The sequence below is a fragment of the Salmo trutta genome, chromosome 25 (assembly GCF_901001165.1).
Source record: "Salmo trutta chromosome 25, fSalTru1.1, whole genome shotgun sequence".
In the NCBI taxonomy this organism is placed as follows: domain Eukaryota; kingdom Metazoa; phylum Chordata; class Actinopteri; order Salmoniformes; family Salmonidae; genus Salmo; species Salmo trutta.
This window is the reverse complement of record NC_042981.1, coordinates 42607627-42741185: the sequence shown is the minus strand read 5'-3', so window position 1 is coordinate 42741185 and position 133559 is coordinate 42607627. Positions and strand designations below refer to the sequence as shown.

Below are 133559 nucleotides of genomic sequence, written 5' to 3'. Positions count from 1 at the left end.
CTATAAATGCTAAAAATCCATTACTGACACATATATCACTTGTTGGCCTACCCCTCTGTGCTGGTACAGATCGACTACTCACACCACTCCTCTCAGGATCCCTCCCCCTTGACCCGTCTTCCTCTACTTTCTTCACTGTCTCAGCAAATGACAACTTCTGACTTACGGGACATTTCTGATCCCCAGCCCCATGGGCACCCCTACAATTAACACATACCACTACTCTCCCCAATGCTACACATTCATTTGTCTCATGCCCTTCTGCATACTTCTCACACCTAGGAACCTCGCTCCTACACACTGCTGCCACATCCCCTTAAGCTTGACACCTATAACAACATAATGTATTCAGCACAAAAGCTCGTACAGGATAACGTATATATCCTAATATCACTTTGTCTGGCAAAGTCTCAACATCAAAACTCAAAAGAACAGACTCTTCTGTTTCACCACACTGTCTGCGTCGCACCAAACGACGAGCATCACAAACACCGGGAATCTTCCCCTTCAGTTGGTCAACTTTTACATTTACTGCTACCCCAGTAATCACTCCTTTCAATGGCGGCATTTTCTTGAGAGCGAAACAATTCACATTTCTTGCCCCCATTCGTTTAACATGGAGCACCGTCTCCCTCTCACCAGCAGAAAAACAAACAATTTTCAAAAGACCACTTCTGGTTACCTTCACCGATTCCACAGTACCCAACCCTGATACCACAAATGGATCAGCTAAAAGGCAAGGGTCCACTTTTTCAAAAAACTTCACTCCTATTGTCACAGACTCATCTTTATCCTGACCCTCAGTGCAAGCCTAGGGCTCCGAGAACTTCACCCCACCTCCGATACTTCGACCTCATTCACTTCCATTTCTCCTCCTGTCTTCAGCTCTCTCTGCGTACGCTTTCTGCCATTCTTCTTTAACAAACCATCTCCCTTTTTCCAGCCATTTTTATTCAACTCAAGCTCACCGTCTTCCTCCCCCTCTCACTTCAACCTCCTCTGCCTCCCTTTTTCCCCTCCATTCCTCATAAGTAAACGTCTCCTTATGATAATAATGCACTTCTCCATACATCTTGTTGACATACATCTTGTTCTTGCTTTCTCAAGGGACGCCATTTAACCGGGTGTCACAATCTTTGTACAATCAGCACGAACCCCTCGGGATGTATAGCGCTCAACATTGCATCCCACTTATAAAGCAGTTGTTTTGTCTTGATGTTATTCTTTATTAAAAGCTACCGCAACGCTTTTCCATTTCAAACAAGTCTCGATGAAGTTATCCTTTTTTGATGAAACTCTACTAAATATATTATCACCAAATAATTTATTAACACACATAAGATGGCGCCGAAGAGGATGGCAGACGTTTTACATGCCCGTAACCAATTGTGCTATTTTGTTCATTTTTTTGCGTTGTTTGTAACTTATTTTTTTACTTATTTTGTACATAATGTTGCTGCTACCTTCTCTTAAGACCGAAAATAACTTCTGGACATCAGAACTGGGATTACTCACCATGAACTGGAAGAAGCCTTTTCCTTTAACGAGTCCGATGAGAAAGATATACTGCTCTCCCGGGAACAGTCCCAGATCCCCGTCATTTGCGTGAAGAAAAGACAGAGGAAAAGAGGACGCAGATCGGGCTGCCTTTTGAGAATCCGTAGACGAGCGAGTAAACTCCCACTGCAATCAATTCTACTTGCTAACATTCAATCATTGGAAAATAAAATTGATGACCTACGATTACGATTATCCTACCAACGGAACATTAAGGCACTGTAATATCTTATGTTTCACCAAGTCGTGGCTGAACGACGACACGGATAATATAGAGCTGGAGGGATTTTCAACACACCTGCAAAACAGAGAAGCTACGTCTGGTAAGACGAGGGGTGGGGGTTTATGTCTTTTTCTCAATAACAGCTGGTTATAGTCTCGAGGTATTGCTCGCCTGAGGTAGAGTACCTTATGATAAGCTGTTGACCACACTATCTACCAAGAGATCTATATTATTCATAGCCGTCTATTTACCACCACAGACCGATGCTGGCACTAAGACCACACCCAACCAACTCTATAAGGTCATAAGCAAACAAGAAAATGCTGACCCAGAAGCGGCGCTCCTAGTGGCCGGGGACTTTAATGTAGGCAAACTTAAATCAGTTTTACCACATTTTTACCAGCATGACACATGTCATGCAACCAAAGGGAAAAAACTCTAGACCACCTTTACTCCACACACAGAGATGTATACAAAGCTCTCCCCCGCCCTCCATTTGGCAAATTTGACCATAATTCTATCCTCCTGATTCCTGCTTACAAGCAAAAACTAAAGCAGGAAGTACCAGTGACTCGCTCAATACGGAAGTGGTCAGATGACGCGAATGCTACACTACAGGACTGTTTTGCTAGCACAGACTGGAATATATTCTGGGATTCATCCAATGGCATTGAGGAGTATACCACCACAGTCATCGGCTTCATCAACAAGTAAATCGATGACATCGTCCCCACAGTGACCGTGCGTTCATATCCTAACCAGAAGCCATGGATTACAGGCAACATCCGCATCGAGCTAAAGGCTAGAGCTGCCGCTTTCAAGGAGCGGGGCACTAATCCGGACACCTATAAGAAATCCCGTTATGTCCTCAGACGAACCATCAAACAAGCAAAGCGTCAATACAGGATTAAGATTGAATTCTACTACACTGGCTCTGATGCTCATCGGATGTGGCAGTGCTAGAAAACTATTACGGACTACAAAGGGAAACCCAGACACGAGCTGCCCAGTGACGTGAGCCTACCAGACGAGCTAAATGCCTTTTATGCTCGCTTTGAGGCAAGCAACATTGAAGCATGCATGAGAGCACCAGCTGTTCTGGAAGACTGTGAAGACCTTTAAACAGGTCAACATTCACAAAGCCACTGGGCCAGATGGATTACCAGGACGTGTACTCAAAGCATGCGCGGACCAACTGGCAAGTGTCTTCAGTGACATTTTCAACCTCTCCTTGACTGAGTCTGTAATACCTAGATGTTTCAAGCAGACCACCATAGTCCCTGTACCCAAGGAAGCGAAGGTAACCTGCCTAAATGATTACCGCCCCGTAGCACTCATGTCAGTAGCCATGAAGTGCTATGAAAGGCTGGTCATGGCTCACATCAACAGCATCCTCCCGGATACCCTAGACCCACTCCAATTCGCAGACCACCCCAACAGATCCACAGATTACGTAATCTCAATCACACTCCACGCTGCCCTTTCCCACCTGAAAGGAACACCTATGTGAGAATGCTGTTCATTGACTACAGCTCAGCGTTCAACACCATAGTGCCCACGAAGCTCATCACTAAGCTAAGGACCCTGGGACTAAACACCTCCCTCTGCAACTGGTTCCTGGACTTCCTGACGGAGAACCCCCAGGTGTTAAGGGTAGACAACAACACGTCTGCCATGCTGATTCTCAACACTGGGGCCCCTCAGGGGTGTGTACTTAGTCCCCTCCTGTACTCCCTGTTCACCCACGACTGCGTGGCCAAACATAACTCCAACACCATCATTAAGTTTGCTGACGACACAACAGTGGTAGGCCTGATCACTGACAACGATGAGACAGCCTATAGGGAGGAGGTCAGAGAACTGCCAGTGTGGTGCCAGGACAACAACCTCTCCCTCAATGTGAGCAAGACAAAGGAGCTGATCGTGGACTACAGGAAAAGGCTGGCCGAACAGGCCCCCATTAACATCAATGGGGCTGTAGTGGAGCGGGTCGAGAGTTTCAAGTTCCTTGATGTCCACATCACCAACGATCTATCATGGTCCAAATACACCAAGACAGTCGTGAGGAGGGCACAACAAAACCTTTCCCCCCTCAGGAGACTGAAAGATTTGGCATGGGTCCCCAGGTCCTCAAAAAGTTCTACAGCTGCATCCTGACCTGTTGCATCACCGCATTGTATGGCAACAGCTTGGCATCTAACCGTAAGGCGCTACAGAGGGTAGTGCGTATGGCCCAGTACATCACTGGGGCCAAGCTTCCTGCAATCCAGGAAAGGAAACCCCATAACATTGTCAGAGATTACATTCACCCAAGTTATAGACTGTTTTCTCTGCTACCGCAAGCGGTACCAGAGCGCCAAGTCTAGGACCAAAAGGCTCCTTAACAGCTTCTACCCCCAAGCCATAAGACTGCTGACCAATTAATCAAATTGCCACTGGACTATTACATTGACCCACCCCTTATTTGTTTTGTACACTGCTGCTACTGGCCAATTATTGTCTATGCATAGTCACTTCACCCCTACCTACATGTGCAAATTACCTCTAACCTGTACCCCCACACACTGACTCGGTACCGGTACCCGTATATAGCCTCGTTATTGTTATGTTATTGTGTTACTTTTTACTTTAGTTTATTTGGTAAATATTTTCTTAACTCTTCTTGAACTGCACTGTTGGTTAAGGGCTTGTAAGTAAGCATTTCATGGTAAGGTCTACACTTGTTGTATTTGGTGCATGTGACAAATAAGGTTTGATTCGATTTGATTTGTTTTGCAATGAAGGTCTACAGTAACCTCAATAGCACTCTGTAGGGTAGCACCATGATGTAACCGGTGGACAGCTAGCTCCCGTCCTCCTCTGGGTACATTGACTTCAATGCAAAACCTAAGAGGCTCATGGTTCTCACCCCCTTCCATAGACTTAACACAGTAATTATGACGACTTCCAGAGGACGTCCTCCAACCTATCAGAGCTCTTGCAGCATGAACTAACATGTTGTCCACCCAATCAAAGGATCAGATAATTAATCTAGTACTAAAAGCATAAGCTACAGCTAGCTAGCACTGCATAAAATGTGGTGAGTAGTTGACTCAAAAAGATAGAAATACAATAGTTGAAAAGTTTTCAACAAATACATTTCTTCAAAAATTAAGGAGAAGTGAGAGAGATTTCACTTCCAGTTTCAGTTACGTAGCTAGCAAATGCAGCTAGCTAGTTTAGTCTACTCAAACAGAGAGATGCTATGTTAGCTAGCTGGCTATGACTATCCAACACAACACTGGATGTCTTCCAAGTCAAGGTAAGCTTTTGGTTTTACAAATGTATTGCTACCGGGGCCCGCCATGCTAAACTGTTTACTGACTGTGTCCTAACGTTACTGCATGATTGCAGCGGGTATACTAACGTGTTAGTTTTATTAGCTATGTTGACTATGAAGTTACTTTAGCTAATGTGGTGACAACGATGTAGGCTATGTGTTGCGGTTATGATATGGTTTGGCTTGGAAAGGTTTTTTCATCTAGTCACATATAGCTGATGTGTTGTGCATTGAAGTCCACAAGCAAAAGGTGAGAGGAGGAGAGCCCATAGATGCGAGAAGGAATACAACGTGGCTGCTATGAAAGTGAAATATATGTACACATGATCAGGGGAGTATTCATTCCGACGATTCTATTGAAAAACCTTTCTTAAACAGAAGCAAACGGAACAAAACATCTTAAATGGCACCGACCGCCACTGGTTTGGTGGATGCCAGGAGAACCTGCCACATGCATAATCAATCAAATGTATTTATAAAGCCCTTTTTAACATCAGCTGGTGTCACAAAGTGCTATACAGAAACCCAGCCTAAAACCCCAAACAGCAAGCAATGCAGATGTAGAAGCACGGTGACTAGGAAAAACTCCCTAGAAAGGCAGGAACCTAGGAAGAAACCTAGAGAGTAACCAGTCGCTGAGGGGTGGCCAGTCCTCTTCTGGCTTTGTCAGGTGGAGATTATAACAGTACTTGGCAAAGATGTTCAAACGTTTATAGATGACCAGCATGGTCAAATAATAATAATCACAGTGGTTGTAGAGGGTGCAACAGGTCAGCACCTCAGGAGTAAATGTCAGTTGGCTTTTCATAGCCATGCATTCAGTTCGAGACAGCAGGTGTGTGTGAGAAAGAGAGAAAGAGAAAGAGAAAGAGAAAGAGAAAGAGAGAGAGAGAGAGACGAAAACAGCAGGTCTGGGACAAGGTAGCACGTCCGGTGAACAGGTCAGGGTTCCATAGCCGCAGGCAGAACAGTTGAAACTGGAGCAGCAGCATGACCAGGTGGACTGGGGACAGCAAGGAGTCATCAGGCCAGGTTGTCTGAGGTATGGTCCCAGGGCTCAGGTCCTCCAGGGGGAGGGAAATGGAGAGAGAGAGAGAATTAGAGGGAGCATACTTAAATTCACGGATAAGACAGGGGAATTACTCCAGATATAACAGACTGACCCTTGCCCCCCGACAAAAACTATTGCAGCATAGATACTGGAGGCTGAGACAGGAGGGGTCGGGAGACACTGTGGCCCCGTCCGATGATACCACCGGATTGGGTCAACCAGGCAGGATATAACCCCACCCACTTTGCCAAAGCACAGCCCCCACACCACTAGAGGGATATCTGCAAACCACCAGCTTACTACCCTGAGACAAGGCTGAGTATAGCCCATAAAGATTTCCCCCACGGCACAAACCCAAGGGGGCGCCAACCCGGACAGGAAGATCAAGTCAGTGACTCAACCCACTCAAGTGACGCACCCCTCCTGGGGACGGCATGGAAGAGCACCAGTAAGCCAGTGACTCAGCCCCCATAATTGGGTCAAAGGCAGTGAATTTTTTATTTTTTTTACCTTTATTTAACTAGGCAAGTCAGTTAAGGACAAATTCTTATTTTCAATGACGGCCTAGGAACAGTGGGTTAACTGCCTTGTTCAGGGGCAGAATGACAGATTTGTTTTACCTTGTCAGCTCAGCGATTCAATCTTGCATCCTTTCCGTTACTAGTCCAATGCTCTAACCACTAGGCTACCTGCCGCACCAGTGGAGAGGGGAGAACTGGCCAGGCAGAGACAGCAAGGGCGATTCGTCGCTCCAGTGCCTTTCTGTTCACCTTCGCACCCCTGGGAAAGACCACACTCCCTCATAGGACCTACTGAAGAGATGAGTCTATAATTTAGACTTAAATGTTGAGACCGAGTTTGCGTCTCTCACATGACAGGCAGACCATTTCATAAAAATGTAGCTCTACAGGATAAAATCCTGCTATAGCTGTTTGCTTTGAAATTCAAGGGACGATAAGGAGGCCTGCATCTTGTGACCGTAGCATATATGTAGGTATGTACGGCAGGATCAAATCGGAGAGATAGGTAGGAGCAAGCCCATGTAATGCTTTGTAGGTTAGCAGTAAAACCTTGAAATCATCCCTAGCCTTAACAGGAAGCCAGCGTAGAGAGGCTAGCACTGGAGTAATATGATCAAATTTTTTGGTTCTCGTCAAGATTCTAGCAGCCGTGTTTAGCACTAACTGAAGTTCATTTCGTGCTTTATCCGGGTAGCCGGAAAGTAGAGCATTGCAGTAGTCTAATCTAGAAGTGACAAAAGCATGGATTAGCTTTTCTGCATCATTTTTGGACAAAAAGTTAGATTTTTGCAATGTTACGAAGAAATATTCTTGATATGTTCGTCAAAAGAGAGAGTCCAGGGTCCAGAGTAACGCCGACTGTGAAGTTTGGTGGAGGAGGAATAATGTTCTGGGGCTGTTTTTCATAGTTCGAGCTAGGCCCCTTAGTTCCAGTGAAGGGAAATCTCAACGCTACAGCATACAATGACAATCTAGACAATTCTGTGCTTCCAACTTTGTGGCAACAGTTTGGGGAAGTCCCTTTCCTGTTTCAGCATGACAATGCCCGGTGGACAAAGCGAGGTCCATACAGAAATGGTTTGTCGAGATCGGTGTGGAAGAACTTGACTGGCCTGCATAGAGCCCTGACCTCAACCCCATCGAACACCTTTAGTATGAATTGGAACGCCGACTGCGAGCCAGGCCTAATCGCCCAACATCAGTGCTTAACCTCACTAATGCTCGTGGCTGAAGCAAGTCCCCGCAGCAATGTTTCAACATCTAGTGGTAAGCCTTCCCAGAAGAGTTGAGGCTGTTATAGCAGCAAAGGGGGCACCAACTCCATATTAACACCCATGATTTTGTAATGAGATGTTCGACGAGCAGGTGTCCACATACTTTTGATCATGTAGTGTATCACTCATTGGCCTATCCCTAGTTTGTCTACTATTCACAGGGATCCTTTCAGGATCCTCACCTTTGGTCCACCCTCCTCTACTTTCTTCAATGCCTCAGGATACAGCATCTTCCTCACTACTCTGACACTGGCCACCTCAACCTGCTTCTCTTGCACCGGACACCTCTGATCCCCAGCAACATGGGCACTCCTACAGTTGACAACTTTTCCCACTAAAACTACACATTCCTCTGTCCCATGTCCTCCTGCACACTTCCCACATCTTGGAATCTCCCTCCTACACACTGCTGCGACAGGCCCATAAACGTGACACCTATAACACTGCAGTGTATTCAGCACAAAACTCTATTAGAATAAGTAATGTATCCTAACGTTACTTTCTCAGGTAAAGACTCTGAATCAAAGCTCAAAAGAACAGACTGTGTCACCTCTGTTTCACCACGCTCCCCACCGGATCTGCGTCGCAGTAAACGGCGAGCATCACAAACACCAGGAATCTTCAACTTAAATTGCTCCACCTTCACACTTAACGATACCCCAGAAATTACTCCTTCAATGGTGCCCTGTTCCTAAGAGCAAAGCAAGAAACAGATCTTGACCCAAGATGCATGACACAGAGCGCCCGCTCCACTCTGGTCAGAAGAAACACAAACAAATATCACAAGTCCACTACAGGTTACCTTCGCTGATTCAACTGCACCCAACTCCTTTCTCACCCACCCTGAAACCACAAATGGATCCACCAAAAGGCGAGAATTCCTGGTGTGATTGGTGCCCGGCGTTTGACCCGCTGGGTGAATGGAGAAAAATAAGAAAGTCTGTCAGTCCTGTTGTTTTTGTTAGTGTTTTATTTTTTATTTTTGTACTCCTTTTTCTCCCCAATACAGTCTTGTCTCATCGCTGAAACTCCCGTACTGACTCGGGAGAGGCGAAGGTCGAGAGCCGTGCGTCCTCAGAAACAAAACCCAACCAAGCCACACTGCTTCTTAACACAATGCCCACGTAACCCGGAAGCCAGCCACACCAATGTGCCGGAGGAAACACGGTATACCTGGCAACCGTGTCAGCGTGCACTGCGCCCAGCCCGCCACAGGAGTCGCTAGTGCGCGATGGGACAAGGACATCCCTGCCAGCCAAACCCTCCCCCAACCCGGATGACGCTGGGCCAATTGTACGCCGCCCCATGGGTCTCCCGGTCGCGGCCGGCTGTGTCCTGTTGTTTTTTGATAAAGAGCAAATGCCAACGCATGTGAAGCTTGGTTATGTAAGACACGCTGTAAAAGCTTTCGTTCCCAAACTATTGCAGTGTAAGAATTGTAAAGGATTTGGACATGTTTTCAAGTGTATGCAGATGGACAAAGTATATTGAAGAATGGTGTGTAGAAGGATGACAATGTTGCAATTCTGGTGTGGACAGTAGTGTAAAGTACTTAAGTAAAAATACTTTAAAGTACTACTTAAGTAGTTTTTTGGGGTATCTGTACTTCACTATACTATTTATATTTTTGACAACTTTTACTTTTACTTCACTACATTCCTGACGAAAATATTGTACTTTTTACTCCATACATTTTCCCTGTCAACCCAAAGTACTCATTTTGAATGCTTAGCAGGACAGGAAAATGGTGAAATTCACCCACTTATCAAGAGAATCCCTACTGCCTATGGTCTGGCAGACTCACTAAACACAAATGCATCTTTCGTAAATAATGTCTGAGTGTTGGAGTGTGCCCCTGGCTATCCGTAAAGTTTTAAAACAAGAAAATGGTGCCCTCTGCTTTGCTTAATGTAAGGAATTTGAAATGATTTATACCTTTACTTCTAATTTTGATACTTAAGTATATTTTAGCAATTACATTTACTTTTGATACTTAAGTATATTTAAAACCAAATACTTTTAGACTTGTACTCAAATTGTATTTTACTGGGTGACTTTCACTTTTACTTGAGTAACTTTCTATTAAAGGTATCTATACTTTTACTCAAGGATGACAATTGGGTACTTTTTCCACACCTGGGTGGGGATCATGATCCCGATTTCCTGGAGTGCCCTGTAAGGGTGAAGGAGATTGAGGTGGCAAAAGTTAGAGCGGTCAATCGAATCTCCTATGCGGAGGCGATTAAAAGAATTGAGAAAACAAGTGATGCTCGTGAAGATATGGTAGTGAATGCATCACAGTCTGTAGTAAATGTTTGCTGCCAGCCAAGGTGGATTTTGTGGCATTCATTGCCACAGTTATGAACTGTACGGCAAAAGTTTCAAAGAAATCTAAGAAACTGTACATTATTGTGGATGCGTCAGAAACGTTTTTGGGACTTAAGGATTTTACATCTGAAGACTTGCAAGGGGTACTGGTGCTGGAAGACCCGCCCTCCCAGGTTCCCCTTGAGCCTTTGTAGGGATCAGATCTGTTTTATTTTTTTAACAGAAAAGTTGTTTGATTAATTTGTTTTATTTTTTATTATTATTATTTTATTTTTTGGTATTGGTAGTTGTTTTGGTATTTAGTTAAATTTTGGGAAATCCTGTTTACACCCCGCACAGTAGGTGGCGGAAGGCACATTAAATTGTGCGATCGCCAATATACCGAAGAAGATGGAAGAAGAAGGAAGGAAAAAGGAGGAAGCCGGAAGAAGGAGGAACAAAGAACAAGGAAGACGAAATAATAATAATAATAATAATACATTTCCGGCTGGCAACGTTGACGTTTTGAACAAACTTGCATTGTCGTTTATGCGTTTCTTATTATGACCTTCTCATTTGATGAGACTGGTTTTTCTCTAACGTGTAAATATTATAACTTATCTTTTTAAGATAATACATAAATCCATAGTGGAACTATATAGATCAAGTACTTGTTTCTCAGTGGATACATTTCCCCCAACACGAAAGCTGATGCAAATTGAATGACTGGATTGGCAGCGCCGGCGGCTTCATAAAATTTGAACAGTACGTGTATGTGAATTATTTGTAAACATTTGGCATATTTCCTCTGATGTACCCGTGTTTATTTGATAAACATGTCCGGTCAACCGAAAGCCACTGTCATGGAGTTGTAGATCAGAACAGAACAGAGGCAACGCTATGGGGAAACTATGGCAACCATCCTTTCTGTTAATTCTTGAGGCTACCTGGGACGTTAGCGTGCCACCCGTGGCGCACCCTATCAACAGCAGGTGCATTTCAAGAGCGGCAAATTTGAAACCAAATAAATGTACAAATTCAAATTTCTCAAACATACAACTAACTTACAGCCTTTGAAAGATAAACATCTTCTTAATCTAACCACGTTTACCGATTTCAAAAAGGTTTTACGGGGAAAGCATAAAGTTAGGTTATGTTAGGAGAGTACATTGACAATAGCGGTGTGCAATGCATTGTCGATTCAAAGACAGGCTTCACCAAAACCATACAATCAGCTAAAATTATGCACTAACCTTTTACAATCTCCATCAGATGACACTCCTAGGACATTATGTTAGACAATGCATGCATTTTTAGTTCTATCAAGTTCATATTTATATCTAAAAACAGTGTTTTACTATGGCGTTGATGTTCAGGAAATCGTTTCCCTCCAATACCGGCAGTCAAGTCATGACAACAAAATAATTAATTAATATTAGAAAACATTGCTAAAATATTATATTGTCATTCAAAGAATTATAGATTTACATCTCTTGAACGCAATGGACTTGTCAGATTTTAAATTAACCTTACTGGGAAATCACACTTTGCAATAATCTGAGCACTGCGCCAGAAAAATACGCATCGCGATACAGACTAACCGCCATGTTGGAGGAATCTAAAATCTAAAATACTATATAAATAATCCATTACCTTTGATTCTCTTCATCAGATGTCACTTCCAAAGAGTCCCAGGTCCATATCGAATGTAGTTTTGTTCAAAAAAGCTCATCATTTATGTCGAAAAACCTCCGTGTTGTAGCGCATGATCTAAGCCAGCCGGACTTCACTTCACTTCAAGAACGGAAAAAATATATTTCCGTTCGTTCAAACATGTCAAACGTTGTATCGCATAAATCATTAGGGCCTTTTTTAACCAGAACATGAATAAAATTCAAGGCGGACCATTGGGTTTTCTTTTAAAACGTTTCGGAATGAGAGTACCCACCATCAAATCGCGCGCCAGATGTCTAATGGACCATCACGTTCCATGGCTCTTATTCGGTCAGATCTCACTGTAGAACACTCAAAACACTTTGTAAAGGCTGGGGACATCTTGTGGAAGCAATAGGAAGTGCCAGAATATACCTCACCCCCTTTGTTTTTCAATGGCATAGGCTCAAAGTCAATTCAACACATCAGGTATCCACTTCCTGTCAGAATCTGTCTCAGGGTTTTGCCTGCCAAATGAGTTCTGTTATACTCACAGACACCATTCAAACAGTTTTTGAAACTTTAGGGTGTTTTCTATCCATATATAATAAGTATATGCATATTGTAGTTACTGGGTAGGTGTAGGAGGCAGTTAAAAATGGGCACATTTTTTCAAAAAATTCTCAATACTGCCCCCTATACCCTAACAGGTTGGTGGCCTCATTTACCATAACAAAACCAGACAGCTAGACATTGCTGTTCATTAGCTATGTAAGTGAACTTCAAAAACAATCCTTGACAGCCACGTGTGTTTTGTTGATATACATGGCTCATACATTAGCTCGCTAGCTACTTTCCCGAGGCAAAGAAACTTAAAAACCAAAATGCAGTCTTATGGCATACTAGTAACTATGCACTCCTTACGATGTTATGTATCAGCTAGACATGCTATCTAGCTAGCATATATGCGATTGCATTGGGTAAAAAGCTAACGTACATGAAGTAAGCTACTGCATGTCAAATTGTGTCACATAGCCTTGTATCTCTCCAAATGGGTCTTGACTAGGTTGAAGATGACAAACTGTCAGGGAGACGGGGCAGGGGATATGACCACAATGGACCTATATGAGAATCTAACAATCGATGCTGCTGTACAGTTGTTGCTGAAGCTCAAAGACGACGACAAGCAGGCAACGGGTCAGGACTATAAGGCTGGGTGTCCACCCTCGGAAAGCGACGTTTCAAAAGACAATGGGCCAGCAGCAACTGCTAATGGGGACGACATGGTTGACCCCTGGAACGTGTCCACCACCAGCGCCAAAGGAATGGACTACGACAAGCTGATAGGTCAGAGGGAAAATCATAATGTTCGATCTCTGGGGGCGGAATCCCAGGGCTCTACAGTGGGACCATATTACTCGCATATGCGCCTAAATATTTTGCTGTGCGACCTGGAATCTAAATTTAGGAGCACCAGTGTGCCTAGAAAAAAATCACCCTGATGATAATTGTTGCGACGATTACTTCACTGTACCACGGCCCCTGAGTGCCATGGAGAATACACCGAGGGCAGATGCATGACAGTCGTGCTTGCACCATTACTACAAAGAAAACGGCCTGTTGCCTCATATTTTTCATTGTGCTCCTTCATTTCTTTGTGCTTCTACATTTTTTAATTTAGGCGTACACATGCTCATTGTAAAAAAGGTCAGTGTAGAGCCCTGAATCCTAACTTGCACGGCGCACACTTCACTCAACAATCGCACAGAACCTTTATTTTGAAACTTGGTGACTGCTATGGTGTGTGATCATCCACACCCCCTCCCAAAATGGCTGCTGTGCCATTTCTTCCCCTTGCATTACTTGACATAGATCCAGATCAGAACAAAAAAACATTTCCGGGCAGGCACCGTTGACATTTTGACCAGACTTGCATCATCATTTATGCATTTCTCTTTATGAACTTCTCATTTGATGAGACTGGCTTTTCTCTAATGTTTTGACATGTACCGTAATTTCCGGACTATTAAGAGCACCTGAATATAAGCCCCACCCACTGAATTTTTTTTATTTTTTTATTTTGAACATAAATAAGCCGCACATGTCTATAAGCCGCAGGTGCCTACCGGTACATTGAAACAAATTAACTTTACACAGGCTTTAACGAAACACGGCTTGTAACAAAAATAAATAGGCTTTAACGAAACACGGCTTGTAACAAAAAATAAAAAATTATCAGTAAGCTTTAGTTGTCTTTTTGCACTGAGTCAATTCCTCACGCTGCTGTTTCCAACGTCTTATCATCGACTCATTAAGACCAAGCTCCCGTGCAGCAGCTCTATTTCCTTTTCTAACAGCCAGATCAATCGCCTTCAACTTGAAAGCTGCATCATATGCATTTCTCCGTGTCTTTGCCATGATGAGGGTGACAAAATGACTACCGTAATCAGAATGATGGGAAGTTTGAGAGCGCTCGATTTAATCTAAACAGTAAACAAAAAAGTTGTTTGACGTAACCCGTTCGGCAATTTCATTGGTCTAATGAAAGCTTCATGCCGCCAAAAAAACTGAGCACGTCACAGAATGTGTTTTTTTGGAGAAAAAAAAATTGAAAGCGGGAAAAATCCATATATAGCCGCATCATTGTTTAAGCCGCGAGGTTCAAAGGCTGGGAAAAAGTTGCGGCTTATAGTCCGGAATTTACGGTAAATATTATAACTTCTCTTATTACGGTAATAAATAAAATGCATAGTAGAACTATATAGATCAAGTACTTGTTTCTCAGAAGATACATTTCCCCCGAACACTTCCCCCAACACGCAAGCTGATGCAAGTTGAATGAGTAGATTGGCAGCTATGCCATAAAATCTGAATGGTGCATGTATGTGAATTATTGTTAAACATTTTGAATATTTCCTTTGATGTACCCGTGTTTATTTGATAAACATGTCCTTTTAACCAAAATCCACTGTCATGGCGTGGTATAGTAGATCAGAACAGAGGCAACACTATGGGAAACATACAGTGCATTCGGAAAGTATTCAGACCCCTTGACTTTTTCCACATTTTGTTTTGTTACAGCCTTATTCTAAAATTAATTAAATAAAAAATGTCCTCATCAATCTACGCACAATACCCCATTATGACAAAGTGAAAATGTATTTAAAAAAAACAGAAATACCTTATTTACATCAGTTTTCAGACCCTTTGCTATGAGACTTGAAATTTAGCTCAGGTGCATTGTGTTTCCATTGATCATCCTGTCTATATAAGGTCCCACAGTTGACAGTGCACGTCAGAGCAAAAACCAAGCCATGAGGTTGAAGGAATTGTCCCTAGAGCTCTGAGACAGGATTGTGGCTCGACACAGATCTGGGGAAGGGTACCAAGAATGTCTGCAGCATTGAAGGTCCCCAAGAACACAGTGGCCTCCCATCATTCTTAAACGGAAGAAGTTTGGAACCACCAAGACTGAGCAATCGGGGAAGAAGGGCCTTGGTCAGGTAGGTGACCAAGAAACCGATGGTCACTCTGAGTGGTCCAGCCAGAGCCCGGACTTGAACCCGATCGAACATTTCTGGATAGACCTGAAAATAGCTGTATAGCAACACTCCCCATCCAACCTGACAGAGCTTGAGAGGATCTGCAGAGAAGAATGGGAAAAATACAGGTGTGCCAAGGTTGTAGCGTGATACCCAAGAAGTCTCAAGGCTGTAATCGCTGCCAAAGGTGCTTCAACAAAGGGTCTGAATACTTATGTAAATGTTTTTGTATTTAAATTAGCTACAATTTCTAAAAACCTGTTTTTGCTTTGTCATTATGGTGTATTGTGTGTAGATTGATGAGGAAAAAAATAATGTAGTACATTTTAGAACAAAATGTGGAAAAAGTCAAGGGGTCTGAATACTTTTCCGAATGACTAAATAGAAGACTTGTTACAACGATGCATGTTACGGATACAGGTATCCTGTGTGTGTATTTATTTTCTCTCCTCCCCTACTCACAGGTGGCAATCATCATTCCCTAATCAGTCGCCAATCAGTTGCTAATCAGAAGACACACCTGCTCCTTTTCCCTTACCCGATCACATCCCCTTTCCCTTGGTTTAAAAGTATCCCAATCAGTTCTCTCTGGAGATCTCTCTTTTGTTTTTGCAACTACATGTCACTTTGTCCATTATCCTGTGAGTATTGTTTTGTTATGGTGTTTGACTGTTTGTTTGATGGTGGGAAAAGGGGGTACCAAGACAAGTCGCCCATGGGCATACACTACCCGTAGGTAAATATTGTCTAAAGAACACTAGTTAGAACTGGGCGGACCACCCACTGTATTTTATTGGTTAGTGAGCTAGCTGTTGTTGAAGCAGGTAGTCTAGCTTAGGGGTGTTTTTGAGTACTTATTATTTCTTTCCTTGGGTCCAGCTCAGCCCCTTTTCCCGCCCCCCTTTACCGTGTGTTTAAAAATAAACCATGAGTGTTTGACGGTAGACATAAGTTGTCTGTGGTTTTTGTTCTCACTGTTCCTTTTCACTGTTATAATTTGCATAAGTTATGTTACGGGTCTCATTTCCATCCCCCCTAGACTGCAGGGCCAAAGGGATTCGTAACAATGCATATCAAGCAACAATTATCTTTTAAATAGTATGAATCATATAATTACAAAATAAATAAATAAACTTACACAGGAAAGGAAGAGGGGACTGCTGTAACATGTTTTTTTCCAGTGAGGTTTGGCAGTAGGAAGATTGACCGGGAGATGGTGAACAGAATAGTCTCGGGACAGAAGGCACACCGGTTTTTCGCAGAGGAATATTCTTCTCTCACAGGTCAGTGGCACCAGTCAATACAGTCACCAGATTGTTCACTTCTCTAGTATGACAGCTGTGCTTGTCATCACCGAGTTCCTCATTCCTATTAATTTATTTGAATGTACTCTAGAGGGCGGCGTGTCTGTCTATCTGGGATTGAGCATGAGCAATTGATACCAAATTGTATTAAGAATCTAGTCTTAATCTGCTCTCATTTTACCTTGTGGGCATTTTAGGATATGTTATATGCTGTAACTGTGTGCTGTTGCTCTTTTTCAGAGATATGCACCAGGTTCTGGACGCGATTGAGAAGAACAAGTCTTTCTACCTCTACACGGGCAGAGGACCCTCAGAGGCCATGCATGTGGGCCACCTCATCCCTTTCATCTTCACAAAGTGAGGCTCCTCTCCGCTATTATACTGTTTCTCTATTCATTTTAGTATCTATTATTGAGATGGATGGAGTTGACTCTATGAAGAACCACCGAAAGTTCAATAATTTTTGTAGACTCCATCTATTAACCCTACACTATGGTACATCCCAGACCTTGTCCTGGTTAGGTCCCGCTGTCAGGAAACACGAAGCCCTACCTAGTGTATAACACACTGCCTATATAACACACTGCATAATGTCAAAAACACCTAAGCCCTAGCGTTTTCAGTCAGGCTTGTAGAAGAAGGCTTAAGACCAGTTGGTATCGTAGTGGATTCAGTTGAGAGTAAAGGGTTGTGCTCCTCCATCTGTTCCCAGATGGCTGCAGGACACGTTTGACATCCAGCTGAACGACGATGAGAAGTAAATGTGGAAGGACCTGTCCCTGGAGGACTGTCACCGCTACGCATTGGAGAATGCCAAGGACATCATCGCCTGCGTCTTCGACGTCAAGAAGACCTTCATTTTCTCTGACCTGGACTACATGGGGTAACTAACCAACCACTATGTCTCTGGGCCCGTATCGACAAAGTGTCTCAGTGTAGGAGTGCTGATCTAGGATCAGATCCCCTCTGTCCATGTAATGTTACTCGTTATGATCTAAAAGGCAAAACGTATCCTAGATCAGCACTCAGACTGAGGAGATTTGTGGATACGAGCCCTGGTCCTCGTTTACTTTAGAGGTGCAGGGACTGTACGTATTCCATTTTAGTACAATTAGATATTCTGCCTGTTTCAGAATCCCCTCATCGAGCTCTTTGCTGTTTGAGCATTCATACATCATGGGAATACTAAAAACGGGTTTCTTTCACAAGACTTGTTACTTTGGATTTATCCCATGTCTGTTCACTGATCTCACAGAAGGTGGTGCTGTACTGCAATAATTTGAAAGTAGTCAATACAGATAGAAGCCTACATTTTTCACTCTCACTCTCTCTCTCCTCTAGCCTGTCATCATAACTCTTAGCTGTGGGTGGTAGGCTAAACAGCTTGATGTGACTGGGAGATATTACAAAGCCAATGTTTATCATTCAATAGAAGGAGCTCACAGTGACAAATAATTGACCTATTCAAAGTTCACCCATGTCTGGCTAGTGGTACGAGGCTGTCATGTCTGCTACAGTATTTTGCTGATTGTTCTTAACTCTTAATTGTTTTTTCTCTACAGGGCGTCCCCAGACTTCTACAGGAATGTGGTGAAAATACAGAAGCATGTGACATTCAACCAGGTCAAAGGCATCTTTGGATTTGGCGAAAGTGACTGCATCGGTCAGAGATTGCAGGATAATCGTCAACACCTGTTGAGCAATTATACAAACTTTATAAATTCTTCTGATCTGCATAGTGGGTGCTACAATGTAATCAGTACAGTTCACATTGAAACACTAGACACCGAACAGGAGAAAACAGACAGAAAAAAACAAGGGCCAACTGTCCAATAAGAAACACTCATTTTCATTTTCCGTAGCAAAACGTTTTGCTAATGAATGCGAACCAGGTGAATGCTTTTTAACAGCTAAGTATTCCTCTTATCTCTCCTACCCAAGGAAAGATCGCCATCCAGGCCGCTCCGTCGTTCAGGAACTCTTTCCCTCCCTCAGATCTTCAAGGGCAGAAAAGACGTCCAGTGTCTCATTCCCTGCGCCATAGACCAGGTCAGTCATGCCTCACAGCACAACTGGGATGCACAGTGTCTGCTAACCTTTAACAGAGAAAGATATCTGGAAGAAAGTTTTACCAGCTCATTTTACAAATGGGATGCTTTGACTGACCATCTTCAATGCGCTGAACTAGTGGCAACTAATTAACCTTAGAATCAACCTTTCTTTCTACACTATGCTTGTGACTGTATATTTTCATTTTGCCAGAATAATATCATGTGAAGTTAAACATTTATTTTTTTGAGAGAAACAGAAGGATTAGTAGGGTCTGACAGCATGTTACTGAGACGGTAAAGAACTCAGTAAAGTTCAATCTGAGATGTTTACAGGGAAGTAATTTAGCATCACATCGAGTGCACTATAATGGTTTTGAAGACATATCTCTCCACTTACCCATGCCCGACTCCTCCACCCCTGTAGGACCCCTACTTCCGGATGACCCGGGATGTGGCCCCCAGGATCGGCTACCCCAAGCCTGCCCTACTGCACTCAACCTTCTTCCCCGCACTGCAGGGGGCCCAGACCAACTCCTCCACCTTCCTCACAGACACGCCCAAGCAGATCAAAAATAAGGTGACACTGAAGCTTTCTAATACCCTTTTTACACTATCTTGCCAACCCAAAATGTACCCGTGCTTTCTCTGATATTTTCTATTCACCTCGTCCTTTACAGCATGGTTCCAGCAATAGTGAATGCATAACCAGACTGGTACAGCTCAGCTTATTAGTGTGAAAGAGGTCACTTTGTGACAACTTCTGATGTAAATGGGGCTTTATAGATACACTTACCTTACTTTATTAGTTCCACATACAGTTAACTGAAATAGAAATTACACTGAAGAAAAATATAAACGCAACATGTAAAGTGTTGGTCCCATGTTTCATGAGCTGAAATAAAAGATTAATGAACGTTTTCATAACCATAAAAAGCGTATTTCTCTCAAATGATGTACACATTTGTTTACATCCCTGTTAGTGAGCAATTCTCCTTTGCCAAGATAATCCATCCACTAGGTGTGGCATATCAAGAAGCTGATTAAACGGCATGATCATTACACAGGTGCATCTTGTGTTGGGGACAATAAAAGGCTATCCTAAAATGTGCAGTTTTGTCACCCCAACGCCACAGATGTCTCAAGTTTTGTGGGAGCGTGCAATTGCTGTGGCCAGAGCTGTGGCCAGAGAATTTAAAGTTAATTTCTCTACCATAAGCCCCCTTTAACGTTGTTTTAGAGAATTTTACAGTACGTCCAACCGGCCTCACAACCGCAGACCACGTGTATGGCGTCGTGTGGGTGAGCGGTTTGGTGATGTCAACATTGTGAACAGAGTGGCGGTGGGTTTATGGAATGGGCAGGCATAAGCTACGGACAACCAACACCATTGGCATTTTTATAGATCCTGAGGCCCATTGTGAGGCCCTTTTTTTAAAGTATCTGACCAACAGATGCATATCTGTATTCCCACTTATGTGAAAGCCATAGATTAGGGCCTAATGAATTTATTGCAATTGACTGATGTCCTCATATGAACTGTAAAATCAATGAAATTGCTGCGTTCATTTTTGTTCAGTATACATTACATTCTATTGATTGATATCACAACTGTATTTCATGTCGTGTTGTCATTGTTGCCATCATCTCCAAGGTGAACAAGCACGACTTCTCTGGGGGAAAGGACACGGTAGAGGAGCACCGGAAATATGGCGGCAACCCTGACGTGGATGTGTCCTTCATGTACCTGACCTTCTTCCTGGAGGACGACGAGCAGCTGGAGAGAATCCGACAGGTGGGGGAGCGTGCTGCTCGACAGCTGTCAGAGACCCTATTGAACCTGGACTTGAGCAATGGACAGAACTGACTCAACATGTATTGCGGCCCAGGGTTAGGGTCTGGTGTTTTCTTAACCCACAGTCACACTATTTGTAAGAAAAAATGTTACCTTCATAGCCCTACATTTTAATTGGTGTATTGTTTTTACCCACACAACCATACTATCCATGACTACCCACAGGTAGAGAATAACTGACCTTTATCAGAAATAAGCACACTAATAGTTTTCTAATTGGTATCAACACTCTTGGACAGAGCAGGATATTTGACTGTCCTAGTCAGATAACATTAATTTCTGTTAATGAAATCTCCCCAAATGGACACTATGCTGATTTCTGTGTGTCAAATCTTATCAGAATGATAAACTGTAGATTTCTTGGAAACAAAGCTAGATTCCTGGTGCCTCTCCTTTTATGTGCTGTAGCCGTCTATTCTATCGATGCCATGTTTGGCCTGGCAAAGAACTAAAAGAGGAGTGGCTAAAACAGACTGGCCAACCATACTAATGATTTCCTGGAAATGAAGGCAGTTCTTTGCTGTGTTGTGTCCTAAGTAATCATCTCACTCATTGCTGTACCGTGTCTCTCTCTCCAGGACTAAACCAGTGGGGCCCTGCTTACCGGTGAGTTGAAGTCTGATAGAGACCCTGCAGCCAATCATCACAGCCCATCAGGAGAGACGCAAGCCGGTCTCAGAAGAGACAGTCAAACAGTTCATGATGCCGAGACCTCTTGATTTCTAGCCAGTGCGCGTTAGTCATGTGCTAAATCTCAATGCAATGTTGGTCGTCCATGTCAAAACTCAGCAGGACTGCGTTCAGCAGGGCACAAGTTGTGGAACGTTCAGATAGAAAAAAAGGCCAGTACATCAGGAGACGTGGAGGAGGCCGTAGGAGGACAACAACCCAGCAGCAGGACCGCTACCTCCGCCTTTGTGCAAGGAGGAGCAGGAGGAGCACTGCCAGAGCCCTGCAAAATGACCTCCAGCAGGCCACAAATGTGCATGTGTCTGCTCAAACGGTCAGAAACAGACTCCGTGAGGGTGGTATGAGGGCCCGACGTCCACAGGTGGGGGTTGTGCTTACAGCCCAACACCGTGCAGGACGTTTGGCATTTGCCAGAGAACACCAAGATTGGCAAATTCGCCACTGGCGCCCTGTGCTCTTCACAGATGAAAGCAGGTTCACACTGAGTATGTGACAGACGTGACAGAGTCTGGAGACGCCGTGGAGAACGTTCTGCTGCCTGCAACATCCTCCAGAATGACCAGTTTGGCGGTGGGTCAGTCATGGTGTGGGGTGGCATTTCTTTGGGGGGCCGCACAGCCCTCCATGTGCTCGCCAGAGGTAGCCTGACTGCCATTAGGTACCGAGATGAGATCCTCAGACCCCTTGTAAGACCATATGCTGGTGCGGTTGGCCCTGGGTTCCTCCTAATGCAAGACAATGCTAGACCTCATGTGGCTGGAGTGTGTCAGCAGTTCCTGCAAGAGGAAGGCATTGATGTTATGGACTGGCCCGCCCGTTCCCCAGACCTGAATCCAATTGAGCACATCTGGGACATCATGTCTCGCTCCATCCACCAACACCACGTTGCACCACAGACTGTCCAGGAGTTGGCAGATGCTTTAGTCCAGGTCTGGGAGGAGATCCCTCAGGAGACCATCTGCCACCTCGTCAGGAGCTTGCCCAGGCGTTGTAGGGAGGTCATACAGGCACGTGGAGGCCACACACACACTACTGAGCCTCATTTTGACTTGTTTTAAGGACATTACATCAAAGTTGGATCAGCCTGTAGTGTGGTTTTCCACTTTCATTTTGAGTGTGACTCCAAATCCAGGCCTCCATGGGTTGATAAATTGGATTTCCATTGATTATTTTTGTGTGATTTTGTTGTCAGCACATTCAACTATGTGAAGAAAAAAGTATTTAATAAAATTATTTAATTCATTCAGATCTAGGATGTGTTATTTTAGTGTTCCCTTTATTTTTTTGAGCAGTGTATATGGCTTCACATCAAGCTTACTAAGCATGGTCAAATAAGTCTTAACACCAATACTATTTGATGAATAAAATAACCTTGGTCTTGTGATTGGACACTTTTATTCAATAATTAAATCATTTATATATTTCCTTCACTTTACACTGCAGAAATGTTTATGTTAAAAAGCCCTTATTTTAAATTACACCAAAATTGGATACATTACTTGGAAGTTCATTTTTCTCAAACACTACCAAAGAACAGGATTGTCATTCAAAATCAAATTACAGTATTACTACATGAGGTATACAGAGAATGTATTTTGAGAACTGGGAGTTAAGGCAGTACTATTAAATAATCTATGTCAACATCTCAGAATTGAAACTGCTTGGATCCAGTAACAGAGCAATGTTTTTCCAATTGTATTTTCAAAGCAAAGTTGATCAATTCCTAGCCTCGGCTCGAACGGGAGGTGAAAGCCTATGGCAGAAGTGAATCAATTCCTAAATACTGATAACACACAGCGAATACTGCAGTTTGCTGGCTGGTAGCCCTATTTCAGAGACTTGTTTCCTGAGCTGTAACAGGAGTGATATGAACAACGGGATAATTCTAAGGGCAGGATCAACAAGATCGCTAAGTAACTTTCCTTAATACAGTATTCAGAAATAACGAGCACCATACTTTCGTATTCATTAGGAAGATACAATAAACTGTTACTAACCCACTTAAGCTTCATTTATAAACCAGTAAACTCAAGTAATCCTATAAAGGTCAGTGAGGGAAAGTTGTGTAAACAGTAAGCCTCCCTTCAAATATATAAAAATGATGTGCAAATGAAGCAATGCAGGCAGGTAAACACACATCATCAATGCAAATGAAGCAATGTAGTGCTATTCCCAAAAGGTCTAAGAACTATTAGACCCTATTCCTAAACTGTCTGATGAATCTACCATAAAACTGTTTTAGCTCAGTATTCATTTTCAATTCACATTTTCACTTGAAATACTTTGTAGGAATATTGAAATGTTACTGAGGAATCGTAGTTTCCCTTATAGTGCACTATTGAACAATCGCATAGAGCAGCAACTGAGGCAAAGGTGAATGGTGATATAGCATACACGCTCACTGGATTGTGTGTTATTCCAGTCATGAAAAACTGCATGAGAAACCTTAAAATGGAATCACATTTTGTTTAAAGATGTAAATCAAAAAAGGTTGACACCCAAGTCTTCAAAACCAGGGTTGTGTTCATTAAGACACAAAAAACAAAAATGAGCATTTCTTGGACAGTATTTCCTCCCTATTTCCGACTGTTTTGTTCCATTTAATGCCTAATGAATTCAACCCAGACCTATAGATTCACAGTCGGAGGAGGCGCTCATCCACCTCGTACATGGCGAACACAGACATGTTGACGGGGAAGGCACGTATGCAATTGAGGCCCAGGCCTTTGAAGAGAACACCCAGCCCCTCAGTGCCTATGCTCTGTAGTGGAAGAAACCCTTGTATCTCCTCTTGCCTATGCCGCCCACCTGCAAACAGGATTTGATTACGTCTATGGATGTCCCTATGCACGGGGGGGGGTTTATTCTCATGATGAATGAATAATGACTGATGGTAAAAGGAACCGTTTACATGACATGAGCGGAGTTACAGAAGCATATGCTTTGGGAGATTCTTCCAGAGTGATGATGTGTGTTTACCTGGCTGCGTCTTCCCAGGTGGTGACAGTTGCTCATAGCTTGATAAATAGTGAAGTAGGTGGCGAAAGAAGGGCTTTCTCACAGGGCGAGTGCACTAGCTCCCTTGTACAGTCTGAGGAAGCTCTCATGAGCGATGGTCTTCAGACCGGGCATTGGGTTGCGGTACTTGGGTTGCCTTGACGCCTTGACGCTTGGGTTGCCTTGACGCTCAGCAACCCATAGTGAAAGTACGGATGCAGATGTTGTCACTATTATTATACAATGTAGAAAATAGTAAAAATAACGAAAAGGACCTAGGCTTGGTGCTCCAGTACCGCTTGCCGTGCGGTAGCAGTGTATGACCAGGGTGGCTGGAGTCTTTGGCAATTTTTAGGGCCTTCCTCTGACACCGCCTGGTATAGAGGTCCTGGATGGCAGGAAGCTTGGCCCTAGTGATGTACTGGGTCGTTCGCACTACCCTCTGTAGTGCCTTGCGGTCGGAGGACGAGCAGTTGCCATACCAGGCGGTGATGCAACCAGTCAGGATGCTCTCGATGGTGCAGCTGTAGAATTTTTTGAGGATCTGAGGACACATGCCAAATCTTCTCAGTCTCCTGAGGGGGCCCTCTTCACGACTATCTTGGTGTGTTTGGACCATGACAGTTCATTGGTGATGTGGAAACCAAGGAACTTGAAGCTCTCGACCCACTCCACTACAGCCCTGTCGATGAGAAGTCCACGATCATCTCCTTTGTCTTGATCACGTTGAGGGAGAGGTTGTTATCCTGGCACCGCACTGCCAGGTCTCTGACCTCCTTCCTATATATAGGATCCTACAAACCTGATTCAGTTACACCAGCTCTGTCAGGAGGAATGGGACAAAATTCACCCAACTTATTGTGGGAAGCTTGTGGAAGGCTACCCGAAACATTTGACCCAAGTTAAACAATTTAAAGGTAATGCTACCAAATGCTAATTGAGTGTATGTCAACTTCTGACCCACTGGGAATGTGATGAAAGAAATAAAAGCTGAAATAAATCATTCTCTCTACTATTATTCTGACATTTCACATTCTTAAAATAAAGTGGTGATTCTAACTGACCTAAGACAGGGAATTCTTACTAGGATTAAATGTCAGGAATTGTGAAAAACTGAGTTTAAATGTATTTGGCTAAGGTGTATGTAAACTTCCAACTTCAACTGTATACAGTGCTTTCGGGAAAGTATTTTTTTATATTTTTTATTTATTTAACTAGGCAAGTCAGTTAAGATCGTGGAGGCCCCTTACACTTCAATGTTGTGATGGAAAAATACTATCAAAATGCATAGCACTCAGAATTAAAAGGGTTTTACCAGGTATTGTTCATCCTGATCAGACAGGTTTTTTTACATGGACGATACATTGGAGATAATATACGACAACTACTAGGAATAATAGAACATCATGAAACATCTAAGAAGCCAGGAATGGTATTTATAGTGGATTTTGAAAAGGCATTTGATAAAGTAAGACTGGATTTTATTTATAAATGCCTGGATTTTTGAAATTTCGGTAATTCTGTTATAAAATGGGTAAAAATAATGTATAGCAACCCCAGGTGTAAAATAGTAAATAAGGAATGGCTGAAAATGCATAGCATTGATCTAAAATTGACCCTAGAAATAGTACTGTTAGAAGAGAGAGACCGGGTCAGTCAATTACTAATATACTAATACTCTTAGTAAAAGTATTTATCTTCAACTCGCAATCTGTGGATTCTATTCGATTAGATAGATTGAAATTGTACATTAAACATCACAGCATAGTTGAAAGATATGTGTTGTGTAGAAACCCAAAGTGGGTGGCCAGCAGAGATAGATGGGATGGGCTGAGGGAAGCTGAGGGTTGGGATGTGGAATTGGAGACAAGTGGGAGTGGAGTTGCTGTGCGGGAGATAGAATGATGGTCAAAGATAAAAGTTTTTTTTTAAAAAGAGTAAAAATAAAACATAATAAAAAGTATGTTTGAATGACACTGAGGGGCACTGTTTTTACAATTAATGCCAGTTTGCCTGAGGCTGATGCTGTGTGTACAGTTAGTGTGTGTATGCTGTACACACACTCTCATTCAAATAAACGCATACAAGAACACACACATACCATACACTAACCATGTGTATGTGACAAATAACATTTGATTTGATTTTGATTTGAATAGTGCCAGACATGCACACAAACATATACAGTTGGCATTGCTGTTGTGATTTTAGTTGTCCTTAATGTCCTTTGTTTTACATTTATTTATTTTATTATTATTTTTTGCATTGCTGTTTGCTGTTTTCTTCTGTCTTTCTTTTTTCTCTTTAGTTCATTATCTTGGTTGTTGGTGCATTGGGGGTGGGGAATGGAATTAATAGTAAAAAACAAATCTTCTGGGGGGGCTGTGGGAGGGGCCTCGAATGGTTGAGGGACAGCTATTGGGGAACTGTGGGGGGGGATCTTGGTGGGTTCGGGTTCATGTTTTTTTGCCTGGTGGGAGATCTGTCAACGTGCCCTTGAGCAGGGCATTGACCCTGGATGCTTCTGTGTGTCGCTCTGAATGGGAGTCTGTTGGATGACTGGTATGATGTAGTTGTTGAGCGGCTTCACTGCAAGTATATTTTTTTGACAACAGGACTTCCATGTCCTAGAAGCTCGGGGGCGGTGGCAAACTACTCATCCGGTATAGAAAATGGCTTGCAAGCTAGCCATTTTAAATATCAACAGTACTGCCACAGCAGCATAACATTTAATTCACACTTAATTTACATCTTCATCAATATTCGGTCTGGTTGGCAGCACATCATTATATATTTCCTTATGGAATCATAGCAGCGGGAAGGGTTCCTGACAAACGCTACGCCCACTGATAAATTGAAATACATTTGCAAAAATTATAGAATTACTGCTGCATGTTCAGAAAGAAATGAAATAATTCAGAATAGCCTACTACACCATGAGTAGGCCTATAATTTAGCCACAGAGGATCAATAACTTATGTTTAAAAAGTGCCTAGCTGTGAAATGTGTGTAGCACACTAACAAGGCTTATCCTACAGTCAGGAATGCGCTGCAAATCTGTCAGTGAAGACAAAACAGGCCTTTCACAATATTTCAAATACAGTCACAGAAAACGGGCGGACTGGCCATCTGACATTTCGGTCAAATGCCAGATGGGCTGGTCAATGTTTTGCCTAGTGGGCCTGTCTAACTTCTGTTTTTTGGTGCCAAATTATAATTATCTGGCTAATAATGGGGGCCTCAAGAGCAAAAAAGGGCCGGTGTGGGGGCCTCGAGGAAAAAAATGGGCCGGTGGAAAAAAATTGGTTGGCGTGTTAGAAATGCCAAGGCCGATTTTTGGTCCCAGTCCACCCCTGCAGAAAAACACAAACTGGAAAGCAAATGGCTCCTGCTGAAAAGAAGACTAATCTGTCTGCTGTAGGTTACTAAAATATTTGATCAACTTCCAAATAAGCCTATTGAGAGAACATTGTTTTACAAAGTAAAATAAGATAGAGATTATTATGGGATTATAATGATGATAGAACTATGTGAGTTTGTATTTAGAATTTTGTGGTTGCAAGTATGATTCACAAGTGTTTCATTTAATTTTGCAAACTTGTGTCATAATGTGTGAAAGATTTAACAACGGTTGCAAACTTGTAACTTCACATTTGAAAACATTCAATAAGATTTGCAAGTATAATTATTAGAAGTCCATTTACAACTATGAATATTCTGCTGTGAATCAAGAATATACTTTGACATTTTAAATCTGCGCACACTCTGAGTTCTGTCACTGCTGTCACATTACCAAGAGATTGGTAAACTTGTAGAAAGTTTTATGTTTGTAGAGAGAGATTCGCAAGTAAAAATTTGATTTGAGCAGCTCTGGGGGCAGGACCTTTTACCAATCAATTCCCTCTGCCAAAACCACAGCCGCCTAACCATTGGCTGGATTGTTCCATCAATCAAATCTCAGGAAGTAGTTACCCACATGAGTAACAAAGGATGAGGTAAATAAAACCAAAATAATCTACTTGAAGGTGATTGTCTCTTATCTGTGTACATCAATGTTTTTTGCAAAAAGGTTGGTCTCGTGTTTCATAAACTGAAATAAGAGATCCCAGACATTTTCCAAAAAGCTTATTTCGATCAAAAAATGGGTGCTGAGGATTATTTCCATCTGTAATAAAAAAAATTTTTTAACTCATTCTGAGTGTCCGGGCCTTGCTCCCAATGGCTGCGCCCCCACCGATGGCTGCGCCCCTGCTCAGTCATGTGAAATCCATAGATTAGGGCCTAATGAATTTATTTCAGTTGACTGATTTCCTTCATTGAACTGTAACTCAGTAAAGTATTTTAAATTGTTGCATGTTGTGTTTATATTTTTGTTCAGTATATATATCACAGGTGGTTGGTGTCACCATAATTGGGGATGATGGGGCTCCTGGTAATGGCTGGAGCAGAATTGGTGGAATGGTATCAAATACAACAAACACATGGTTTCCATATGTTTAATGCAATTCCATCCGCTCCGTCCAGTCATTATTGTGAGCCGTCCTCCCCTCCACTGATATATACAATGCATTCGGAAAGTATTCAGACCCCTTGACTTTTTCCACATTTTGTTGCGTTACAGCCCTATTCTAAAATTGATTAAATAGTTGTTTTCCCTCATCACAATAGCCCATAATGACAAAACAAAGACAGGTTTTTAGAAATGTTTGCAAATGTATTAAATATAAAAAACTGAAATACCTTTTTACATAAGTATTCAGACCCTTTGTTATGAGACTTGAAATTGAGCTCAGGTGCATCCTGTTTCCATTGATCATCCTTGAGATGTTTCTAGTACTTGATTGGAGTCTACCTGTGGTATATTCAATTGATTAGAAATGGATTTGGAAAGGCACCCACCTGTCTATATAAAGGTCCCAGGGTTGATAGTGCATGTCAGTGCAAAAACCAAGCCATGAGGTCGAAGGAATTGTCCGTAGAGCTCCGAGACAGGATTGTGTCGAGGCACAGATCTGGGGAAGGGTACCAAAACATTTCTGCAGCATTGAAGGTCTCCAAGAACACAGTGGCCTCCATCATTCTTAAATGGAAGATGTTTGGAACCACCAAGACTCCTAGAGCTAGCCGCCTGGCCAAACTGAGCAATCAGAGAAGGGCCTTGGTTAGGGAGGTGACCAAGAACCTGATGATCACTCTGACAGAGTTCCGGAGTTCCTCTTTGGAGATGGTTGTCCTTCCGGAAGGTTCTCCCATCTCTGCAGCACTCCAGCAATCAGGCCTTTATGGTAGAGTGGCCAGATGGAAGCCACTCTTCAGTAAAAGGCACATGACAGTCTAATTGGAGTTTGCCAAAAGGCACGTAAAGGACTCTGACCATGAGAAACAAGATTCTCTGGTCTGATGAAACCAAGATTGAACTCTTTGGCCTGATGCCAAGTGTCACGTCTGGAGGAAACTTGGCACCACCTCTACGATGAAGCATGGTGGTGGCAGCATCATGCTGTGGGGATGTTTTTCAGCGGCAAGGACTGGGAGACTAGTCAGGATTGAGGGAAAGATGAACGGATTAAAGTACAGAGAGATCCTTGATGAAAATCTGGTCCAGAGCGTTCAGGACCTCAGACTAGGGCAAAGGTTCAACTTCCAACAGGACAACAACCCTAAGCACACTTTGCAAAAATGTCTAAAAACATTCTTTTTTTTGTCATTATGGGGTATTGTGTGTAGATTGATTAGGACATTTTTTTATTTAATCCATTTTAGAATAAGGCTGTAATGTAACAAAATGTGGGAAAAAGGAAGGGGTCTGAATACTTTCCGAATGCACTGTGTATATATATATATATATACAGTACCAGTCAAAATTTTGGAGACACTTACTCATTCAAGGGTTTTTCTTTATTTTACTATTTTCTACATTGTAGAATAATAGTGAAGACATCAAAACTATGAAATAACACATATGGAATCATGTAGTAACCAAAAAAGTGTTAAACAAATCAAAATATACTTTATATTCTTCAAAGTTGCCACCCTTTGCCTTGATGACAGCTTGGCATTCTCTCAACCAGCTTCATGAGGTAGTCACCTGGAATGCATTTCAATTAACAGGTGTGCCTGGTTAAACGTTCATTTGCATTTGAGCCAATCAGTTGTGTTGTAACAAGGTAGGGGTAGCATACAGAAGATGGTATTTTACCAAATAGGTAAATAAGGTAGGTAAATAAGTCCAAATTATGACAAGAACAGCTCAAATAAACAAAGAGAAACGACAGTCCAACATTACTTTAAGACATGAAGGTCAGTCAATCCGAAACATTTCAAGAACTTTTAGTTTCTTCAAGTGCAGTCGCAAAAACCATCAAGCGCTATGATGAAACTGTCTCTCACGAGGACCGCCACAGGAACGGAAGACCCAGAGTTACCTCTGCTGCAGAAGATAAGTTCATTAGTTACCAGCCTTAAAAAAATGCAGCCCAAATAAATGCTTCACAGAGTTCAAGTAATAGACACATCTCAACATCAACTGTTCAGGTGAGACTGCGTGAATCAGGTCTTCATGGTCGAATTGCTGCAAAGAAACCACTACTAAAGGACACTGTCGTGACGTGACTTTTCATGAATGTGAAGACTGTTATATCAAATCAATGTGTAATTATTATTACGTGACTAAACTAATCATGTAACATTAGTTAACTAAGAAGTCAGGGCACCACGGGAACATGTTGTTTAAAGAGTTACTATTTTCCAAATTTACCTCTCTTCAGATTATTATCGATTACAGTCACTTATTAATGTATTATTACCTCATCAGTCATTCTGAACATCGTAATTTCTTGTAGCCTGCATGAACCCTACTTTATTGATGAATCAGCAATACAGAAATTGGTTCAATTATTTATTTACTAACTAATTAAACAATTACAGAACACACAAATATGCACTAACATACAGTAAACAGTCTCTAGAAGACTAACAAAACAGGACGGTTTGGTTATAATTAACACGGTGGCTAATTCAGAGAGAGGAGGGGGAAGGAAGGGAGACAAAGGAATTACTCTATCGGACATTGGGAAGCTACGCTCACGAAAATACAACATCTTAAGCACTCTAATAACCGCTCATTAGAAAAAAGAGAATGCAATTTATATATTTACGATTGAGCTGTCCTTGATCGTCCAAATCCTTTGGTCACGGAGATGTTGGGTGTACGACTCTGGTTCGGCCACCAGAGATCACCATGTCCTTAGGTAGAGCTCCTGGTCGTGGTGGTGGTAAGAATGGATACTTCGAGGTACCCTGTACAGTAGTTCTCAGATTTGATCTCGTTAGAACGCTTCAGAGGTTGACGGTGTTCTCGTCCTATCAGCTGCAGACTGATAATGCAACGTCTAGGATTTGCTTCTTCTGTAGTGATCGATAGCTTCAGAGTTTATAACCATTTTGCAACATTCGGCTTACACCTCAGTCTGCTTGGTCTATAGAGTGGTAACCATTTCAACGTGGGGACTAGCGTCCTCACTTAGAATATTGTAAGAGCTTTCATTGTCTGCTTATACGCCCCGTTTATTTATGCTACTGTTCTGACTTTGTGTACAGGGAGAACACTGTAAGAACGGCCCATGTTCTGAATTCTGTCGGTGTACATTTCAAAAGTGCTGAACAAATAGTTATATTGACTACCTCAGTCCTTGCTCACTCATTAATGTCCTAATCGAAATTACGGATTGCCTCTTATCCGCTTGTCGGCCTCTTATGCTTTAGTTTGTACATCTCAATTGTCAGTAGAAACCACATTTATACAGTCTAGCAAACATCTGCAATTGCAGTCAGGATACTTGAAATTTGTTGAATTTTGAGAGAAAATGAATGAGCGAGCAAGGACAGATGTAGTCAATATAACTATTTGTTCAGCACTTTGGAAATGTACACCGACAGAATTCAGCGTCAGAAGACTATCTTTAAAAACACTTTCAATTATGTTGAACCTGTGCCCTTGTATTTAGGCACTAATGAATCTGGGAAAGAGTGCTTTGCCCAGTATGTCCCTATAAATAAAACACTTTTTGAGTCAAAGACATTCAAGACACAGTATGAGAAAGATATTTGGGATGGATAGAATATTGCAGACAATGCTTTATTCTTTAGCCTTAAGCATCATCTTTAGCCTTAATACTAAACTCAGCAAATAAAGAAACATCCCTTTTTCAGGACCCTGTCTTTCAAAGATAATTCGTAAAAATCCAAATAACTTCACAGATCTTCATTGTTTAAACATTGTTTCCCATGCTTGTTCAATGAACCACAAAAAATTAATGAACATGCACCTGTGAAACGGTCGTTAAGACACTAATAGCTTACAGACGGTAGGCAATTAAGGTCACAGTTATGAAAACTTAGGACACTAAAGAGGCCTTTCTACCAACTCTAAAAAACACAGGGTCCCTGCTCATCTGCGTGAACGAGCCTTAGGCATGCTGCAAGGAGGCATGAGGACTGCAGATGTGGCCAGGGCAATAAATTGCAATGTCCGTACTGTGAGACACCTAAGAAATTGCTACAGGGAGACAGGACGGACAGCTGATCGTCCTCGCAGTGGCAGACCACATGTAACAACACCTGCACAGGATTGGTACATCCGAACATCACACCTGCGGGACAGGTACAGGATGGCAACAACAACTGCCTGAGTTACACCAGGAATGCACAATCCCTCCGTCAGTGCTCAGACTGTCCGCAATAGGCTGAGAGAGGCTGGGCTAAGGGCTTGTAGGCCTGTTGTAAGGCAAATCCTCACCAGACATCACCGGCAACAACGTCGCCTATGGGCACAAACCCACCGTCGCTGGACCAGACAGGACTGGCAAAAAGTGCTCTTCACTGACGAGTCGCGGTTTTGTCTCACCAGGGGTGATGGTCGGATTTGCGTTTATCGTCAAAGGAATGAGCATTACACCGAGGCCTGTACTCTGGAATGAGGATCGATTTGGAGGTGGAGGGTCCGTCATGGTCTGAGGCGGTGTGTCACAGCATCATCGGACTGAGCTTGTTGTAATTGCAGGCAATCTTAAAGCTGTGCATTACAGGGAAGACGTCCTCCTCCCTCATGTGGTACCCTTCCTGCAGGCTCATCCTGACATGACCCTCCAGCATGACAATGCCACCAGCCATATTGCTCGTTCTGTGCGTGATTTCCTGCAAGACAGGAATGTCAGTGTTCTGCCATGGCCAGTGAAGAGCCCGGACCTCAATCCCATTGAGCACGTCTGGGACCTGTTGGATCGGAGGGTGAGGGCTAGGGCCATTCCTCCAAAAACAGAAACATTTGACATATTTTGAATTTAACAGATGCATCAGCCAATTTAAATACCTTGGGAGTGATGGTAATGACAAACGTCCTGAGATCACTGCACTGGCAGTGAGAAGCTAAGTGAACATTCTGTACAAAAGAGGTAATGCAGCACGCTTCAGACACTATTGAAGACATCAGGGGACCTAATCATGTTTCAAAAATGTTGTCTGGATGTGCTCTTTGTTTTCACAGATGTTTTACTGGAATCAATCCATCCACTGGCTCGAAGACCGCCACAGCAGAGGTCATCAGCAAGAAAAGTGGAAAGGTAGTGGAGAAGAACAGAAACACAACTAATGTATATGTCTGTATATGTCAGGAAGATAATGGTGTTTGAAAATGATCTCGTATGCACTGAAATTGACACATTGTTGAGGAAGTAATGCTACTTTGGATGTTTGGAAATGTCTGGCATTTACTCAAAACTTGAGAGGGCAAACCTTATTAATTAAAGCTTGAGTGCATAATTAGACATCTGGGAATAGGAGAAAAATATCCATTGAGATCCTTTCTAACCATAATTAAAAAGTCCAATTACCCTTCCCAAAATGACATACTCTGCATTTAACCTGGGAGTAAAGGTAATGACAAACCTAAGATAAGGCCAGGCAGACATGTTGAGAGTAGGCTTACCCATCTTAGTAAAAAACATGTTATTTTTTGCAGCTCAATGCGAGGCAATGCAATTTTTGAGTTACCTGTGTCTGAAAGGTTATTTTTATTTTCAAAGCTAAGATACATACAGTATACCAGCGCCTTTCTTACCTGTAATGCTGTCACTTTCTATGCTGGAACAGTTATAAACATGCACCTTATTCATGACGTTGATCTATTTTGAAAATTGATACATTTGAAACATTTTTGTGGAAAAAAAATGGCTTTGCATCCGATTGCATTTTTCTGTCACACACAAGCTAGAATATCATTAATATCATTAAACATAATTTTGCGCAATTTTTCAATTTGTAAAGGAAGATGCTTGTATTTTCAGATTTACACTTTGATAGGGGAAAGGTGTAACGATGTACGCTGAGAGTCGGGAAGCAAGTTCAGGGAGCGAGTGTTTTAATAGTCGAGGCAAGGGAGCCTATCGAGCCCGCTGAGGCATGGGAGCCTATTGAACCCGCTGAGGCATGGCAGCCTGTCGAGCCAGCTGAGGCATAGGAGCCTGTCGAGCCAGCTGAGGCATGGTAGCCTATCGATCCCGCTGAGGTATGGAAACCCGTCGGGCCAGCTGAGGCAGGGGAACCCGACAAACTGGCTGAGGCCTCCCAGGTAGATCCGGTTCGGACACCCGGACCCGACATCACAAACAATGACAATGACGACTGGGGAAGAAACCAAAGGGAGTGACATATAAAGGGCAGGTAATCAAGGAGGTGATGGAGTCCAAGTGAGTGTCATTATGCGCGTAATGCTGGTGATAGGTGTGAGTCATAACGAGCAGCCTGGTGACCTAGAGGCCGGAGAGGGAGCACACGTGACAAAAGGTGTACAGTAGGTTTGTAATTGAGGCGTTTGTGATGCAGCCCATTTAGCTACAGTTTATTGGCATTTCAGTTGTACGATGGGAGCTTATTGAATGTGTTTGTCACTTTTTTGGTTTGTTTACATTAAACCATGCTTAAGAACATATTATTTGTATTATGTTTACTTGTTTTGGTAATGCAAATGTTTTAGACGTTTACAGTACTATTGGCATATTTTATATGTAACTGTAATATGTTACTGTAAAAGCACATACAACAGATAACTGTGGTTTTACAGCAAAAATACTAAAATAACAGTAATTTAATGGTAATTCGAGTAAATCCTGTACATTTTGTAGATACAAGTAATTACTGTAAAATAAAAGCACAATAATATATTCTAATTAGAAAGGTGTACAGGTACTGTAAAAATACAGAAATTGCTGTTATTTATAAACAATAAGTTATTGTAGTACATCTACAGCAACATGTTGTAATTCTAATTTACAGTAATTCACTGTTGTTTTACAGTACTTTTACTGGCAACTTTTTTGCCGTTAATTTACTGTAATTTCTACAGTAAATGTTTTACAGTGCAGCCAACAAGTGCTCAGCATATGTGGGAACTCCTTCAAGACTGTTGGAAAAACATTCCAGGTGAAGCTGGTTGAGAGAATGCCAAGCGTGTGCAAAGCTGTCATCAAGGCTTTGCAAAGTGGCTACTTTGAAGAATATAAAATATATTTAGATTTGTTTAACACTTTTTTGGTTACTACATGATTCTATATGTGTTATTTCATAGTTTTGATGTCTTCACTATTATTCTACAATGCAGAAAATAGTAAAAATAAAGAAAAACCCTTGAAAGAGTAGGTGTGTCCAAACTTTTATAAATTTATAAACTGGGTGGTTCGAGCATGGTAAATCAGGCCGTATTCCACGGGTATGACAAAATATGTATTTTTACTGCTCTAATTACATTGGTAACCAGTTTATGACAGCAATAAGGCACCTCAGGGGTTTGTGGTATGTATTTGGCCAATATACCATGGCTAAGGGCTGTATCCAGGCACAGCCCTTAGCCATGGTGCATAAGTACAGTCCTTAGCCGTGGTATATTGGCCATATACCACACCTCCTCGTGCCTTATTTCTTAAATATAATGGTTTGTATATACTGTATATAAATGGTGTGTATAGACATTATAGACACTACATGAATAGAAAAGGTGTGTACAGCAGTAGTTATATAGGACGAACCATGACTAGAATACAGTATGTAACTACATATAAAGTGGGTAAAACAGTATGTAAACACATTTCCTAACTAATGTCAATGCACTTTTATGACTCAAAGAAGAGTCTTCAACTATAAGTTGCATTTTTTTAGCTCTTCTAGCTGTGCTGTTGAGGAACTAGAGCAAGCACAATTGTAGTTGTTTTGTTTGGAATTACAACCCTGCATTCCTGCCATCACACAATTACTGTTGTTGTTTACGCAATACAAAAACGACCCATTTATAAATCTCCGTATACGGGTAGGAGTGTAAAGGGCTACATGAAATTATATATATTTTTATTATTATTATTATTATTGGCCCAGTGTAGTCAAAACTGTGATTTTCTTGTGTTTTATATATTTCCACTCTATGAGGTTGGAATAATAATGTGAAACTGTGAAAATGATAATTCCCTTTTAGTGTAAGAACTGTTTGAAAAGATGCCTGAAATTTCAGCCTGTTCTGGTGGGATGAATTTTTGTTTCTCTTTGACCATTTTAATTGAAAACAATCACAGTAGGGTTCTTAATTTACACAGAAATAATTTAACGTTGAGATAAAAACGACTCAATGGGACCTCAATTGAACTATTTTTCAGAAAATCACAGAATAGTTTGATAACCCTGTTTGTAAGCATTCAAATGACATGACAACTCAACTGTTTATCTTTTTCAGCGATGAAGACATGGATGTCTATAGCCAAAAATTCTCAACTCCACGATACCCGGTGCAGTTGAGAGGCGAGGAGATGGGTTTTGGCAAAGTGTAGTCTACCTCTCACTACATCGAGTCGGTATCAGTCGATACTTATAAAAATGTCCATTCTTTCATGCATACCTTCTAACTATGTTTGTCCTGTGCAGTGGCGACCCGTCATTCTTCCCCACCTGTTTTGAGCCACATATTTTTTGCAAAAATATATTTTTGGGGGCTTGCCTGTTTTGCATGTTATTTTGCCATTAATACATGTCACATATCAGTTTGCAAACAATGTAAAAAAGAATATATATAATTGAGTTAATAAAGCCACATACAAACATGGCCTTTTTTTATTTTTTCTTGAGTAAGGCAGCTCCAATATGCAGGTGTTTCAGCCTAGTTCAGTGCTTTCTATGGTGGTGGGGCAAGCCAGCAGAAAATACGGAGCGTTGCACCGTGATTGGCTCAGTGTTCTGTCACTCATGGGGACTTTACATCACTACCAATTTTAGCCCTTCGGCTGCTGCCATAGAAGTGCCCATCCAAGAAGGCTCAAGGTCATTGGCCACAGATAAAATTACGTCAAATCATGTTATATGTACAGTAGCTTTGATTGGACTGATCATGTCGACATCATACTTTCACAATCTTAGCTAGCAGTTATCATCATGAATCAAGTCGACAATCTACTGGAAAATCCTTTTTAATCCTTGTCATAATATGAAATAACTATATTTCGGTGATATTTCTGCTGTGTGCAGCCTTGACAGATCCCATGGAATGACGCGGTGCACTCTACGCTGATAAGCCTATCCTTTGCCATGTTATAGCCCTATTCGGACAGGTATAACTAGAGATGCTGGTTTTGTAATTATTATCCGAGCTTGTGCATTCTTCCAGAGGAGAAGATGATTCACACAGGATTAGTTTTTCCAAACTTCCCCCTGTAATTCTTAATTTTTAAAAAATTGCATTGACTCTTATGACGGAAGCCTGGAGGTTTTTATTGTAGGCGTGAAGATATTTCAAAGTTATGTCTCGACAATAATAGGCTACACCGATAACTCGTGCTTGCTTGTCAAACGTATAGGTCTCCCCATAATATTTAAATTGATGAAGTGTGATCTTAATCATTATTTTAGCACAATGTTCGACGCAGGTGTTCGGCACATGTGCCCGCATGTTCTGAACATGGTGAACCAGTTACCAAAACCTGCGCAGAACATTGTGAAACAGGTAATTCATGTTTACCTAAGTAGTTAATGGTTTGTCATTAAATGTATCAGATAGACATGCTTCTAATAACCGTACATTATTGACCCGTGACTGACAATTTTGAAGTACATTAGCTAAAACCCTAAAACGAGGTGACATCAGACCGTCTACTTACAGTTGAAGTCGGAAGTTTACATACACCTTAGCCAAATACATTTAAACTCAGTTTTCACAATTCCTGACATTTAATCCTAGTAAAAAATCCCTGTCTTAGGTCAGTTAGGATCATCACTTTATTTTAAGAATGTGAAATGTCAGAATAATAGTAGAGGGAATGAATTATTTTATTTCTTTCATCACATTCCCAGTGGGTCAGAAGTTTACATACACTCAATTAGTATTTGGTAGCATTAGCTTTAAATTGTTTAACTTGGGTCAAACGTTTTGGGTAGCCTTCCACAAGCTTCCCACAATAAGTTGGGTGAATTTCGGCCCATTTCTCCTGACAGAGCTGGTGTAACTGAGTCAGGTTGTAGGCCTCCTTGCTCGCACACACTTTTTCAGTTCTGCCCACAAATGTTCTAGAGGATTGAGGTCAGGCTTTGTGATGGCCACTCCAATACCTTGACTTTGTTGTCCTTAAGCCATTTTGCCACAACTTTGGAAGTATGTTTGGGGTCATTGTCCATTTGGAAGACACACTTCATTAAGTCAGGATTCCTATTTGACTCAGCCTTGCCTCCTTGCCCATCCAACATTTCCTCATCTCCCACCCCTTCTAATGAAACTATTCCCGATGCTTCTCTCTCTTTTTCCCCAGCCCCGCTACAAAGTTTCTCCCTGCAGGCAGTCACTAAGTCCGAGCAGCTAAAGGAGCTCCTGAAACTTGACCCCCAGAAATATCTGGGTCAGATGGTTTAGACCCTTTCTTCTTTATGGTTGCTGCCCCTATCTCCTTTCTGGGGAGGTTCCCATTGCTTGGAAGGCAGTCATGGTTTGTCCTTTATTTAAAGGGGGAGATCAAGCTGATCCTAACTGTTATAGGCCTATTTCTATTTTGCCCTGTTTATCAAAAGTTTTGGAAAAACGTGTCAATAATCAACTGACTGGTATGCAATCTGGTTTCCACTCAGGTTATGGATGTGTCACTGCAACCTTAAAGGTCCTCAATGATGTCACCATTGCCCTTGATTCTAAGCAATGTCGTGCTGCTATTTTTAGTGACTTGGCCAAAGATTTTGATACGGTAGACCATTCCATTCTTGTGGGAATATTGGTGTCTCTGAAGGGGTCTTTGGTCTGGTTTGCTAACTACCTCTCTCAAAGAATGCAGTGTATAAAGTCAGAAAATCTGCTGTCTCAGCCACTGCCTGTCAGCCACTGCCAAGGGAGTACCCCAAGGCTCAATCCTAGGCCACACGCTCTCCCCAATTTACATCAACAACATAGCTCAGGCAGTAGGAAGCACTCTCATCCATTTAAATGCAGAAGATACAGACTTATACTTAGCTGGTCCCTCCCCGGATGTTGTGTTAAATGCTCTACAACAAAACTCTCTTAGTGCCCAACAAGCTTTCTCTACCCTTAACCTTGTTCTGAACACCTCCAAAACAAAGGTCATGTGGTCGGTAAGAAGAATGCCCCTCTCCCCACAGGTGTTATTACTACTTTTGAGGGTTTAGAGCTTGAGGTAGTCACCTCATACAAATACTTGGGAGTATGGCTAGACGGTACACTGTCCTTCTCTCAGCACATATCAAAGCTGCAGGCTAAAGTTAAATCTAGACCTGGTTTCCTCTACCGTAATCTCTCCTCTTTCACCCCAGCTGCCAAACTAACCCTGATTCAGATAACCACCCTACACATGCTAGATTATGTAGACATAATTTATAGATCGGCAGGTAAGGGTGCTCTCGAACGGCCAAATGTTCTTTACCATTAGGCCATCAGATTTGCCACCAATGTTCCTTATAGGACACATCACTGCACTCTATACTCCTCTGTAAACTGGTCATCTCTGTATACCAGTCGCAAGACCCACTGGTTGATGCTTATTTATAAAACCATTTTAGGCCTCACTCCCCCCATCTGAGATATCTGCTGCAGCCCTCATCCTCCACATACAACACCCGTTCTGCCAGTTACATTCTGTTAAAGGTCCCCAAAGCACACACATCCCTTGGTTGCTCGTCTTTTCAGTTCGCTACAGCTAGCGACTGGAACGAGCTTCAACAAACACTCAAACTGGACAGTTTTATCTCAATCTCTTCATTCAAAGACTCAATCATGGACACACTTACTGACAGTTGTGGCTGCTTTGCGTGATGTATTGTTGTCTCTACCTTCTTGCTCTTTGTGCTGTTGCCTGTACCCAATAATGTTTGTACCATGTTATGTTGCTACCATGTTGTTGTCATGTTGTGTTGTCATGTGTTGCTGCCTTGCTATGTTGTTGTCTTGGGTATCTCTTTATATAATGTTGTGTTGTCTCTCTTGTCGTGATGTGTGTTTTGTCCTATATTTATATTTTATTTATTTTTAATCCCAGCCCCCGTCCAAAAAGGTAGTACATGCAGGCAAGAGCATAGGGAAAATGTATTCAATAGGATTGGTTGCTGGGAAAGTTAAGGAATGAAAAAATCGTTTTCGGTTTTCAAATATTTCTTTTAACCATTTGTCATAGTTTTGCTCTCACTTTAAAATGATTTGCTTACAAGTTTTTGGGTTTTGATGTCTTATTTTTGTTTACAATTCTATACATTTTACTTTCAATTGTTTGGTTTTTGATCACAACATCCATTATTTCACCCGTCCTCGAAAATATGTTTACATTCTCAACTTTATTTTTCATGTTCACGATTTATTTTATTTTGAATTCAATACATATGGCGTGAAATTGACCCCACACCTATAGCCTACATATTTTGATTAACCGATGCACAGTTCTGACTGTCTGCCTGGTGGGCGACATGCCTACCTATGCCTGGCTGTGCCCCTCCCACCTCCTTCTCGCTCTTTCTTTGCTGTGAAAGATGCGAGAGTTTGTGTTCTCGAAATAGACTACGGAAAATTGTTTCCTCCGTTGCAAAAATACTTCATTTTAGGAGTCGACTCCTAGCGGAATTGAAGCTTGACACCCAGAAATGGGAGTTGACACCGGGCAAGGAGTCGAGGAATCGATTAATTTGGAGTCGGCTTTCCACCACTATTCAGAAGCGGCGTTCATTTGCAGACAAGTTAAATGCCCGTTCATTGGCTCTTTGAAACTACAGTATCTCCAGAGAAGGTTTCGTGGCGGCATTTAAAAAGCCGTAGTTGTACCCTTTCAGACAAACCAAGGCGCCACATTCCATATGTCTGAAAGAGGTAGGCTATATAAATTGAGTAGGCTAGTTGAGGATCAGCTACGACGGGGCAAATCGTTCTTCTTGAAAATCGTTCTTGCAAAGCATGTAAACGTTTTAATGGAACTATTATATTAATCTGACAGTCCACAACAATCACATTATTGTGTGCATGTAACCATACAGCAACAAACATCCTAAACCAAGTTGTGGATTCGAGAAAACAGCAATCATTGGAAAATATATATGTAGTGTATTATTAAAACATAGATGGTAATAATTATATAAATAATGTTTTAACTGTGTCTGAATTAAGACTAATCAGAGATTGTTTGTGGATGACATGCAGTCACTTGACCAAATCACTACAGTATCAAAAAATAGTGATCAAAAAGCAGGACTCATGCCAAAGATGCCATGATAATAATACAGTACAATTGTTACTCAACAGGCAAGGATATAGCCCATCAGTGTTCCCAGTACGATAAACACATAATATGATACATCATATTATGACTTTCTAAAGCGGAGGTGAGGTATATAAATAGAAATATTAGAGAAATATATAAATATTAGGACGAGCAATGTCGTTGTGGCATTGACCAAAAAAACAGTAGAATAGAATACAGTATATACATATGAAATGAGTAAAGCAGTACATTATGTAAACATTATCTAAGTGACTAGTGTTCCACTATTAAAGTGACCAGTGATTACACACACATATATATATATATATATATATATATAGGGCAGCAGCATCTAAGATGCAGAGATGAGTAACCGAGTGGTAGCCGCCTGGTGATGACTATTTAACAATCTGATGGCCTCGAGATAGAAGTTGTTTTACAGTCTCGTGGTCCCGGCTTTGGTGGATCTGTACTGACCTCGCCTTCTGGATGGTAGCAGGGTGAACAGGCCTTGACTCGGTTGGGCAAAGACACATTTCTTCAGCCTCCTGAGGTTGAAGAGGCACTGTTCACCACACTGTCTGTGTGGGTTGACCATTTCAAATTGTCAGTGATGTGTTCGCAGAGGGACTTCAAATGTTTCACCTTCTCCACTGCGGTCCCGTCGATGTGTATAGGGGGGCATGCTCCAACTGCTGTCTCACGAAGTCCACAATTTGTTTTGTTGACGTTGAGAGAGAGGTTATTTTCCTGGCACCACTCCGCCAGGGCCCTCACCTCCTCCCTGTAGGCTGCCTCATCATTGTTGGTAATTTGCCACTTTAAAAAAATGTATGCTTCTACAACTGCATTGCTTGCTGTTTGGGGTTTTAGGTTGGGTTTCTGTACAGCACTTTGAGATACCAGCTGATGTAAGAAGGGTTTTATAAATACATTTGATTTGATTATACAATGTTTGGTTTGACCATACAGTGAGTGTTTTTCAGAATGTCTAATATGCTATAAACGTTGCAATCTTGAATGTGTCTTGGTCAACAATTTACCATATTTGACCATTAACATCTGGTCCAAGGTCTGTTTTGTTACTTGTGTCCTATACTAAAGGGTTAGACTGGGTTGGGGAGAGCTGATCATAAATCAGTTGTTTGGAGTCGAAAGTACTGTAATCACCGTTTTTGAACAGAACCCCATGCAAAATCACATCGAGTCAATGAGTGTGGGGGCGGTAGGGGTGTTGTCTTCGTCACAGTAATCCGATTGGGCTAAATGCTTCCTCAAAAATGGGCTTTGAACTTCACACGGTATACAGAAATAGAAGACACGGCTGGTGGAAGTATGCTAACTGTGGGAGAACCTCAATTCAATTATTAAATTAAAGCATGCACACTAAGCTACTTATCTAGCTTATTCACGAGCTCGCTTGGGTAGCCAGTGATATCACCAAAGCACTTCGCTAACTGTTCTATGTCAAGAGGAGACTAGATCAGGCTAGCAATTCAACTAGCAAGATAGCTAACGTTACAGATGCAGCCATCAAACTACAGGTGGAAACGGACAGCTAGCTAAATTATTCGGCTAGCTTTGAAGCATTACAAGATCGCACCAAGCCAGACCTTTGAAATTGGCTAGCCCCTTGTGCCACGAAGAAGAAATACAGGCTCACTGACCGCTAGCAATCTTTTTGATTAATTCAAAGACTGAGGGAATGGACTTTACATTGGACTTTGCGGCAGGATGCATAGGAGGTAAGTTAAAAACTAATAGGAGGTAAGTTAAACTATAGCTAGCTAGCAAGCACACCCTTGGATATATTGCTTCAATGATTGCTACGTGGCAGCAGCACTGAGTCACGGAAAGGGTTTGCCAAATGCGTCGCGTTGAAATCGTTTTGAATTGACTTAATGATTCATGGCTAGCAATGTTAGTTAGCTAATGCAGAAATATGCCCAATGATGGCGCAAGTTTACCAAAAAAGTAGGTTAATGAATGGAAAAATACTGAGAACTGTGAGTCTCTTGTCTACCAGTCTAGCACTTTCTTGCCCCCATTGTTGTTTAACTCGCCATATTACGTGCACTTAGCTATAGAATATATCTTGTTGATAACCTTTAATTCTCACACAACCAAACAATTACATTCGTTTCAATCCAAACTATGTGCTCATAGTTGGGAGTGGTACAATGGGCAGTCCCCTCAAGCACCAACTTCACATGGTCAAAACTGGTGAATGTGAAGTGAACTAACAATCTTCAGTTTTTCAGACGGGGGTACTAATTTTTTAAGAGTACCCCCCCCCCCAACACAAAATTAAACTAGACCTTTCTAGACCTTAGAGGCGTTGTGAAATAGGACCTGTCTAGCAAAATTACATTGTTAAAATTATTCTCCACAGGAAGTTATTTTCTTGACTTCCTACAAAGATGTATAATTGCCTTTTAATCCTACCTCCATCTCAAATTATGAATGTTGTCCGGTTAGCCAGACAGACAGTTTTTGATTAATAAACTATATCATTGAGCATTATTGTGATACTGTCTCAGCTACAGATAATGTCTTGCAAGTGAGGGTCAGACGAATGTACCCTGATCTGAAACTGCCCGAGGCTGGTTTAGTCCTGTGACACACACAGGTGGTGTCAGACAGTATTGCGTTTTCCTCTCTCAAGCAATAATGTCAAGGACACAGTGAACACAGTGTTCTTGTGTGTGATGCACTTGATATTCAAACATGCAGCCGCCAATGTTGCAACAATACCTCAGTGGTTGCAACTTACATTTTTTATTTATTTATTTAACCAGGTAGGCAAGTTGAGAACAAGTTCTCATTTACAATTGCGACCTGGCCAAGATAAAGCAAAGCAGTTTGACACATACAACAACACAGAGTTACACATGGAGTAAAACAAACATACAGTCAATAATAGAGTAGAAAAATACGTCTATAAACAATGTGAGCAAATGAGGTGAGATAAGGGAGGTAAAGGCAAATCATGGCTTGGCTCAAAGACTGATAAGCATCTCCATGCTCTCTACTGTAGAGTTATTCACCACTCTCTATGCTATCCTGTTTTGCAATTAAGGGTTTGTTTTTCCTATAAGTTTCACATGGCTTTAACTTAGTATAGCCTACATTACTTAGCAGAAATCAAATGCTTCCAACAAGCAAGTGCTGACTAACAGATCTTTGTCATTTTCAGGTGCTGCAGGTGTTTTGGTTGGTCATCCTTTTGATACTGTAAAGGTGGGTTTGTTTTCTCGTTGGCAAATGCCTGGCACGTGTTTATATTTTTCTTAGAAATCACACTGAAATGTAATTATCTTAGCTACTGTGGGGTTTATTAAGCCTCGTCGAAAGGGCGAGTTAGAAAACAAATGACCAAAAGCATTTGATAGAGAATTAAAAAAGCTATGCATGCTCTTTTCCAATCAAAACATTTTAAGAATCACATTTTCTCGGCTATTACTTAATAATAATAATAAACAGCACTTTTTTTCCACAGACCACACAAACGTGGGTATTTTGGCTGTTTTCTGAACTAGTGACATCTACGGAAATATAGACCACTGTTCCCGCTACCGAAAAAAAATCTTAATACGAGTCATTATTATGAGATAGTAAATCGTAATTATGAGATGCGTTTAGGGGTCTGTATATCATGAATCCTATGTGCACTTTGCATCAGGCTCCCCTCAACTTTCAAGGATAACCTTATGTATATACCATTGTCAATGACACATTGTGCGTGTGTGTGGGAGAGTCGGTGGTGATATTGTTCCATATTAATGGATTGGAGAGTTTTGTTGATGTGAGTTGGTGCCTGTTTGATGACATCTGGTTGACATTGATTTAATTAAATGCAGTCTATTAAAAGGGTCAATCTGGGATTGGTACATGCATTTTTGGACTTAAGTTAATATATACAGTTGAAGTCGGAAGTTTACATACCTTAGACAAATACATTTAAACGCAGTTTCACAATTCCTGACATTTAATCCTAGTAAATATTCCCTGTCTTAGGTCAGTTAGGATCACCACTTTATTTTAAGAATGTGATATGTCAGAATAATAGTAGAGTTAATTATTTCAGCTTTTATTTCTTTCATCACATTCCCAGTGGGTCAGAAGTTGACATACACTCAATTAGCATTTGGTAGCATTACCTTTAAATTGTTTAACTTGGGTCAAATGTTTCGGGTAGCCTTCCACAAGCTTCCCACAATAAGTTGGGTGAATTTTGGCCCATTCTTCCTGACAGAGCTGGTGTAACAGTCAGGTTTACAGGCCTCCTTGCTCGCAGACGCTTTTTCAGTTCTGCCCACAAATTGTCTATAGGATTGAGGTCAGGGCTTTGTGATGGCCACTTCAATACCTTGACTTTGTTGTCCTTAAGCCATATTGCCACAACTTTGGAAGTATGCTTGGGGTTATTGTCCATTTGGAAGACCCATTTGCGACCAAGCTTTAACTTCCTGACTGATGTCTTGAGATGTTGCTTCAATATATCCACATAATTTTCCCTCCTCATGATGCCATCTATTATGTGAAGTGCACCAGTCCCTCCTGCAGCAAAGCACCCCCACAACATGATGCTGCCACCCCCATGCTTCACAGTTGGGATGGTGTGCTTCGGCTTGCAAGCCTCCCTTTTTCCTCCAAACATAAGAATGGTCATTATGGCCAAACAGTTCTATTTTTGTTTCATCAGACCAGAGGACATTTCTCCAAAAAGTACGATCTTTGTCCCCATGTGCATTTGCAAACCGTAGTCTGGTTTATTAAGGCAGTGGCTTCTTCCTTGCTGAGCGGCCTTTCAGGTTGTGTGGATATAGATTTGTACCTGTTTCCTCCAGCATCTTCACAAGGTCCTTTGCTGTTGTTCTGTGATTGATTTGCACTTTTCGCACCAAAGTACGTTCATCTCTAGGAGACAGAACGCGTCTCCTTCCTGAGCGGTATGGCGGCTGCGTGGTCTCATGGTGTTTATACTTGCGTACTATTGTTTGTACAGATAAACGCGGTGCCTTCAGGCGTTTGGAAATTGCTCCCAAGGATGAACCAGACTTGTGGAGGTCTACTATTCTTTTTCTGAGGTCTTGGCTGATTTCTTTAGATTTTTCCCATGATGTCAAGCAAAGAGGCACTGAGTTTGAAGGTAGGCCTTGAAATACATCCACAGGTACACCTCCAATTGACTCAAATGATGTCAATTAGCCTATCAGAAGCTTCTAAAGCCATGACATAATTTTCTTGAATTTTCCAAGCTGTTTAAAGGCACAGTGATACAGTGAATTATAAGTGAAATAATCAGTCTGTAAACAATTGTTGGAAAAATTACTTGTGTCATGCAGAAAGTAGATGTCCTAACCGACTTGCCAAAACTATAGTTTGTTAACAAGAAATTTGTGGAGTGGTTGAAAAATGAGTTTTAATGACTCCAACCTAAGTGTATGTAAACTTTCGACTTCAACTGTAGCCATTGATTCTTGAATGTAACTTAGAAATTCCCCATGAGCATTGGTCTTACCCTACAGTGAGGGAACAAAGTATTTGATCCCCTGCTGATTTTGTACATTTGCCAACTGACAAAGAAATGATAAGTCTATAATTTTAATGGTAGGTTTATTTGAACAGTGAGAGACAGAATAACAACCAAAAAATCCAGAAAAACGCATGTCAAATGTTAAATTGATTTGCATTTTAATGAGGGAAATAAGTATTTGACCCCCTCTGTCAGAAAGATTTCTGGCTCCCAGGTGTCTTTTTATACAGGTAACGAGCTGAGATTAGGAGCACACTCTTAAACGAAGTGCTCCTAATCTCAGCTTGTTACCTGTATAAAAGACACCTGTCCACAGAAGCAATCAATCAGATTCCAAACTCTCCACAATGGCCAAGACCAAAGAGCTCTCCAAGGATGTCAGGGACAAGATTGTAGACCTACACAAGGCTGGAATGGGCTACAAGACCATCGCTAAGCAGCTTGGTGAGAAGGTGACAACAGTTGTGCGATTATTCGCAAATGGAAGAAACACAAAAGAACTGTCAATCTCCCTCGGCCTGGGGCTCCATGCAAGATCTCACCTCGTGGAGTTGCAATGATCATGAGAATGGTGAGGAATCAGCCCAGAACTACACGGGAGGATCTTGTCAATGATCAAGGCAGCTGGGACCATAGTCACCAAGAAAACAATTGGTAACACACTACGCCGTGAAGGACTGAAATCCTGCAGCGCCCGCAAGGTCCCCCTGCTCAAGAAAGCACATATACATGCCCGTCTGAAGTTTGCCAATGAACATCTGAATGATTCAGAGGACAACTGTGTGAAAGTGTTGTGGTCAGATGAGACAAATGGAGCTCTTTGGCATCAACTCAACTCGCCGTGTTTGGAGGAGGAGGAATGCTGCCTATGACCCCAAGAAGACCATCCCAACCGTCAAACATGGAGGTGGAAACATTATGCTTTGGGGGTGTTTTTCTGCTAAGGGGACAGGACGACTTCACCGCATGAAAGGGACGATGGACGGGGCCATGTACCGTCAAATCTTGGGTGAGAACCTCCTTCCCTCAGCCAGGGCATTGAAAATGGGTCGTGGATTGGTATTCAAGCATGACAATGACCCAAACCACACGGCCAAGGCAACAAAGGAGTGGCTCAAGAAAAGCACATTAAGGTCCTGGAGTGGCCTAGCCAGTCTCTAGACCTTAATCCCATAGAAAATCTGTGGAGGGAGCTGAAGGTTTGAGTTGCCAAATGTCAGCCTCGAAACCTTAATGACTTGGAGAAGATCTGCAAAGAGGAGTGGGTCAAAATCCCTCCTGAGATGTGTGCAAACCTGGTGGCCAACTACAAGAAACGTCTGACCTCTGATTGCCAACAAGGGTTTTGCCACCAAGTACTAAGTCATGTTTTGCAGAGGGGTCAAATACTTATTTCCCTCATTTAAAATGCAAATCATTTAAAACATTTTTGACATGTGTTTTTCTGGATTTTTTTGTTGTTGTTATTCTGTCTCGCACTGTTCAAATAAACCTACCATTAAAATTATAGACTTATCATTTCTTTGTCAGTGGGCAAACATACAAAATCAGCAGGGGATCAAATACCTTTTTCCCTCACTATCAGAACCCAAAATATAACCTTTGTTTACAATTACATTACTTACGAATAAACCATCACTGTATAGTTTCAAAACATGGTTAAAACTATTATTCTTATCTCATTGGTGTTCAGTCTTTGCATCCATATGTGAGAGTGTGTATGTATTTGAGTGGTAAAATTGTTCTCCTGCCCCATTCCTCAACTATTTAGCAAATTAAGTGACGGGGAAAATGCTTAGTTATTGGTTGAATCCTAGATTGTCCTTTTAAAAGCCTGCACGACTATTCAATGTCCATGATCCAGACTTACTATCTCATAATTATGACGGTCGTTCCACCAATCCGGTGCCTTTTGAGAAGTGTAACTTTGTTAAAATAAGGTGAAATATATATTTTGTTTACTTGGTCATAAAAAGCACATTCTAAACTTCATAAGCACTTTTTCCCATCTGAAGATGTTAAATGAAAATGACTACAGTAAGTGGTATTGGAAGCTTGTGTGCAACAGGGAATGGAAATTGAATGCAAGCTTCACAAAAAAAAATGTAATTGCTAAAACATTTCTAGCCTGTCTATGGGTAACAGGGTTAACGTTATGCTTGACCTGCTCAGTTTTCCCCCACAATACACTAGAAAATACCCAAAAAGGCATAGAACCAGCTGACCTGCTTTACACTATGAATATACTTTGATGTTCAATGTTTCTTTTGAAAAACGCATTTAAAAAGGAATAGTTTTACCATATTAAAACGATAGTTCACATAACAGGGTTGATGTAAATAAATAACTAATCACATGAAATAAATCATCTTCAGACATGAATTTGTTAAAGTAACTAGGGCTTTACAATTATGGTGAAACTTGGCGACGTTGAATTTTTTTTGTGGATAAGTAGGTTGAAATCTTCCTAGAATTGACACAGGGACATGTCAAGGCAGAGGGCAAAGTATTTTGTAAACACGGACTTTGTTCCATAAGGTAATTTCTAGTAAAGTTATACCAGTCATAGCAATAAAGTTATTTAGGCTCAAAATAGCCTCTCGTGAAATGTATATTATATAGCTGTGGAAACTAAGAATCAGTAGGCTTAATTGTTATTATAAAAATGTCAGTACAAGCCTCATCGTATTTTCATACATGTAATTAGTCTAAGAGCTGTAATTTGCCGACACTGAATCTTCAAATGTGTACTCAATCTCTAAGCAACAAATTACAACACGTATCAGGATATTTGTACTTTACACCTGTTTGATATTTGACTGAACTTTTTTCCAAGTTGTGTATTCATACACTTAATTTTTTTACATTTTATTTGGAATACAAAGGTGCAGCGGGAGGGATACAATGTTGATTTTATCCCTGAACGGGGAGGGCTGTCTTTAACAGCATAAGTGTCACTTTGTTGTAGATGAGGGATAATCAACCTCTGCACGGATGGGTGACCTAGCTAGTAAGTACGGTCAAGGTCTTCTGTTTCTCCCCCGTGTTTTGTAAAAAATATTCTCCAGATGTACAAGCACAGAATACTTATTTTTTTTATATATAATTTCACCACCACCACCCAAATTGCACCTGACCCAACTCCCATACCTTAGTACACTACATTTGCCAATAATAACTTTTTCATGTATTGTCCCTTTTTCCTTTTGTATTTTGCAGTATTGTCTTTGTGCTTTTTTACTAACATTGAGTTGTCCATTTTTTAGGTACGACTCCAAGTTCAGAGTGTGGACAGACCTCTGTACCGCGGCACGTATCACTGCTTCCAGTCTATCGTACGACAAGAGTCGGTGAGTACGACCACCACCATGACCGACTCAAGTTCCTCACAGTACCAAGTCTGTAGAACTCAACTGATGTTGCCTACGGGCTGGAAGTTTGAGACTGCTGTAGTGGGGGAACCCCTTTTTTTTTTTAAGTGTGTGTGGGTAGTCACCAGTGGTGAAATATTTTCATATTTTAATTAATCAGTTTCGAGGTGGTTGGCTCTGCATTGCCATGTGCTCTGTGAAGTGCCAACAACAGTTGTACCATTGGTTAGAACAGGGCTCTACTCAAGTGTCTCTCGTTACAGTCTTGTGCGTCAGCCTAGCAGAGAGCCTATCAGCCAGTCTGGAGGGAGGAGGTTGGGAGAGATATCAGTAGCCAGGGTTAATCGGAGCGTTGTGCCTGCTGCGTGGCTAAATTAAGACAACCACCTTATCACTCGCGCAGGTTGGGAGTTACGCCAGGTTTTAATGGGGGTAGATTCTGCTGGGCTGCCTGAACCTGTTTTTCATTGTGATTAGGAATTCCACAATTTTCTCAATGGTGGAGTACTAGTGTTAAGCTATATCATTATTAAAGGAGTAGAATAGCGGCATATACAGCACATTAGCATTATACCATTGCTTTATAAAGAGTCTGGCCTTGAACAGCATTTATTGTAGTGAAAGTGTGATTTGGCTTGCTTAAATAATAAATATGCCATGTAGCAGATACTTTTATCCAAAACGACTGTTTGTTCTAAGTTATTCAGTTTCATTAAACGTCATTACCTTATTACTGCTGTCCCTCTTTCTCTGTCTGCTGTGTGTCCACAGATGACAGGGCTCTACAAAGGCATCGGCTCCCCCATGATGGGCCTGACCTTCATCAACGCCATCGTGTTCGGTGTCCAGGGCAACGCCATGCGCAGGCTGGGCCACGACACGCCGCTCAACCAGTTCCTGGCTGGGGCGTCGGCGGGGGCATTGCAGAGCATCATTTGCTGCCCTATGGAGCTGGCCAAGACACGCATGCAGCTGCAGGGCTTGGGCGAGAGGAAGTCCAAGCAGAAGCTGTACAAGAACTCACTGGACTGCCTGGTGCGCATCTACAGGAAGGAGGGCTTCTGCGGAATCAACCGGGGAATGGTGACCACGCTGGTCCGTGAGACGCCGGGCTTTGGGATCTACTTCTTGACCTACGATGTCCTGACGCGCCACTTGGGCTGCGAGCCCGACGACCCCTACATGATCCTCAAGTTGCTGTTCGCCGGCGGCATGTCGGGCATCGCCTCGTGGATCTCCACCTACCCCGTGGACGTCATAAAATCCCGGCTCCAGGCGGACGGCGTAGGTGGCCACAACAAGTACAACGGCATCGCAGACTGCATGCGTCAGAGCATGAAGCGAGAGGGCTGGCGGGTGTTCACGCGTGGCCTCACCTCCACACTGCTTCGGGCATTCCCAGTCAACGCCACAACCTTTGCCACCGTGACTCTGTTCCTCATGTACATGCGGAACGACGAGGGCGGCATCACAGACTGCGAGCCCCTACCCGCCCACTCCTCACTCACTGCGAGCCCACAGCAGGCCCAGCCCTCAAGCCTGTGACCTGGGGAAGATGGTGCTTCTGCTCTGGTGACCCTTACTGGAGTGGTGGTCCCACCAGTTAAGCTGCTGAGACCTGAGTGACTTGACCACTCGACAAAGGATATTTTTATACAATGTATTTTAAGATTGGAAAACTTCAGTTGTAAATATTTACGTGTCCCTTTTTGACCCTTGGTTTTGTACAGAGCAGCTTTTTTAATTCAATTGTTTCGTTTTTTGGTGAATTAATTTGTCACTGGGGGAAGAAAGCAATCACACTGAAAAAGTACTCAAATGACTGAACTGGTCATCCTGGTTACAAACAAAACACCCTTACACATGTATGTATGCACAGCTTAGTATATTTATATTGCAGGGTTGGAGTAACAAAAACTAATTCGTTACCAGCAAAATAATTGTAATCAGATTTGATACTTTTGAATTCAGAAAGGATGTTTGGGGCCAGGAAAATTGGACTCCTTTCCATTTTCTCCTGACATTCAAATCAGCATTGAAAAAAGATGCACGTTTAAAGGGATACTTAAAGATTTTATCTACTTCCCCAGAATCAGACGAACTCATGGATACCATTCTTATTTCCGTGTCCAGTATGAAGGAAGTTCGGAGGTAGTTTCGCTAGCCAATGACTTTGTCATTAAAATGCAACATCCATTATGGCCAGTCCTTAACATTGATTTATCCTGTAATAGATGTCATTCAATTGGTAATATTCATTTTTGTCTTCTAATGCATCTTACGGGGAAAGTAACAAAGTAAAGTTTGAGTAATCCAAAAGTTACGTTACTGATTAGAATTTCACATGTAACTAGTAATTAACGGATTAACCTACCCAACCCTGCTTATATGCATGTCTGAAAATATGTACACACAAGTGAAGCTTTCCGATGAAAAGACTAACTGTGGAGTCCTATTTTCGAGTACATAGTTTGGAATCACTAAGGGTCCGTTCACATTGCTTGCAGGGAAAAAACTATCCCAGAAAGGAAGCCATTTCAATGATTCTGCTGGCTAGGACCAATGAAATGACTTCCTTGCATAGATCTTCACGGCAAGCAGTGTGAACGGAGCCTTGGGCCCATGAGTGAAGATTATCTTGAGTAACCATTTAATCTACCCTGTTGGAAAGCCATTGGGCATTAGAGTTGGGTGTGACGTCTGCACTAGCTGGTTCCTGATTACACAACTCTTTAGTTCTTGATAATCCTAATTTAAACACTCAGGGGCATCAAGTCAATCATGTCTCAGCCCTTGTAAAGGTGGCACCTTATTGTTTATTTTACTGAAACACTCGGAATTAACAAATGTGCTGAAATTATTGCAGTGTTAAGTATGAAATGGCACGACCATATTGCACAGCGAAATAAGTGAATTTTGATTCAGGACAAAAGTTTTTTTTTACAGTAGCATATTGTATTTGAGGGAGCACAGTCCCTAGCAAATGAAATTAACAGCCTGATTGTTACATAAACTTAATATTGAATGATGAGATGATCCTACAAGTATGTAAACAAATATCTTAAGGATATTGCATCCTTTCACTGGAGAGGTTAAACCTTACACTGGATATTGAATTGCAAGTGCATGTGTTTCACAAGAACTAATGACTCGTTTCTATATGCTGGATGACACTGCTTGTACAGAGTAACGTACTGTATGATGTATTTATACTGTGAATTTGGGTCAGTGCTTTCTCGTCTTTCTTTTATGGCACAATTTAAGTGCGATCGTAGACACAAGGGCATCTCAACTATATAGAATGCTGTTTCCTTTGTTTTACTGTTACATGAAAACCATCAGCATTTTGGTTGTACTGTACAGGTTGGATGGCATTTGTCCAAGTCAGAGCTAGAGTCCAGAAGGGCTCGAAAAGGGCAAGTAACTTTTCTTTTGTACGTGTAATGTTTGTTCTTTATAGGTCTTAATGTCTTGCAATATGTGGAAAAAGAAATGGCTGAATAAAAACGATCTAATAGGAGTCTTCTTTGTCATGTCTTTTCAAGACAAGTATGTCTGCCAAAGGTCAGGATGCAACAAGATTGTGGTATGCACCATTTCAATTTAATTTCCGACTAAGCCGAGATGTGCAGCAATGCGTTTACAGTGAACGTTGGAACATTTGCCTTTTAAAAAGGTGCATTGCCAATGGCGCCAGACCGGATTAAATCCTGGCCTAAGCACTCTTTTTTAAGGGGTGGATCAGCTTAATATTGTGGAAAGATTGTTGCTTCCATCAATGTAATTGTCTACATTTCCAATCCCCCATATATTTTTTGGGTAAATATATATATATATACACATATACACTTTTATTCCCTGCAAACCCTACCATCCTTCCCCCAATTGGAGTAAACTAATAAACCTTCAGTTTATACATCTTATACACACTTTACAATAGTTTTTGTTTTTTATTTCTGATGTCCATCCAGTTTGATTTCTATTTAACTGTTGTGGTGGCTAATTTCTGCATTACCAAATGAGGAGAGTTAAACTTCACACACCAGTCAGAGTTATACTTAAAACTATATCTTTAATAATTAAGATGCTTTTGCAAAAGCACTTTGTACTTTTGTGTAGTCACTTTTCAATGGTTCATTGAAAGTCAAAGATCTTTTATAGCCAAGATACACCCCTCTCAACGTACATGATGGGTCACAAGGTTAAGTTTTGTATGAAAGATCTATAAAACATAGCAGACATCAACAGTGTCTGGTCCTCCTACTCCAAACTGGAACCGTCTCTCCCTGGTACAGGATAGAACAGAACCATTAGCTCATGTCCTCTGGAATGCCCTTTAGGCATTATTATCAAAAGACATCGTAAATCTCCTCTGTCAGTGCTCTCTCATAGAGGCCCATCCTCAGTAAAACACACACATATGTAGACAATGTTCCATTCTGTCCTCTTCCCTTTCTGATATTCTGCATAGCACCAGGGACATGTAAAAGACAAGCCTGACCTCTCTGGGCCCCAAGTGACTGAGCCCCAGCTGAGGGAAAAGTGCAACAGAAAGACACCAGAGTCGAAAGGGATACATTCTAATGACAATTATCTCACATAAGATGTTTTATTTGCATAATATGCTTAATTATCTATGTTACCCAACTAATTCTGATTCATCTGCCACGCTGTGCCATTTCACAAAATGTCTGAACCTATACACAGTATATCTTGTTGATTAGTGCATATCAGTATCCATCTAGTATAGGTAACTAAAACTGAAGGGAACAGTCACTGCTCTAGAACAGGCAGACATTGCTTTTGAAGGCAAAACCTAGGTCAAAGAATGTGTATATTTTATTCTAGGGCAAAACAAGGAAAGTATCTAATGCTCTGATAAAGCAGGTTTGGTTTTGAGAAAGGAGTCCTGTTGATGGCACCAAACCCCTATTTCCCAAACAAGGGGATTGGAAAATGGGATCACAAGAGAAACAAAAAAAATTGCACTTACGTCAATTACCTTCGGTAGCTGCTAGATGCGGTTGTAATAAACCGGTTTCTGTTTTCTTCCTACAAATGTGGTGCGATATTTTGAATGGTTTAAGCCACAAAATGACCCCATCACTGAAAGAAACACGTACAGTGCCTTCAGAAAGTTCACATTTTGTTAAGGCCCGAATTTACATTTAGCAGACGCTCTTACCCAGAGCGACTTACAGGAGCAATTCGGGTTATGTGCCTTGCTCAAGGGCAAAAAGGCTATTTTTTTTCTCCTTAACTAGTCAGTTTGGTGATTCGAACCAGCGACCTTTTGGTTACTGACTCAACACACTTAACCGCTAGGCTACCTGCCGCCCTTTGAAATTGACCAAATTTTGATTTGTCACTGGCCTACACACAATACCCCATAATGTCAAAGCGGAATTATGTTTTTAGAATTTTCTAATGAATGAAAAACAAATGTATTGAGTCAATTATTCACAACCCCTTTTATGGCAAGCCTAAATAAGTTAATAAGTAGTAAAAATGTGCTTAGCAAGTCACATAAGTTGGATGGAATCGCTGTGTGCAATAATACGTTAACATTTTTTTTTATGACAACCCCATCTCTGTACCTCAAGCGTACAATTATCTGTAAGGTCCCTCAGTTGAGCAGTGAATTTCAAACACAGATTCAACCAAAAAGACCAGGGAGGTTTTCCAATGCCTCAAAAAGAAGGGCACCTATTGGGAGGTTTCCTTCCGTTCTGGCAGCTGAGTTAGGAAGGGCACCTGTATCTTTGTAGCGACTGGGTGTATTGATACACCATCCAAAGTGTAATTAATAACTTCACCATGTTCAAAGGGATATTCAATGTCTGCTTTTTTGTTGTTGTTGCCATCTACCAATCTGTGCCCTTCTTTGCAAACTATTGGAAAACTTCCCTGGTCTTTGTGGTGGAATCTGTGCTTGAAATTCACTGCTCTACTAAGGGAACTTACAGATAATTGTACCCCCAAAGATGGGGTACTCATTTAAAAATCAAGTTAAACACTATTATTGCACACAGAGTGAGTCCATGCAACTTGTTAAGCACATTTTTACTCCTGAACTTATTGAGGCTTGCCATAGCAAAATGGTTGAATACTTATTGACACAAGACATTTCAGCTTAAATGTTTTATTAATTTGTAAATATCTAAAAAAATATAATTCCACTTTGACATTATGGGGTATTGCCTGTAGATCAGTGACGCATCTAAATTGAATCCATTTAAATTTCAGGCTGTAACCCCACAAAATGTGGAAAAAAGTCAAGGGGTGTGAATACTTTCAGAAGGTACTGTATATGACTCCATAGTGCATGTTCGCCCCCAGAGTGTCACATGTTTTTATGTGGGAACTCTATTATAAAGACTGGAAAGACCAATGATGTGTCCTACTCTGTCGTTTTGTCTTCTTTATGTAATGAAAGGGTTCTGAACCTTGTGGATCAGACAGACTAGTCTTGCCAGACTCAGCAATGCGAAGAGACTATAGACAGACATAAGGTTGAAATCACTGACCTGTTACAGTCAAATATTCAGAATACAAACAACTATTAATGTTGGACAAGAGGAATGTATGAATCTAACACTAAGAAAGATATGTGCATAAACTTCCTTTTGTATTCTTGGGGGATAATATCTGTCAATGTGTTTTGACTGAATCAAATGACCTTTAACAAATAATAAACAAATACCTCTGATTTCATTGTGAATTTGATCTTGTTACAGAAAAATTGTGAATTTTTATTCCTGCAATCAAAACCATACATTTGATCTCTTTACAAAATATGAACACAAAGATATTACTCCATTATTTGAACAGAAATTGTAATAACTTAAAATATTTGTTCAACAAAACAGAAATGCACTTATACATTTTACATAGGAAGGAGCGAGTACTTACAACTTGCATTCATCATACCGTACATTCACCTTAGTGTCCGTTATCAAGTCAAGTCTTATTTCAAATGTGCAAGAAATACTCATTTTGTAATGGGGAACGAAGGTGAAGTCCAGGTAGACCATCCCTTATTCAGTATTCTTTATTCCATTTGGTGACTAATGAACACAATTCAAGGCCATGATGCCATTAGAGGTCCTGTTTGAAAGCAAGATTGTAAATTGTCCTTGAGGCACAGATCTAGGATCGGTAAACGCTCCCCAAATCCTAACCAGTAACCATTAGGAAGGAAAAGGGCCACACTGACCTTAGATCAGTGTCAATGGAGATTTAAGCAGTGATGGCTGGCTAAAGGTCGTTCTTCCTGGGTGTGTTGGTAGTCATCAGGGTGGTGTCACAGGAGTAGCGTAGGCAGCGGTAGATCTCCTCGGCTCTGGGGCGGCTCACACACGCCCCCCTCTGTAGAGCCTCGATAGAGCTACAAGTAGAGGAGAGAGTGTGTTAATGCTACTGTAGCTAATTATTGTATTCTCTACTATATACACTACATGGCCATAAGTATGGTGGACACCTGCTCGTCGAAAATCTCATTCCAAAATCATGGGCATTAATATGGAGTTGGTCAGCCCTTTGCTGCTATAACAGCCTCCACTCCCCTGGGAAGGCTTTCCACTAGATGTTTGAACATTGCTGCAGGGACCTGCTTCCATTCAGCCACAAAAGCCTTAGTAAAGTCGGGCACTGATGTTGGGTGATTAGGCCTGGCTCGCAGTCGGTGTTCCAATTCATCCCAAAGGCATTTGATGGGGTTAAGGTCAGAGCTCAGTGCAGGCCAGTCAAGTTCTTCCACACCGATCTCGACAAACCATTTCTGTATGGCCCTCGCTTTGTGCATTTTCATGCTGAAACAGAAAAGTCCCTTCCCCAAACTGTTGCCACATGGTTGGAAGCACAGAATTGTGTAGAATGTCATTGTATGCTCTTGCATTAAGATTTCCCTTCACTGGAACTAAGGGGCCTAGTCCGAACCATGAAAAACAGCCTCAGACCATTATTTATCCACCAACCTTTACAGTTGGCACTATGCATTCGGTAGGTAGTGTTCTCCTGGCATCCGCCAAACCCAGATTCGTCCGTCGAACTGCCAGTTAGTGAAGCGTGATGAATCACTCCAGAGAACGCGTTTCCACTGCTCCAGAGTCCAATGGCGGAGAGCTTTACACCACTTCAGCCGATGCCTGGCATTGCACATGGTGATCTTAGGCTTGTGTGCGGCAGCTCGGCCATGGAAACCCATTTCATGAAGCTCCCGACAAACAGTTCTTGTGTGGACGTTGATTCCAGAGGCAGTTTGGAACATAGTGAGTGTTGCAACCAACAGACAATTTTTACGCACTGTGCTTCAGCACTTGGTGGTCCCGTTCTGTGAACTTGTGCGGTCTATCATTTCGCGGCTGAGTCGTTGCTGCTCTTTTCCACTTCACAATGACATAACTTACAGTTGACCGGGGAATCTCTAGCAGGGCTGGAATTTGACGAACTGACTTGTTGGAAAGGTGGCATCTTATGACGGTGCCACATTGAAAGTCACTGAGCTCTTCAGTAAGGCCATTCTACTGCCAATGTTTCTCTATTGAGATTGCTTGGCTATGTGCTCAATTTTATACACCTGTCAGCAACGGGTGTGGCTGAAATAGCTGAATCCACTAATTTGAAGGGGTGTCCACATACTTTTGGCCATGTAGTGTGTCTGATGGTATCAAATATTGCTCATATATTGTTATTAAAGATTCTGCAGCACATTAAAGAGAAATTTCACAATTGTTCAACTTCAGCACCACCCCAACATACTGTATGTGAAAATGGCGCATTTCTATGTTTTGTGGGAAAAAAAGATTAAGAAAGAAAAGTGTTTCCAATGACATCGACCAATTAGTAGGCAATGCCTACTTACAATTGGTCAAAATCACACGATGCACACCAATGATCTATCTTTTTTACTACAAAACATAGAAATGCACCATTTTCACATATGTTGATGTTGGGGTGGTGCTGGAGATGATGAAAATGAAGTTTCCCTTTGACGTCTGAATGTTTATCATGTTGTAGGGGTTTTTTCTACACCAGACTGAAGAAGACATTTCCATATCCACATATGCAACTGGGGGTATTTCTATAAATAAATGGGTCAATGTGTGACATTGGGATAAACCAAAAAATTGTTAAAAACAAGAATGATTTTTATGCAGTTCCACATGTGTACTTAGAGGAATATATGCAAATTAGCCCATAACTACACCTATACAACATTGGCCTAGGACAATACCTCCTTTTACATTTACATTTAAGTCATTTAGCAGACGCTCTTATCCAGAGCGACTTACAAATTGGTGCATTCACCGTATGATATCCAGTGGAACAACCACTTTACAATAGTGCATCTAAATCTTTTGGGGGGGGGGGGGGGTTAGAAGGATTACTTTATCCTATCCCAGGTATTCCTTAAAGAGGTGGGGTTTCAGGTGTCTCCGGAAGGTGGTGATTGACTCCGCTGTCCTGGCGTCGTGAGGGAGCTTGTTCCACCATTGGGGTGCCAGAGCAGCGAACAGTTTTGACTGGGCTGAGCGGGAACTGTGCTTCCTCAGAGGTAGGGAGGCGAGCAGGCCAGAGGTGGATGAACGCAGTGCCCTTGTTTGGGTGTAGGGCCTGATCAGAGCCTGAAGGTACGGAGGTGCCGTTCCCCTCACAGCTCCGTAGGCAAGCAGCATGGACTTGTAGCGGATGCGAGCTTCAACTGGATATCATAAGGTGAATGCACCAATTTGTAAGTCGCTCTGGATAAGAGCGTCTGCTAAATGACTTAAATGTAATGTAAATCAAACTGTCCACTTAGGAACAACACTGATTGACAATAAATTTCACATGCTGTTGTGCAAATGGAATAGACAACAGGTGGAAATTATAGGCAATTAGCAAGACACCCCCAATAAAGGAGTGGTTCTGCAGGTATTGACCACAGACCACTTCTCAGTTCCTATGCTTCCTGGCTGATGTTTTGGTCACTTTTGAATGCTGGCGGTGCTTTCACTCTACTGGTAGCATGAGACAGAGTCTACAACCCACACAAGTGGCTCAGGTAGTGCAGCTCATCCAGGATGGCACATCAATGCGAGCTGTGGCAAGAAGGTTTGCTGTGTCTGTTAGCGTAGTGTCCAGAGCATGGAGGCGCGACCAGGAGACAGGCCAGTACATCAGGAGACGTGGAGGAGGCCAACAACCCAGCAGCAGGACTGCTACCTCCGCCTTTGTGCAAGGAGGAGCAGGAGGAGCACTGCCAGAGCCCTGCAAAATGACCTCCAGCAGGCCACAAATGTGCATGTGTCTGCTCAAACGGTCAGAAACAGACTCCATGAGGGTGGTATGAGGGCCCGATGTCCACAGGTGGGGGTTGGGCTTACAGTCCATCAGCGTGCAGGACGTTTGGCATTTGCCAGAGAACACCAAGATTGGCAAATTCGCCACTGGCGCCCTGTGCTCTTCACAGATGAAAGCAGGTTCACACTGAGCACGTGACAGTCTGGAGATGCCGTGGAGAACGTTCTGCTTCCTGCAACATCCTCCAGCATGACCGGTTTGGCGGTGGGTCAGTCATGGTGTGGGGTGGCATTTCTTTGGGGGGCCGCACAGCCCTCCATGTGCTCGCCAGAGGTAGCCTGACTGCCATTAGGTACCGAGATGAGATCCTCAGACCCCTTGTGAGACCATATGCTGGTGCGGTTGGCCCTGGGTTCCTCCTAATGCAAGACAATGCTAGACCTCATGTGACTGGAGTGTGTCAGCAGTTCCTGCAAGAGGAAGGCATTGATGCTATGGACTGGCCCGCCCGTTCCCCAGACCTGAATCCAATTTGGCACATCATGTCTCGCTCCATCCACCAACGCCACGTTGCACCACAGACTGTCCAGGAGTTGGCGGATGCTTTAGTCCAGGTCTGGGAGGAGATCCCTCAGGAGACCATCCGCCACCTCATCAGGAACATGCCCAGGCGTTGTAGGGAGGTCATACAGGCACGTGGAGGCCACACACACTATTGAGCCTCATTTTGACTTGTTTTAAGGACATTACATCAAAGTTGGATCAGCCTGTAGTGTGGTTTTCCACTTTAATTTTGAGTGTGACTCCAAATCCAGACCTCCATGGGTTATTTTTGTGATTTTGTTGTCAGCACATTCAACTATGTAAAGAAAAAAGTATTTAACAAGATTATTTCATTCATTCAGATCTAGGATGTGTTGTTTAAGTGTTCCCTTTATTTTTTTGAGCAGTATATTTTCTTAAGTCTTCTTGAACTGCACTGTTGGTTAAGGGCTTGTAAGTAAGCATTTAACCGTAAGGTCTACACTTGTTGTATTCGGCACATGTGACAAATAGATTTGATAGAGGTAATGCTAACTGACACGCTAACAGAGATGCTAACAGAGCTAATAATGCTAACAGTGATGCTAACAATAGCAGTTTATTTCCCCTACCTGTTGACCAGGTGGCCCACCGATCTGAAGCTGTGGCTCATGTTGAGGGCGTTGACATAGCTGACACAGGGCAGCGTTCGGTAGAAGAGTAGCGCCTGCTGCCGGTGACCTTTGACCTCTAATGGCACGCTAATAGCCTGGCCTTTCCTCTGCTCCACTCGGGCCAGCTCAGCCAGTAGGATGGCACTCTCCTCAGGTCCCCCACTCACCAGGAGTCGGACGCCTGCCCGCACCAAGCTTGCCAGTGTGCTGTCGTAGTAGCGTGTAGGTTGGAAAGGACGGGAAGCTTCACCTATGGGAAGCAGGCGAGGAAAATGTACAAAATATGAAGAATAACGAACGGTAGATCAACTTTCCAAAAATGTTTGTCTGATGATAGAAAGGCAATGCTGAACCCTTTAAATACTGTCATGTGGGATCTTTCTGGTTATAGTGTTACATTGAATATTTTATCAAACTTCCATATACATTCTGTCATCGGTCATCGCTAGACCCACTTGATGTAGCTTGCCCTCCCGTCCGCGTCATGAAAAGTTGGGCACGCAGTTCGGAATCAGAAAGTTCTTTGTTTACCTAGCAGTGAGTGGATATGTTTACATGTAACTTCAAATGCAGCTCATGCAAGTTAACAAACATTGCAGATGTCATCGGAGGCTTGATTACCTAGCAAGCCGACGAGGCAAGGTAAAATATCACAAATAGAGCTAGATAAAGCCAGAAGAATAATATACTTGTTGAACATACTGTAGCTATAGCCATCAGTCCTGCATGTTTTCATGGTCATCACTCACTGTTAAAGAGTGACTGCCCTTAAAAACCATCTTCTTGTTTTGGCCTATGTGGCATCGATACGACTTAAAACATTTATTCTAGTGTCAAAATTGACTACAAAGTGGAAATAGGATAATTTTGGTCAAAGTCTGTCTCGTCCAAAACTGAGGTTTGCGAGATGATGAAAAAAATGGTATGTCATGGAATGAAGGATACCGTAACAGTTTTCCATGGGTTGGCAGTACCCACGTAATCATAAATTCAGAGTGACGCTGCACGTGACCCAATCATTAATGCCAATGGTCAATTAGCTTTGACATTCGATATCCCAATGGAGCTAGTTTGGGACCATCAGTAAATTGAACAATATTTTAAATGGTCAATTGCTCCAAATTTCAATTACTTAACCTCAAACCAACTATAAATTGTAGAAATTCATATACAAATATTGAAAGCATTTAATGAGACAACTAAAAGAGGTGCAAGATGGAAATATTGTCCCATTTACATTGTGTAATTTATTGACAGTCCCCAAGATGGGCTATCCAAAGTCAAACCAGCTTTGCCATGGTCGCACACCAGCCGGCTGAAGCTAATTGGCAAAATAATTTGTCTAACTCTTCCTACCTGCGAACACACACAAGAGACACCCACATCAAACCACGCCCTGAAACCAACTCACTTTTGAATTAGTCCGCTAGCATTTCATAATGAACCAAATCTAAAACGAGGCCAAATAAGGAAGTGCAGATGCCCTTTAAGTTTGTCAAGGTCCCGACTTTAGCGTTAGCTATCCTTCTACAAGTGCATTTTGGTGCTGGTGCATCATTCGAACGTGACATTTGTTTGTGGAATGGATCCAAATGAAAACACAGCAAGCTGGGCGAGCTAAATCAAGTGGCTTCTGTCACAATCAAACAAAAGTGATGTGACAAACATAATGTAGAAAATCAGGAAGTGACCCCACAGGAAGTATCCCAGCCAACTGGTCCGTTAAAAAGTGAGTGCGTGCCCTCCCTCACCTGGTTTGGTGCGGTCCTTCTCTACGATGAGACAGACCCGCTCAAATAGGCCCTGCAAACTGGTCACCCTCTCCACAAGCCGTTTGCGGTTCGGCATCCCGGCCAGCTCCGACTGGCACTGCCTCTCGACCGCCATGCGGTTACTGACCACGAAGTCGCAGCCGTCCAGCGAGCACACGTGGGCCGTGACAGCGTAACGCTGGCGCAGGCTGGAGACCACATCCACGCAGGCTGTGATACAGCGGCTGTCCACCAGTACAGAGACAAGGCCCGATGGGTTCGATGACGAGGGAGGGGGCTTGCTTAGAGTGGCGGCCTGACAGAAGGAGCTCGGGGCGTGGGGTACTGAGGAGGTGGAGGAGGTAGCCTGGGGAAAGACACAACATAGACATTTAGGGAGAAATCTAATTAATTACTACTTCTAAAATCCAGATTCCGGAAGATTCTATTCCATTCTTCTATTGTAGGATAAGTTTGGCCTAGAAGGATGAAAATAGGTAGAACAACCTATTTGGCCTATATCATGTGGCCTATATCAGTACATTACCACATTACCTGTGGCTGTTTACTTGAGAACAACAGAGACTCCGACTGCTCAAAGTCCAGCTCCTCAGACAGGAGGGCCTGCTGATGGAGCCTCTGGCGACACCTCTCTTCCTGCTGCTCCTCTCTAGGCCCCCTCACGGAGCTCACTGAGGAGGTCCTGCTGGTTCCACTTGGGGCGCTAGGCTCCATCACAGAGTTCATAGAGGAGGACCTGGCTCCACTGAGGACTCTAGGCCCCACCACACAGCTCGCTGTGGAGGCTCTGGTGGTTCCACTAGGGGGCACCTGCTGCTGTGGAGCTTTAAACACCCAGTCATTCTGTTGCTGTAACTCAGTTAGCCTGCAGATGGCAGCAACACCTTCAGCTTTCACACTATTTCTACTTTTCTCCACTTCTTCTTCCGAGCTGGAGTCCTCCAAGTGCACTATGCGGGAGCGCTTGTTTTTCCCAGCAGGGTTAGGTTGAGGGTCAGCAGCCCTCTTGTCCAGAGTGGCAGGCCCGCTCCCAGCCTGAGCCCTGATGTTTCGGATCAGCACCTTGCGTCTGGTGGGGTACTGCCTCCTCCCCTCCACGAAGGAGTCCTCGTAGATAAGCTCCAATGGGACCTCCTCATCCTCCTCGCCGAGCTCTTCCTCATCACTGCCACTCACCACAAAGCTGTCCTCCGCGTACGTCTCGTCCAGCTCAGGCACCTATGGACAGTTTGGAGAGAAGCTTAAGCAAAACGTTATAAAGTGATTGAATCGGCTAACTTCGTTTCTTTACTTCTATTCATTGCTTCTTTAAAAACGAAGAAATTAAGTCATAGATAAAAAAATGTATTATCTAATCCAACAAAAAAGGGTTAAGTGGCTTGAAAAATCCAAGGTCCAGTGGGTTTTAAAGTAAAAAAGCCTTTATTTATCCTTCATAAACACCTATAGATTTCAGCATAAAGCGTTTATCAGAAAAAAAAGTCAACTTGAGTATATTTGTATTTATTATGGCTGCCAAAGCAGCAGCTACATTTCCTGGGGTCCAGCAAAATTAAGGCAGTTTATACAATTTTAAAACATTACAATACATTCACAGATTTCACAACACACTGTGTGCCCTCAGGCCCCTACTCCACCACTACCACATATCTACAGTACTAAATCCATGTGTATGTATAGTGCGTATGTTATCGTGTGTGCATGTGTCTGTGCCAATGTTTGTGTTGCTTCATAGTCCACACTGTTCCATAAGGTGTTTTTTTAATCTGTTTTTTTTTAAATCAATTTCTACTGCTTGCATCAGTTACTTGATGTGGAAAAGACTTCCATGTAGTCATGGCTCTATGTAGTATTGTGTGCCTCCCATAGTCTGTTCTGGACTTGGGGACTGTGAAGAGACCTCTTGTGCATGTCTTGTGGGGTATGCATGGGTGTCCGAGCTGTGTACCAGTAGTTTAGACAGACAGCTCGGTGCATTCAACATGTCGATACCTCTCATATTTGAAAGTAGTGATGAAGTCAATCTCTCCTCCACTTTCAGCCAGGAGAGATTGACATGCATATTATTAATATTAGCTCTCTGGGTACATCCAAGGGCCAGCCGTCCTGCCCTGTTCTGAGCCAATTGAAATTTTCAAAAAAGACGACTGAACAGTAGTCAAGGTGCGACAAAACAAGGGCCTGTAGGACCTGCCTTGTTGATAGTGTTGTCAAGAAGGCAGAGCATCGCTATATTATAGACGACTTCTCATCGTAGCTACTACTGCATCCAATATGTTTTGACCATGACAGTTTACAATCTAGTGTTACTCCAAGCAGTTTAGTAATCTCAACTTGCTCAATTTCCACATGATTTTTTACAAGATTTAGTTGAGGTTTAGGGTCTAGTTAGTGTTTTGTTTAGTGAGTGAAAAGGGTACAGTTGATAAAAATCATAGAGTTTTATTCTAAGGGACAGTTTCCCAAACACAGCCAAGTCCTAGACTAAAAATCATGTTCAATGGAGATTCACTATTGAAAGTGCATCTTAGACAAGGACTAACCTCTGTCTGGGAAACCGGCCCTAAGATTAATAGACACCAAAGAAATCCTGATAATCCTACCTGAGAGAAGATGTCCATGTTGTGATTTTGCTTGTAGATCATTTTGAACTTGCCAGCCACAGCAGGGCTTCTCACTGACTTTAGGTAAACCCCCTGCATCTCAGAATCTGTCACACAGGGAAATACAATGAGAGTGTGTGTGTGTGTGTCAGTCAAGTAATGCCCAAGCTGCTTGAGCCAGCAGTAGTCCCCTTTGACAAAATGCTTGAGTGCTGGGTCATGTTAGGGCACACCGAAACAAAACATGTCAATACATAGTGCAACAGAAAATGAAAGTGAGCGATTCTTAGGCATCTCCCCATTTTAGAAATGCTTTATTCTATTTCATGCCCAGTGAATGAACTGTATAATAGGTGACTACCTGTATAACATCTGTATAACATAACAAGAGACTTTGGGTCCATGAAAAGCGTTGTATAAAACCCATGTTGTTGTTGTTGTTATTGTTATTATATTTGACCCCTCACCGTTGATTCCCTGGGAGCACTGGGTGTTGCTCACAACGAAGCCCTCCAGTGAGCGGTTCTGCTCTTCACCGTCCTCTTCATCAGATGACACCTCCCCCCCCTCGGACAGCGCCGCCTCCTCGTCCAGAAAGTGACGGGCTCCTTGGCGGTGGTGCTGCACGACCTGCTGGGAAGGAAATGTTGATTCGAAGGAGTAGATGACTTTATTGTCCAACGTACATATGACCAACAAAAATGTCTTCTGCTTTATACCAAACCCTCCAAAAGACAGAGGTTGGAGAGGTTGGAGCAATTCGTCAACAAACAGAGAAGGTAGCTGAACAACAACACACTTAAAATGACCCTGGGCTACTGACCACCACTTCTCATGTGAGATGTATTTGACACCTGACTGACCTTAGCTTTCCCATGCGATGCTGATGGTTTCACAGCCACATGGGGGGGCGCTCTTGGCTGTCGAACAGAGGTATTCTGGAAGTCATCGTCAGACATTGCCTCCCCCTCCCCCTCGCTCTCATCTGACTGGAAAAGAGGTTTGGAAGACATGGTCAAAGCCATATTAACTTTAGTATGACGGTCAGAAAAAAAAAAAGTGTTCAACATTCATTGTAATCCACAAGTATTTATTTGACGCTAGCTTGTACTGAATAAGTAAAAGATAATTGAGAGAAAGAGAACCATACACACAAGCTGCTAGAACTGACAAGTTTGATAATAATACTTTAGTGATAGTGGTTATAGTAATTATCTTACAATGCGTGCCACTGCATGCTTTGACTTCCTGGTCACTTGTATAGGAGAATCCACATCACTGAGAAGCATTGACTGGGAGAGGAAATATAACAAACAATGAATAAACAGAATCATCAATCATTTGAATATATTTTTAACTTGGGTCCCACAAGGAATCATCTCTCAAACAAATAACTTCCTTTCAGACACTTTTGCATTTGTATCATTGATATATTCTACATAAGATGCAAAGTGTAAATCTTTAGTTAGAAGCCCACGTGACTATTCTGAGCCACTGCTTTCTGCAGGCTTTCTTTATCTCTGGCAAGGCCATGTATGCAACTGTGTGGCAAATAGTCTTGTATTGTCAAAACCTGAGTTGTCTCAGAGAAAACAGATGCTTTCCTAAAAGAGGCCAGTCTGAATGGAAAATTTAAAACAAAATAGATCTTCGCAAAAGCAGTCTGCGAGCCTGTTGCCATGCCGACAACAGGCAGCTATCAGACAGACTATGCTTAAAGGCTTATATAGAGAAGTGAGATACATCAGACCCCTCAATATTCCGACGAAGTATGGTATCATTACTTTATATTGAGCACTTCTTAAATTGGGCACATATGCTCTACAGCCATGGCAAATAAAGTGTGGAAAAGATAAGAGGACGGAAATTAGATATGGTAGGTTATATAATAGAAATGGATGATTGTACAGTTTTCATGGTAGTGCAACTCAATGCACTACTACTGAACAAAAATATAAACGCAACACGCAACAATTTCAATGATTTTACTGAGGTACAGTTCATATAAGGAAATCAGTCAATTGAAATAAATAAATTAGGCCCTAATTTATGGATTTCACATGACTGGAAATATAGATATGCATCGGTTGGTCAGATATCTTATGAAAAAAGGTAGGGGTGTGAATCAGAAAACCAGTCAGTATCTGGTGTGACCATTTGCCTCATGCAGCGTGACACATTTCCTTTGCATTGAGTTGATCAGGCTGTTGATTGTGGCCTGTGGAATGTTGTCCCACTCTTCAATGGCTGTGCGAAGTTGCTGGATATTGGCGGGAACTGGAACACACTGTTGTACTAGAGGTCGACCGATTATGATTTTTCACCGCCGATACCGATTATTGGAGGACCAAAATAAGCAGATACCGATTAATCGGCCGATTTTTGTTTTTATTTATTTAATTGTAATAATGACAATTACAACAATACTGAATTAACACTTTTATTCTAACTTAATATAATACATCAATAAAATCAATTTAGCCTCAAATAAATAATGAAACATGTTCAATTTGGTTTAAATAATGCAAAACAAAGTGTTGGAGAAGAAAGTAAAAGTGCAATATGTGCCATGTCAAAAAGCTAACGTTTAAGTTCCTTGCTCAGAACATGAGAACATATGAAAGCTGGTGGTTCCTTTTAACATGAGTCTTCAATATTCCCAGGTAAGAAGTTTTAGGTTGTAGTTATTATAGGACTATTTCTCTCTATACCATTTGTATTTCATATACCTTTGACTATTGGATGTTCTAATAGGCACTATAGTATTGCCAGTGTAACAGTATAGCTTCCGTCCCTCTACTCGCCCCTACCTGGGCTCGAACCAGGGACACATCGACAACAGCCACACTCGAAGCATCGTTACCCATCGCTCCACAAAAGCCGCGGGAACAACTCCTTCAAGGTCTCAGAGCGAGTGACGTCATCGATTAAAACGTTATTAGCGCGCACCCCGCTAACTAAACTAGCTAGCCATTTCACATCAGTTACACCAGCCTAATCTCGGGAGTTGATAGGCTTGAAGTCAAACAGCTCAATGCTTGAAGCACAGCGAAGAGCTGCTGGCAAATAAAGGAAAGTGCTGTTTGAATGAATGCTTACGAGCCTGCTGCTGCCTACCACCGCTCAGTCAGACTGCTCTATCAAATATCAAATCATAGACTTAATTATAACACAATAACACACAGAAATACGAGCCATAGGTCAATAATATGGTCAAATCCGGAAACTATCATTTCGAAAACAAAACGTTTATTCTTTCAGTGAAATACAGAACCGTTCTGTATTTTATCTAACAGGTGGCATCCCTAAGTCTAAATATTGCTGTTACATTGCGCAACCTTCAATGTCATAATTATGTACAATTCTGGCAAATTAATTACGGTCTTTGTTAGGAAGAAATGGTCTTCACACAGTTCGCAACGAGCCAGGCGGCCCAAACTGCTGCATATACCCTGACTCTGTTTGCACAGAACGCAAGAGAAGTGACACAATTTCCCTAGTTAAAAGAAATTCATGTTAGCAGGCAATATTAACTAAATATGCAGGTTTAAAAATATATACTTGTGTATTGATTTTAAAGAAAGAAATTGATGTTTATGGTTAAGTACACATTGGTGCAACGGCAGTGCTTTTTTCGCGAATGCGCTTGTTAAATCATCACCCGTTTGGCGAAGTAGGCTGTGATTCGATGAGAAATTAACAGGCACCGCATCGATTATATGCAACGCAGGACAAGCTAGATAAACTAGTAATATCATCAACCATGTGTAGTTAACTAGTGATTATGTTAAGATTGATTGTTTTTTTATAAGATAAGTTTAATGATAGCTAGCAACTTACCTTGGCTCCTTGCTGCACTCGCGTAACAGGTAGTCAGCCTGCCACGCAGTCTCCTCGTGGAGTGCAATGTAATCGGCCACAATCGATGTCCAAAAATGCCGATTACCGATTGTTTTGAAAACTTGAAATCGGCCCTAATTTATCGGCCATTCCGATTAAATTGGTCGACCTCTGTTGTACACGTAGATCCAGAGCATCCCAAACATGCTCAATGGGTGACATGTCAGGTGAGTATGCAGGCCATGGAAGAACTGGGATATTTTCAGCTTCCAGGAATTGTGTACAGATCCTTGTGACATGGGGCCTTGCATTATCATGCTGAAGCACGAGGTGATGGCGGTGGGTGACTGGCACAACAATGGGCCTAAGGATCTCCTCACGGTATCACTGTGCATTCAAATTACCATCGATAAAATGCATTTGTGTTCGTTGTCAGTTGCTTATGCCTGCCCATACCATAACCCTATCATCACCATGGGGCACTCTATTCACAACGTTGACATCAGCCCACTGAAGTCGGTTACGACGCTGAACTGCAATCAGGTCAAGACCTTGGTGAGGATGACGAGCGCGCTTCCCTGAGAGCTGTCCGGGTGGCTGGTCTCAGGCAAGCCCACATGTGAAGAAGCCAGATGTGGAGGTCCTTCTGCCAAATTCTCTAAAACAGTAAGCATGCCAATTGCACGCTCCCTCAAAGCTTGAGACATCTGTGGCATTGTGTTGTGTGACAAAACTGCACATTTTAGAGTGGCCTTTTATTGTCCCCAGCACAAGGTGCACCTGTGTAATGATCATGCTGTTTAACCTGCTTCTTAATATGCCACACCTGTCAGGTGTATGGATTATCTTGGCGAAGGAGAAATACTCACTAACAGAGATGTAAACACATTTGGGAACAACATTTTAGATAAATACGCTTTTTGTGGGTATAGAAAACTTCTGAGACCAACACTTTACATGTTGCGTTCATATTTTTGTTCAGTATACGTAAGTTAGAAAAATAAACATTAACACCACGACATGACTAGAATTAGAGACCTAGTGCAAGTAACAGTTCACCAGACCTACATTTGGTGGTTATGTTTGACAGAACAAAGATGCATTACTGAAGGCTTACTATATAGTCCTTGACACACAGTGAAAAAGTAGCTAATTGGGACTTACCACTGGAGAAGACAAGGGGTTCGCCTTGACATGATGATGAACCCGCTTACGGGTGATAACCTCCTCCTCACTGTCACTGGTGCACAGGCCTGCGGCAGGGGATAACAAATCATAATGCACATGCCTGAAGAGCTTACCCACTCACAGGCACAAACAGTCAATGCAAAGCAGTACCAATCTCACCTATCGCTCAGAATGTGCTACCTTGATGAGATGTGTAGGTCAGATTGTCAGAACACCTGCTAATGTCCCGACCAGGTATACATATTAACAAGGTGGCTTAGTTGTTTGTGAATGGGAAACTAGGGGACACATTGACATCAAGCACCTGTAATAGTTGGAGTGAACTAACCTGGATGAGGGGAGTCCAGGATGGATTTGTGAGACAAACTGTGTCCCATCTCTATTGAACCATTTCCTGGGTCCCCCGACTGAGCTTTGGGAGTCAGGGCATTCTGTAAGGTCCCCTGGCGTTTCCTCTTTAAGAATGAGAATGAAGTGGATGGGGTGGTGGAAGGACCAGGTAGGAGAGCTCGCCTCGGTCCTAATGTAGGGATTGGTGAGAACAGAGCTCCGCTCTTGGAGGTCAGAGGAGAGGTCTGAGGCGAAGCCAGAGCAGAGGTTTCTGCCCTCTTCCCTCCCGGACAGGCTGCCAGGGGTGTGGACACGCTCTTCCTATGGAAACTAAAGGGGGGAGCGGATGAGACAGAGATTTTTGGCCCATTCACTGAGGAGGAAAGGGATGCTTCCTGTTTTTTGGATCCAGGGGGTGAAGGTTTTGAGGGGAACGGACTAGGAGCAGCCTCTGTGTCCCCTTCATCCTCCTCCCAGCCCAAGTCAAAGTTGACAGAGAAGAAATCCTGAGAACAGTCAAAGTTCTCAAAGTCCTGAGCAGGCTCCTGCTGCGCTACAGGAGAAGCATGGCTACAGCTAGGTTTGACCTGATACCCCATATTTGTTTCTGTCACACTTTTACTTGACCCTATTAACCATTCCCTCTCCGGAGCCTTCAGGGGGCTAGGTATTCGGATACTGACGTTCTCTGGCGTAGGGATGTCCGGGATGGTCATCTGGAGGAAGGTCTCGTCATCTCCAAACAGGTCCATGCTCTCGTCTAGGTTGGTTTTAGCGTGCTGGGCTTTAGGCTGAGTGGGATGACATGGTGGCTTGAAGTCCGCTTTCTCATCCATATCCTCGTCCTTTATGTCATTGCTGTCATCCTCGAAGACCTCATCCCAGCTAGGGCTGCCAAGGGCCCTTTCCCTACCCATGCTGTCTGCTGGCACAGTAATGGCTGAAGAAGGGGAGTGCTGCTGATGTGGTTCGCAATGGCTTTCACAGTCTAGAGAACCAACTTCTAAATCAACATTGGGAGATTGAGAAGCAGGATCGGCAAAGTCCTCATCCACTTCCAGGGAGAAATTCACGTGGAATGTCTGACCCACATCCAGCAGTTCATCCAGAGGTTCAACCGGAAGTGTATGTGAACAGTCCATGGTGGTGAAGGGGGTGGGCCCAGGGTCGACCTGAGGGCTGTCCAGGTCAAAGTGCAAAGCTGGAGGAGACCTAGACAGAAGCTCTGTGACGTTGACTAGAATGACCCTCAAGCTCTCTAACCTCTGTCTCAGGGGCTGCAACTTGGGGACGGCAGCGTCCCATTTGGGCAAGTAAAACAAAGCCTCCAGTTCAGAATCTTCATCTGACTTGGGTTCACGGTCTGCAATTGAGGTCAACTGATTGAGGTCAATCTGTTCTACAGCAGCAATGCAGTTCACTGATTCGCTCACCAAATCCCTTGGAGAATTGACCTCTGAACTTTCACTCTCGTTGTTGAGTATGATACAGTCAAAATCCATGTCCATGATTGGCTGGTCACCGGTGGAGGAGATTGGCCAGAGGCCTGGGTGATCTCTGAGGTCATGAGTCACCTCCTTGTGACATTCTGAAGGGACTCTGTCCTTTATCAGGGTCCATGGAGAGAGAGTCTCTGCTTTAGAAATGCTTTCCCTCTGCACTTCCTTTTTGAATTCGACACAGTCTAGGTCAGCTGAGGAAAGGCAGGAAGTCTTCTGCTTGTGGCTCAGGTTGGCCATTTTGGTTCTGGATTTTATCGTTTTTCCCTCTTTCTGCTTCTTTCCTTTGGTGGACTTTTCCTTCTGTTCTTCCTCCGTGAGGCCTATGACATCTGCTTTGTGGAGGTGGGGCAGCAGCTCCAACTCATATCTGCTTTCACCCTGTCAGATAAAACAAAAATGACAATGAATCTAACTACAAAACTTTTTTACTATTTAAAAAAAAAAAGTTTGGTTGAAGTCTAGCAAATTTCTTCAGATGTTGCACAAGCTATTGTATCATAATGCAAGTTACAGATTTAATACTTCCCTGGTACAACACACAGAGTTGACTGGTTATATAAACAACAAGACATTTTTGACACAGTGCCTTTAGAAAGTAACCATACCCCTAGACTTAATCCACATGTTGTGTTACAGCCTGAATTTAAATCAAAGTGAAAACATGTTATCAGTATTCTATGTCTTCATTCAGGGGATATGAGAAGTAGCATTAGGTTTAATGGTTAAACAAGGCTGATGTTTTATGTTGTGTACAGTGCCTTCAGAAAGCATTAATATCCCTTTACTTATTCCACATTGTTGTGACAGCCTGAATTCAAAATGGATTAAATCACTCATCTACACACAAGTTTTAGCAAATGTATTGAAAATTAAAAACACAAAAATAGTATTCACACCCCTGACTCAATACTTTGTAAAACGCACCTTTGGCAGCGGTTACTGCTGTGAGTGTTTCTGGTTAAGTCTAAGAGCTTTGCACACCTGGATTGTGCAAAATGTCCCTTTATTTTCAAAATTCTTCAAGCTCTGTCAAATTGGTTGAGGATCATTGCTCAACAACCATTTTCAGGTCTTGCCATACAGTTTTGACTTAAATCTGAAAGTGTAACTCGGCCACTCCGGAAAATTCACTGTCTTCTTGGTAAGCAACTCCAGTGTATATTTGGCCTTGTGTTTTAGGTTATTGTCCTACTCAAAGGTCAATTGATCTCCCAGTGTCTGGTGGAAAGCAGACTGAACCAGGTTTTCCTCTAGGATTTTGCCTGTGTTTAGCTCAATTCCATTCATTTTTTTATCATGAAAAACTCCCCAGTCCTTAACAATTACAAGCATACCCCTAACATGATGTAGCCACCACTAAGCTTGAAAATATGGAAAGTGGTACTCGGTAATGTGTTATGTTTAATGCAAATCCAATACACTTTGTATTCAGGACAAAATATAATTTGCTTTGGCAATTTTGTTTTCAGTATTGCTTTAGTGCCTTGTTGCAAACAGGATACATGTTTTTTTTCACTCTATCAATTAGGTTAGTATGGTGGAGTAACTGCAATGTTGTTGATCCATCCTCAATTTTCTCCCATCACAGCAATTAAACTGTAACTGTTTTTAAGGCACCATTGGCCTCATGGCGAAATCCCTGTGTGGTTTCCTTCCTCTCTGGCAACTGAGTTAGGAAGGACGCCTGTATCTTTACAGTGACTGGATATATTGATACACCATCCAAAGTGTAATTTGTAACCACCATGCTCAAAGGGTTATTTTTACCCATCTAGATGCCGTTCTTTGCGAGACATTGGAAATCCTCCCTTGTCTTAGTGTTTGGATCCGTGTTTGAAATTCACTGCTCGACTGAGGGCCCTTACTGATAATTGTATGTGTGGGGTATAGAGATGAGGTAGTCATTAAAAAATCATGTTAAACACTATTATAGTCCATGCAATTTATTATGTGACTTGTTAAGCACATTTTTACTCTTGAATGCATTTTGGCTTGGCATAACAAAAGGGGGTTGAATACTTATTGACTGAAGACATTTTAGCTTTTCACATTTCAATCCATTTGAAAAAATGTCCAAAAACATTATTCCACTTGGACATTAAGGGATACTGTGTGTTGGCCAGCGACCAAAAATATCTAAACTCAGCAAAAAATGAAATGTCCCTTTTTCAGAACCCTGTCTTTCAAAGATAATTCGTAAAAATCCAAATAACTTCACAGATCTTCATTGTAATGGGTTTAAACACTGTTTCCCATGCTTGTTCAATGAACCATAAACAATTAATGAACATGCACCTGTGGAACGGTCGTTAAGACACTAACAGTTTACAGACGGTAGGCAATTAAGGTCACAGTGAAAACTTAGGACACTAAAGGGACCTTTCTACTGACTCTGAAAAACACCAAAAGAAAGATGCCCAGGGTCCTTGCTCATCTGCGTGAACGTGCCTTAGGCATGCTGCAAGGAGGCATGAGGACTGCAGATATGGCCAGGGCAATAAATGGCAATGTCCGTACTGTGAGACGCCTAAGACAGCGCTACAGGGAGACAGGACAGACAGCTGATCGTCCTCGCAGTGGCAGACCACGTGAAACAACACCTGCACAGGATCAGTACATCCGAACATCACACCTGCGGGACAGGTACAGGATGGCAACAACAACTGCCTGAGTTACAACAGGAACGCACAATCCCTCAATCAGTGCTCAGACTGTACGCAATAGGCTGAGAGAGGCTGGACTGAGGGCTTGTAGGCCTGTTGTAAGGCAGGCCCTACCCAGACATCACCGGCAACAACGTCACCTATGGGCACAAACCCACCGTTGCTGGACCAGACAGGACTGGCAAAAAGTGCTCTTCACTGACGAGTCGCGGTTATGTCTCATCAGGGGTGATGGTCGGATTCGCGTTTATCGTCAAAGGAATGAGCGTTACACCGAGGCCTGTACTCTGGAGCGGGATCGATTTGGAGGTGGACGGTCCGTCATGGTCTGGGGTGGTGTGTCACAGCATCATCGGACTGAGCTTGTTGTCATTGAGGCAAATTCAACTCTGTGCGTTACAGGGAAGAAATCCTCCTCCCTCATGTGGTACCCTTCCTGCAGGCTCATCCTGACATGACCCTCCAGCATGACAATGCCACCAGCCATACTGCTCGTTCAGTGCAGGATTTCCTGCAAGACAGGAATGTCAGTGTTCTGCCATGGTCAGCGAAGAGCCCGGATCTCAATCCCACTGAGCACATCTGGGACCTGTTGGATCAGAGGGTGAGGGCTAGGGCCATTCCCCCCAGAAATGTCTGGAAACTTGCAGGTGCCTTGGTGGAAGAGTGGGGTAACATCTCACAGCAAGAACTGGCAAATCTGATGCAGTCCATGAGGAGATGCGCTGCAGTAATCCCCCCGTCGATGGGGTAGTAATTGAGCCGCCTTCTTTTTACAGAAGGCGAGAGCCAAATCGGCATATTCTGGGGGGGATGCGCACCGTGGAGACCTGGTCTGGACTTTCCACCGTGGTAGCACCAACGGAAACCCCTACACACCTCCCCGAGCACTCTCGCGACCACCCCGTGAGAGCCCTCTGTTGCCAGGAAATGGTGGGGTCATGATGAGCTAACCAGGGAAGGCCTAGCACCACGGGAAATGCAGGAGAGTCAATGAGGAAGAGACTGATTTTCTCCTCGTGACCCCCCTGCATCACCATGGCCAGGGAGATGGTGGCTTCCCTGATTAGCCCGGACCCTAATGGTCGACTATCCAGAGCGTGTACCGGGAAAGGTCCAACCACAGGAATAATGGGGATCCCTAAACTAAGGGCGAACGCTCTGTCGATAAAATTCCCAGCCGCGCCTGATTCGACGAGCGCCTTATGCTGGGAATGCGGGGGAAACTCAGGAAAACAAACAGGTACAAACAGGTGGACAACAGAGGACTCTGGATGAGAGTGGTACAGACTCAACTGGGCTGACGTCAGAGTGCCCCGCCTGCTGCCTCGACTCCCAGAGGGACAAACCCGGCACCGACCGGCTGTGTGCCCTCTGCGGCCACAGATGGTGCACGTGACGGCCCCTCCTCCAGCCTCCCTAAGCGCAGCCCCTCCCAGCTCCATGGGCACTGGAGCCGGGATGCTGGAAGATGGAACCGGCAGAGCCCTCTCTGGACGTCCGCGGGTGACCAGCAGGTTATCCAACCGGATGGACAGATCCACCAGTTGGTCAAAAGTGATGGTGGCATCCCTGCAGGCCAACTCCCATCAGATGTCCTCGCGCAGGCTGCACCGGTAGTGGTCGATAAGGGCCCTGTCGTTCCGAGACTTCCTGTCTCTCCCAGCGGTCCATGGTCTGGACAACGCGATCCATCGTCGCACCGAGATGTTGCAGCATTGCCGAGTATTCCCGGATGCGCTCCTCGACTCCATGAGTGGTGTGTAATTCTGTCAAGGTGTGCGCTACTGGTGGAGAAGTCAGGTGCAGGAGAGCAGAGAGTTGTGAACAGGCGCACACTTTATTAATAAGGCAGAGGCAATAAAACCGACAGATGCCACTGCATCAAAACCTCCAGCCAAAGGTAAAAGTGTAATGCGCAAAACAGTCACAAAAAAATTAGCAAATGTTGTACAATAAACATCCCTTGTGAAAAGCCCCGGACTAACGGGGAAAAACCCAGCCTGGCGCGTACACACGAACACGTAACAAAAACAATTACACACAAAGACATGGGGGGGAACAGAGGAATAAATACATGCAGTGTGATTAGGGAATGTAAACCAGATGTGCAGGGAACAAGACAAAACAAATGGAACAATGGAAAAATGGAGCGGCGATGGCTAGAAAGCCGGTGACGTCGACCGCCGAACGCCGCCCAAACAAGGAGAGGAACCGACTTCGGCGGAAGTCGTGACACTAATCTATTCTATTCTTTGATGGAGAATAAATGGGTAGCCAGTTAACACTGGTTATATAATCAACCTATCAACATCCAGGTGATGAAGGATGGATAAGACAGCTAGGACATTATCCAACTGTGGTGCCTTACAAATGGATCACTGAGCCTTCCAGAGCATTCTACCTGATGACTGGTAGAGAACAGCAGAACACAGCTGTAGTGGGGATGTTGCCCCCTTCCACTACAGCTAAAACATGCCATACTAGTACAGCACTGCTGTTGACTTACACTACGTGACCAAAAGTAGGTGGACACCTGCTCGTCGAACATCTTATTCCAAAATCATGGGAATTAATATGGAGTTGGTCCCCCCTTTGCTGCTATAACAGCCTCCACTCTTCTGGGAAGGCTTTCCACTAGATGTTGGAACATTGCTGCAGGGACTTGCTTCCATTCAGCCACAAGAGCACTAGTGATGTCGGGCATTGATGTTGGGCGATTAGGCCTGGCTCGGAGTCGGTGTTTCCATTAATCCCGAAGGCCAGTCAAGTTCTTTCACATCAATCTAGACAAACCATGTCTGTATAATAATCTCTAGCTTAAACTGACGGATTGTTATGGGGATTGTTTTATGCTTTAGATCGACAAACCATTTCTGTATGGACCTCGCTTGGCGCAAGGGGGCATTGTCATGCTAAAAAAGGAAAGGACCTTCCCCAAACTGCCACAAAGTTGGAAGCACAGAATTGTCTAGAATGTCATTGTACACTGTAGCGTTAACATTTCCCTTCACTGGAACCTAGGGGCCTAGCCGGATCATGAAAAACAGCCCCAGACCATTATTCCTCCTCTACCAAACTTTACAGTTGGCACGATGCATTCGGGGCAGGTAGCGTTCTCCTGGCATCCGCCAAACCCAGATTCGTCCGACGGACTGCCAGATGGTGAAGCGTGATACATCACTCCAGAGAACGTGTTTCCACTGCTCCAGAGTCCAATGATGGCGAGCTTTACACCACTGCAGCCGAAGCTTGGCATTGCGCATGGTGATCTTAGGCTTGTGTGCAGCTGCTCGGCCATGGAAACCCATTTTATGAAGCTCCCAGACTAACAGTTATTGTGCTGACGTTGCTTCCAGAGACAATTTGGACAGACTTTACGGCTGAGCCGTTGTTGCGCCTAGACATTTCCACTTCACAATAACAGCACTTACAGATGACGGTGCCACGTTGAAAGTCACAGAGCTGCAGTAAGGCCATTCTACTGCCAATGCTTACTATGGAGATTGCATGGCTGTGTGCTCAATTATATACACCTGTCAGCAACAGGTGTGGCTGAAATAGCTGAATACACTAATTTGAAGGGGTGTTCACATACTTTGGTATATATAGTGTACCCCTCCAGCACATCTACTCAGGGAGTTACACTCTGAGGGTATAGATGGAGCTCAAAAGGGGAAGTGGCCTAGTTATGAGTTATCATAGATCGCGCCTCTTGGCAAACACATTTAATTAAAGTGACAGTTGTGAACTACGCTAAGGGAGACAGAACGCGGCTGGGGTTAGAGAACACAACGTACAGGACATATTTAGTGTTTGTTAGATTGAGGCCGTGATAAAGTAGCCTTGTAAACCAGCCTGATCACTTTGCTCACATCTGTTTCAATTGAATATGCGGCCATAGATAAACGGGCAATCTGAAGTTCAAACAACGAAGCAGAAAGGGAAAGTATTTGATCACCTGCTGATTTTGTACGTTTGCCCACTTACAAAGAAATGATCAGTCTATCATTTTAATAGTAGGTGTATTTGAACAGTGAGAGACAGAATAACAACAAAAAATCCAGAAAAACGCATGTCAAAAATGTTATAAAATGATTTGCATTTTAATGAGGGAAATAAGTATTTGACCCCTCTGCAAAACATGACTTAGTACTTGGTGGCAAAACACCTGTTGACAATCACAGAGGTCAGACGTTTCTTGTAAATTGGCCACCAGGTTTGCACACATCTCAGGAGGGATTTTGTCCCACTCCTCTTTGCAGATCTTCTCCAAGTCATTAAGGTTTCGAGGCTGACGTTTGGCAACTCGAACCTTCAGCTCCCTCCAAAGATTTTCTATGGGATTAAGGTCTGGAGACTGGCTAGGCCAATCCAGGACCTTAATGTGCTTCTTCTTGAGCCACTCCTTTGTTGCCTTGGTCGTGTGTTTTGGGTCATTGTCATACTGGAATACCCATCCACGACCCATTTTCAACGCCCTGGCTGAGGGAAGGAGGTTCTCACCCAACATTTGACGGTACATGTCCCCGTCCATTTATTTTTATTTTGTTTCATCGTCCCTTTGATGCGGTGAAGTTGTCCTGTCCCCTTAGCAGAAAAACACCCCCAAAGCATAATGTTTCCACCTCCATGTTTGACGGTGGAGATGGTGTTCTTGGGGTCATAGGCAGCATTCCTCCTCCTCCAAACACAGCGAGTTGAGTTGATGTCAAAGAGCTCCATTTTGGTCTCATCTGACTACAACACTTTCACCAGTTGTCCTCCGAGTCATTCAGATGTTCATTGGCAAACTTCAGACGGGCATGTATATGTATTCTTGAGCAGGGGGACCTTGCGGGCGCTGCAGGATTTCAGTCCTTCACGGCATTGTGTGTTACCAATTGTTTTCTTGGTGACTATGGTCCCAGCTGCCTTGAGATCATTGACAAGATCCTCCCGTGTAGTTCTGGGCTGATTCCTCACCGTTCTCATGATCATTGCAACTCCACGAGGTGAGATCTTGCATGGAGCCCCAGGCCGAGGGATATTGACAGTTCTTTTGTGTTTCTTCCATTTGCGAATAATCACACCAAATGTTGTCACCTTCTCACCAAGCTGCTTGGCGATGGTCTTGTAGCCCATTCCAGCCTTGTGTTGGTCTACAATCTTGTCCCTGACATCCTTGGAGAGCTCTTTGGTCTTGGCCATGGTGGAGAGTTTGGAATCTGATTGATTGATTGCTTCTGTGGACAGGTGTCTTTTTTTACAGGTAACAAGCTGCGATTAGGAGCACTCCCTTTAAGAGAGTGTGCTCCTAATCTCAGCTCGTTACCTGTATAAAAGACACCTGGGAGCCAGAAATCTTTCTGATTGAGAGGGGGTCAAATACTTATTTCCCTCATTAAAATGCAAATCAATTTATAACATTCTTGACATGCGTTTTTCTGGATATTTTTGTTGTTATTCTGTCTCTCACTGTTCAAATAAACCTACCATTAAAATTATAGACTGATCCTTTCTTTGTCAGTGGGCAAACGTACAAAATCAGCAGGGGATCAAATACTTTCCCCCCCCACTGTATACCAGAATCTAAATTTGTCAGACCTCCAAAGTAGTCTAATGTAAATATGAGTTCACATCGCACACCATTGGTTGTGTGGATCAGCTACATGCCTTCACCCCAAATGCATGGATTAGATGAGCCCCGCAAATCCGGAAATTGCATGGTGCCTATCTTTTCCATTCATTTTAGAGCTTGTGGAATTTTGCTGGATCTACAAAACAGATGGTCTGAGACATGGATTCATCTTGACATCAAACTACTTTTGAGGTCTGAAAACATCTCACAAGATGTGATTTTGGAATTTAATGTCACTTTAACGTTTATTCCTATTTAACCCATATTTTACTGTTTAGTACTGCCTTGTTACATAAGATTTTGCACTGGTGCAAACGCATAGTCAATCTGATCCTTAATTTCCCTTGAAATTCAAAGTCCTAGATTAGATATGACTCACATATTCAAATATAAATGCCAATGTAAATGACAGACAGAAGCAGATGACGTGATAGAACACATTGCAAACATCTGAAACGCAACTATAATTTCAACACTGGTGAGAGAGCAATTGGGTCATTGGACTGAATTCCCTTTTCCATGTACCAGACAATGTTCTTGGTCTTTCACTCAAACGACTAACCATTTGATCGAGTGAATGTCATTATTAAATTAACAACAAGCCAGTGTAAACTGGAACATTAAAATAAAACATTGGACCAACATTTGATCATTGGGTTCACATTGTTTGGGTTCACAATTTACATGAGTGGTGCTGAGCTGCGAGTCCCAGGCGCACGCCCGCCCAGTCTAGTAAATTGAAATGAAATCCAATCCAGAGTTCATCTCTTTCCATAGTGACAGCCAAACCCCTCTGGTGTTCATTGGTAAGGGAAAACAAACCAAACACCGGTTTGGAGTGGACAGGCCCCTCTATGTTCATCACAGAGGCAACAGGGTGTCAAGCTCCCCATCTCTTTCACTCTAATCTCTGCTCTTCCTAGCTCAGCCCCTGTCCGTGCATATCTAGGTCATCCAGGGCTGGCCTACTTAGTGCTTCCTGGGCTTATAATTCTGAGAAAAGCGAGGGAGAGACAGCCTGTCTGCCTGCTCTGTGTCTCCCTCTCTCCCCATCATAAAGGCAAATAAAAAAGGGGGAGACAGGAAAATGAAAAACGCAGCATGACTCACACAGAGCGAGGTCTTCAAATGAAAAGGGATCGCTTTTTTTTATAAACAAAAAACCTTTCCCTTTGAAATTGGGTTGTTTTTTTTGAGTTGCCCCAGTCATTGGTTTTAAAGGTGTGGAGAGAGGAAAGCAGCGCAGGCAAAAGAACGAACGCAAAGGCCTTTACGATTTAGGCCATGTAACTAAGCCCTGGCTAATGTCATCGGCCCTCTGAATAAGCTGAGTCAGTCAGCCTTAAAGAAAAGAGCGAGGGGGAGGCGGGACTGGAATAAGCTAAACAGAATACCAATAAATAGGGCAGTCGAGCTCATCCTATGAAGCCCCCGTTTGAAAAACTATGAAAGTTGTTTGGAATAAAGGAAACAGCAGAGGGAGCACCCCCCTATCCACATCGATGGGACAGCAGTGGAGAAGGTAGAACGTTTTAAGTTCCTCAGCGTACACATCACGGACAAACTGAAATGTTCCACCCACACAGACAGTGTGGTGAAAATGGCGTAACAGCGCCTCTTCAACCTCAGGAGGCTGAAAAATTTTTGCTTGTCACCTAAAACCCTCAAACTTTTACAGATGCACAATTGAGAGCATCCTGTCGGGCTGTATCACCGCCGGGTACAGCAACTGCACCGCCCACAACCGCAAGGCTCTCCAGAGGGTGGTGCGGTCTGCACAACGCATCACTGTGGGCAAACTACCTGCCCTCCAGGACACCTACAGCACCTGATGTCACTGGAAAGCCAAAAAAATCATCAAGGACAACAGCCACCCGAGCCACTGCCTGTTCACCCCGCTACCATCCAGAAGGCGAGGTCAGTACAGGTGCATCAAAGCTGGGACCGAGAGACTGAAAAACAGCTTCCATCTCAAGGCCATCAGACTATTAAACAGCCATCACTAAACACAGAGAGGCTGCACAAACAAACACTATTTTATACCATCTATTGCATCTTACCTATGATGCTCTGTCATTGCTCATCCATTTATTTATATGTATATATTCTTATTCCATTCCTTCACTTAGATTTGTGTGCATTAGGAAGTTGTTGTAGAGTTGTTAGATTACATGTTATATTTCTGAGGGGAGGTTTCTGAGTCAAAGGTGAACAAGGTGATTAGCTCACTAAAGAACTCTAAATCCAAAGATCTGTTTGGGCTGGACTCTACCTTTCTTAAAAACTACAAAGAGTCACTCATTGGCCCCATTACTAAGGTCACCAACACATCTATTGGTCTGGGGGTGTTTCCAAGGGTATGGAAGTCAGCCATAATAACGGCCATCTTTAAATCGGGCGACCCTGCTGACGTGAGTAACTACAGGCCCATTAGTATACTACCTGTAGTGTCGAAGGTTGTTGAAAAGTGTGTAGCAGAACAACTGATTTCCCACCTCAACAACAGCCCCTTCACATTACACTCCATGCAGTTTGGCTTCAGAGCGAAACACTCCACAGAAACGGCCAACTGCTTTCTTCTGGAAAATGTGAAGTCCAAGATGGACAAAGGGGGCGTTGTTGGGGCTGTGTTTCTGGACCTAAGGAAGGCTTTTGATACTGTTAACCATGAGATTCTCATCACAAAATTGTCCAAGTTCAACTTTTCCCCCGATGCCTTGAGATGGATGAAATCATACCTTGAAGGCAGAACTCAGTGTGTCAGAGTGAGCAATGAGCTGTCGCCCACTCTTAGCTATGATGTGGGCGTACCCCAAGGGTCAATACTGGGGCCCCTCCTGTTCAGCCTGTACATTAATGATCTGCCTTCTGTCTGTACTGTGTCTGAAGTTCAAATGTATGCAGATGATACAGTGATATATGTGCATGCAAAGAGCAAACAACAAGCTGCACAAGAACTCACTATGGTAATAGTCAAGGTTACAAAGTGGCTCAGTGACTCGTGTTTGCATCTCAATGTGAAAAAAACGGTTTGCATGTTCTTCACAAAGAGGGCAACAGATGCTACTGAGCCAGATGTCTATGTGTCGGGGGAGAAGCTCCAGGTGGTATCTGATTTTAAGTACCTTGGCATCATACTTGATTCCAACCTCTCTTTTAAAAAGCATGTGAAAAAGGTAATTCAAATAACCAAATTCAACCTAGCTAATTTCCGATTTATACGAAATTTTTGACCACAGAGGTAGCAAAACTGTACTTCAAATCGATGATACTTCCCCACTTAACATACTGCTTGACTAGTTGGGCCCAAGCTTGCTATACAACATTAAAACCTATTCAGTCTGTCTACAAACAGGCTCTCAAAGTGCTCGATAGGAAGCCCAATAGCCATCATCACTGTTACATCCTCAGAAAGCATGAGCTCCTGAGTTGGGAAAATCTTGTGCAATACACCGACGCATGTCTTGTATTCAAGATCCTAAATGGCCTAGCTCCCCCTCCACGCAGTATTTTTGTTAAACAGAACACCCAAACATATGGCAGCAGATCCACAAGGTCTGCCATGAGAGGTGACTGTATAGTTCCCTTAAGGAAAAGCACCTTTAGTAAATCCGCTTTCTCTGGGAGAGCTTCCCATGTCTGGAATACACTGCCATCAGACACGCATAACTGCACCACATATCACACTTTCACAAAATGCATGAAGACATGGCTAAAGGTCAATCAGATTTGTGAACATAATCGCTAGCTGTGTATTGCCACTTTCCATGTTGTCTGTAGCTTGTGAGGTGTAGAAACACTGTTGCTTTTATGGATTTTGTCTTGTTGTTCTATGTTGCTCTGTCAGTATGCTACATCTTGCTTGTCCTATGTTGCTCGGTCTGTATGCTATGTCTTGCTTGTCCTATGTTACACTGCGTGTGCTCACTGTTCAATGATTGTCTATATTGTAATTGTTTTTAATAACCTGTCCAGGGACTGCGGTTGAAAATTAGCCGGCTGGCTAAAACCGGCACTTTTACTGAAACGTTGATTAATGTGCACTGTCCCTGTAAAAAAAGAATAAAAAATAAAAAAAGATATTGCTGCACTGTCGGAACAAGAAGCACAAGCATTTCGCTACACTTGCATTAACATCTGCTAACCATGTGTATGTGACCAATAAAATGTGATTTGATGATAGTGGATTGGTCTAATGAGGGAAATATAAATGGTGGTGAAAAAAAAGCTACACTAAGTTCAGATCATTTCCATTTCAAACTGTTGAAACATCAGTTAACTATGGCCTATATACGCAAGGCCTATTTTGTGGTTGTTTGCGAATAACACTTTGGTGAGATGGATGACCACAAATAGAGCTTCTACATGCACTGAAAATGTCCATGTCTAGATTGATCCGTTTGTGATGTTGAGATTGTGCTGCCTACAACAAGCCTCAAATACATGGGGGCCTATTTGTTGGCCCAAATATCTCCACGGTGAACAAACAAGAGGAACCAACTGGCACGACGTCTCGTTAACCTGTGGCGGAGGAAACATTCCAAAATAGCTTATTAGGATAAAGTGAAAACTAGATCCACCTGAAACAAACCTAGGGCTCTAAAGGACTGAATATCAGCTATTGTCTTTGAATGAAAGGCAAATGTCAGCACAATGGAGCTCTGATTATCTTTTAAAGTTATACAAATGATCCTTAGCATGGTGGTGATAGATAGATGATGATGATACATAGATGTAGTAAATGGTTTTCCATTGTTGCTAGGGATCTATTTACCGTAGCCTAAAATCTCCCTAATCCCCAGAAACACTTACTACACTTTTTGTAGAAATACCGACGGCTACACGTCACTCAAATGTAAACTTGCATACTTGCTACGTCTCGAATGCTACCTCCAGAGGTATAGCACCACAATCGCCCAACAGTTGTCTCGTTGAGCTAACACGTCTACAGTATAGATGGTAATAGCAGAGTAATGTTTTTGAAACAGCTGACATACATTTTCCTAATATTTGAGACTTGTTATTGAGTTTTTACCTGAAATTGTAACATTCTGAAATTGTCGCAATAGCGGAAACCTATCCTCCCCACCAAAACATGTAAAATGTAGATTATACAAATAGGATATCTTTTTTCATTTGTAACATTGTGTGGTGATTTCAGAGGTGGCACCAAAAAAGCCCTTAAAGTTTTGGGGGTATCTGTACTTTAATTTAATATTTTATAAACTTTTACAATTACTCCACTACATTCCTAAAGAAATAAGGTACTTTTTACTCCATACATTTCCTCTGACACACAAAAGTACTCGTTAAATTTATATTGCTTAGCAGGACAAGAAAATGGTCCAATTCACGCACCTATCAAGAGAACATCCCTGGTCATCCTTACTGCCTCTGATCTGGTGGACACACTAAACACACATGCTTCATTTGTAAATTATGTCTGAGTGTTGGAGTGTGCCCCTGGCTAACATAAATACAAATTGCGCCGTCTGGTTTGCTTAATATAAGGAATGTGAAATGATTTATACATACTTTTACTTTTTAAACAAAAGCATATTTTAGCTGTTACAATTACTTTTGATACTTAAATATATTTAAACCAATTACTTTTACTCAAGTACTATTTTACTGAGTGACTTTCACTTGAGTCTTTTTCTTTTAAGGTATCTTTACTTTTACTCAAGTATGACGATTGGGTACTTTTTCCACCCCTGACTGCAGTTTAAAATTTGTATGAGAGGGTTAAATCGTACATTTTTGATTGGCTAATGTTACTTGACGAAAAGCAACTCTGCTATTGTCTTGAAGCTAAAATGCAATGATTTTAGCCTATAGACGAGAAAATAAACTCTTTGTCTGCACATGCTTGTGGTATAGGATTGGTTATGTTTAGGTCTAGGGTGTCAGGTAGGGTGGAGGTGAAATTATCCTTGACTAGTCTCTCAAAGCACTTCAAGATGACGGAAGTGAGTGCTATAGTCGTTTAGCTCAGTTCCCTTAGCTTTCTTGGGAACAGGAACAATGGTGGCTCTCTTGAAGCATGCGAGAATAGCAGACTGGGATAGGGATTGATTGAATATGTCTGTAAACACACCAGCCAGCTGGTCTGCGCATGCTCTGAGGACATGGCTAGGGGTGCCGTCTGGGCCGGCAGCCTTGCGAGGGTTAACACGTTGAAATGTTTTACTCACGTTGGCTGCAGTGAAGGAGAGCCCGCAGGTTTTGGTAGTGGGCCGTGTCGGTGGCACTGTATTGTCCTCAAAGCGAGCAAAGAAGTTGTTTAGTTTGTCTGGGAGCAAGACATCGGGGTCTGCGACAGGGCTGGTTTTCTTTTTGTAGTCCGTGATTGACTGTAGACCCTGCCACATACCTCTCGTGTCTGAGCCGTTGAATTGCGACTCTACTTTGTCTCTATACTGACGCTTAGCTTGTTTGATTGCCTTGTGGAGGGAATAGCTACACTGTTTGTATTTGGTCATGTTTCCGGTCGCTTTGCTCTGATTAAAAGCAGTGGTTCACGCTTTCAGTTTTGCGCGAATGTTGCCATCAAGCCACAGTTTCTGGTTGGGGAAGGTTTTAATACTCACCGTGGGTACAACATCACCGATGCACTTGCTAATAAACTCGCTCACCGAATCAGCGTACACATCAATGTTGTTCAACGCTATCCGGAATATATCCCAGTCCACGTGATCGAAGCAATCTTGAAGCATGGAATCAGATTGGTCGGACCAGCGTTGAACAGATCTGAGCATGGGCGTTTCCTGTTTTAGTTTCGGTCTATAGGCTGGGAGCAACAAAATGGAGTCGTGATCAGATTTGTCGAAAGGAGGGCTTTGTATGCGTCGAGGAAGTTAGAGTAACATTGATCCAGGATTTTGCCAGCCCGGGTCGCGCATTCGATATGCTGATAAAATTTAGGGAGCCTTGTTTTCAGATTATCCTTGTTAAAATCCCCAGCTACAATAAATGCAGCCTCGAGATATGTGCTTTCCAGTTTACATAGAGTCCATTGAAGTTCTTTCAGGGCCATCGAGGAGTCTGCTTGGGAGGGATATACACGACTGTGATTATAATTGAAGAGAATTCTCTTGGTAGATAATGGGGTCGGCATTTGATTGTAAGGAATTCTAGGTCAGGTGAACAAAAGGACTTGAGTTCCAGTATATTGTTATGATCACATCACGACTCGTTAATCATAAGGCATACACCCCCGCCCTTCTTCTTACCAGAGAGATCTTTGTTACTGTCGGCGCGATGCGTGAAGAACGAAGGAGACTGTACCGACATTGATAACGTATCCCGAGTGAGCCATGTTTCCGTGAAGCAGAGAATGTTGCAATCTCTGATGTCTCTCTGGAAGGCAACCCTTGCTCGGATTTCATCTACCTTGTTGTCAAGAGACTGGACATTAGCAAGTAGTATACTCGGGAGCGGTGGGCGATGTGCCAGGCTACGGAGCCTGACAAGAAGACCGCTACGTCTGCCCCTTCTCCGGCGCCGTTGTTTTGGGTCGCTTGCTGGGATCCGATCCATTGTCCTGAGTGGTGGACCAAACAGAGGATCCGCTTCTGGGAAGTCGTATTCCTGTTCATAATGTTGGTAAGTTGACGCTGCTCTTATATCCAATAGTTCCTCCCGGCTGTATGTAATAAGACTTAAGATTTCCTGGGGTAACAGTGTAAGAAATAATAAAAAATAAAATACTGCATAGTTTCCTAAGAAAGAGAAGGGAGGAGGCCATCTCTGTCGGCGCCGGATGTTTATGTGGATATATTGAAGCAACATCTCAAGACATCAGTCAGGAAGTTTAAGCTTGGTCTCAAATCGGGCTTCCAAATGGACAATGACCCCAAGCATACTTGGGATCATTTTGCCATTTGTAGCAAAATGGCTTGAGGACAACAAAGTCAAAGTATTGGAGTGGCCATCACAAAGCCCTGACCTCAATCCTATAGAAAATTTGTGGGCAGAACTGAAAAAGCGTGTGCGAGCAAGGAGGCCTACAAACCTGACTCAGTTACACCAGCTCTGTCAGGAGGAATTGGCCAAAATTCGGCCAACTTATTGTGGGAAGCTTGTGGAAGGCTACGCAAAACATTTGACCCAAGTTAAACAATTTAAAGGCAATGCTACCAAATACTAATTGAGTGTATGTAAACTTCTGACCCATTGGGAATGTGATGAAATAAAAGCTGAAATAAATCTCTGTACTATTATTCTGACATTTCACATTCTTAAAATAAAAGTGGTGATCCTAACTGACCTAAGACAGGGAATGTTTACTAGGATTAAATGTCAGGAATTGTGAAAAATTGTGATTAAATGAATTTGGCTAAGGTGTATGTAAACTTCCGACTTCAACTGTATATGGATGGGTAGATGGATGACCCCCTCTCAGGTTGCCCTCCCTCTCACCTCTTCCTGGCGCAGGCCGTCAATGAGCTCCATGACCTTGGTGAAGTGGTGGCAGCGGTTGGAGTGGTCCACAATGTGAGTGGGGAAGGGCTGGTTCTGCCAGTGTCGCCACTCCCACAGAGACAGCTCCCTGGTTGGCCCACTGGAGAGCGGCTCCACCTACAGCCACATACACAAAATAATCCTAAAATATACCACTTATTATCCAAAGAGATAATGGGGCGGCAGGTAGCCTAGTGGTTAGCGCGTTGGGCCAGTAACCGAAAGGTTGGTGGATCGAATCCCCGAGCTGACAAGGTAAACATCTGTCTTTCTGCCCCTGAACAAGGCAGTTAACCCACTGTTCCTAGGCCGTCATTGTAAATAGGAATTTGTTCTTAACTGACTTGCCAAGTTACATAAAGGTTAAATAAAATAAAAAAAATCTAAGATACGAGAGTGCATACATTTGTAGTGTGTGTGTGTGTGTGTGTGTGTGTGTGTGATCCTTGCAAGAATTTAACCCACGACTCACCCGAGGTGGCGAGCCTTCCTGTTTTGAGAGGAAACGGGACCGTCTCAGAATGGGTGGAGCCTCCCCCTCCCCCAGTTTCATCGTAGACTCCCAATAAGTGAGCTCAGAGGGGCTAAGGAAGCCATCCTTCTTCATACTCTCCTGGTGCCCGACTGGATCATTGAAACACAAGGGCGAAGTCGCCTTTATACTCCAAAGCTGAGAGAGGCCCATTGTCTGTCTTTCAACTGTTACAAAAGCTTACAATACAGGTACATGGAGAGCCAATACATACACTACCGTTCAAAAGTTTGGGGTCACTTAGAAATGTCCTTGTTTTTTAAAGGAAAGCACATTTTTTGTCCATTAAAATAACATCAAATTGATCAGAAATACAGTGTAGACATTGTTAATTTTGTAAATGACCATTGCAGCTGGAAACAGCAGATTTTTTTATGGAATATCTACAGAGGCCCATTATTAGCAACCATCACTCCTGTGTTCCAATGGCACGTTGTGTTAGCTAATCCAAGTTTGTCAGCGCAAACGGGCTCTAACCAGAATAGAAAGAGGAGTGGGAGGCCCTGGTGCACAACTTAGCAAGAGGACAAGTACATTAAAGTGTCTAGTTTGAGAAACAGACACCTCACAAATGCTCAACTGGCATCTTCATTAAGTAGTACCCGCAAAAAAAACTGTCTCAACGTCAACAGTGAAGAGGCGACTCCGAGATGCTGGCCTTCTAGGCAGAGTTGCAAAGAAAAAGCCATATCTCAGACTGGCCAATAAAAATAAAAGATTAAGATGGGCAAAAGAACACAGACACTGGACAGAGGAACTCTGCCTAGAAGGCCAGCATCCCGAAGTCGCCTCTTCACTGTTGACATTGAGACTGGTGTTTTGCGGGTACTACTTAATGAAGATGCCAGATGAGCATTTGTGAGGCGTCTGTTTCTCAAACTAGACACTTTAATGGACTTGTCCTCTTGCTCAGTTGTGCACCGGGGCCTCCCACTCCTCTTTCTATTCTGGTTAGAGCCAGTTTGCGCTGTTCTGTGAAGGGAGTAGTACACAACGTTGTACGAGATCTTCAGTTTCTTGGCAATTTCTCGCACGGAAGTGTCTTCATTTCTCAGAACAAGAATAGACTGACGAGTTTCAGAAGAAAGTTCTTTCTGGCCATTTTGAGCCTGTAATCGAACCCACAAATGCTGATGCTCCAGATACTCAACTAGTCTAAAGAAGGCCAGATTTATTGCTTCTTTAAATCAGCACAACCGTTTTCAGCTGTGCTAACATCATTGCAAAAGGATTTTCTAATGACCAATTAGCCTTTTAAAATGAAACTTGGATTAGCTAACACAACGTGCCATTGGAACACAGGAGTGATGGTTGCTGATAATGGACCTCTGTACGCCTATGTAGATATTCCATTTAAAATCAGCTGTTTTCAGCTACAAGTGTCATTTACAACATTAATGTCTACACTGTATTTCTGATCAATTTTATGTTATTTTAATGGACTTTTTTTGAAATTTTCTTTCAAAAGCAAGGGCATTTCTAAGTGACCCCAAACTTTGAAACAGTAGTGTATGTCAAATGAAAAATATTTAGTTAAATGCAAACATTGCTCTGCTCTGGACAAGATGGCCAAATATTTGGAGCACGGTGATAAGACTATTATCTATGAGAGTCGTTGCTGTCGGTTCGATTCAATCACAGACATACCAAGAGCCTCTCTTACCTAGACCATGCGGAAGAATAAGGGACTCACGTTGGCCCTCCAAGGAGTGGGACCTGTGCCCCCTCCAACCCCCGGAGAGCCGCCCGCTGCTCTCCCGGTGGACAAACTGGCCACAGGTGATGTGCATCTTGTGCAGGGCGGGGTGCACCCCCCCAGGCAGCATGCGGGGGTTGTGGGGGAACATGTGGAATCTGTGGCTGTTCCCCACGATAGACTTGTACACGCTGCGCTTGTTGCTCTGGCTCTGGTTGTAGGTCTGAGGGGAAAACAAAATATGTCCGACAAAGAGTTGGTGGTTGCAGATTAGGGGGTGCGCACTCAAACAAAGAGCGTTTCAAAACGTAGTCAAGATTATTTGAAGCTATTTCGTGCTTACAATGCATTCAGAAAGTATTCACACTTTTTCCACATTTTGTTGCGTTACAGCCTGAATTTAAAACGTATGAATTTTTGATTTGTCGTCACTGGCCTACACACAATACCCGATGATGTCAAAGTGATTTGCTTAACAAGTCACATGATAAGTTGCATGGACTCACTTTGTGTGCAATAATAGTGTCTAACATGACCTTTTAAATGACTACCTCATCTCTGTACCAAAAACACATACGATTATCTGTAAGATCCCGCAGTGAATTTCTAACACAGATTCAACCACAAAGACCAGGAGGTTTTCCAATGCCTCACAAAGACGGGCATCTATTGATAGATGGGTAAAAATAAAAAAAGACATTGAATATCCCTTTGAGAATGTTGCAGTTAATTACACTTTGTAAGAGGTATCCATACACCCTGTCACTACAAGGATACAGGCGTCCTTCCTAACTAAGGGATTTCACCATACGGCCAATGGTGACTTTAAAACGGTTAAGAGTTTAATGGCTGTGAAAGGAGAAAACTAAGGATGAATCAACAACATTGTAGTTACTCCACAATACCAACCTAATTGACAGAGTGAAAAGAAGGAAGTCTGTACAGAATAAAAAATATTCCAAAACATGCATCCTGTTTGCAACAAGGCACTGAATTAGTACTGCAAAAAATGTGGCAAAGCAATTAACTTTTAGTCCTAAACACAAACTGTTGTGTTTAGGGCAAATCCAATACAACACACACTTCTAAAAACATGTTTTCACGATTTATGAGGTATTGTGTGTAGATGGGCGAGAGGATAGATATATATATATATATATATATATATATATATTTTTTTTTTATCCATATTGAATTCCGGCTGTAACACAACAAAATGGGGAATAAGTCAATGAGTATGAATACTATCTGATGGGACTGTATCTGTTAATTCTAGAGGCAACTGTAGAGCAAATGTTTTTGCGGTTGATCAATGTGACAAAACAAGGATAAGCATGGATTCTTAAAGCAGTGCCAGGTAACAAAGTGCACTTGAGGATGTTTGGTCTATCTTCGCATAACAAAGGAAACCAATCTAAAACGGTGAGATGCCTGGGAAGGAGCCAGACACTTGTAAACACTAGACAGTGAATCCAGAGCCTAAAGCCGTCAGACACAAAAGACTGGATCCGTTTGGGGGTTGTGGAATTTGGTATTTTGAAAAAGTGGAAACACAGCTAGGTCTGGAGCACACTTTGTACCTCAGTCTCCCCCTCTCTATTCAACTGTCTAAATAAATAAATATGAGGAAAAATAAGGACATTCCATTGACCTGGTCCTAGTGCCGTCTTGCTAACCCCTATGTTAATTGTCATGCCAAACATAAACACGTTTGGTATGACAACAATCATAGGAAAGACCATAGAGGTACAGCACAAACAGATGTGGGACCATTCCTAAGATTCCAAAGGCAGGAGTTGTTGCTCACTCTCTCCTCTCGTCCCTCGGCCAAGATGACCACTATGCGGCCCTGGCGTTTGCGTCCGGTGCGGCCCATGCGCTGAACCAGGCGGATGGGACTCTTCTGGGCGTCGAAGCACACAATGAGGTCCACCTCGCCTATGTCCAGTCCCTCCTCACCCACGCAGGTGGACACCAGGGTGTTGAAGCCCCCCTCCCGAAATCTCCGCACCACCTTCGGTACAGAAATCGATACATTTTATCAGGATGACAGAAATTTTCACTGTGCCTGTATGTGAAGTCAATCACAAGCATGTATGTCTGTGCTGTCAAGTCATGTGGTTCTAATGATTTAGTGGGTAAGAGCATGGTTATAGCAACATGTGGGTTGTGGAATCGATTCCAGCATGGGTCAGGGCCACAAATACTGAATATGAGTCACTGAATGGTGCTGAATGACCATATTTGCACGCACGCACGCACACACACACACACACACACACACCTGTGAATATATACTGTACTTTGTTTGCATCAATAAATTACTGAACCCTTATACTGGTAATTGAATCCAGCACAGTTTAGGATTAAGGTAAATGTTTCCTTATAGAGCAGCTCTCATGAACTTTGAGCTGAAGGCACAGTGCTACTGTACTCTGTGACATCATGTCCTCAGTGCATCAAGGAGTTGAAGAGGAACTGAGCAGGCCTATGCATTAACTGCAAGTCTCTGTACAAAACAGAACCCTTAAAATATTCAGGAGTCAGGACCAATGCAATTTATCGACGATTTGTAGAGGAATAATACTTATGAGCAGCATAACATTTTGTGCTAAAGTACAATGGGGGGGGGGAAACGACCAGCTAGTTCTTCAAACGCAACGTTCCTGTAAGTTAATGGTGGGTGCTACATTTAGCCTAGAGGCTAACAGTTTAGCCATTCAATTGATTTGCTGGTGGTTTTTGAAGAACATAAAATATATAATTTATATATAATCTTTACCTGAACTGGCTCAGTACTGCTTTCTTACTTTATCGTAATCGCCTTAACTTCTCCATTTTATACAGGCCTACCTACATTATGTTATACCTATGGTACAGGTGTGAGTGTTGAAAATATATTTCTACCAGCAAACCAGTCTCCCATACCCTACCTATGCAAATTAATCAACAAAACTCTTTGGGTCTCCTTAACGTACATATTGTCATGAATTTTACTTGTGATTTCAACTTGAATGTGTTATTGTGTATGTATTGTAATATCCATGTATTTCAGTATATTTGACTGCCATGTGGATATCAGTACATTTAAATAAATAAATAAATAAAACAAAATAAAATATTGGCAGCTCACCAATCACACACTAGGATGTGTCAATTATCTAAGCTAAGCATACACTCTGTCTGCCAGTCAGGAATAGAGAAAGCTGAGGACCTGAGAAGACAAGCCTAATATGGTCAATGTTGTAGCCATCTCCAGGACACAGAAAAAACCTTAGCTTCAGTCAGAGCTGCTAAGCAACCACATTTTTGGATAACATTGAGTGTTTGTGCCGTTTAGCTTTGCTCAATACAGGTATTTGGGAGGCACTTTCCAGTGTGTCCTTTGTTGGTTCATTTGGACCAAATCCCAGTACAAGTGCAATGTAAACCAAGCCATGTTCATCAAATAGTACCCTTTTTAATGACGTTATCCTGGCGTTACCATGAGCTTGTGTTATCGGTCTTGTCACCTGGTGTGACAGTGGCACATGCATTGTGTTTTTTAGTATTTATCAAAATCAAATCACATTTTATTTGCCACAAGCGTCAAATTCAACAGGTGTAGACCTCACAGTGAAATGCTTACTTACAAGCCCTTAACCAACAATGCAGTTTTATGAAAAATAAGTGTTAAGAAAGTATTTACTAAAATAAACCGTTTTTTTTTTTAAATAATTAAATGATAAATTATTATTTTTAGAGCAACAGTAAAATAACAGTAACGAGGCTATATACAGAGGTTACGGGTACAGAGTGTGGCGGCACAGGTTAGTCGAGGTAATATCAGACATTTTATTGAAGAGATAGGACGCATAGAAGGAGATAAGTGAAAAGAGGGGTTGTAACAAAGCAGCGGTAGGTCTGGGATTCAAAGCAACACGGCCACACTCACAGGCCTATGTACTGAAGGTGGTGGTCCAAAAGGGTTCTTCGACTGTACACATGGGAAAATCATTTGAAGAACTCTTTTGGGTTACAGGTAGAACGCTCTGTGAAAAAGTTTGTCAAAGGGTTCTTCCATGTGGACAATCGAATAACCATTTTAGGTTCTAGATAGAACATAGTGTTTTTACCTCCAGCTGCTCCTTCTGGGTGAACCCTTTGACCCCCTTCCCTGCCGAGGCCTGGCCCATAAAGGTCATGACTTTGACCAGGGGCAGGTGGCGATTTAACATGGCGGCAATCTCCTGCACACTCTCCCGGAACGACGAAAAGATCATCACTCGTGTGCTCACTTCCTGGGGCCCAGAGCCTGGACCAATCAAAGAGGAGAGGGAAAAGAGAAAGAGGTTACTTACAACCAATGGAAAGGGGGCACCAGCGCTCACTTCATGTAGTTGGAAATTAAGTATACGTCTTAATTTCCTTTTAGGCAACATTTCCTACTGAAATACACACTGCATACATTCGGTTAGTGCCTTCCTCAGTGCGTGTGTGCTCTTACAACCGATCAACTGCTTATTAAGTGCATCTGCTACTACTCAAAGCAAATACGGACGAACAACATCTGGAGCACACCGACTTTAACCATGTCATTCATTCCTGCCGTTTACCTCGGCTCTAGTTAAATATCTTAAAAAGTTGAGTCATCGCTAAGAGTCGAGTGCAGTTAGTTGCTACTAACAAGAGAGTAAATTACCAGTGCTGGAGCTCTCAGCCCATGTTTTAAAGTGCCCTAGCACTACCTCCTCAAGCTTCTGCAGTTTGGGGTGGCTGTAGATGAAGGGCTCCTCGGGGCCTGGAAGCAAAGCGCAATACACGGCAATCAGGTCAGTCAGGGCCCACGACACCCTTCGTAATAAACATTCACAATTAGGAGAAACATTGGTAACGCTTGTTTTTTTACAGCCAGCTGTTGAACAGGTAGTTATTTCGAAATGACTTGTTACAACGGTAATTGACTAATAATTGTGTAATAATTACACTCCGGTTTCTTTGAGATTCATTGACACAAGCATCACTATGCACCATTTGGTACCAGGTAGTAACCAAATTGTGTTGTATTCTTTCAGGTAAGTACCAAAAAATACTTATTGTTAGCACAGTTTCTTAGTATTCACCATGTAAATACCAGGAAAGTACCAGCCTGGCTGTGAAATAAAGTGTTATCATGAGGCTTCAAAAACTGTAGGAACGGGGCTGTAGGAACGGTATCCTACCGGTGGGCTTTACAAACATGGCCTCCATCTCCTGGTACAGGTCCATGAAGGTGGCGTTGCGCTGTAGCTCGTTCCTGGCTCGAGACTTCTCTTGAGTTGGCATAAATAGAGAAATCACCTGAGCAGAATGCTAGCTATCACTTATAGAGTGAGTGAGTGAGTGAGTGAGTGAGTGAGTGAGTGAGTGCACGTAGGGAGGTGCCTCCTACCTACCTTTGGTGCCATCCATGATGCCCTGGACATAGAGGAAGAGGGAGCGCAGGCCCATTTGGAGCAGCAGCTCGTAGCCATGGTACAGGCTGATACACAGGGCAAAGTCCCCCTCCAGAGCCCCATGCAGAGCCCCCTGTTAACAGACAGGACCACAAAGATAGGCTTAATGTGTGTAGCTTGACTTAATTTGACAGCAAGACATAACATGACGTAACTTGACATCGATTTGCAAGTCAATTTGACATTGGATTTCCATCGCAAAACAGCAACGTGTTGGTTGATCATAGAAGAAAATGAATAGGGGATACTGAGGACATTCCTGCTCCAAAAAAGATGAGCATTGGTTGGCTACGTGTTACAAAATGTTCATAAAGTTATTAAAAGTATAGCCTTTCTCTGTGTGTGTGTGTCGTGTGGTGGTGGTGTGTGGTGGCACTGTGTGCCTGCATGCGTCCGTGTGTATACCGCACCGTGACGTGGGGCGGAGGGTTCTTGCGGAACTGTTCCCGGGACAGGATGAGCTGGTACTTGGTGAGGGAGTGCAAGTTGCGGTGAGACATCGCCCTGTTCTGGATCAGACGGCCCATGAACCGTTCCAGTACCTGGAACAACAACGGGCGACACAGACTGGATAAGTTGAGCGCCTATTTCATTTACATTTTTTACATTTTAGTCATTTAGCAGACGCTCTTATCCAGAGTGACTTACAGTAGTGAATGCATACATTTCATATTTTTTTTTTGTACTGGCCCCCCGTGGGAATCGAACCCACAACCCTGGCGTTGCACACACCATGCTGGCGTTGCAAACACCATGCTCTACCAACTGAGCCACAGGGAAGCAGGGAACAAACGCAATACAAAACCGAAGAAGGCTCTGCAATTATCTGTTCCCTATTTCAGAGTGAGGCAGATTTATTTTATTTTTGTGGCCACAATATTCATATCCTTTAATCTTCCCAGCAGGAGATTGAAGTCTCCAACAGGAAGCCCTGGAACCAGTGTGACTGCAATTATTCAGAATAAGATAAGTCAAGTATAGGCTGGTATAGAAGAAAAATAAGAAAATAGTGCTTTGTATGGAGTCCTCGATTCACATAAGTCGGTACTCACATTATTTACAGAACCGATAATTCCAGTGACATTTTACATCACAAAAGCATATTAGATAGATACCAATCTAAGATATTTTTGCCACACACAAGACAAACGCATTAGGGAGGATTTCCCCCAATCAAGGTGAGGATTTCAACCGATTGGACATAGTAGTCATAGACTGTTTTCTCTGCTACCGCACGGCAAGCGGTACAGGAGCGCCAAGTCTAGGTCCAAGAGGCTTCTAAACAGCTTCTACTCCCAAGCCATAAGACTCCTGAACATCTAATCAAATGGCTACCCAGACTATTTGCATTCCCCCCTGCCTCTTCTACACTGCTGCTACTCTCGGCTATTATCTACGCATAGTCACTTTAATAACTTTACATACATGTACATATTACCTCAATTACCTCGACTAACCGGTGCCCCCGCACATTGACTCTGTAACGGTACCCCCTGTATATAGCCTCGCTATTGTTATTTTACTGCTGCTCTTTAATGATTTGTTACTTTTATTTCTGACATTGTTTTTGTATTTTCTTAAAACTGCATTGTTGGTTAAGGGCTCGTAAGTAAGCATTTCACTAAAGGTAAATTAAAACTGTAAATTCAGTGCATGTGACAAATACAATTTGATTTGTCCAATCCAGCAGGCATGAAGATGACTCTAAATTAAGTTGTTCAGTTGTAACGGCTGTCTTCTGAAATGAACCAAGGCGCAGCAGGTATGTGAATACTCATTTTTTATTACCAAAACAAAAGGAGTAGAGCATCCACAGGAACAACACAAAAGGGTGACACCAGTGACAGTTCTGCAGGCTATAAAAGCAGTGCAAAAAACAACCACCCACAACCCCACAAGGCAAAGTAGGCACCTTATGTGTGACTCCCAATCAACCACAACCCTCTACAGCTGTGCTTGATTGGAAGTCACACGGCCAAAATCAATGAAACAATAACAAACACACACTCCCTTCTGCCACGTCTACTGGTCAGGATGTGACATCAGTCTTTCAACGGCTGGCCTCAAAACTCGCTCTTCCCAAATCCGAAAAGCAAAAAGCCATTTTGGGGGATTGGTTTGATTTAGGTCTATTCTCTCTAACACAATCAATCTAACGCTTAGAAATAAAAAATCTAAACATTCCCAGATGCCACAATTCAACAATGACACCTGGGTCGTGTTCATTAGGGAAAGGGGGGTACCTAGTCAGTTGTACAACTGAAATGCGTCTTCCGGATTTAACCCAACTCCTCTGAATCAGGGCACCGCGACGGAATAATGAAAAATGTATTCAGTTTGGCGCCTAGTGAACACTGCAGATCATAGGCCTTTATTAATCAGCACATTCAAAATCACAATTGAATGAAATATTAATGTAAGTAATGGGGCACAAATGTAAATGAATGAGGTCTTATTTCTGAGGGTATCTAATGGAGGGATATGTCTGTAATCTAGCACTGTGCACTGTGGAGACGTGCGCCAGCTGGGACCGAAGCCTTTGAATGCTTCAAATAGGCTTTTCCACAAATCATTACATAAAAGGGATTAGGGGATCAAATTAAAATCAACCTCGTGACAAACTGGCCCATCTACCTTTTCAACAGGGCCAGGGTCAGATATCAAATCAAAGTTTATTGGTCATGTAAACAGATTTGCAGATGTTATCGCAGGTGCAGCAAAATGCTTGTATTTCTAACTCCAACAGTGCAGTAATAATACCTAGAAAACCATACAAAACAATATGCACCTACTCAAAAAGTAAAAATAACGAAATATATCAATATATAACGGTGTGTATACAGTACATGACTAGAAATGTGTGTATAGCAGCAGTTATGTAGGATGAGCTATGACTAGAATACCATATATACATATAAAGTGGGTAAAACGGTATGTAAACATTATTAAAGTGACCAGTGTTCAATGACTATGCATATAGGGCAAAGCAGTCTGAGGTGCTGGGTAGAGTACCAGGTGTAGCCGGCTAGTAACAGCGACGAAGGTTCAGAGCAGGGTACTGAGCGGAGGTCGGCTTGCGGTGACTGTTTAACAGTCTGATGGCCTGAAGCTGTTTATCAGTCTTTCTGTCCCAGCTTTGGTGCACATGTACTGTCTCCTTCTTCCAGATGGTAGCGGGGTGAACAGGCTGCGGCTCGGGTGGCTGAGGTCCTTTATTCTTGGCTTTTCTGTGATACCGGGTGCTGTAGATGTCCTGTAGGGCAGACAGCGTGCCCTCCATGATACACTATATAGACAAAAGTATGTGGACACCTTAAAATGTGTGTATTCGGCTATTTCAGCCACACCAGTTGCTGACAGGTGTATAAAATCGAGCACACAGCCATGCAATCGCCATAGACAAACATTTGCAGTAGAATGGCCTTACTGAAGAGCTCAGTGACATTCAACGTGGCACCGTCATAGGATGCCACCCTTCCAACAACTCAGTTCATCAACTATCTGCCCTGCTAGAGCTGCCCCGGTCAACTGTAAGTGTTGTTATTGTGAAGTGGAAATGTCTAGGAGCAACAAAGGCTCAGCTGTGAAGTGGTAGGCCACACTAGCTCTCAGAATGGGACCGCCGAGTGCTGAAGCACGTAAAAACACTCACTACGAGTTCCAAATTGCCTCTGGAAGCAATGTCAGCACAACAACTGTTTGTCGGGAGCTTCATGAAATGGGTTTCCATGGCCGAGCAGACGCACACAAGCCTAAGATCACCATGCGCAATGCATGAATCACACTTCACCATCTGTGATGAATCACGCAGTCCGACGGACTAATCTAGGTTTGAAGGATGCCAGGAGAACGCTACCCCCCCCCCCAATGCATTGTGCCAACTATAACGTTTGGTGGAGGAGGAATAATGGTCTGGGGCTGTTTCATCGGTTTGGGCTAGGCCCCTTAAAGCTACAGCATACAATGACATTCTAGTCGATTCTGTGCTTCCAACTTTGTGGCAACAGTTTGGGGAAGGAACTTTCCTGTTCCAGCATGACAATGCCTCCGTGCACAAAGCGAGAGCCATAGAGAAATGGTTTGTCGAGATCGGTGTGGAAGAACTTGACTGGCCTGCACAGAGCCCTGACCTCAACCCCATTGAACACCTTTGGGATGAATTGGAACGCCGACTGCGAGCCAGGCCTAATCGGCCAACATCAGTGCCCTACCTCACTAATGCTCGTGGCTGAACGGAAGCAAGTCCCCACAGCAATGTTCCAACATTTAGTGGAAAGGCTTCCCAGAAGAGAGGAGGCTGTTATCGCAGCATAGGGGGGAAAGGGGGCTATCTAGTCAATTGTACAACTGAATGCATTCAACTGAAATGTGTCTTCCGCATTTAACCCAACCCCTCTGAATCAGAGGGGTGCGGGGGGCTGCCATAATCGACATCCACGTCTTCGGCGCCCAGGGGAACAGTTCTGCTCAGGCGCAGAACAACAGATTTTTACCTCGTCAGCTCAGGGATTCGATCCAGAAACCTTTCGGTTACTGGCCCAACGCTCTAACCACTAGGCTACCTTCCGCCCATGATTTCAGAATGAGATGTTCGACGAGCAGGTGTCCAAGTACTTTTGGTCATGTGGTGTACATTGGGCTGACAGCACCACCCTCTGGTTGTGGATGGTGCAACTGCCATACTTCCACCTCCTGAGGTTGAGGAGGTGCTGCTGCGCTTTCTTCACCACACTGTCTGTGTGAAGGGACCATTTCAGGTCGTCAGTGATGTGCACACGAGGAACTTGAAGCTTGTGACCCTCGACACAAAGTCCTCATCAATGTGGATGAGGGTGTGCTCTGTCTTGGGGGGGGGGGATATTTGTGTTTCTAACTTTCTCACTCATCATTATTCACAATTAACTCAGGATTATCTGTAATCATGGTAGCACCCACATTAATGTAGAAGTGTTTCGAAACATATTCTGTTCTTATTTACAATAAAAGTGACTCCAAAATGACAATACATTATTTACCTAGGAGCTAGGAACATAAGCATTTCACACCAGTCATAACATCTGCAAAATATGTGTACGCGACCAGTAGAATTTTATTTAATTTGAATGCTGCCATCTATCCACCGTTTTTGGTTTGGATAAGTTCTAACAGTGGGAGCAACACCCTCTGCGCACTTCCTGATGAACCCAGTCACGAGTCAGTGTATACGTCGTTACTCTTCTCAAAGATAAACCGTCCTTACTACGGGGGTTTCCTGTTTAAGTTTCTGCCTATAGGTGGGAAGGCGCAGAATGGAGGCGTGATCGGATTTGCAGAAAGGGAGGGTGGGGGAGGGCCTTGCAGCCGCTCGGAAAGGGAGATTAGCAATGATCCAGAGTATGTGATGCGCGTGCAGCACAGGAGATGTGTTGATAGAATTTTGGTAGCATTTTCTTCAGATTTCCTTTATTAAAGTCCCCAGCTAAAAAAAATGCGGCCTCAGGATAAGCGGCTTCCAGTTTGCACAATCCAGCGAAGTTTCTTGGGAGACGTTGTGGCATTAGCTTGCGAGAAAATATACACGGCAGTGACGATGACGATTTGATGTTGAGGTATTCCAGATCGGGAGAATAAAGGACTTGACGTTACTGTACGGACTGTACGTTACCACAATCTCACCATGAAACAACATTTTGGGTTGGGTGAATTACTGGAAACTGACTACTAGGCCTAACCCCCCATGGCTCTCATCGCAGACTCACACGCTAGCTGGAAGCACGCTACACTACTCTATTGATGGCGCCGACAGACATGGCAGCTCTGCTACTAGCTCCAAAGCAACTTTGCAGTATTTCTTGTTATTTCTTACATTATTAGCACAGAACGTTTGTGTTATTACATACAGCCGGAAATAACTTTTTGGATATCAGAGCGGCGGTAACTCACAAGCATTCTGACCAGAAATATGACTTCCCAAATTGGATCCTTTGTTTGTATCCCCCAAGGCAATTGCACTTATTCCAGTGGCTGTTTCAAGACGCCGCCAGTGGAGAAGAGGTATTTGGAGAGGACTTGAAGTCCGACTCAGGAGACGTGCACACCATCCACCACTTCAGAGTATATTACTCACTAATGTTCAGTCCATGGACAATAAAGTAGACGAGCTCAGGGACTGTAACATACTCTGTTTCACAGAAACTCTCCGGATATACTGTCCCCAGCCATACAGCCAGCTGGGTTCTCAGTACATCGCGCAGACAGGAATAAACAACTGTCCAGGAAGAAGAAAAACATGTATGTTTTATGATTAACTAGTCATGGTGTGATTGTGATAATGTACAGGAACTCAAGTCCTTTACCTCACCAGCAAATGCAGACCGTATTACCTCCCAAGAGAATTCTCTTCGGTTATAGTCACAGCCGTGTATATTCCCCCTCAAGCCGATACCACAACAGCCCTCAAGGAACTACGCTGGACTTTGTGGATTTGGAAACCACATATCCCTGAGGCCGCATTTATTGTAGCTGGGGACTTTTAACGCAAATTTGAGGAAAACACTACCAAAGTTCTATCAACACATCAACTGTAGTACTCTCACTGCTAAAACTCTCAACCACTGTTACTCTCCCTTCCGGGATGGCTACAAAGCCCTCCCCCGCTCCCCCTTCGGCAAATCAGATCACGACTCAATTTGGCTCCTCCCTTCCTATAGGCAAAAACTCAAACAGGAAGTTCCCGTGTTAAGGTCAATTCAGTGCTGGTCTGACCAATCAGAAGCCTTGCTCCCGAATAAACTAAAAACACCTTCGCCCGCTTTGAGGATAACACAATGCCACCCACGCAGCCCGCTCCCGGGGACTGTGGTCTTTCATTCTCCGTGGCCGACGTGAGTAAGACATTTAAGTGTGTTAACCCTCGCAGGGCTGCCGTCCCATACGGCATCACTAGCCGTATCCTCAAAGCATGCGCAGACCAGCTGGCTAGAGTGTTTACGGACATATTCAATCTCTCCCTATCCCAGTCTGCCTTCCCCATTTGCCTCAAGATGTTCACCATTGTTCCTATACCCAAGAAAGCAAAAGGTAACTGAACTAAATGAATATTGCCCTGTAGTTCTTAGAGAAGCTAGTTAAGGATCATATCACCTTCACCTTGACACCCTAGACACACTTCAATTTGCATACCACCCCAATAGATCCACAGATTATGTATTCGGAAAGTATTCAGACCCCTTGACTTTTCCCACTTTGTTACTTTAACAGCCTTATTAAATAAAACATTTCCTTCAACAATCTACACACGATACCCCATAATTAGTTCCTCTCTGGAGATGGGAGAACCTTCCAGAAGGATAACCATCTCTACAGCACTCCAATCAGGCCTTACCCCCTGGGCCCCTGAGTGGCACAGCGGTCTAAGTCACTGCATCTCAGTGCAAGAGGCATCATTACAGACCCTGGTTCGATTCCAGGCTGTATCACAACCGGCCGTGATTGGGAGTCCCATAGGGTGTCGCACAACTGGCCCAGCGTCGTCTGGGTTTGGTCGGGGTAGGTCGTCATTGTAAATTGACATGCGTAGTTAAATAAAAAAGGTTACATTTAAAAATGAAAAAAAACAAAGCCTTGTTATTGTTATTTGATTACTTAATTATTTAGCACGTATTTTATTCACTCCATTTTCTTAAAAACGGCATTGTTGGTTAAGGGCTTGTAAGTATGCATTTCCATATTCGGCGCATGTGACAAATACAATTTGATATACAGTGCATTCGTAAAGTATTCAGACCCCTTTACTTTTTCCACTTTGTTACATTACAGCCTTATTCTAAAATGTATTAAATTGTTTTTATTTTCGTCATCAATCTACACACAATATCTCAATGACTGACTAAAAAAACGGAAATATCACATTTACTGTACATAAGTATACAGACCCTTTACTCAGTACTTTGTTGAAGCATCTTTGACAGCGATTAGAGCCTCAAGTCTTGTTTGGTATGAAGCTACAAGCTAGACGCAACAATTCTACTCTGAAGATCCTCTCCAGCTCTGTCAGGTTGGACAGAGAGCGTCACTTCACAGCTATTTTCAGGTGTCAAGATTGTGTTCAAGTCTGGGCTTTTGCTGGGCCACTCAAGGACATTCAGAGACTTGTCCAGAAGCCACTCCTGCATTGTCTTGGCTATGTTCTTAGGGTCGTTGTCCAGTTGGAAGGTGAACCTTCATCCCAGTCAGAGGTTCTGAGAGCTCTGGAGCAGGTTTTCATCAAGGATCTCTGCACTTTGCTCCATTCAGCTTTCCCTTGATCCTGACTAGTCTCCCAGTCCCTGCTGCTGAAAAACATTCTCCCATCTCCACTGAGGAATTCTGTCAGAGTGACCATCTGGTTCTTGGTCAACACCCTGACCAAGGCTCTTCCCGCCCGATTGCTTAGTTTGGCCGGGCAGCTAGCTCTTGGAAGAGTCTTGGTGGTTCATTCAAATGCTGCAGAAATGTTTTGGTACCCTTCCTCAGATCTGTGCCTACACAATCCTGTCTCGGAGCTCTACGGACAATTCCTTAGGAGCACACTCTTAAAGGGAGTGCTCCTAACCGCAGCTTGTTACCTGTATAAAAGACACCTGTCCACAGAAGCAATCAATCAATCAGATTCCAAACTCTCCACCATGCCAAGACCAAAGAGCTCTCCAAGGATGTCAGGGACAAGATTGTAGACCTACACAAGGCTGGAATGGGCTACAAGACCATCGCAAAGCAGTTTGGTGAGAAGGTGACAACATTTGGTACGATTATTCGCAGATGGAAGAAACACAAAAAGAACTGTCATACATTCACAAAAACAGTACTATTGTCACTATTAAACATGTATAATGTACTTGAGCTACATGAAATCCTAGGCTGTGAATAATGCTAATGCCATGTGTGAAAATGAGGGGCTAGCCTAGTAAGATGAGTGCTTGTAGCAGTAACATGACGGATGTCACTTAAAGCCCTTGATCCGTTTGCCCCTCATGGCCAGTAGAGGCGCTTTTAAAATGATTTAACAAACCCTAATCCAACAGATTACCACTCTGCAGGCCATTTTGGCAGGCATCTGCATGCGGGGTCACTGTTCATATCTGGTGACAAGTCAGTGGAAAAACGAAATGGAAAAAGAGTTACATTTCAATAAAACTTTATTCATCCCCGAGGAACAATAATTGCTGTGCATACAAGGAGAGGGAGATAGGGCTGATCAGGGGTCAGTGAATGTTCAGGTCAACCCAAGTTTTGAGCCCAAAAATATATTTTTTTATTATTGTTGGACATAAACAAAACACCTGGAAATCAGCTCCAAGTGATTTTTATTTAAGACATCTGTTCAAGTATCCCCATGCATATTAGAAATTGTATACAAATGTAAGCAAGGTTTGAAATTGTTTTTGTCAAACATATGTTTGCTCTTCTTGAGGTCAATTTGCCATCATGTTCCTGCCACCTGACCATCCTCTCAAGGGAAAAAACAATTTAAAAAAATCGGCCCGTGGCTTAATCTAGTTGATGATCCCTGCCATATAGCCTACAAAACCCCAGGTTGAAAGACACTGTTCTGTTCTGGAGAATGTGAATATTTTGTCCTGAATTTAACACCCCTGTAAGGTTAACATGAGGCAACAACACTGAGTGACCCAATTTCCCCTGTCTGCATGTACAGTAAAACAAAGGATAGGCCTCCTATTGCACACACAAGCCAGGCGGCTGGCTGTACTGCGACCAGATTTGTACCCAGAACTGCTTATATTTCTGAAAGGAAACTGAGCAAAGTTGTGCCTGACCTACTAGGTCGTCTGGAATGCAGACTGGGTTTGCAGCAGGCAGCCAGCAGCAAAATTACAGAGGGCTGAAAGGGTACACCCAGACTGGGCTGTCTATGCTGCTGTCACCAGAGTAAAGTCAAAACCTTTGAGCCTAAATAGTACTACTGCTGTTCAATCTACATTCTAGGTATCCTGAAACAGGAAAAGGGCTTTCCCCCAAACTGTTGCCACAAAGTTGGAAGCACAGAATCATCTAGAATGTCATTGTATGCTGTAGGGTTAAGATTCCCTTCACTGGAACTAGCCCGAACCATCAAAAACAGCCCCAGACCATTATTCCTCTGCCACCAAACTTCACACCTGGCCTATGCATTGGGGCAGGTAGCGTACTCCTGGCATCTGCCAAACCCAGATTTGTCCGTCGTACTGCCAGATGGTGAAGCATGATACAACGCGTTTCCACTGCTCCAGAGTCCAATGGCGGCAAGCTTTACACCACTCCAGCTGACACTTGGTATTGCGCATGGTGATCTTAGGCTTGTGGTGCGGCTGCTCGGCCAAGGAAACCCATTTTATGAAGCTCCCGACTAACAGTTCTTGTGCTGACGTTGCTTCCAGAGGCAGTTAGGAACTCGGTAGTGAGTGTTGCAACCCACCACTTCAGCACTTGCTGGTCTCATTCTGTGAGCATGTGTGGCCTACCACTTCGCGGCTGAGCCATTGTTGCTACTAGACATTTCCACTTCACAATAACAGCACTTACAGTTGACCGGGGAAGCTCTATCAGAGCAGAAATGTGATGATCTGACTTGATGGAAAGGTGGCATCCTATGATGGTGCCACGTTGAATGTTACTGAAGTTCTTCAGTAAGGCCATTCTGGCAATGTTTGTCTATGGAGATTGCATTGCGCTCAATTTTACTGTCAGCTGTGGCTAAAATAGTCAAACCCACTAATTTGAAGGGGTGTCTACATAATTTTGTATATATCGTGAATCGCCCATAAGTTAGAAAAAATAAAAAATAAAAATCAAGATATGATTATTAGGCCATATCGCCCAGCCCTAAACACAACCCAGGTTGAAGTAGGCTAGTGTCAAAGCCACAGGTTACAAATAAATGCCCATTTGTTTGGATGTGTAGGCTGCCGAGTTACTTTAAGTAAATACCTGCAGTCAACTTATGCAATACGTTAGATAAGCCTAAAGATTGCATTCTTCATTTCACCGGTCACATAACTTTTCATTAGGAAGTTTATCTGTAGTCCCCAGTCAGTGGTATTTGTTTTCAAGCACACAACGACGAGAGAACGGCGCCTTGCGTGTCACTCACTCTTGTGCAGCATGCACCAGGTGACGTAGTTAATATCGAATTCACAACTAAATGTTTGCCAGCTATTTTTTCCCCTTCAGGATTTTTGAAATTCTCCTGCGACCCCCTTTTTATATCAAACGACCCCTAGTTTGGAAACAGCGACTATAGCCTAAAATAGGAAACCAATACTTCTTGTACTACTACTAGCTACAGTCATGCCATAGGGGTCTATATTTCAGCACCTTGGCCTCTGCCTCAACTAGTTTGACTTCTATTAAGCAGGTTGGCAGGCAACACAACATTTTTCTGAATCTATGGCGCACAAGTCAGGATCGGAAATGTAAGAAAATGGGGTGTTTTGTTAGTAGCACTACAGCATTGTCATCAAGCATACAGCTTAACTCCACATTTGGTTTTTACTACAAAACAAAAGCGCCATATTCACATATGTTGGGGTGGTGTTATAGATGATGAATATGAAGTAGAAAAATTGAGTGGTGTAAAGCTCGCCACCATTGGACTCTGGAGCAGTGGAAATGCGTTCTCTGGAGTGTTGAATCACGCGTCACCATCTGGCAGTCCGACGGACGAATCTGGGTTTGGAGGATGCCAGGAGAACGCTACCTGTCCCAATGCATAGTGCCAACTGTAAAGTTTGGTGGAGGAGAAATAATGGTATGGGGTTGTTTTTCATGGTTCGGGCTAGGGCCCTTACTTCCAGTGAAGGGAAATGTTAACGCTACAGCATACAATGACATTCTAGACAATTCTGTGCTTCCAATTTTGTGGCAACAGTTTGGGGAAGGTCCTTTCCTGTTTTAGCATGACAATGCCCCCTTGCGCAAAGCGAGGTCCATACATGGTTTGTCGATCTAAAGCATAAAACAATCCCCATAACAATACGGCAGTTTAAGATATAGATATATATTTATTTATTTATTTATTTATTTCTTTTCATTGGATGAGTCTCAATCCACCATGTCCAACTGTCACACTTCCGCATCTGTGGTGGAGGCAGTTTGCATGTTTTTAAAAAAATACACTGGTACAAAACATTAATGAACACCTTCCTAAGATTGAGTAACCCTCAGAATAGCCTAAACTTGTCGAGGCATGTTGACTCCAATGCTTCCCACAGTTGTCAAATGTCCTTTGGTGGACCATTCTTGATACACACGGGAAACTGTTGAGCGTGAAAAACCCAGCAGCTTTGCAGTTCTTGACACTCAAATCAGTGCGCCTGGCACCTACTACCATACCCCGTTAAAAGGCACTTCAATCTTTTGTCTTGCCCATTCACCCTCTGAATGGCACACATACACAATCCATGTCTCAATTGTCTCAAGGCTTAAAAATCTTTCTTTAACCTGTCTAATTGAAGTGGATTTAACAAGTGACATTCACCTGGTCAGTCTCATGGAAAGAGCATGTTAATGTTTTGTCCACTCCATTTTTTACCTTATATTATGATGCATGTCCATAAGTTGGAAGTTAAAACTTTTCAAAACAGCTTTTTTTCTGAAATCTAGAGCCATAGTCATTATGTGCAATTCTATAAAGAATTTTTTTTATATACAGTGGGAAAGTATTCGGACCCCTTGACTTTGTCCACATTTTGTTACATTATAGCCTTATTCTAAAATGGATTAAATATAAACATTTCCTCTATCTACACACAGTACCCAATAATTACCAAGCGAAAACAGTTTGCATTTTCTTTAATATTCAGACCCTTTGCTATGAGACTCGAAATTCAGATCAGGTGCATTCTGTTTCCATTTGTATTTATTATGGATCCCCATTAGCTGCTGCCAAAGCAGCAGCTACTCTTCCTGGGGTCCAGCAAAATTAAGGCAGTTTATACAATTTTAAAACATTACAATACATTCACAACACGCCCTCAGGCACCTACTCCACCACTACTACATATCTACAGTACTAAATCCGCATGGGTGTGTGTGTGCGCATGTGTCTGTGCCAATGTTTGTGTTGCTTCCCAGTCCATTGATCAGAGATGTTTCTACACCTTGAGTCCACCTGTGGTAAATTCAATTTATTGGACATGATTTGGAAAGGCACACACCTGTCTATATAAAGGTCCCACAGTTGACAGTGCATGTCAGAGTAAAATCCAAGCCACGAGGTCAAAAGGAATTGTCCGTAGAGCTCCGAGACAGGATTGTGTCGAGGCACAGATCTGGGGAAGGGTACAAAAACATTTCTGCAGCATTGAAGGTCCCCAAGAACACAGTGGCCTCCATCATTATTAAATGGAAGAAGTTTGGAAAAACCAAATCTCTTCCTAGAGCTGACCACCTGGCCAAACTGAGCAATCAGGGGATCAGTCAGTACTTGGTTGATGCACCTTTGGCAGCGATTACAGCCTGGAGTCTTCTTGGCACACCTGTATTTGGGGAGTTTCTCCCATTCTTCTCCACAGATCCTCTCAAGCGTTGTCAGATTGGATGGGGAGCGTCGCTGCACAGCTATTTTCATGTCTCAACAGATGTTCGATCGGGTTCAAGTCCGTCTCTGGCTGGGCCACTCGAGTGGTTGTGGATGGGTTATTAGCAATTGCGGACGGGTGAACAAACCGCTGATCCGCGCATCATTAATAGTGACCCAGCCAAATGCATGAGCCTGAGCCTTTGTGTCTGTCCCAGTGTGGGGACGTGCTTTATGAGAAACGCCACTATGAGAAGGCCCACTGGGCGTGCATCACGGTTCATGAGGACACCTACAAGCAGAGCATCTGTTACGGTTTCATGAAGCTCATGAGATACATCTGCCAGCAGAACTCCTCAGGTGAGTCCAAAGCAGCCTTTACAGTAGTCATTGAGTGTTTATTCTTCGAACGTCATCCTTGTTTAGCCAAATCTACTGCAGACTCTTGGTTGTTCATGTCCTGTCCTTATCTGGGTATGACCATCCCTATCCTGACGGTGATCCGCACGGACGAGAACCACTCCGTCTTGTCCAGTGACGTCACTGTGGCCTACTACCTGCCCACAGAATACCAAGCCCAGCCACCCCAGCCTTCTGACATTGAAATAAGCCTTGAGGAATGGCCTGCCACTATTGTATACACAAGGTAGGAGTTTGCGATTATTTTGTGCTGCCTGATACATTTTATGACAATACAATATGGAAGTAGATACGTTAACATCAAATTGTAATCATTACTGGAGCCACTTTGTCAGCTTGAGGCATGAACAAGTTCAGTTTCTAGCAAACTGTTTAGGACCTGCAGTTAGCCAAGAAGTTAGCTTACTGGGAATCTTGGAACCAAATCTCATGTACGTAACTAGCTAGCTACTCTATTGGACACAAACATTTGTTAAGTCAGTCACAAGAGACTAACTAGCTAAAGTTATTTACATTATTTCAGTCAAATCAGCCACCACTCCAACACTTTTTGCTAGACATATGGTTGCATCATGCTTCCAAATATGACAAAGTGGCTCCAATTGTGTTTCCATTTAGCCTATTGTGACCTTCACTTTCATGGCATATTGTATTGGACAATCACATTGGAATTTATACAGCAGAATGAGTAGGGAGGTTAAAATACCTTAAACGCACAGCTCCATTACTTGAATCAAATCTCATTAGATTCCTATGTGCCCCTTTATCGCTCCAGGGCCTTCGCTGGTGCTACGAACGAGGTGACCATCATCAACGAGATCCGCACCATGGCAGAAGTGCTCGACTCCCCCGCCATATGCGTGAATGGCTCATTCATTGTCGCCGGCTACAAACACCCCGAGGCGGTAAACCGACAGAACGAGATTTGGTTCCTGGAGCAGCCTTGAGGGCCAGCCTAATCTTGATCTCTCCTCCTGAACTTGACCCACCCAACACCCCGTCCTTATCTGACCCTACCAATTCACCCCTGATGGAAACCCCTTTCCATTTTAGAGAGAGAAGAGACTTTGGGACTTTGCTGAAAAAGGTCCTTATTACCAGTTCTGTGAAAGGCTGCATCATCTGGGTCCATTAATCCTCTAGAGTCTAAACCTGGAAGGGGGGGGGGTTCTACTAAGCTAACATATGGAATTGTTTTAAGATGGTCATAGGATCATTTAGATATTCGATTTTAGGACCCAAAAATATTGTTATTTGCTGAAACATTGAATTTGGCCTTACTGCTATTAGCCCATAAACATTGAATTACAGATTCATACAAGGAAAAACATAGTAAAACATCTACAGGAAATTTGTTTTGAAGTGTGTCTTATATCCGAGAGATGAGATCAGGAAACGGGTTATATTTTGACACATTTAACCCCTTTTTTTTTTAGGCACTAAACTACTTCCATACACACGTGTACAAAACATTAAGAACACCTTCCTAAAATTGAGTTGCACCCCGCATTTTGCCCTCAAAATGCCTCAATTCGTCGGGACATGGACGAATTGAGTGTCGAAAGCGTTCCACAGGGATACTGGCCCATGTTGACTCCAATGCTTCCCACAGTTGTGCCAAGTTGGCAGATGTCCTTTGGTGTTGGACCATTATTGATACACACAGGAAACTGTTGAGCGTGAAAAACCCAGCAGGTTGTAGTTCCTGACACAAACCGGTGCACCTGGCACCTACTACTATACCCCTTTCAAAGGCACTTAAATCTTTTGTCTTTCCCATTCAACCTCAATGGCACACATACACAATCCCAGTGGTGAAAAAAGTACCCAGTTGTCATACGAGTAAAAGTAAAGATACCTTAATAGAAAAGGACTCAAGTAAATGTGAGTCACTCAGTAAAATGTTACTTGAGTAAGTCTAAAAGCATTTGGTTTTAAATATGAAAAGTAGAATGTAATTGCTAAAATATGCTTAAGTATCAAAAGTATAATTTCAAATTCCTTATATTAAGCAAACCAGACGGCACCACTGCACAATCCATGTCTCAAGGCTTAAATCCGTCTAACCTGTCTCCTTCCCTTCATCTACACTAATAGAAGTGGATTTAACAAGTGACATCAATAAGGGATCATAGCTTTCACCTAGATTCACTTGGTCAGTCTGTCATGGAAAGAGCAGGTGTCCTTAAATGTTTTGTACACTCAGTGTATACTATATTTAACTTCCATTCATTTTTAGCGCAAAACCACCATGTTTGAGTCTCACCTTAGAGGGGTCATAGTTTGTAGGCCAAACACTAGACCGTGAGAAGACCGATTTTTCGGGATGTCTCATGATCTGATAAAAACAGCTGTAGCTCTGCTACTTTTCACCGCAGCTGCGCAAGGCCGATTTTGGCGGATGCGGTGGATTGAGACGCAGCCCAAGCAAAAATATATTTCTAGCTTAATTTTTATGGGGATTTTTTTAATGCTAATTAGATTTGTGGGGCCGCAGAAACTGACTCAAGGGTTAACACCTTTTTGATAGACCAACTAGTGATTTTACTCTGCACCTCTGTTCTCCTCACATAGTCTTGACCTCCTCCGAAAGGTGAGGAGCCAAGTGACGTTTACTTGATATTTTGTGGAAAGTGGGTGGATATTTAATTCTTGCACCAGTCACTGTAAACCTCAAAGAACTTGAATCTTTACCAAGCAATAGGTATCATCGTTCACGATGACACCTATTCCAGTCAGCATTAGGTGGGGGGAAAAAAACCTAATTGCAATCTTCACCATGATAACTACCAACTTTAGACAATCTGCTTTATCTCCTAACATATTGCACAAGTTGACTGCATGTATTAACTTAAAAGATAAATATACAATAAATAGTTTTTACAGTATTGAAAAACCATTGTGGCTTTTTCCAAATACCCCACTATACCACCAAAGCACTGCGAGAAAGAGAAAAGAAAACATACAAAAAAAAAGCATTACTACAAACCAAAATCACTGACCTTTGCTGTATGACAATCAAGCATGCTATTTGCTGCATACTACATTTCTCTATGATCGGAGTCAACGCATTCCTCATTCTTAAAGCCAGGGTTTCTTCTGCCATTAATCCTTGGGCGGGCTGCCTAAATGTTTTTTTTTTTAGGTTGCCTAAGTCCAAACAGTGAAAAATATTATTTGGGGTGGATAACTTTTTGGGTGATGGGAAAATGATTTCAGTGTAAACTTAAACTACTAAAACTAGATAATGGACCTATATATTTATTTTTATTTTTGAGAACTAACAATCACCTATAGGAAATAAATAAAAACTTAATTTAGCAGTATAGATTTAGTTTTAGAGCATAATAACACATTAGCCATGGCAAAATGCATAGAACTGTAGGAAATTAGCTTTAAAAGGTAGACTCAGCTAAATGACATTACCACGAGCAGCAGTGCAAATATTGAGATGAGCAAGACGCAAGACTTCACTCTCACACAGTCATACACAGTATCTGCACATGTGCACGGGTTTGCTTCACTCTTACAACGTGGGCGCCACGGAACCAAAAGAGCGGAAATGTACCCACTATGCTGTTTACTTTCTGCATCTACGTCATATCACTAAGTCTACCTTTAAAACTGCAAAATTCTCTCAGCCACATGGCAGAATTGCAGGAAACGTGCTTTAAACTGCAACATTTCTCAGCTGCAAGGCAAAATGTGTAGAATTGCCGGAAATCAGCTTTAATGCAAAAAAATCTGCTAGATGGGGGGGGGGGCTCTAAAATTCTCTGAAATTCAGCCACACCGACGGCCTGACCGTTCCCCTGCCACGCCCCCGGCCATGCCTACCACCTAAGCCTCTTTTTGATACAGAAAAACCCTGCTTAAAGACAAGCTGTTCAAACTACAGTACAATATTACTTATTTCTGTCTCTTTACATACTGTTCCAATCCAGACATTGCTTTGTGTCAATGTTGGTGCAAGATACCTGGCACTGCTGATGAGAAACAAGTAACATTGAAAAGAGAGGAAAAGCATTGAGCACTTAAATCGAGCAACCTATCGTATACACACACTGATGTGTTTTGTATTTTTAGAAAAGTTAATTGTTTTTTAGTTCACAGCGTTATCTATATCCAATTTAACAAAAATCCATTAACTCAAGATTTTAGGAGGTATTTTCTATCTTCACAAATATTTTGTAATAAAACCAATGACTAAGTGGATTAATTTAACGTCAAAGTGATCATCTGTATCATCTATTTTGTTGACTCAACAATACATAGATCTATCATTCTTGTTTTAGAGGAAAATTAGGCCTGTACTGCTTAACACCGGACTATATAGTAAAGTAGCTGTGATGACACCAGTCACAGAAAGTACTGTACGTCAGGTGACTGTACCTTGCCAAATCATCACCGTGTGAAGACTTGTTCAGGAGATCATCTTTCTCATTGCCCAGTGTGGGTGAATGACCATTATTTCACCACGTACCACATTCAGCAGAATGTAAACTAATAGGATCTCAATCACTTCAAATCAAATCCAGTCTAAATGTAGTAGTTCTGAGAAATCGTCATCCCCATAATTTTATGATCAGCATAGTGATATAACACACACCTGTTAGCCTAATAACCACCCCTGGAACAACTTGGTTAAGTGTTTGGCCTTTGCAGCTTTTTACACTAAGCTAGTTGTTTTGCTGGCCGGAATCAGAGATGATGTAGACACTAAGCAGGATATAATGTTAACGTTCCTAATGTGCACAGAATTGGAACATGCTTAAAGATTTGAACTCCATGTATAACAGACTGGTCATTTGGGAACATCCATTTGGAGTGGATGCAATTTGGGGGATTTTGCCATTTTTTCCCTGTGATTTGTAAAAGTGTTCTGTACAGTAAACATTTTTGAGGAAGTGCAACGACGAGAGCTGTGGATTTGTTGATTGTTTTGTTAAAGAAAAGAAACCAAACATTTTAAGAAATAAAAAGGTATTAAATCTTCGTTGTGTGATTTCAGCCATCTGAGAGGATCTTTGGTGCCTACCTGTAGGTAGAGGGCCTGGTGTCCGGCCAGCGACTCCCCCAAGGGAACCACCACCTTCTCCAGGCTGCGCTGGTGGGAGTGGGCCTGGATGTCAGGGCTCTCTTCAGACCGCAGCTCAATGTGGGAGATCAGCAGGTTGGATATGACTTGCTGCACTGACTGCAGAGGAAGACACAGTCAGGCGTGAGTTGATAGATTTCTAGGAAGTAGGCAATTTGGGTGATAATCCTACATAATGTGAATACTATTGAGGTGGAATATCATTTCTGTTCTCTTGTAAATGGTTGAAGTGGTACATCATTACATAATGTCAGTGCATAATGTCACGTTAGTCCATTCAATACCCTTTTGCAAGCATCATAAGGTCAAAATAATAGTGGTGAACATCCTCAGAGTGTTGTGGAAGAGGCTGTGCTGCTCACATTTGTGTCTCCACCTGGCGTGGCGCTGAGTGCCAGGATGCGAAACTGTCGAGTCTGGCTCCCCAACTGTCTCACCACCTGAGGAGAGAAGCAGTGACAGCATGCTATTATTCCCGCAATCTAACAGTCATTAGAGAATAGCTTTAAGGTGTCACAAAAACAATATCTGAGAAACAACACGGCAGTTTGATTGGGGGTATTTTTCTCACGAGGTCTCTCAAACAGGCAACTCTGCTGTTGATAATTATTGCTGCCGTCTCACTGCCGTCACTAGCACATTAGAGGCTGCTGCCCTGTATACATAGACTTGAAATCACTGGCCACTTTAATAAATGGAACACTAGTCACTTTAATAATGTTTACATATTTTGCATTACCCGAGATGAGTAAGATACAGTATGTATATACTGTATCTTAGTCTATGCCACTGACATTGCTCGCCCATATATTTATATACTCTTAATTCTATTCCTTTACTTAGATTTGTGTGTATTGGGTATATGTTGTGAAATTGTTATATATTATTTGTTAGATGTTACTGCACTGTCAGAGCTAGAAACACAAGCATTTCGCTACACCCGCAATAACATCTGCTAAACACGTGTATGCGACCAATAACATAGGATTTGATTTGATTTTGAGGACAGCAATGAAAATAAGCATCTGGGCTTTATTGTGTTTTCTTGTATGCATGTCATTTTGTCACCGGCTGGACAAGCCTATTACTTTTAATCATCTAAAAAATGATATCAATCAATCAATTCCTCTGGTGGTAACTGGAGCCAGTATCAGTTATAGAACAGTGGTGAAATAGCTTACCTCTGGTCTGTAATGGTCATTGACATAAAATGTAAAGCTCAACACAAACGTCCTCAGTTAAAGCAGAAACATTCTCAGGTATGGTTTAAGTGTTAGATACCTGGCAATAGGCGTGATTCCCCAGTGCCTTGTGAGCCTCGTCAATCACCACACACTTGACGTTCAGCGCGGGGCAGGTGGCTCGAGACAGGTCGTTCACCAATACCTGGGGAGTGAGGAAGAAGATGCGCCTGGACCGCCACAGTTCCTGCCTCTGCTGAGCCTGCGTGCTCCCTGGTGGAAAAAGGAATGGAAATGTCAGACATGTTTTATAGCCTTGCCGTGGCCCCGTTTAAACACATTTAAGATACATGCGTGGCAACTTACCTGTCAACTCTGCCATGTGTGTCTGTGGAATACCCATCACTTTGTAGCACGCTTCGATTTGTTGTGCCACCAGCGGTTTTGTTGGTGCCATGAAAACTATCTTTCCAGATGGATACCATCGATAAAAGTTGTACATTACCACAGCAGCAATGAAAGTCTTTCCCAGGCCAGTGGGGAGGCATACCAGCGTATTCTGAAATAAAGCTGCCTCCGATATCTTTAGTTGGTAGTCCCTTATGGGATAGTTGGTGGGGTAGATCCATACCTTTGCAGAGGAGCTGTCAAGGCCAGGGAAGTCTTTGTAATATGTTGATCCACTTGAGCTTATCTGTGTGAGACAAGTGCTCTCAACATTTGTTGTGTGTTCACTATGTTGTCCAAAGTTTCCATCAATTTGCAAAGACTTTTCCGCCTCATAAACAGCAACTACCATTAAATCATCATCATCATCATCATCATCATCATCATCATCAGCAGCAGCAGCAGCAGCAGCAGCAGCAACCTCCTCGACATCTCTCACCTCGCTGTCTGCTGTGGACCCCTGACCAAATTCACCCCATAGCGTGTTACGTGGCGCCGGGGGCGGCAAAGTTATACCAGTCGCCCTCTTCTGAGTCTTGACTGAGGCTGCGGTGCTGTCCCTGCTGTTTTGGGTTGTTTTTCGTCGTCCGGAAGACTTCTTTACATTATTCGTTTGACTAACCTTTTGCGGAACAGATGCTCCCCACGTCTGGAACAAAGTCATTTGGTTCACACCACTCATTTTCGCGTGTGGCGTTGACAGACGATTATTTTTGGACAGCGGTAGCGTTACGAAGCTTGCAAAAATAAGTACTTCCGGGGTCGCTCACATATTTTTCAAAATAAACACAAATAACGATATAACGCAGAAATGAATAATAATAGCTTTGAACATATTAGCAATATAGACGTGTTTCCAACTTATAAGGAGATGTTGATATATATTTTAAATTACACATTTCACGAAGGGACTTTTCATTTTCACTTGACGTAGTTGTGACACCGGAAAAGGAACAAAAGTCGGTTTATTTCCCGCGAACTTTGCCTCGTTACCATAGCAATGGAGGGAAGCGAGTGGATTTTCATACTTTTTCAGGTAAAAGCAACTAACTAACTAACTAACTAACTAACTAACTAACTAACTAACTAACTAGCGTCTCCAAACAAAGACCACTCGTTTGCGTATCCGTGTTGTATTGCTACTATAGCTGCGTGCATTTTGCTTGAAAGCAGCTTCAAAGCTAACTTGAGCTAGTGTTGGCTGGCAGTGGGGACTGAGTGTGGGTGGGGGGCTTAAGTTACTAGCTAACGTTAACAACGTATACGATGCGTTCTAGCTGCTAGCTAAATACAGTATTGTAGCTAACTACTGTCTCTGTTGCACAGGGTTGTATTCACAAAATGTATGTAGCTAGCTTTTTATGATAGTGTAGATTCCCTGTATGTGAACGTACTCAGCCAAACGGTCTGGACCTTTATGGCACGGTAGGAAAGTGTACTTCAACATGCTCTGTAACATACAGTACAGTAGCCAATTGTTTGTTCATGCCCTAGCTGTACCCTTGCTCTAAAGGTGGGTAGATTATCCCAGAAGCCTCCTTCATTTGATGGAAGTGTTTCATTTGCATTGGGAATAGAGGCTTCTCCGGAGAGGTGGAATAATGTGGTCAATGCCATCCTATATACGACAGCCCCTGTCAATAGGTCTGGAGGGACCTTAATGGCAGAGGTGGTAATGTGCTCTCCCTGTGTGTTACTGAAGGGTTGTTGGTTCAAACTTAGCTCTAGTTGTCAATTGCTACACTACTACTAGCTAACAAGTTTAACCTCTCCAGGTTTTGTAGCTAACACTAACACAGTGGTCACCTCATCCCTTTCCCCCAGGCACACGCTCGTGGATATCTGATGAGAAAGGAGATCAACTGCGCACGTTCAGAGTTTGAGGACATTGTGAGAGATATCGATGGAGAAGTGAACCATTTAGATTGGAAGGGGAACATTATTGCCATTCCTCACTTCAAAGACGTAAGCATTTTAAGGGTTAAAATAAAATGTTATTGGATGTGTACACATATTTTGCAGATGTTATCACGGGTGTAGCGAAATGCTTACAGTGCATTCGGAAAGTATTCAGGCCCCTTTACTTTTCCCACATTTTCTTACAGTTTGCTCAGTTTGGCCGAAGAGTCTTGGTAGTTCCAAACTTCTTCCATTTAAGAATGATGGAGGCCACTATGTTCTTGGGGACCTTCAATGCTGCATACATTTTTTGGTACCCTTCCCCAGATCTGTGCCTCGACACAATCCTGTCTCAGCGCTCTACGGACAATTCCTTCGACCTCATGGCTTTTTTTTTGCTCAGACAAAGACTGTCAACTGTGGGACCTTATATAGACAGGTGTGTGACTTTCCAAATCATGTCCAATCAATTGAATTTACCACAGGTGGACTCCAGTCAACCTGTAGAAACATCTCAAGGATGATCAATGGAAACAGAATGCACCTTTCGGGTCTCACAGCAAAGGGTCAGAATACTTATGTAAATAAGGTATTTCAGTGTTTTATTTGCAAAAATGTCTAAACCTGATTATGGTTTGTTATTGTGTGTAGATTGATGAGATTTTGTCTTTTTATATAATCTATTCCAGAATTAGGCTGTAACATAACAAAATGTGGAAAAAGTCAAGGGGTCTGAATACCTTCCGACTGCACTGTATCTTCAACAGTGCAGTAAAAACTAACAATACACAAACAAACAAAAGCAACTTAGAAATATTAGAATGAGCAATGTCAGTCTGGAATATAAATATATATGTACACTACCGGTCAAAAGTTTTAGAACGCCTACACATTCAAGGGTTTTTCTTTATTATTACTATTTTCTACATTGTAGAATAATAGGGAATATATCAAAACTTTGACATAACACATATGGAATCATGTAGTAAACAAAAAAAGTGTATTTGAGATTCTTCAAAGTAGCCACCCTTTGCCTTGATGACTGCTTTGCACACTCTTGGAATTAACTCAACCAGCTCATGAGGAATGCTTTTCTAACAGTCTTGAAGGAATTCCCACATATGCTGAGCACTTGTTGGCTGCTTTTCCTTCACTCTGCGGTCCAAATCATCCCAAACTATCTCAATTGGATTGAGGTCGGGTGATTGTGGAGGCCAGGTAATCTGATGCAGCACTCCATCACTCTTCTTCTTGGTCAAATAGCCCTTACTCAGCCTGGAGGTGTGTTGGGTCATTCTCCATTTAAAAAAAAAAAAAACTTTTCACCTTTATTTAACTAGGTAGGCTAGTTGAGAACAAGTTCTCATTTGCAACTGCGACCTGGCCAAGATAAAGCATAGCAGTTAGACACATAAAACACAGAGTTACACATGGAATGAACAAAACATACAGTCAATAATACAGAAGAAGAAGAAAAAGAAAACAAAGTCTATATACAGTGAGTGCAAATTAGGTAAAATAAAGGAATTAAGGCAATAAATAGGCCATGGTGGCAAAGTAATTACAGTATGGCAATTAAACACTGGAATGGTAGATGTGCAAAAGATGGAATGTGCAAGTAGAGATACTGGGGTGCAAAAGGAGCAGAATAAATAAATAAATACAGTATGGGGATGAGGTAGATGGGCTGTATACAGATGGGCTATGTACAGGTGCAGTGATCTGTGAGCTGCTCTGACAGCTGGTGCTTAAAGCTAGTGAGGGAGATGGGAATCTCCAGCTTCAGAGATTTTTGCAGTTCATTTCAGTCATTGGCAGCAGAGAACTGGAAGGAAAGGTGACCAAAGGAGGAATTGGCTTTGGGGGTGACCAGTGAGATATACCTGCTGGAGCGCGTGCTACGAGTGGGTGCTGCTATGGTGACCAGCGAGCTGAGATAAGGCGGGGCTTTACCTAGCAGAGACTTGTAGATAACCTGTAGCCAGTGGGTTTGGCGACGAGTATGACGTGAGGGCCAGCCAACGAGAGCATATAGGTCGCAGTGGTGGGTAGTGTATGGGGCTTTGGTGACAAAACGGATGGCACTGTGATAGACTGCATCCAGTTTGTTGAGTAGAGTGTTGGAGGCTATTTTATAGATGACATTGCCGAAGTCGAGGATCGGTAGGATGGTCAGTTTTCCGAGGGTATGTTTGGCAGCATGAGTGAAGGATGCTTTGTTGCGAAATAGGAAGCCGACTCTAGATTTAATTTTGGATTGGAGATGCTTAATATGAGTCAGGAAGGAGAGTTTACAGTCTAGGCAGACACCCAGGTATTTGTAGTTATCCACGTAGTCTAAGTCAGAGCCCTCCAGAGTAGTGATGCTGGATGGGCGGGCAGGTGCGGGCAATGATCGGTTGAATAGCATGCATTTAGTTTTATTTGCGTTTAAGAGCAGTTGGAGGCCACGGAAGGAGAGTTGTATGGCATTGAAGCTCGTCTGGAGGTTAGTTAACACAGTGTCCAAAGAAGGGCCAGAAGTATACAGAATGGTGTCGTCTGCGTAGAGGTGGATCAGAGAATCACCAGCAGCAAGAGCGACATCATTGATGTATACAGAGAAGAGAGTCGGCCCAAGAATTGAACCCTGTGGCACCCCCATAGAGACTGCCAGAGGTCCGGACAACAGGCCCTCCGATTTGACACACTGAACTCTATCAGAGAAGTAGTTGGTGAACCAGGCGAGGCAATCATTTGAGAAACCAAGGATAGTCCCACTTAGCTCAAACCAGATGGGATGGCGTATTGCTGCAGAATGCGGTGGTAGCCATGCTGGTTAAGTGAGCCTTGAATGATTTATTTCAGCTTTTATTTGTTTCATCACATTCCCAGTGGGTCAGAAGTTTACATACACTCAATTAGTATTTGGTAGCATTGCCTTTAAATATTTTAACTTGGGTCAAACGTTTTGGGTAGCCTTCCACAAGCTTCCCACAATAAGTTGGGTGAATTTTGGCCCATTCCTCCTGACAGAGCTGGTATAACTGAGTCAGGTTTGTAGGCCTCCTTGCCCGCACACGCTTTTTCAGTTCTGCCCACAAATTTTCTATAGGATTGAGGTCAGGGCTTTGTGATGGCCACTCCAATACCTTGACTTTGTTGTCCTTAAGCCATTTTGCCACAACTTTAGAAGTATGCTTGGGGTCATTGTCCATTTGAAAGACCCATTTGCGACCAAGCTTTAACTTCCTGACTGATGTCTTGAGATGTTGCTTCAATATATCCACGTAATTTTCCATCCTCATGATGCCATCTATTTTGTGAAGTGTACCAGTCCCTCCTGCAGCAAAGCACCCCCACAACATGATGGTTGGGATGGTGTTCTTCAGCTTGCAAGCCACCCCCTTTTTCCTCCAAACATAACGATGGTCATTATGGCCAAACAGTTCTATTTTTGTTTCATCAGACCAGAGGACATTTCTCCAAAAAGTACGATCTTTGTCCCCATGTGCAGTTGCAAACCGTAGTCTGGCTTTTTTATGGCGGTTTTGGAGCAGTGGCTTCTTCCTTGCTGAGCGGCCTTTCAGGTTATGTCGATATAGGACTCGTTTTATTGTGGATATAGATACTTTTGTACCGGTTTCCTCCAGCATCTTCACAAAGTCCTTTGCTGCTGTTCTGGAATTGATTTGCACTTTTCGCATCAAAGAACGTTCATCTCTAGGAGACAGAACGCTTCTCCTTCCTGAGCGGTATGACGGCTGCGTGGTCCCATGGTGTTTATACTTGCGTACTATTGTATGTACAGATGGACGTGGTACCTTCAGGCGTTTGGAAATTGCTCCCAAGGATGAACCAGACTTGTGGAGGTCTACAATTTATTTTCTGAGGTCTTGGCTGATTTCTTTTGATTTTCACATGATGTCAAGCAAGAGGCACTGAGTTTGAAGGTAGGCCTTGAAATACATCCACAGGTACACCTCCAATTGACTCAAATGATGTCAATTAGCCTATCAGAAGCTTCAAAAGCCATGATGTAATTTTCTGGAATTTTCCAAGCTGTTTAAAGGCACAGTCAACTTAGTGTATGTAAACTTCTGACCCACTGGAATTGTGATACAGTGAAATAATCTGTCTGTAAACAATTTTTGGAAAAAATTACTTGTGTCATGCACAAAGTAGATGTCCTAACCAACTTGCCAAAACTATAGTTTGTTAAAACAAGACATTTGTGGAGTGGTTGAAAAACGAGTTTTAATGACTCCAACCTAAGTGTATGTAAACTTCCGACTTCAACTGTACCTTCCTCCTGCAGATAACCATTATCTTCTGGTGTAGCCCTAAGCACTCAATATTTCAATAGGATCCCTGATATAATGTAAACGTTATAAATTACCCTCTCTCCCTCAGTGACATGACTAAGTATATATCATATTCTCAGAACCCAACAAGGCAAAGCGTGGCTATTTGAAGAATCAAATCTAAAATATATTTTGATTTGTTCAACACTGTTTTGGTTACTACATGATTCCATATGTGTTATTTCATAGGTTTGATGTCTTCACTGTTATTCTACAATGTAGAAAATAGTAAAATGAAAGAAAAACCCTTGAATGAGTAGGTGTTCTAAAACTTTTGACCGGTAGTGTATATGATGGTGTGTGTGTGTATAGACATTATGGAGTGACAGTATATGAATAGAAAAGCTGTGTACAGCAGTAGTTATATATAGGTTGAGCCTTCGCTAGAATACAGTGTATATACATGTGAAGTGGGTAAAAAAATATATAAACATTGTTAAAGGGACCAGTGTTCAATGACTATGTACATGGGGCAGCAGTCTCTAAGGTGCAGGGCTGAGTTCCGGATGGTAGCCTGACTAAAGTTCAGGGCCGGGTACTGGGTGGAGGCCGGCTAGTGGTGACTATTTAACAGTCTGATGGCCTGGAAATAGAAGCTGTTTTTCAACCTCTCGACCCCAGCTTTGATGCACCTGTACTGTCTCCACCTTCTGGTAGCGTGGCGAACAAACCATGGCTAGGGTGGCTGAGGTCCTTGATGAGTTTGCCATTCTCTCGAAGACTGTGAGTTCTGCTTGTCATTTTCTGCACAGTTTGTGTACCTAACAAATGTTATTGTACTCTACCATACAGGATGGCCCATCTGGTATCTTCACCAAAAAACATGCGGAAGAAGCACCAGACAGGGGAAGCCATCCTCTGGAGCAGCCAGGGGAGAGAGAAGGGGCACAGCTTATGTCTGATAGGCTAGAACCAGAGAGAGATGACCCCTACAGCCATGGACAGGCATCCATCTCCAGGGGCTCCTCCAGTCCTTCTTCTTGTCCACCTGGGGGTGAGGGGGAGACTCAGAAAGGTAAGGTTGGTAAGGTGGGTCAAATAAAAGTTTAGTGTGTGTGAATCCAAATATGCTTGTTTTTTAGAGACTTTATACTCATTGTTTTTAGGGCATGTAAGTTAATGACTTGCTCTGAATGTGTCTGCCTTTTCCCAGGTTCCCAGCAGTGGTGTAGTCTGGCCCAGGACGAGCCCCATACCCCTGAAGCCTTGCAGCTACACAGGAACACTTTGGCCATGGAGATGCTATGGCTTCAACAAGCAATTGCCAGCCGTAAAAAAGTGAAAGCCGTTTTCTCAAATTTTATGTAATTGTCACATTGTTTTCATTGATTTGTGTTGAAGAATAAGACCAATATTCAATGCAAGGTTAACAATTACATTATCTTTCTCTTCTCTCTCTCTCAGTACCTGTCACTGAAAGAGAGACTGAATATTTCCTAATGGCAGAGGACCAAGGAGAGGCTGTTTCTCTAAACTGGACATTGATCTGAAGGATTGAATCTTTCCCCATGTTGATAAATGAAATTATGTTACGATATATAAATAATCATAAACCAAATAAATGAATCTAGTTATCCCACACTGGGAGGGGTATAATTAAATGTATCATTTTTTGGGGGGGTATTTATTCAAGATGTATATGAGTGGCACAGAGTGAATGTTTGGGGAAAACATATTATGAATAACGTTTATGTTTGTAACTATCCATTGATGACGTGGTCAAATATATTATAGCTATGTTTTTTTTAATAATAATACTTATGTTGTTGCTGTCAGTGCTATATGTGATGTTTCTTCACGTCACTGCTATTGTCTTCATCGTTCCATGTAACTATGGTGATCTCCATTGTTTTCAAATAAGTTATGGGAGAGATTCACGGGAATTCCTGCTGCCTTTAGTTTATCTCAGGTGATCCACACAAGCTCGTATTTCCCATTGAGACCACATACTCAATACAATCATTAAAGTGCAGTTATACAATTCAACATACTGTTCTTGTTTGTGTGGATATCGACTACACAAAAGCTGCTTTCTTGACAGCCCATAAAAGGTCAAGCAAGGGAGAATGTTTGAAATGGATGAATGGAAAAGGTATTCCAACTCCCTCAAGTCAACTCCCAGAGCCTAACCTATTGTAGAGGGGTTATCCCTGAGCTTTAACTACTGTTTCCGTTGTACATACTACAGAACTAGCATTAGGCTTCACTTGTGAATTTGACCATGTCAGTTCAACAGGTTTTTGTATTTAATTTTTTTTAAGATGATGCATAGGTTTATGGTTTGTCTTATTTATGCAGCTTACAACACTGTCCCCTTGCTCTCTCAACACTGTCCCCTATTGCTCCTGCACTCTCCCTCTTCTTGTCGTTCGTTGCTGCTGATGGTTTTGCCAACAAAGCCAGTCATTGCTGGCCCTGCTGCCATGGCAACCAGGGAATACTCACAGCCGCCAGAGGTGTGTGTGTGTGAGAGAGAGCCGAGGAAGCGGGAGAGTCCAGAGCTGTGAGAGACCACCACACAGAACACAACAACAGAAGGGGGTCTCACCTTCTAATTCAAACATTTCGACACTCTTCTAGCCTTCTAAGGTTTGAGTGTATGAGAGGTGGTGTGTTAGACCCAGAGCAGACGGGGACAAAGACAGCATCTGGTGAAATGGCTTCTAGTGGGTCAGCAACTCTCCTCCTGCCTCCGGTCAAGAGCGTGATGGTCTACAGGAACGGTGACTCCTACTCTGGCAGGAGGTTCGTGGTCAACCATCGACAGGTGGCCACCATGGAGGCATTCCTCAATGACGTGACCCACTGCATCCAGGCTCCACTAGCCGTGAGGACCCTGTACACCAGGGTCACCGGGTCAGGGAGCTGCATGACCTCCAGACCGGGGCCAAGTACGTAGCTGCAGGCTTTGAGAGGTTCAAGAAGCTGGAGTGAGTAGTAGTCTACCAGGCAGAATTATGAATCCTCTAGAAATTGTCTTAATTCTACACCTGTATGTTCAATGGCATTGGTCAATTTATTCATGTCTACTATGACGTGTGTAAATGTCTAGATACAGTAGGTTACATTATTTTGTGAAAATTAACGTTTCCTATGAGGTGTATGCATTGTGTGCCTAATACACATGAAGCTAGTAAACCATTATGCAAATATTTTATACAGACATGGGTCAAGCGTTCTATGTCTCGTTGACATTGGTGATGACGTGTGAACCCTTAACACGTCTCTTGGTTTTTCCATACAGTTATTTGAACACAGGGCTGAAGAAGCAGCCTGTACCCAGAGAAGGAGCTCAGGTTAGGTTCAATATGGTTTTCCGTGTGTGGCGGCTCTCTGTCGGGTCCATTACTCATTAATCCATGCCTAATCCATCTCGGACTCGCCACTGGAATGCTCCGAGGGGGATGGTCACACTGGATCTGAACCGGTACCAAGACGAATAGGAAAATAAGCCCCATAATAACGTCAATGTTCTGTGCTGTATTCAAGCTGTCACCCAGTGTCTTAGGTAATTGTTGGCCCATTTCAATAGCTCTCTTTTATCATCAGATACATTCATATATCAAAGGAGGATAGATCTTGTCTTGATGAGGTAATATTATGCAAAGGACTCTCGGACGTGTCACGGATGCTTGTCATACAAGGCCATTTCAAGCGCAGCATCTCAATAGCCATTCGCGCAATGGAAAGTGCTTGCTTTTTATTCAGTCCAATTGGTTGCATAGCAAGATATGAATGTATTTAATTTTCAGCTGTGGAGTGTGTACTGCTTTGGAGCAATATCGTACTCCTAAAAATAATATAAATCTCCATTATCTGACTGGGACCAGAAAGGCCACCATAACATGCCCGTCAGCATTCTTTCTTTACACCACTGAGTTAATATGAAACAGTAGAAAGGGAATTGTGTGACACTTGGGTTGGCACAGATGTTGTTTTGCCACTGTGTTATCAGGGCTCTGAACATGCCCGGGCAGGCCTGATACCCAGCCTACAGATGTAGGATCTTAGTTTGAGCCAGTTTGCTACAGCAGGTAAATAATCCTGCAGCAACAGAAAATGTGAATTAGCATGTGGGTTATAATTCATGGCCATTTTTATTGGGATTGATACATTTTTCATTAGGGCAAATCAAGTCTGAAATTTCAAAGTGGAAATTACAAACTTTTTAAACCCCAAATAAACTACAAGTTTGCATTTCCTGCTGTGCCGCAACAAAAGAGTAATCAAATTAAGATCCTACATCTGTACGCAGCCCCTCACTGGCAGCCCCCCCATGCCTACCGCTCGGTTTAAATACAACAACAATGTTGCATAGTATCAAAGTGGAAACACTGTAGAAACATTATCTGTCTGTGGCTAGGTTTAGTTTGAAGTATTGATTTATTGTTATATTATGTGGTCAGAAACAATGAGTGATATTAACAGGGCTTGCCTCAATAGCCTCTGGACCTAATAGCAAGGTCAGTGGCAGTTTTGTGGACAGAGTGGCTATATTGTTTAGTTATTCATTCAAGTGGGGCACTCAATCTGTCTATGTAGATGTGTTATTGGCCAGGATGATGACGTGTGTTGCCATGGACACTGCCCTCTGACTGAAGGGTGCGTGGCCATAAGTGATAACTGCTTGTTGTGAAATGTCTGTGGGTGAATGTTCTGTTCTGTAATTAATACAATTGGTATTTTACATTTTAGTCATTTAGCAGACACTCTAATCCAGAGCAATTTACACAAGCAATTAGAGTTAAGTGCCTTGCTCAAGGGCACAGACTGATTTTTCACCTAGTCGTCTCGAGATTTGAACCAACAACCTTTCAGTTACTGGCCCAATGCTCTTAACCACCTGGTGTTAAATTATATCAAATGGGATAGTTGCTATATTAATGATTGTTTATCAAATTGTATTATTTGGCATTCACTGCTCAGAGGAGGTTGTATTTCTGCCTTGTCTTTTTTTCTGACTCACAAAATCTATCTAGAACTACAGTACTGTAGTTTATTTGTAATGTATTCTGTTATCTTTTTGTCCTAGGCAATATTACTCCACAGACCGAATGTGTCAGCAAAATGGAGAAAGTATATTCCTCTACCCTGTATCATTAAGTGAGTTTCCCTATTAACCTGCTCACCCATTCATAATCTCAAATAGTACACACATTGCATATAGAAACATACAACTTATTTGTGTGCTTTCCTCTACAGTGTTTTCCGCAACGGAGATCTCCTCTGCTTGCCATTCCGGTTCATCATTCCCAGGACCTGGCAGCGAGACCTGGATCAGATCCTCGGTCTAATCACAGAGAAGGCCAATTTACGCACTGGAGCCGTGCGCAGGTCAGACCCAAACGCGCACACACACACACACCACACATACTCATACAGGCAGACAAACGCACGCATAGAAACACACTGTGAGACTGATCACATAGGACAACACAGCTGTCACACCCTCACAGCATGTGAGGGTGTGAGATGACGGTCTCTCCAGGGCAGGCTCCAGGCATAAGCGACATAAGAGGTCGCCAGGGGGCCCACAACCCAAAACCATATAAAAAAAATAGGAACTAAGTCAGGGTCTCAACTTACTGTTAAGAGTTAGAATAGTAGAATACACAAGGTGGAATTTCAAAATTTGGTTCTGCTTCAGCAGGTTTTCTCTTGTTATGTCAGTCACTGACCGTCAGTTAATTAGCCATGTCAGCTAACAATTAGCAATGTCAGCTAAGTAAAACATAAAAAATATGTCTCTCTGCCCCATGGCAAAATGAGTAGAAATGCATGAAATGTGTTATAAAAAATTGCTTAACGTCTCTCCGCCCCGATGGCAAAATGTGTAGATTTGCATAAATTAAAACTGCAACATTTCTCTACTCCCCATGGCAAAATGGGTAGAATTGCAGGAAATTAAGTTTACAATCTTTCGTTTTTCTCTCCGTCGTCAAGAGAGGGGACAGATTTTTTGTTGTTGCCGCCAACCAAATCTCACTTAGGGCCCCCAAAAGGCTAGAGGCTCTCTGACCCCATTAGTGACCCCCTGACCGTTGACCCTGCTACCTCTTAGGCTGTGCACTCTAGAGGGTGTGACCGTGTCCAGTGCAGATGAGCTGGAGAGTGGCCAGTACTACGTGGCAGTGAGGTTCAATAAGCTTCCCTACGTGGAGCTGTTGGTTCCTAAAGCCACTGAGAGGTACAGATGGAATTATCATGTGTACAGACATTTTAGAGAATCTGACAATAGAACAGCGTTTAGACAGACAAGACTAAAGACTAGTGTGTGTATTTTATTCTAAATAAAATAAAATATTGAATTCTATATTATGTGAATTTTAAATTTTCCAATATTTTCCAGAATTTACCCTGGAATTAGAAGGCTGTCAAGGAGATATGAGGTAAGCTACTTCGTGCGTATCATCTACTGATTCATATTTTATATTTATTTTGTCTGTAGGACAATTGAGCGTGGTAATAAAGGTACACACTGTCTCCCTTTGTCTTGCTCAGGGCAGAAAGGCAGCCAGGGGCCCCGAGGACAGATACAGTGACTCTGCTCTCCTGGACTCTCCAGAGGTACAGTCAAAACACTGTAGCAAAAATGTAGCGGAAATTTGCTTTTCTTATAAGTCCAGGTAGTCCCGCCCTGTTTGTCTGTTTTCTTCTATTTGGTGTCTAATGAACACGACTCTGATGTTGTGGTTCCAGTCGGACGGACGGAGGGTGAAGTCAACGGGGGACGAAGTAGGGAAGACGGCACTCCCAGCCATCCAAAAGAGACCAAAGAAGGAGGTGAGCGCTATCTTCTACGCCAGACCAGTGAGGAACAGAGCCCAACCTAGGCCTCCGCCAAGGAGTGGACCAGGTAAGAGCACACACACAAACTCAAATTACCTGGAGGCCAGTGTCAGTCTTGCTGTTCTCACGGAGGGCCTGATTTGAATAGGAATTAGTTATCAGAAGTGGAACCACAAGAAAGCAACTTGTGGGCATGATGTGGCCCCTGGGCATGTTTGAGACCCCTGGCATAGTGTAAAGTATTGTATTCATGATTGTGTCTGTACACATTTACGATGATTGATCGTTCATGTCTCTGTGTGTGTGTGTGCATTGCAGCCCAGGCCAGTGTGTTCAAAGGATGTGTACGGAGGAGGAGAGTGGAGGTGCAGGGGGCTGAGGAGGTGCTGGAGGATGAGAACACAGCAGTAGATCTTCCTGTTGACCAGGTATACCTCTTTTCTCTCCTCCACTCTATTGTCCTCCATACCCAAAGTCCTCCGTTCCAGGACAGCAACCACCCCCTCCACTCTGCATTCCAACTTCTAACCTCAGGTTCCAGATACAAACCAGACTAAAAAGCAACTGATACAAGCACTACTTTGTACCCACCGGCTAAAACATGTTAAACATTTGGCCCAAGTAGGGATAGGGAATTAAATGGTGCAGTATCTGATTTTTGCATGCATTCTAAAATCTATATACTTTGTGTTTTTTTTTTAACATGCTAACTCTGCCTGCAACCAAATTTCCCTCTGGGGACAATAAAGTTTGCACTGTTATTTCTTCCCTTAAGCAGTGTAATTGGACCATGTTTCACTTCTCTCCTTGAAATTATGTATGAGGTTTATTATACTGAAAAAAATATAAATGCAACATGTAAAGTGTTGGTCCCATGTTTCATGAGCTGAAATAAAAGATCCCATAAATGTTTCATATGCACAATAAGCTTCTTTCTCTAACATTTTGTGCACAAATTTGTTCATATCCCTGTTAGTGAGCATTTTTCCTTTGCCAAGATAATCCATCCACCTGACAGGTGTGGCATATCAAGAAGCTGATCAAACTGTGCTTGGGACAATAAAAGGCCACTCTAAAATGTGCAGTTTTGTCACACAACACAATGCCTTAGATGTCTCAAGTTTTGAGGGAGTGTGCACTTGGCATGCTGACTGCAGGAATGTTCACCAGAGCTGTTGCCTAAGAATTGAATGTTTGTTTCTCTATCATAAGCCACCTCCAACATCATTTTAGAGAAGTTTGTCCTACCAGCCTCACAACCGCAAAACACGTGTAGGGCATATTTTGGGCGAGCGGTTTGCTAATGTCAACGTTGTGAACAAAGTGCCCCATGGTGGCGGTGGGGTTATAGCATGGGCAGGCATAAGCTATGGACAACGAACACGATTGCATTTTATCGATGGCAATTTGAATGCACTGAGATACTGTGACGAGATCCTGAGACCCATTGTCGTGTCATTCATCCGCCACCATCACCACGTGTTTCAGCATGATAATGCACGGCCCCATGTCGCAAAGATCTGTACACAATTCCTGGAAGCTGAAAATGTCTCAGTTCTTCCATGGCCTGCATACTCACCAGACGTGTCACCCATTGAGCATGTTTGGGATGCTATGGATCGACATCTACAACAGCGTGTTCCAGTTTCTGCAATTATCCAGCAAC

At 42.8% G+C, this 133559-nt stretch overlaps 3 protein-coding genes and 2 pseudogenes across 7 annotated transcripts; 4 read left to right on the top strand and 1 right to left on the bottom strand.

Moving 5' to 3' along the window:
- The first annotated feature begins 10758 nt into the window (after positions 1–10758).
- Positions 10759–21495, top strand: LOC115162598 (tryptophan--tRNA ligase, cytoplasmic-like; annotated as a pseudogene).
- A 21871-nt stretch (positions 21496–43366) lies between these two features.
- LOC115162597 (mitochondrial basic amino acids transporter) lies at positions 43367–54539 on the top strand. Its single transcript, XM_029714058.1, has 4 exons — positions 43367–43854; positions 45306–45349; positions 50915–50998; positions 51791–54539. The coding sequence occupies exons 1-4, from the start codon at positions 43815–43817 to the stop codon at positions 52562–52564; spliced, it is 942 nt and encodes a 313-aa protein (XP_029569918.1). The 5' UTR covers positions 43367–43814; the 3' UTR covers positions 52565–54539.
- A 3197-nt stretch (positions 54540–57736) lies between these two features.
- On the bottom strand, positions 57737–119618 carry fancm (FA complementation group M). 4 transcript variants are annotated; one of them, XM_029714051.1, is made up of 24 exons: positions 118782–119618; positions 118516–118688; positions 117597–117674; positions 117175–117333; positions 98593–98724; positions 98123–98255; positions 97910–97999; positions 97390–97488; positions 96824–97002; positions 94516–94722; positions 92676–92931; positions 90953–91104; positions 90439–90597; positions 72231–74112; positions 71879–71967; positions 68095–68166; positions 67738–67863; positions 67342–67507; positions 66875–66981; positions 64806–65489; positions 64251–64617; positions 62458–62749; positions 58236–58406; positions 57737–58126 (listed from the first exon to the last, which is right to left on the bottom strand). In XM_029714051.1, the coding sequence occupies exons 1-23, from the start codon at positions 119542–119544 to the stop codon at positions 58277–58279; spliced, it is 6495 nt and encodes a 2164-aa protein (XP_029569911.1). In that variant the 5' UTR covers positions 119545–119618; the 3' UTR covers positions 57737–58126; positions 58236–58276. The 4 variants fall into 4 exon arrangements, with proteins under 4 accessions (XP_029569911.1, XP_029569910.1, XP_029569912.1 ...); XM_029714050.1 differs by having other exon boundaries at positions 57737–58406; XM_029714052.1 differs by having other exon boundaries at positions 57737–58406; positions 67342–67504.
- A 162-nt stretch (positions 119619–119780) lies between these two features.
- On the top strand, positions 119781–127090 carry iqcc (IQ motif containing C). Of its 2 annotated transcripts, none has more exons than XM_029714054.1 (5): positions 119781–119898; positions 120687–120827; positions 125897–126119; positions 126258–126382; positions 126509–127090. In XM_029714054.1, exons 1-5 carry the CDS (start codon positions 119863–119865, stop codon positions 126542–126544), a joined length of 561 nt encoding a protein of 186 aa, XP_029569914.1. In that variant the 5' UTR covers positions 119781–119862; the 3' UTR covers positions 126545–127090. The 2 variants fall into 2 exon arrangements, with proteins under 2 accessions (XP_029569914.1, XP_029569915.1); XM_029714055.1 differs by having other exon boundaries at positions 125897–126133.
- A 220-nt stretch (positions 127091–127310) lies between these two features.
- LOC115162681 (doublecortin domain-containing protein 2-like) lies at positions 127311–132785 on the top strand (annotated as a pseudogene).
- Positions 132786–133559: the final 774 nt, after the last annotated feature.

Coding starts and splice junctions, on each gene's coding strand:
- LOC115162597 (XM_029714058.1), top strand. CDS start 43,815: ATGGACTTTACATTGGACTTTGCGGCAGGATGCATAGGAG. Junction 43,855..45,305: donor TGCGGCAGGATGCATAGGAG/GTAAGTTAAAAA, acceptor TGTCATTTTCAG/GTGCTGCAGGTGTTTTGGTT. Junction 45,350..50,914: donor ATCCTTTTGATACTGTAAAG/GTGGGTTTGTTT, acceptor TCCATTTTTTAG/GTACGACTCCAAGTTCAGAG.
- fancm (XM_029714050.1), bottom strand. CDS start 119,544: ATGAGTGGTGTGAACCAAATGACTTTGTTCCAGACGTGGGGAGCATCT. Junction 98,256..98,592: donor ACCCTCCGCCCCACGTCACG/GTGCGGTATACA, acceptor GTCTGTTAACAG/GGGGCTCTGCATGGGGCTCT. Junction 66,982..67,341: donor GTGCTCCCAGGGAATCAACG/GTGAGGGGTCAA, acceptor CCTGTGTGACAG/ATTCTGAGATGCAGGGGGTT.
- iqcc (XM_029714054.1), top strand. CDS start 119,863: ATGGAGGGAAGCGAGTGGATTTTCATACTTTTTCAG. Junction 119,899..120,686: donor GGATTTTCATACTTTTTCAG/GTAAAAGCAACT, acceptor CCTTTCCCCCAG/GCACACGCTCGTGGATATCT. Junction 120,828..125,896: donor CCATTCCTCACTTCAAAGAC/GTAAGCATTTTA, acceptor TCTACCATACAG/GATGGCCCATCTGGTATCTT.